Here is a 125,482-nt window from a genome sequence, read left to right as displayed (position 1 = left end):
TCTAGTCCAACCCCCTGCTCAAAGCAGGACCAATCCCCAAACAAATTTTTACCCCAGTTCCCTAAATGGCCCCCTCAAGGATTGACCTCACAACCCTAGGTTTAGCAGGCCAGTGCTCAAACCCCTGAGCTCTCTCTCCCCCCAGAGAGACATTAAGCGACATGACTAGCATCGGCCAACTGTGAAGTGGGATTTTTTTCCTGCCAGAATTGAAGCGTGCGGGTCATGTGTGTGTCAGGCGGATGTGATGATAATTACTGAAACGTGCTACAGGAACAAGAGATGTTCACAACAAAATGCTCCTCTCACTCTTAGGTGTTCACATAGCTCATTCGCATAGCTGCATTTCCCTGTTCAGTAGCTTCATTCCGGGTTGCTAGATTCTCATTGGCCTCCTTTACTTTAAAGCCATCTCCTCTGGAAACTGGAGAACCCATGTATAATGTCAGGCTTGAATGCCTGGCTTCCCTAAAGCTACTAGATGAAATTGTGGAAGGCCTGGCCCTTCCTGATTCAGCCCTTCCTGCTTCTGTAGTAGATAAATTGTGTTTCATATCATTTACTGTGTATGTATGTTTCAGATGCAACCTAAGAAACTGATGTCCTGTCTGCTCTGTGTAGACACTGAAGATCCAATTGTTCTTGTTGAGAATAGGTATTAGTCCGGGTGGTCCGGGCAACAAGGCCAGCTTTAGGCCAATTCCACCAATTCCCCTGAATCGGGCCCTGCACCTAAGAGGGCCCCGCGCCCAGTGGGAATCCCTTCCCTGGCTAGAGGCGCCTTTTTATTTTACTCACCTGGCGGCGCTCTGGTTCATCCACGGCACTTCGGCGGTGGGGTCCTTCACTTGCTCCTGGGTCTTCAGCGGCACTTCGGCGGCGGTCCTTCGTGCCGCTGAAGACCTGGAGCGAGGGAAGACCCTCCACCGAAGTGCTGCCGAAGACTTGGAGCACCACCCTTGAGTACAAGGCCCACGTTTTTTGGTGGGGTTTTTTGTCATCCCTGCCGGGGGCCCATCGAAACTGTTTGAAATTGGGCCCTGCACTTCCTAAAGCCGGCCCTGCCAGGCAAAATTCTCCCTTCCTCCCCCTGCACTCTTTGCTCTGATTGGTTTTCTTCCCACCTGAGAGGTGGCTATATTTCAGCAGTGCTGTATAGAAACAATTCTACGAGTCTGTTTGGCTGGGAGAGGTCAAGGAAAGTAAAACAGGGAGCTTATTCAGGATCGTAGTAAAGGCAGTGGAGTGGGTCTGGGGGTGAAGGGGGTATGGAGTTTGCAAGTGCTTTGCAAGATATTAGTCCAAGCACATCTTGTCAATAATAACTGAGCTGCTAAAGAAGCATGCATTGCTGCACAGCTGGAAGGCCTCGCCCCCAGTCCCACTGAGTCACCTGCTCCCAGCGTGCTTGCAGTGTTCTTAGACTCTCCTCTCATGCTTCTCACATTATTACAGAAGGGAGGTGTTAGTATTATAGAATCAGGGCTACCTGGAAGAGGTTTTAGCCATGGAGTCTGGCATTTGACTGGGCCCTTACAAAGAGAAGGGGATTAACGTGCAAAATATACACCCAGCTTTACCCTCTCATGTTCATAACCAAGGCAACCATGCCACCCCACCACAGGGATCCGCTAGGAAATGCCACCTCACAGATTTCCATTCTGATCTTCCACCCCCAACACACCAGCCCACTCCTTCTATCCCCTCACAGCAGGCTCCCTGCACACCCTTCTCGCCTGCCCCTTCCCCGTTCTACTCATCCCCCAAATCTCCTTACAACTTTACTAACTACAGGTGAGACACATCTGCCTCCCTGCGGGGCCCTACAATCCCTAGTGGAATGGATAGGGCTAAATTCTACACTGCCCTACATCACATGAGATCTCATTGGCTTTGATGGGGTAGCCCTGAATGAGTCACTGCAGAATTCAGCCTGTGGAGGAAGGGCAGAGGCACAAAATCACTTCTCCAAATCAGTCCAGACATTGAAAGCTTTTGTTGCAGATCAAGGGCTGGGCTGCAATTGGTGAAGATTCTGAATCAGGCCAATCCAGTCTGTCCTTAATACCCAGTCTTTGGACCTTGACACCAACTTTCAAAAAGGGTCTGCGTGATGAAAGTTGGTGTCTGTAACAATGAAGCAGCTGTGTGTACCTTTCAGTGTTCTGTCCATCCTGGGGGCATCCCAGGAATTCAGCAGCACAGTCTCTGCTCTGGCTGCTTGCAGCTGAAGGGCTATGGGAAAGGAGCAACCCCCCCAAAAGACGTGGCCTTTGAATCCTCCATCATACAGCAAAGCAGTCACCATGCTTCTCCCCTCCTTGTTCTCTGCTCCAGTAATAGCCACCATTTGCATCAAGTTAGACAAACACCTGCACGTTAGGAACGGTCTAGTTATTATCTAGTCCTGCCATGAGTGCAGGGAATTGGACTAAAAGACCTCTCAAGGTCCCTTCCAGTTCTACACTCCTATGATCATCTATAGTAAATAAAACTCACTGCACACAGAGCACTGGGCAGAAGGTTTCAGTTTCCATTGCTCTACATCCCTCCCCTTTTACCAGTCTGAGAGTTAATAATAATCAGCTATTGTGTATTGCTGCTGTGTACACTTGAAGCAGCTGCCTCATTCTAGCCCCAGAAGTGGCTGCATTTCAGTAAGCCCCATATAGCCTTAGCTTTCTCACCAGGGGCAAAATGCTACCATACTGAATTGCTTGGTCTCCTTGAAATTGACCATGAAGTAGAACGAAAAAGATTATACCATATAAATCACGTTCAGTAGGTGCCAAGAGGAAGCGATACCAGCTCTGGCACTAGAAGCTGAGATAAACTCATAGCAGCTGGGGTTCGTTGGTTGCTTACTTTTTGTTTTAATAGAGGAAAAACAGATAGTCTAGAATGAAGGTTGCTGTGTGCATGTACCTTTCAGATGCTCTCGCCATTCTTTCAGTTGTTGTTGCATAAGAAAAGCTACTGCTCACACAGATAAAGCTCCTGGTCAACCGCAATCAAACTTCTATGTTAGTAGTAGCGCTCCCCATTTGGAAAAGTTATTTATATTACAGTAGCACCTAGAGGCTCCAGCTGAGATCAGAGCCCCAAGCACTAGCAGAGCTTACCACCTACATAGACAGGATGGACAAAGACTGGAAGGGAAAGCTGAGGGACAGAACAGAGAGGTGATGTGACTTGGCCAGTGTGACAGAGCAAGTCAGTGCCAGTGCCAGGAGTAGAACTGAGGGCTCCCAAGTACCAGTGCAGTGCCCTTTGGAGATCTGTAATCCAATGTGAAACGCTCCATGAAGTAACAGTCTGCTATACATTTAGAGGCAGAAGACTGAAGGAATGGGAAGGAGAAAGTAGGGAGCAGGGTTTGCTGCCTCTGAGTATTTAAATGTCCATTTTAAACAAGAAACGTCCGTGAGTTTTAAATTACTCTTACACAAAAGACAACAGGCCCTGCAGAGGAGAGTTTCCATATTTACAAAGTTTGTTTTCCCATTCCTTTCCTTCTATGTCACATTACCCGCTTGCAGACTTCACTTCGCCTTTCCTGAGGTACAAGAAGATCACAGTCCCCTTTGTAACAAGAGTGATCAGTTAAGGTGAGCTATTACCAGCAAGAGAGAAAAAAACTTTTTGTAGTGGTAATGGAAATGGTCCATTTGCAGCAGTTGAGGAACAGTGGGAGGGGAATAAACATGGGGAAATAGTTTTACTTTGTATAATGACCCATCCACTTCCAGTCTTTATTCAAGCCTAATTTAATGGTGTCCAGTTTGCAAATTAATTCCAATTCAGCAGTCTCTCTTTGGAGTCTGTTTTTGAAGTTTTTTTGTTGTAATATTGTGACTTTTAGGTCTGTAATTGAGTGACTAGAGAGAACGAAGTGTTCTCCAACTGGTTTTTGAATGTTATAATTCTTGATGTCTGATTTGTGTCCATTTATTCTTTTATGTAGAGACTGTCCGGTTTGGCCAATGTACATGGCAGAGGGGCATTGCTGGCACCTATCACATTGGTAGATATGCAGGTGAACGAGCCCTGGATGGTGTGGTTAATGTGGTTAGGTCCTATGATGATGCCCCCTGAATAGATATGTGGACAGAGTTGGCAATGGGCTTTGTTGCAAGGATAGGTTTCTGGGTTAGTGTTTTTGTTGTGTGGTATGTGATTGCTGGTGAGTATTTGCTTCAGATGGTGGTGGGGGTCTGTCTGTAAGCAAGGACTGGCCTGTCTCCCTGCTGAAGTGGAATTACTTTGCAAAATGGACACCATTAAATTAGGCTTGAATAAAGACTGAGAGTGATGGGTCATTACACAAAGTAAACCTATTTCCCCATGTTTATTTCCCTGCCCCCCGCCCACTGTTCCTCACAACTTCTTGTCAACTGCTGCAAATGGACCATTTCCATTACCACTACAAAAAGTTTTTTTCTCTCCTGCTGGTAACAGCTCACCTTAACTGATCACTCTCGTTAGTGTGTGTATGGTAACACCTGTTGTTTCATGTTCTCCATGTATATATCTATCTTCCTACTGTATTTTCCACTGCATGCATCCGATGAAGTGGGCTGTAGCCCACGAAAGCTTATGCTCAAATAAATGTGTTCATTTCTAAGGTGCCACAAGTACTCCTGTTCTTTCTGTGGATACAGACTAACGGGGCTGCTACTCTGAAACCAGTCCCCTTTGTGTTGCTCGGGGTTGCTATAGTGATCCCACAAGAGCAGGCTGTGCCTGAGTAGATGGTGACAGCGGCTCAGCTTGTAACCTGAGAGCCAGAGAGAGAGAGAGAGAGAGTGCGAGCGCTGGCAGATTGGAGATGTTTTGTTTTGTGTTTCTGATTAAAAATGAGTCACTGTTTCTCAGAAGTACAGATTTTCCCCCGCCACCCATTCTCAAAAGCAGAAATTGGACAAAAGAATTTCTGAAAGGATTTATCCACAGCTGCATAAGAGTTACTTAGGCTGTAACCAAGTTGCTGGAGCTTTAAAAACAACACACAGCTCTTCTGTATCCCCTGATCTCACAATATTTTAGAAAGAAAGAGAAATATCCCTATTTTACAGATGGGGAAACTGAGGCGTGGAGATACAGTAACCGGCAAAGCTGGGAACAGAAGTCAGGTCACTTGACTCCCAGGTTAGTGCTCTCAGCACTGGTCCATACTGCCTCCCTTCCGCTCAATTTAGTGCTGGTGAAAGGGGCCAAATTCACAGCCCCTGAAGCCCTCTGCCAATCTGCTGCCTTTCTTGTCTTGTGAGGAAACCTATAGGCCCAGACAGAGCTAGTGTAACCCACACACCTCCTGGGTGTGGTGTTCTGTCCCATCCAGTGATGGCGGGGGTGGGGGGGGGGGAGAGAGAAAGAGAGAGAACACACACGGGGTCTGTCGGCATTACATTAGTACCTCAGCCAGGAAGAACGCAATGCACAGAAAAAGGAGAAGAAACAGTTATTTCCCATGTAGAAAGAAGTTGCATGCGGTTGAGCAAAGCTCCAAAAAGATCCGGTCTGCCCTGCTCTTGACAGGACAGGAGCACTTGAAGCACAGGATGAAGGAGAGGTGGAGTCATGGGACTGTAGTAATTGCATGGTTGAGGGGGGCAGCTTCCGGGGCAGTCAAAAGGCAATAGTTGGAGCGTGTTCTTTGGGAGAGTGATAATGTGGAAAAAAACAGATTTCAAGCAGGAGTTTTGGAATTTTAATGTCCGTTGTCAGCTGGCTCAGTTCAGCTAAAGCCACACCGATGGGCCTTGTCCCAGGTCTGCAGCAAACACACTGCAGCATTTCACCTCTGAGCCTGCTAGAGGGGCTGCACTTCCCCTTCCCACCTCTGGAGGGCAGAGAAGAGGGTGCAACCAGAGGACTCTAGGAGCTGCTCTGGGAAAGAGGTGGGGACATTGCAGGCTACTTTTCAAGGGAGATCCTGGCACTACACTGAGCAGTCCTGATGCTCTAATTCCTCCAGGATGCATTGTCAGTGCTCTGACTCACTGATAAACTCACCGTGACAAGCACAATCCCCCAGTCACAAACATCCAGCTGACCCGCCCACATGACTTCAGATGAAGATCCCTGGAAAGCAAAGTCTAAAGAAGTGAGGGGGCAGCAGTGGGCGAGGATTTAGAGTGACACGTCAAGAATGTGTTAAGAAAAATAATTCACCTTGGCCAGCATCTGCTCTACTTCCCCATCTCAGCAGGGCTGTGTCAGCAACTACCAGTGGGGACACTTCCTGATTGGTTTGTGACACTGCTGGCTCCAGGGCCAGAGGAAACACAGAAGTACAAGCAGGAGAAGGGCAGAGTGGCCGCGTGACTGTAAAGAGCAAAGAAGGGCTGAAGCAAGGGGAGGCCGTGTTTACTCCACTGCAGGCCGCTGCTACACCATGTCTCTGGCTGAGACCATCCGACTATGGAACGAAGGAGTGTGTGCTACAGACCGCAAGGACTGGACAGCTGCGCTGGATGCTTTCACTTCAGTGCAGAACCCCCCTTCCAAACTCTGCTTTAACGTCGGCTGCATCCACCTGATCCTGGGGAATCTGGCTGAGGCAGAGCAGGTGAGTCACTCCTGTTACTGGCCCCTTTTCACAGGCCAGTCTGACTGATGTAGAGACAGGCTGACAGACCCGCTGAAACGTGGAGTATAGACTGGCCGATGGGATGACTTGCAGACAAGCAGGTCCAACACCAGGCTTGATCTGTAGCCTGACATGCAGAAGGGCACAAATCCAAGGGGGTGGCTGGCAAACTGGCCAGACTGGGTGCAGTGCAGGGGAAGGAGAAGGGGAGATTGACACCCCAATGTAGGCCATATGGAGCATTCCCCGAGTGGAGGGATAAAGCAATGGGTTAGAAAGACACAGGGAGACAACTACATTGCATCCGTTCGCCCAGTTCGTTCCTTCTGCCCTACTGAAATTCAGCTAGTGCATGGGTCCCAGCAAGATCCAGGCAGGAAATGGTTTTCCTGATTCAGAGCAGGGACTTGAACCTAGCTCTCCAGGTTCCCAGCGAGTGCTCTAAGCACCCGTCTATTGGCTATACTGGGGAGCTCTGGGGGGGTCCAGAAATTCTACCATGGACCTAAGAGGCCTTTCCTGACAATTTCCTGACCAGCTCTGGTCTCCATTTGGGGCATCAGAAACACTGGTCAGGAGAAATACAGCAGGCATGTAACAGAGGGACAGGCTGTGGGGAAGGAGGCAACCCCTCCCTTGTCTTGCTTCTCTCCATGTTTCCCTTTCTTATTCACCCCCCATTTAGCCCCTTTCCTCGTGGCTCTGCCCTCATGCCTCACCCCAGCAGGGCAAGTGTCTCTCCACAGCATGCTCCGTTGCTCTGCATCGCTCTAGGACTCCTCCCTGATCTGTAGCCTCGCACTCAAGGGCCGGGTCTCTCTCTGCCACTCTCCGCCAGTCTGTCTGTACCCTGTATGAACCACCTTCTGCTCTCCGCAGGCGTTTGCCAGGAGCATTGACCGTGACAAGCACTTAGCCGTGGCCTATTTCCAGCGCGGGACAGTGTTTTACAGGAGAGAGAAGTAAGTGCTGGGCGCACTCTCCAGAATTGGGGGGTTCATGCTGCTGCTAGGCAGAGCTATTTCCTGGTTTCAAACTGGCTGAGAACAGTCATTTGGCAAGTCAGTCCTGTTGTGATGCCAAAGGTGAGTAAATGGGGCTGAGGTACACCTCCCAAAGTAAACATTTTCTCTCGCTTAGAGACAGAGGACTAGTGGGTTGATAACAGGTATGGGATCCCAGGTGTCTCTAAAGACCCCCCCCCAAAAAGAAGACAAAGACAATGGGGGAGACACAACTAAAACCTTCAGGGCGCGGCCTGTGTCTCACATTGTGCAGCGCCTAGTGCAATGGCCATACTATTAACACCGATCATAGCTTTGAAAAAATCTGGATGGAGATGAGAGGCGCAGACCTCAGCCTGCTAGGGCTGGCAAACTGTGATGGGCCAGGAGCAGGGGGAATGCACTTGCGCCAAGAGATTCTGACATCTGAGACCCTTGAGGCAGCCATATCTCATGAGAATGACTCTAAACGGCCCCAGGACTCGAGTAATGATAAAAGGCTATTAGTATTCTACGGGATGGCAGGGGTCATCTTAGAGCAACTCAGGGCTAGAGCTGGACTCTGTGCGGCTTGAAGGATGGCAGGCAGCCAGACTAGCACAGAGCCCTGCCCTGATGGATTATCACCTTTCTTTGCTGACAGCTACAAATTGGCCATTGAGGATTTTAAAGAGGTGTTGGCCCTGCTGCGAGGGAACCTGCTGATAGACTACAAGATCCTGGGGCTGCCATTCAGGCTGTTTGCTTGTGAGGTGAGGCGCATGCAGGGGCTGAGAGTGTTTGAGACAAGCGAGGGCAGCCGGGAAGCCCAGGGGAGGTGAAGGAATGGAGTTGCTAACCCAGCGCCATTCAGCCAGTGGGTGCAACAGAGAAGTAGGTCACCAGGGGGGACACAGTCAGCCAGGAGTGGCACCAGGGGTTTTGGCACCGTAGGCGCAGGGCCGGCTCTCGCTTTTTCGCAGCCCCAAGCTGGTCCCGTGGCTCGGGTGGACCTGCCGCAGGCATGCCTGCGGATGTTCCACGGGAGCTGCGAATCAGCAGACCCTCCGCAGGCACGCCTGCAGGAGGTCCACCGGAGCAGCCTGCCGCCCTCCCGAATCCTGGTGCCCTAGGCGACCGTCTAGGTCGCCTAAATGGAAGCCCCGGCCCTGCAGTCAGCACAGCGGCTGATAAAGCAGCAAAATCCCAGAGCTGGTAGGACCCCTAGCACGTGCACCTGTTTCACAAGCCCCACCTCACCCAGCAACACCAATTCCACCCCTGTGACGAAACTCCCACAATCCTTTGTGCATGATAATGATGGTTCCCTAAGTAAAAAAAGACTGAGATCACCTCATGATAACCAGTGAGGGCTGGCTTAGGGCCAAACTCCCTCCCAGGGACTCAGCTCTTGGGTGAGAAGCTGAGGATCTGTCTGCAGCCTGGGCTCTTCTCTGTCAGTCAGTCAGGGATGAGCCCCATTGCTACCACCACCATGGGGGGAGACCGGGGCAGCACTGCTTTCCCTAAGATATCATCCTCTCTATCCTGATTATTAGGGCCCTACCAAGTTCATGGCTGTGAAAAATGCATCATGGACTGTGAAATCTGATCTCCCCCATGAAATCTGACTATTGTAGGGAAGACCAGAGCTGAGATAGTTGGGCAGCTGGAGAGTGGCGGCTGCTGGCTGAGAGCCCAGCTCTGAAGGCAGAACTGCCGCCAGCAGCAGTGTAGAAGTGAGGGTAGCATGGGATGGTGTTGCCTCCTTTACTTCTGTGCTGCTGCTGGCAGTGGGGCTGCCTTCAGAGCTGGGCGCCTGACCAACAGCTTCCCTCCAGCCGCTCAGCTCTGAAGGCAGCAGCAGAGAAGTAGGGGTGGCAATACTGTGACCCCCCCACAATAGCCTTCTGACCACCCCACCCCCCATGGTTCGGTTTTGGGTTGGGATCCCTCCACGGTTACAATACCATGAAATTTCAGATTTAAATATCTGAAACTGTGAAATTTATGATTTTTAAAATCTTGTGACTGTGAAATTGACCAAAATGGACTGTGAATTTGGTAGGGCTCTACTGATTATCCTCAGGCAATTAGGCAGCGGAAAGACACTGCCCCTGGAGGAAAGGGGCGTCTTCCCTAGACTCCCTTGAGGATTCAAATTCCATGAGGATTCGAAGCAGGAGTTTGCAGCTGGGCAGGTTCTGCCTCACAGAGCTGGGCAAAGCCAGGATTTGGCTTGCAGAGCGTAGGGATGTAGAGGGTTGATTACTGAAGGCTGTTCACTAGGACCGGTAACTTTAGAGATGTAAAACTAGCTTCTCTTTGTATCCAAATCCCCCTGAAAAGAGAGATGAGTTGGCCCTGGTAAGGGCAAGTCATATGGCCCTTGGGAAAGTGCGTGAGCATTGTTAGGACGGTTACAAGCAGGAAGCAGAATCGTTACAAAGGGAAGAAGTCCTCTCCGTCCCCCTCAAACACACACATCACCTCATTGCCTTCAGAGAAACTTTCTGGATCCTCCTCTGGGATACAAAGACAAGCAAACCCCTCAGCAGCGTCCTCAGGCAGCTGGTGCCATATGCAGTAATGTGGGCCATCGCGGGTCTGCATTCTCCCCTCTGGCATAGGCCACTGCTCTGCAGTGGGAGTGGGTGAGTGGAGATTGCCCATTCTCTGCTCCCTGTCAACCTTGCAGGTGTTGTATAACATAGCCCTGCTCTATGCCAAGCTGGAGGACTGGAGGAAAGCTGAAGAGCATCTGACGCTGGCGATAAGCATGAAGACTGAGCCCCGGCACAACAAGATTGACAGGGCGATGGAAGCCATCTTGGTAAAGAATAACACTAGGGATTGCTCAGAGGGTCTTTTCCTATCTAGGCTCACACTGAAAAGCTAGGGACCCATAGGGATGAGAGAAGCTCTGAATTCCAGGAAGGTGAGAAACTGTCCTTGATCAGAGACTTTACAAGAGCAACAGAAAAAGCTGAGAAATGTGTGTTTCAGGGTAGATGATGGGATTTGCAGGTGAGTGAGGCTTGTGAGGGGACGATTGGACTAAGTGGGCTTTTTTGTAGGGAGTGGGGTTTGAAGCAAGGGAGTGTTTGGGCTGAATGGGGTTTGTTCGGAAGGACTGGGTCATGGGGTGGTTGGATTGAGTAGGGTTGCGGGGAGGGGGCAGTTGGATCGAGTGGGGATTGTGGCAAAGGAGCGGCTGGATTGAGTGGGGGTTGTGGGGAAGGAGTGGCTGGATTGAGTGGGGGTTGTGGGGAAGGAGCGGCTGAATTGAGTGGGGTTGTGGGCTGGGGGACAGTTGGATTGAGCGGGGATTGTGGGGAGGAGGTGGCTGGATTGAGTGTGGTTATGGGCTGGGGGACAGTTGGATTGAGTGGGGTTGTGGGCAGGGGGTGACTGGATTGAATGGGGTTGTGGGGAGGGGGTGGTTGGACTGAGTGCATTTATGGGCTGGGGGACAGTTGGATTGAGTGGGGGTTGTGCGGAGGGGGTGGCTGGGTTGAGTGGGGGCTGTGGGGAGGGAGTGGTTGGATTGAGCGGGGATTGTGGGGAGAGGGCGGCTGGATTGAGTGAGGTTGAGGGAGCTGGGGTTGACACAAAGGGGCAATTGGGTAGAGTTTACATGGAGAGAGTTAAACAGAAAGACAGAAGACAGGCAATGCTGGAGCAAGTTGTGTTCTTCCCACGTATCCCTGAAAGGCACTGTGATTTCTGTGTGCTGCAGAAGCATAGACTCTTTGAGCCGGTGGTGATTCCTCCGGGGAAGCTGTTTAGGCCAAATGAAAAGCAAGTGGCTCAGCTGGAGAAGAAGGATTACCTGGGAAAAGCTACGGTACGAAATGCATCCAAGGGGGAGGAATGAACATGCTGTTTTCTCAAGTCAGGCTGTGAGGAGCCAATTTGCTGGCCTTTCCCTTGGGATCACCACTTATTTATTATTGGCTGAGTCTTGGCAGCACAGAGGAGAACAGGGAATTGGGACGTCCCTGCCCTGAGGGACTCAGCCACTTGTAGGGGGAGGGAAATCAGTAGAAATCCATTTTAAAATTTGGAAGCTGCATGAGTAAAAACAAGAAAACGGGCCTGTGTGACACCATGTTTTCAGGCCCCCTTCAGTGTGTGAGTCAAACAGCACAGCACTGACCTACTGCGTGAGAACTGGGAAGCGAATGGCCAATTCCCTTGCCATTGCCTGAGCCAGAAAATAAACCAGCAGCAGCTCCAGTGCTCCAGGGGCTGTCAGTAATGCACGTAAAGGTGTCTGGTTTCCAAGGCCAGGATTTTCAAAATAGCCAAAGGGAGTTAAATACCAAAATCACACTGAACTGTGAGCTGGGAACCTAGCTCTCTCCAGCTGCTTTGAGAAGCTCAGGCTACAAATATAGCTGAATTTTAAGCCAACAGTGTCTCTTTCAGTGCTCCAGGGGCAAGGCTCAGAGCTCACTGCCGGGAGAGGGCAGGCTCAGGTGCCCTGTAGCGCAGTGAAAAGTGTTTAGCCCGAAGATACAGCTGCTCTTGAACTGGGGCTGGGTGTTAGAACCACTCGGGAACAGCCTGTTTGTCAGAGGGTGGAGCTAGATGGCAGGAGAGAGATCACTTTATCATTGCCTGTTAGGTTCACTCCCTCTGGGGCACCTGCATTGGCCACTGTCGGTAGACAGGATACTGGGCTAGATGGACCATTGGTCTGACCCGGTACAGCCGTTCTTATGTTCTAACAGCGGCCCCTATGGCGGTTGGGTCAGGAATACCTGGGAATTGGAGCAGTTAGCAGGGATTTTCCAAAGCCGGAGAGTCAGGGCCATGGGAAGGTTAGATTACAGTGAGTAGCAAGCAAAAGCGTGGGAGCAAAGGAGCAGGAGAGGGAGTGGGAGCTGAGGAAAGCCAGGAATAACCAAGTAATGACCTTTCCCCTCTCTGTCTGCAGGTCGTGGCGTCTGTCGTCGACAAGGATAGTTTTTCAGGGTTTGCTCCGCTTCAGCCGCAGGTGAGGCAGCATTGGGTGCGTCGTAACACGCTTAGCACAATACAGCAAGTGCTGCCAATGAGAGAACGTGTGCACATCTGCACTGTAATCACAGATGACACAGCAGCTAGATTTGACCTCGTTAGCTCAAACAACAGCAGCAGTGAAGGCACAGGCGACAGCCTGGGCTAGCTGCTCCAGCCCATACCCAGCATCCTGGGTGGCACTGTCTAACCCGTGCTGCTGTGGCTTCACTTCCATTGTGATGCAAGCTAACTAGATCAGTGCTAGTTTGGTTATGTCCACACATGCGGCAGTCACACCTGATTGTAGCATCCACACACCCTGCGTGTGTAGTTGATTTTCAACAACTTGCAGGAAATCCAACAAGACCTGGCTGGTTCAGCTGTTATTTCCCCTCCTTCTCTTTCCCTCCTGCCAGCCTCAGTTTCCTGACAAACAGACCTCCCCACTGGGCCTTCAGCTGTCATTTGCTGCTTCTGAGGCCATTCCACCTGTTCAGACTCTTGAGCCACCAGAAGGCTTTCATTAAAGTTCCTTGAAAGATTATCAAGGAAGTGAGGTAACCACAGGGCCAGCAGGTGTATGTTCTCTTGTGAACTGAAACAGCTTCACTGCAAGAATAAGTGGGCCGTTCCCACTTTGGTAAGAGGCTGAGAGCGTGTTTCCCTACCATTCAGTAGTATCACCATGTTTAATGTAGCAAGCTCTTGGAAGAGGTGGCAAAATTAGCTAAGGATCCAAAATGATTTGAATTAAGACTAGAGGAGATAGTGTAGTTGTGCAGAAGAGCCTAGCAAAGCAAAGCACCACGATAACAGCTGAAATTCATGAGCAGGTGAGTGCATGGTGCTGCATATTGGAACAAACAATGAAGTGGCTGAATGGGCTCTGGCTTAAATTGTGGTCTCTAGGGTTGGTCTAAGCTGCAGTTAGACGCCCATGGCTGGCCCGTGCCAGCTGCCTCGGGCTCACGGGGCTTAGGCTAAGGGGCTGTTTAATTGCAGTGTAGATGTTTGGGCTCAGCTGGAGCAGGGCACTAGAACCATGCAAGGTGAGAGGGTCCCAGAGCTCAGGCTGCAACCTGAGCATCTACACTGCAATTAAACAGCCCCTTAGCCCTGGCCAGCTGGCACAGGCCAGCCGCAGGTGTCTAATTGCAGTGTAGACAGACCCTTAGGGGAATGAGCCAAAGTGACATTATGAACATCTTCCGAGTTGGCTGCCCAAAGCACAGCAATGGTCCTGGGGGCAAATAAAGGGTTGGGCTGCACTGAGAAGGGAACAGAGATTGTACCACTGCCAGTATTAAACTGCTGGTCTAGAGCAGGAGAAAGGAAACATCCTGAGAAGGGCAAGAGATGTGTTAGGAGCCTGGAGGGATTCGTTTTGCAGAGAGATGAAACCAGCAGGATTGTTTAGGTTCTGTTTGTTTGTTTACAGACCTGTGGCCCCCCACCCAGACCAAAGACACCAGAAATCCTCCGGTGAGTTAAACAAAGTCGGGGGGTTGGGGGAGGCATCAGTGTATGCAAGGTGCTGCATAAGGCTCAGATGACTGGTCCTATAGAAAAGCAGAATAGTAGTAATGTGTGTAGCATCTGTCCCAGTACAGAGCTCTGTGCAGTTACAGCTCCCAGACTAGCCACCTCACACGCACACTCGCACTATATTGGATACTGGATTTCCTCCAGTTCTGGTGCTGGCTGCATTCAGAACGATGCCACCCCTAACAGGAGTTGGTAACTTACAGCTGTAGTGCCAGATAGGTTCAGCTCCCTATCTACTGCCCCGTGTGCTCTGGGGATGCAGTCTGAGTGAGCGATGGAAGGAGTGAGGAGACTACGTGTGGGGGGAGGATGAGAGATGGCATCAGACACTAGCCTCATTGCAACAGCACAAACACCACGTTTCTGTTTGTCCAACCTAGCAACTTCCATTCTAATTTAGTGGCAATCATGTGCAGTTCTGCATTCAGAGGGGCTCAACCTATGATTCCCTGAAGTGCCATGGAAAACCACATGCTCTTTACCAGAGCGCTGCGGCTAGGGTGACCAGACAGCAAGTGTGAAAAATCAGGACAGGGGGTGGGGGGTAATAGGAGCCTATATAAGAAAAAGACCCAGAAATTGGGACTGTCCCTATAAAATCAGGACATCTGGTCACCCTAGCTGTGGCCAGCTGCTCTTTACTCTTTATAGCTGAGCTCCCCCAGCCGCTTTAGGTACAAATCGTGCTGAAGCAGCAGAGGGATTTCCTGTTCTCCTAACCTGAGCTATCCCCAGGCAGCGTGAAGGCATGCTGCAGAAGAGCACAGGACACTGACAGGCCCTCAGGGTCTCCAGGAGTCCTACCGCATGTTTTGCTCTGATACTAGAGAGGCGGATTGCTCTTCCGTGGCCATTTCCCAGCCCAGCCTCCCTCATCTCTCCTTAGCCACAGTGTTTGTACTCTCACCTTGAGAAAACACCGCTGCTCCCTCTAGTGAAAGGCCACACATTGAAAACTGCCATAGATAAAAGGCTTAAAGTGACAAGGGGCTTAAGCAGGGAAACAGGAGCCTGGCTGTATTCAGAGAAAGGGCTTGTGGGGTGGCCATATTTCTTCCTTCACCGGCTCCAGTTCCCAGGCACTCCCTCTACAAATCAAACACTCAGTTTCATTACTGCCCTCAAACAGTGCCTGGGCTCCCAGAGTTAAGGATTCCTGCTGCCTCTTACATCAGCGCCTGGAGGACACTGTGCAGTCAGCTCTTAGTTTGCTTATGGGAGGCAATACAGGGCATTAAACTGGGAGCCAGAAGTCCTGGGCTCTCTTCCCAGCCCTACCACTGACCTCCTGAGTCACCTTTGGCAAGTCACTTTGCCACTCTGTGCCTTAGTTTCCCCATCTATATAATGGAGCCAGATAATGATACTTATTACTTACCTGCTTTGTAAAGTGCTTGGAGGTTTCTGGATGAAGGGTGCTTTGTACATATGGGGATGATGTACTTGGTGCTTCGATACCATGGTGAGGGGTGCATCGGGCCAAAATTCAGCTGTCTGTTCTCCCACTGCTGGTCTACTGGGGTAAAATGAGCAGATAGGGTGAGGGAGGACGATGTCCTTCTGACAGTGATTGCAACAGCCTCAGCCCCTAGAAACAGAGGGAGGAGGGGAGAGGCCCAGGAGAACAAAAGATCCAAGACAAAGCTAAGGAAGGCAGCAGCATTCTTCCCAGCTGACCCAGCCATTGTGTCTCCATCTAGGGCCCTGGAAGGGGAGCCTCACCGTGTGCTGTTCGAGTTCACGCCCGAGACCGCAGATGAGCTGCAGGTCCTGCCGGGAAACATTGTCTTTGTCCTGAGGAAGGGGAAGGACAACTGGGCCACTGTTATGTTCAATGGGAAGGTACTTAGAGTCCATTCCACACGTGGGCTTTGCCAGGCCAGTGCTGGCTGGCACTTGCTAAGGGCCTGCTCCTGCTCCATTGAAGGCAATGCCAAAGCCCCCACTGACCCCTAGGGGGATTGCCAGGCCCCAGTTGCTGGGTGGGGTTTGCTCGGTTGCTTTGTATGTCATTGCTTTTCTGCTGGGGCCTGGTGCCTGACCCATGTGCTTTAGGGTCCTCGTTGCAGCCTGCAAAGTGCTGCAAACACAGACGCGTTTCTAGGCTTGGTAGGATCCTTCCCTGCTACAGGTCCTTGGGGGAGCTGTTTCCTGGCATCCTCTAATGCCATCAGCCAGCATCTGAGCATGGATTGCCTTGCTCCCCTGCCCCAGCCCCACCTCAGGCTGGACCCTGCAGGGCATTTCCACCCACCTTCTCACTGTGAGATCCACAGCTTGTTCCTTGCATCCCCGCTAGCTGCTCCCTCGGCCCTGCATTTCTACAGCACACCCCATGCACTTTAACAGTACCCATCACGCCACCCTGGGAGGTCCCTGTTTTACAGGTGGGGAAGCGGAAGCCACAAAAGGACTTGCCCATGATGAAGCAGCAAGTGAGTGGCAGAGCCAGGAAGGGGATGCCGGGCTCTCAGCTCCAAGGCCTGACCACATTTCCTTCCTGTACAGCTGGTCTCATTCAGCACCTCCTCCCATCTGTTGTTAAATGACCTTCAAAAGGCCATCCAAGCAAGCCCCGCCTTGGCCTCAGATGCATTCCTCACCCCGAAGTGCAAGAGCCCTGAGGTTGCACCTGCAGCCAGATCCCTCACATGAAAGCAAAGTCTCGGGCACTAGCTCCAAGCTGTGTCAGCCCACACTAGCTCCATGACACAAAAGTACGAGCTGTCTGAGAAAGGCCACTAAGAGCAGCTTGGTTGCTATCTGATCAGATACCGTGCGGTTGGAGGGAAGGAGGGAATGCTTCCTGTTCTTACATCCTCCTCCTGGAACAGTAGGTTCAGCTTTGGGCTGCTCAGACACCTCTCTGAACTGGAAGAGACCACAAGAAACAAATCTAAACTCTGCAGCAGCTGCCCTTCCAGGCTACAGGTGTAGAGGAGACCCCCAGACTGCTGGGCATGGTTGAGTTGCTCCTTCCCAGCCTGTGGTTCTACCCATATGTTAATACGTAACACTGTCGCAGTCTCCTCCTAACCACTCCTGCTTTTGTCTCTGTGTCTCCCCTCCCCACAGAAAGGGATTGTCCCCTATAACTACCTTGAGGCCGTGGAGCTCCAGAACCAGCCGCAAGTCCGGGTAAGCCAGGCTGGTGCACTAGCAGCCTCTTTGGAATAGATGTTTCCCAGCAGAGTAGTGTCTCGCACCAGGAGAGTGATACTGCAGCTCACCAGAGCCTACAGCGCTGTCACTGTTACTGTATGCAGGGGCACCTGCCTGCAACACCCGCCCAGTGCCCACCGCCCACCGCCTCATGCTCTCCAGACCTGCATGCTCACTAGGGCTGCATGAATTGCTCCTGGAGCACCCAGGACTTCCCCAAATCAGGATGACCAAGGCACCCCCACCTTCATGAATGTCCCTATACCTCGGAAGATGCGGATCCCATGTTCCATAGTGTGGTAGCCAGGGATTGCCTGTGCTGCTGGGAGACTGAGTTTTTCATCACCCCACTCTCTCCAGCAGGGCCTGAATGGATTGAGAGATGTAGAGGCTCTGCCAGGCAGTTCCCTCCATATGCACACTGCCCCCTGCAGGCTGCCACCCAGCACTGCAGCACTATCACACAGTGGGGAGCTGAGCTAGGGCTACCCAAACCACTCCTCCAGGATGCCTGTGGCCAGTGAGTCCCAGCAGGGATGTGATGCACAGATCCTACCACCCCAGAGCCCAATGCAGCAGCTTTGCCCAGTGACTAACAGGCAATCTCACACTCAGGACAGCAGGACCCCAGCTCCCCAGTGCTGCCCCCGGCCGATAGTAGCACTAACTATAGTCACACTCACATCCTTCACAGGAGGAAACGCCTGCTGAGTTGGACATCCCTGCCCCACCCAGTTCCACCGCTCCGGAAAAGCCCAGGTCTCCAGCACCAGGTCAGTGACCGTCTCACCCAGGGATCACTGAGACAGCCGTAGCACTCGGTGTTAAGTTTCACCCTATCTGATGGTGTGCCCCCTCTTTCCTGCAGCCCCCAGCACACCCCTGCTCTGCTGTACCTGCACTGGGGGAATTCGTCCCAGCCAGCTGCAACTCTTGTGTGGCCCTTGTGTGCTGTTGGGGCAGTCGAGAGAGGCCGGAGCAGGGGACACAGTCATTTGTAGTGTTATATGGCATAGCACTGGTGATGGACTAGAAAAACAGAGGGTTGGATGGTCACAAACCTTCAGGTCACTTAGAAGCACTTTGAAAGTGTGCTCCTAAATCACGTGGGCACTTAAGAACCTCCCACCCTAAATCCTGTCTCACTGGTGGGGAACAGTACAAACCTCCCCACCCTAAATCCTGTCTCACTGGTGGGGAACAGTACAAACCTCCCCACCCTAAATCCTGTCTCACTGGTGGGGAACAGTACAAAGCCAGGGCCTGAATCTGGCACAGCATCTGGGTACAAGCAGGGCGCGTTTGGGAGGAAGATGCTCGTGGTTTGCAGGCTGCCCACTGTGGATACTCACTGCCTTTGAGGGGTTAGTTGGGACTGTTGGACCCAGTCTTGCTGCTTTAACTTTAAATGTGGGCGTCTCTCCCAGGGCTCTGAACCCTACTCAGGCTTTCAGAGAGTCCCACTGCTTGTTCAGTGCAGCTGGGACAGGGGGAACGAGGGCTGTGTTTGAAAAGCTGCTTGAACCTTCAATTCCATCTCATATGGACAGTCAGGCTAATTTTATTCCCTCAGAAGAAAAGATCCTCAGTATGCCTGGCTAAGGGCTATCTGGACTGCGGTGAATGCTGCACTCCCAGTGTGCGCACACTCAGACACCATTACTGAGAACAATCTGTGATGTGGTAGTGCCGAGCGGCGCTTACTGAGATCAGGGGTCCATTGTGCAAGGTGCTGCACAGATAGTCCCAAACTCCCTACTTATCATTTCAATAGACAAGTCAGACAAAGGAGTTGCTGTTGTCCCCATCCTGCAGAGCAGGAACTGAGGCACAGAGTAAATTAAGCATCTCGTCCAAGCTTGCAGAGCTGAGAACTAAACCCACTTCACTCACCTCCCAATGCAGGGAAATCAGCACAAGACCATCCCATAGCAGGCTGCTGCCTGCCTTTCCTGGGGCTGTCTGGGACTGTATTCTCTGTCACTGAATGCTGTGCCGTTTAAGACCTGGGTTTGCAGCAGCAGCGGATGACTTCACTGCAAGCTGCTGGAGTCCCCAGTTCCACACTATTCTCCAGCATTTGCCCGATAGGAGAAGGAGGGCGTTCCACTTGCTGAATGAAGGTGTGAAACTGTTCCATTCAACAAGCCCAAAGACAGTGTCCTCTGACCCCAGAGTGGAAAGCAGCTGTGTGCTGCAAGGCGTCAGCTGCTGGCAGCCCCTTTGCACCTGGACCAGAAGCCCTCAGATGTGCTAAGACACAGTAGTTAACACTTTTTAAAGCTGGCCAGGCTGGTGGAGGATGAGGCTGAGGGGAGAAGAGGATGAGTGAGCGTGTTCATTCCAAACCCTTTGAACCATCTTGTGGGGAGCATTGTGTCTGAATGACCAGATCTGAGACATTGTTGGCACCCTAGAAGATCCTGATCTGGGGTTCTAATGTTAGAATGGCTTTTCTATTAGATCAGCGGTTCTCAAACTGTGGGTCAGGACCCATTTTAATGGGGGTGCCAGGGGTGGTGTTAGACATGCTGCTGGGGCCCAGGGCTGAAGTTGAAGCCCAAGCCCCACTGCGTCCAGAGCTGAAGCCAAAGCCCGAGGGCTTCAGCCTTGGGTGGCAGGGCTCAGGCTGCAGGTCCTCCCCACCTGTGGTGGCAGGGCTCGGGCAGGCTTTGGTCCCCCTTCTAGAGTCATGTAGTAATTTTTTTTTCAGAAGGGGGTTGTGATGCAATGAAGTTTGAGAACCCATGTATTAGACAGCAAAAATCCACCTACCATCTTTAGCCTCATTTGATGCAATTTTGGATGGCTGCCTGCAGTTGGATGATCAGCGTCAAATGTAAATGTGTTGATACATGCAAACTAATGCCCACTGGAAAACATTATCCCAATTATACATATACAATTATGGCATCTAATTAGCTGTTACCACTCAAGATGGAGATGTTGGAGTCATTGTGGATAGTTCTCTGAAACCACCACTCAATGTGCAGCAGCAGGCAAAAAAGCAAACAGAATGTTGGGAATCATTAAGAAGGGGACAGATAATAAGACAGAAAATATCATACAGCCTCTATATAAATCCATGGTATGCCCAGACCTCGAATACTGAGTGCAGTTGTGGTCACCCATCTCAAAAAAGATATATTGGAATTGGAAAAGGTTGAGAAAAAGGCAACAAAAATGATTAGGGGCATAGAACAGCTTCCATATAAGGAGAGACTAATAAGACTGGGACTTTTCAGCTTGAAAAGAGACGGCTAAGGGAGGATATGATAGAGATTTATAAAATCATGATGGGTGTGGAGAAAGTAAATAAGGAAGTGTTATTTACTCCTTCTCGTAACACAAGAACTGGGGGGGGGGGGGTTCACCAAATGAAATGAATAGGCAGCAGGTTTAAAACAAACAAAAGGAAGTATTTCAACGCACAACCCGTGGAACTCCTTGCCAGAGGATGTGGTGAAGGACAAAACTATAACAGGGTTCAAAAAAGAGCTTGATAAATTCATGGAGGATAGGTCCATCAATGGCTATTAGCCAGGATGGGCAGAGATGGTGTCCCTAGCCTCTGTTGCCAGAAGCTGGGAATGGGCAACAGGGGTTGGATCACTTGATGATCACCTGTTCTATTCATTCCCTCTGAAGCACCTGGCATTGGCCACTGTCAGAAGACAGGATACTGGGTTAGATGGACCTTTGGTCTGATACAGTATGGATGGTCTTATGTTCAGTGCACTCTGCAGAGGGACTTTTTACATTGACTCATGGTCTTAGCCGAGGTCTTCAGGCAGGGCCAGCTTTAGGCCGATTCAGCCGATTCCCGGGAATCGGGCCCCGCGCCTTTTACATTTTTTTACTTATGCTGGCTGAGGTCTGCTCCGGGGTCTTCCATGGCCCCGCTCCCCTGACCAGAGCGCCGCTGGGAGCGCGGCTGCCTCACAGTCCCATTCTCCCGGCTGGAGCCCCAGCCAGAGTGTGGCAAGCCGCCCTGCAGCCCCGCGGCCCCAGCTGGAGTCCCTGCCAGAGCACGGCAAGCTGCCCTGCGGTCCTGGCTGGAGCCCCTGCCGGAGCACGGCAAGCCCCGCAGCCCCGCTCTCTCGGCTGGAGCTCCCAGGCCCTTTAAATAGCCCCCAAAGCCCTGGGATGGGGGGGGCTCTGGGGGTTATTTAAAGGGCTGGGGCTCCAGCTGCCTCTGCCACCCCATCCTTTAAATAGCCACCGGAGCCCTGCTGCCCCCATGTATTCTCCTGGGCTCCCATGGCTATTAAAAAGGTCCGAGGCAGGGTAGAAGCAGGGGAGCCCCGGGCTCTTTAAATAACCTGCACTCCTTGCCCTGCCCTGCCCACACCAGCCCTGACCCCCTGCCTGCAGCCAGCCCCTGCCAAACCCCCTGCCCTGTCTCCAGCCACCCCGCCACACACCCCTGTGACCCTGCCCAAAGCCAGCCAGCCCCCCACACAGCCCTGCCTGCACCCAGCCCCAAACCGTCTGCCCTGTCTCCAGCCAACCCCGCTGCACTCCCCTGCCTGAAGCCAGCCAGTTCCGCACTCCTCTGTCTCCAGCCCTCCCAACCCCTGCTGCATTCCCCTGTGGCCCTGCCTGAAGCCAGCCCACCCCACACCCCCTGTCTCCAGCCAGCCCTGCACCTCTTGCCCTGCCTGCAGCTAGACCCTACCTCCAGTCAGCCCCTGCCCTGCCTCCAACCAGCCCCATGTCCACTGCTGCCTTGCAGTTCCCAGGGCAGTAACCCTGCACACCTGCTTCAATGAGGGGGGCAGGGGGCAGCTGGGACCCACACATGTGCACACCCGCAGGGAGTGGCAGGGTCCCACACATGTGAAATGGCAGTCATTAATAAGCAATCAACAGTATATATGATGCAATGTACATAATATATAATTGTATTATTTATATAGTTATGGAAAGTAAATAATAAATGGAAGAAATGAAAGGCTTTTTTTTTTTTTTTTTTTACATTTTTTTTTTAAGTCATCCCTGCCAGGGCCCTGCCGAAAATGTTCGAATTGGGCCCTGCACTTCCTAAAGCCGGCCCTGTCTTCAGGGAACATGAAGATGTGTTCTCCACTCAAAGTGCAGTGGCTGCCAAAAAAGCTAACAGTGTTAGGAACCATTAGAAAAGGAATAGATAATAGGACAGAACATAAAATAATGCCCCTATATAAATCCATAGTATGCCCACACCTTGAATACCATGTGGAGTTCTGGTCACCCTATCTCAAAAAAAATGTTAGAATTGGAAAAGGTACAAAGAAGGGCAACAAAAACAATTAGGGGTATGGAACAGCTTCCATATGAGGAGAAATTAAAGATGACTAGGACTATCATCTGAGAAAAGAGATGACTGAGAGGGTATATGATTGAGGTCTATAAAATCATGTGGAGAAAATGAACAGGGAAGTGTTATTTATCCCTTCATATAACACAAGAACTAGGGTCACTCAATGAAATTAACAGGCAGCAGGTTTACAACAAACATAAGGAAGTAGCACATCTCACAACACACAGTCAACCTGTAGAACTCTTTGCCCAGGAATGTTGTGAAATCCAAGAGTATAACAGGGTTCAAAAAAGAATTAGCTAAGTTCATTGAAGTTAGGTCCATCAATGGCTATTAGCCAAGATGATCAGGGAAGCAAGCCCATCCTCTGGATGTCCTTAAACCTCTGACTGGCAGAAGCTGGGAGTGGACAACAGGGGATGGATCACTTGATAATGGCCTGTTTTGTTAATTCCTTCTGAAGCATTCGGCACTGGCCACTGGCAGAAGACAGGACACCAGGCTAGATGGACCATTGGTCTGACTGAATATGGCCAGTTTTATGTTCTAAATCTTTTAACCCTATTCAGATATCGAGCATAACTTAAATTTCCCCTGCCCTCTGAAGAAGCTGCAACTCCTGAAGTGGCATAACCCCAGGGACTAAAAAGCTTAACATGAGCAGGAAACACCTAAGCTTACTTCTAAGCTAAGTGGTCATTAGCCACTGCCTGCAGGAGCCTGGCTATTGACAGCCAACTGTCTATAAAGCATTGAAAATGAACAGTCACCAATCCCCTTGTCTGAGCTAGATCATGGACAGTGCTGTGCTGGTGAATGAAGCGTTGCATGGCTCCACAACAGGCAGAACCAAGGAGCATCAGGGTAGGCAGAGGCTCTGGAACGAGGCTTCCATCCTGAGCAGGAGAACCACCTCTACCATGTCACTCCTTGCCCTCTGCTCAGACTGTCAGCAGAGAGGGGCCACTTTGCACTGGATTGGATGGTGGCTAGTGGCAGGTGGAAACAGCTGCATCTGAACTTGCTTTAAAGCCAGACACAGCTGTCTGTGAACATAATCAGGTGTTGGACAGGGACATGACACTGGCAGTTGGCTGGCCTGTTTGGAACAGAGCAATCGCTTTCAAAGGCCACAGGCCAAACAAAACGACTTTCAGCAAGGAGGGAACTATAGAACTGGATGAAAGTTTTCATTTAGAAAAAGAAAAAAGAAAAAGACCAAGAATGGCACTTTTTCAGAATAAGAGTTAGTTTGAGCATTTACCAGTTTTTCCAACAATTTGTTAACTTTTTCATAAAAACCTAAAAATGTCTGCAGTTTAAAAATTCCCAGAAAAAAAAGACTTCCTTTTCCAATCATCTGTACTTCAGAGACACTAGCAGACTAACATTCAGCAATGCTAGCAGAGCTGATAGCCACACCAATTAGCCCTCTGTGGGTCAGAAAGCACAGGGAACCTTCACATCCAGCAGGCTCTATAGCCCAGCAAAATCCTTAACACGGAGCACAAATCTCACAGTGGGACCATATTGAATACCCTGGTGCACTGGCTGTTCTTTAATGCCTTCCAGTGTCAAAAGCATTAACAAACCCGGGGGCAAATCCTCAGCTGGTATAAACTGTCATAGTTGCATTGACTTCAATTGCACCAGCTGAGGATCTGCTCCCATGAATTTAACTTTACCCCTGTGCGTTAAGAGTTATCTGCAGTGTATAGAGAAGGAAACAGATGCACAGAGAGATCAGTTGCAAAAGTGTTGAGCACCTGGAGTTATAGGAACTCCCCAGTGACTTGCCCTTGGTCACACAACAAGGCAGGGGCAGAGTTGGGAACAGAAGCCAGGAGGTTTAACTCCCAGTCCACACGTTAACAGATCTTCACAGATCCGAAACCCTGAGCTGAGAATGTAAGTGGTATGAGAGACATGAGCTGCATACGTTTGTACATCATGATCATTAGTTTATCAGTCTAAACATGGGGAGTCTAACTTCCCTTCCGTTCTAAAAATCCAGACCTCTGCCACTTGCACTAACTTGACTACCATTAGTGCTGGAACTTAGTGTCTTGTCAAGCCCCCAGCCTCCCAGAGAAACCATTATAAACTGAACCCTGAGCAAGTCTGACACATTTCATCCACTGTTACAGTGTGAACCAACCTCCTCTTCTAGGTGCACGTCCAATGGTTAAGGAGCTCACCCAGCCACACGAATAGCCACACAGTGCAGATTATCTTACGTTACCCAGCAATTTGTGCTTTTATGTTTAAAAAAAATACTGTCTTTATGCCCTATGGTTGCAAAACTAATCTTTAAAATGTGAAATCAAGTGTAGATGATGCAGTGTTATTGGCCTGAGTCATAGAAATTTGGGTTGCTTCCATTCATCTCAATGAGGTGCTAACGGCAAAACCCAGTGACACTTTAATGATTTCACTCATTTTAGCAGCAACAAGCTAATGTGCTTCTCTGTCCTTGTTTGATGTAATGCGAGATGTGGGGTGAGGGGTCTGCCATGAATCTGAGTGTGTATTTGCATGGAGAGTGACAATAGTTATCTGCTTAGAGTCCATTCACTTACTTTTTCCTCTGCTCTCCATTCAGCTCACGGTCCTGGTACTTCTGGAAAACAGCAGCAGGAAGCTGCAAAGGTAATGAATGTCCCTGTGTGTTTGTGGAGAGGAACCCCTGAAGGGTGAATACTTACTGTCCATATACACAAGCATTTATTGTAACGTGGGGTGAATGTTTGCGCTTTTGAGCTTGTCACTTTCTAGACTGCTAGCCTCTCTGAAAAGTAATAGCCAGGCTGAGGGTCAGCTGGACAGCAGGATCTAAGATTGTCAGTGCATCCAAGCACATCCTTTGACTTTTTACTGTGCTGGTAAGTTAATGATTGGGGTAGCTTTTGGAGAGGTATCATCTGTCCTCTCCCTGCACAGCCTGGGCAAAGCAAGTCTCTCTTAAACCATCTCCACTAGCGTGCCCTGACTGGTCAGAGTGAATTGCTTTCAGAGTGGTCGAGTGTGGCTTGGCTTCCCTCCTAGAATTGCCACCGTGTTTGCCAATAAGCCTTAGCTGTGATAATGGCTTTTGTGACATAGACACTTACCTGCTGGAAAAGCTATTAAGACTCCCAGCTGGCAGATTGCTGGTGACCTGGGTCAGAATGGAACCAGTGGCTTAGAGATGAAAGGTTTCCGTTTCCATGCCAGCCCCGATTTATGCAGGCCTCACTCCTCGTCTTTTAACGAGTCATAACCACTTGTATTTATACAATAAGGCTTCTGTGGTGCAGATTGCAATGTTCAATCCCACTTTTCCCCTGCAGGATGTAGGATCAGCTACCTCAAGCCCATATGTTCTCAAGGTGCATTACAAGTATACAGTAGCAATACCAGTCCGGCTTGGAATCACCTACAGCGAACTCCTGGACATGGTGTGCAAGAAACTGGAGCTCTCACCAGAGCATACAAAACTGAGGTGAGCTATTGCCTTGTCTCAGCATCATCCTCATCTTCAGAGAGCTTCTGGTCTCATGCTAATTTTCCCCTGTGGCACAGGTACCGGCCTGCAGAGAGCGAGCAGCTGGTAACTCTGAGCGAGGACAGCATGAAGACAGCATGGAGTCACGCTAAGGACTATTACCTGACACTGTGGTGCGACGTCACAGAGGTCAGTTACCCTGGGTTCTAATGCTCGCTGACTGTGGACAGCTCTTCTGGCATCAGCATTCCTAGCTTATCAGCAGCAGGGATTCCTGCTGGTTGAATCTGGGAGAGAAATACGCTATTTGAGAATCTGGATATTTGAAAGTAATTCAGTCTGAGGGACAGTAAGAGAGAGAATGTGATAAATCCAGAGCTGAGGGCCAAACTCAAAAGTGCTATGTAAAGTGGTGTAAAACTCCTCATGGCCCTCAAACATGCAGCCTGGGTGTGGGGGTCATGATGCAATGAAATTTGAGAACCTGCATGTTTGAGGGAGCACCCTTTGGTGTAACTTACACCCCGGGACCCAGAAGGTGTCTGCTAAAGTAGATGCAGTCTGGTACATTCCTGCCTCCTGGCCAGTTACCCTGGCATAGACCCTCTTGGAATCGTTGGTGTGAGTGTGTGGAGGTGGAGAGGGATCCTGTGTGCATGACAGGGCATTACGTAAGTGAGAGTCCACTTAAATCAGAATAACTCTGGGCCAGGGTAACGTGCACTGGGGCAGGGAGTTGGAAGTTGTATCAGCTCGTGCTCCCCTCTAAATTTGGGCCCAATTTATTCAGATTTGGGCTCCTGTATGATAAGCCCACGCCATCCCTCCCCAGCTCCCCAGTTACCAGGAACTGGAAGGCAGGGACAGAGGTGCATCTCAAAGAAGCCAGACCCTCAAAATGAGTGATCAGCCCCTTTCTCCACTGTACCTACCCTGCAATTCCCATCTTTCACAGGCTGGAAACATTCCACCCCAGGCCACTGCTGTGCCTAGGTCCCAAATGCAAAGGGGACCAGCACACTTGGCACAGCACAGGCCATCTCTCAAGGACTAGACAGCCCATTAGGCGGGAAGAGGTTGTGTGAAAGTCTAAGAACAAAAAGCTTGCTGGGGTGAGCCTGCAAGCTATGCTGGGGGCCAAGTGGCAGCTCCCTGGAACAAGCCCCCCAGCAATCCCACTCCCAGCAGTGGCTATGTGCAGAGACTGGTTTGAATTTTTATTTTTTTAAAGACAGCACCTCCAGAGAATGCCAGAGCCCTTGTAAGAGGCTCTACCTTTAAACTTCTCTGGTGGTGGGGGTCCTTCCAAGCCCTCTTCCACTTGCCTCCCCAAGAACTCAGTTCCACTCCAGATTTCACCCCATCCCTAGGATGGTGGAGCAGGTGCCTGTGCCGAGGAAGGTGAGCAGCAAGACCCAAGCAAGAGAACTTCATTCTCTGGTTTTGCACAGTCCTTTCTTTGACCTTGTGTACAACCCCAGTCCTCTAGCGAAATGAGTCAAGTTACTGAGGCACCCAGCCCTGTATGCCCTGCAGCTGTTAGTGATCTAGGTAACCAAACACAAAGGCAGGCACAACCTAGCTCTGATAAGAAGTGCAAGGGTGGAGAGAAGCCTGGCTTTGAATTCAGGTATCTCAGTAGTGATCAAATGTTCTGCAAAGGACAGTCTGGCCTCCTGCTGCGCTCAGCCAGTTGCAGGAACAGCTCTGAGAGGCATTTTACCCAAGCGCGCACACTGCAGAGCGTCAGAGGGGGACAGAAGCAAGGCCCATCCGTGTTTCCACGTAAGCCATTCCTGTCGCATCAGTGCAGCCTTGCAGAGGCAGGGGGCAGACGACACTTCAGGGGCTTTGGCAATAGCTGCTTTCCCCAGGGAGGCTGTGTGGGTTTGATCCCTACGCATGAGTGGATTCCCTGGCGGGCCAGCTGTTGATTTCTTGCTCCTGTCTTGGAGACAAACTCAGCCCCCTTGACGTAGCTGTACCAGGCGAGGATCGGTGAGCGCAGGCCATGCCCACCACTTCACTGGCTGTTTGAGTCCTGGGCTGATCTCACGGCAGGAGCCAGGCTTCAGGCTACAAGTGAACCTAGGAGAAGGGCCCAAGTCCTACTCCTAGTGTCTTGCACTTCTGTGATGCCTTTCACACAAGGGCCTCAGCATGTTTTACAAAGCATTAGAATGCACACTATTCCCCTCCCCCCGCCTTTGGGCCAAAGCTCCCCCCGTAGGTACAGTAGATAACGAAGATATAGGATAATTACATTGCCCAAGAACTACCAAATGGGTCTGTCTGGATAGAGGAAGATGTACACAGTTCATCTGACACACAAGTAAACTTACAGTGTAAGAGCATTGCTAGCTCCTCCTGTGAAATTCAGTCAGTAGCTTTTCTTACATAGACATGCACGTTAAAGGAAACACCAAGCGGCATCTCAACAGGCTGTTTCCTGTATTAGGGAGACAAAGATTTACCCAGAAGAGAAGATGGCCAAGCTGAGGAGGGTACCCAGAAGACACCACCACAACAGCTGGAAGCAAATCACGTGGTAGCTCGATACAGTTATGAAGCCATCCAGCCTGAGGACCTGGAGTTCCAGGCAGGAGATGTGATACTTGTTTTATCCAAAGGTAGGTTTATGCTGCTGGTTGGAGCACTGGCCCGATTGCAGAGGTGCTGAGCACCTCTAGCAGCTCCCCTTGAGTTCAGTGGGTGCCCTGGATATCCAGCTCCTCCAAAAAACCATGACAAAAAAATCCTTGCAAGTTAATTTAGCCAGCTCTTATCTAGCAGTAGCTCTTCAGCAAGTCACCTTTCTGATGAGTGCAGATGAGTCAGTTGAGAACTTCTCCGGCTGCTTCCCCAGTCTGTTGGGTCTCACCCTGCATTTTGTGCTTTGTCGGATCAGCCACATATTGAGTCAAGTAGGCGAGACCAGTAGAACTCTCCTATTTCCAGCTGCTTCTGAACCCTTGGCTGAGGCACAGGCTTCTCTACCTTCCCACTTGCAGAGAGTAATCCCTTTGCTGCAAAAGCCAGCATTGTGTGTGACACTTTACCATCGCTGGTGTTTGTAGTAATACAAGCTTGCTGAAAGAAGCTTGGTTAGAGGCTGTTGGGTATGGTCTTAGGGCTGTGGGGATAATGCTCAAATCCTGAAGGTTGAAAGTGTGGAAGAGGAAAAGAAAGATGCCTGCCTTCCTTCCCCCCTCCAAGAGATGGGCATTTTTAATCTGAAACATGCAAGATGAGTCCCTGGTTCCCTTTACTCTAGAGATCCCCCATTTAGGCCTTGCCTATACAGAGAAAAATATTGCACCAGTAACTACATCAATTTGTTTACACTGTTGCAAATTTTCTTACCATCCACAAGGCCTGAGGATCAAACCTGCTAAGGCAGGGGTAGGCAACCTGTGGCATGCGAGCTGATTTTCAGTAGCACTCACACTGCGTGGGTCCTGGCCACCAATCTGGGGGGCTCTGCATTTCAAATGAAGCTTCTTAAACATTTTAAAAGCCTTATTTACTTTACATACAACAATGGTTTAGTTATATATTATAGACTTATAGAAAGAGACGTTACAATTTATTACTGGCACACACAACCTTAGAGTGACTAAATGAAGAGTCGGCACACCACTTCTGAAAGGCTGCTGACCCCTGTGCTAAGGTAAGGGCAGCTTCTGTCCCATGGGCTGCACAGGAAGTGAGCAGGATTTTCAGCCAATTGACTAACCCAACGAAGCAGCAGGCTAAGGAGGGTTTAGGGTCTACACATGGAAGCTTTCTAGTTCTCTCTAGTCCAGCTTTAGCTTTAGTCCAGTCATCCCCAGCAGAAGTTCAGCCCACACACCGATCCTCCAGTTCTACCCTCATTTCCAGGTTTAACAGTATTGGATGTTACCAGACCTCCCTTTCCAATCCACCTCAGAGCAGCCCTGCCCCACACCCATTAAATACAGCCACACTGATTTTTGCCCTTTTCTTTTTTAAACACACTACACGTCCAAGCTCAGCCGACTTCAGTCAGCCTCAAGTTCTATCCCGCTTGAGATATGCTAGTTTGTTAATCACTTCCTCAACATCTGTTTTCCTTTTTTGATAGAGAGGAAAAACCAGGGTGGCCATTTCAGCCCCCGCTATCACCCTGCACCTTCGGAACAAAACCACTCAATTATTTCCCCAGGCCCTCTTCTAATCAGTTTCCTTTTTCGCTGCACTGTTCTCTGACAGTGATTGGTTTCGGGTAGAATTTTGTATGAACCTTTGATCCTTCCCAATACCAGTCCACGGTGTTTCCAGGACAGTTCAAGCTTTATGGGGTGTGAGGATGTGCAGTGGGCCTTGCTGGCAGCGATACTTTGGCCTTGACTGTTTCAATCTGTGCATGCAGCACAGCAGGGAGGACAAGGCTGGTATGCTCCAGTGAAGTTACGAACAGACTACAGCAGGCACAGATGATAAGAACTAGGCTCAGCCCTTCGCCCTGAACTGATGTGCCCACTCCCTTGCCTCAAGTGCTCAGGTTGGGAGAGGGGCGGATTTGGCAGAGAACGAGCCTGGCAGGAGAGATGGGTTTTAGTGAACCCCTCAGTATGCAAGGCCTGTAGCTATATGCGGCCTTTAGATCTTATGCCTGGTCTAAGGCAGGAATAATTTGGTGGCTGTACAGAGGCTCTGTCATTAATGAAGGGTCTTGTCTTCCTACACTCCCTCCTTGTCCCACTCAGGTTTTTTGCCTTGTTTTTATATGCCCAGATGGCACCGGCATTGCACAGGATCAAGCCCTCTAATGCCCTGATCCTGCTGCTTCTCCTCACTGAGCTAAGAGCCCTTGCCTGGAAAAGCTGGCTCTTCCTTCCATTCGTTTTTTGGAAATTCAAACACTCCATTCATTGCACCATTGCCCTAGCTGCTGTTCTCATCGTGACACTTGCTGGTTTTCGTTCATCTCTATTGCTCGGGCTTGTACTCTCTGATGTGACCAGTGACAGCTTGCAGCTCTAAGGGTGCCAGGCTCTGCTCACACCATATTTGGCTTTGTCCCTTAAGTTTGTTCCATCGTCTTTTATACAGGGCCACCATCCCCCCAGAACTCAGTCTGTAGGAACTTAGGGCAGTTTGGTGCCTAAATCGCAGTGAAAGTTTGGCACTTAGCAGGCTTTTGTGCCTTTGAAAAGCTTCCCCTTATTGTCCTTTGTGCCTCGGCCTGGTATTGGCTGCAGCTTTACACTGAAGATCAGTTTTTTTCTCAGAAAGGGAGAGTGTCAGAGACTTCACTATTGCTATTGATTTTATCTGGAAGACATTCAGGGTTTCATACTAGTGCCCATCACCACAGTATCCAAGAAAATACTTCTGCTTCCACCTACTTCCATCATCTCCTTTCCACATTTCCAGTCAGTCCTCAGGTCCCAGGAATTAATTTTTTTACTTTAAAAAAATATATAAAGCAAGATTGCTCTCTTTTATCTGCCTAAGGCCTTACTGCTTTATTTACTCCTTCTATAAGCTTGTTTCTCCTGGTTTCAGAAATACCTGCAGTCTCTCCCAGTTCTGCAGCTTATTCTTTGTTGCCACCTCCGACTTGCGCCTTTGCAGCTCTCCATCCTGTCTGTCCACTGGCTCCCTCAGTTCCTTCTTCTTTAGCAACGTCTTTGACTTTCAGCGTATCTATTTACCCATTTGAGGAGCTTAATGGTGCTCTTAGGCACTGCTCGGTTCTTGGGGTGTGATGTTGTTTATAAACTTATCCACAGCAAAAAAAAAGCATCTCCCTGTAATTTTTATCTTCTAGTGAATGAAGAGTGGTTGGAAGGCCAGTGCAAGGGGAAGGTGGGTATTTTCCCCCAAGCTTTTGTTCAAAAAAGTGATGTCGAAAACCCTGAAATCTAATTCCACAGAAGCCTGAGGACCCCAGGACGTGCAAAAGTAGCGTTTAAGATGTCTCCTCTTGTTAACCACTGTATACAGAAATGTGACCCTCATGTGTAAGAAAAGCCTTACTTTTGTTTCACCTTTTGGTTTGCCCCAGCTCTTATTTAAACATGTCCCAGTTAGCACCTTGTTTATGAACCATCTCCTAGCACGGAGACCAGCCACTCAGGCCTGCCTGAACTCTTGTGCTCTTAGACCACTTGAGAAGCAGCAGCTCTCCCCACATCTATTCTGCCTCTGGCAAGAATCAGGAAACCACTTCTCAAAGAGGGCACTACTCTTCTATTTATGGCACTGCCAGCAAGAATGGAACAGGAGCTGGTGGTCAGGTGTGAAGGATCCGGACAGGTTAATCCTGCCACATCATTAGTCACCTGTCAGCATCCATAACTCTACCACTCCCGTTTCTCCTTCCAACATTACTGTCTTTTTTCTGCTCCATCATTCAATAAAATGGTTCTTCTTTCAGTGCTTCACCTTCACTGACCAGCAGCTGGGATTTCTCAAAACCCTTAGGAAGGCACCTTTTCTCATATCAGAGCTACTATCCCTTCTGGTAGCACTGGAGCTATGGATAAAGTTACTGTCAAGTCTCTGCACTGACATTTACACTATTGGGTGTCCTACACTTTTTATGAGACAATTTCCCCATTGTAAGTACTAACGTGTGTTCTGGAAAGTCCCCACACTCCTACCCATAGAAATATTGATATTTGTTTTCAAGTGAATTTATTGTTCTTGAAAGATGTCTGAAAACAGAAGCATGAAAGCTACCATATCACTACAGTGCTGGCTCGCCTACACTGCCCCACTAATGTGCCTGAAACCTGACAAAGATACTAGCCTCAGACAAGACAATTCAGTTTCCAAAGCTTGTTTAAGAATTGGCCCCGCATTGTTACAATGACAAGAACAGTACTATCAAGGATGGCGTAGACACCTGTGCCACTAGGACTTGAACTGAGACCAAACATCCAACAGGTAGTAAGGACATGGTCAATGCCATCCTGATGTGTATAAGGACAAATGGCCTGTGGACAAAAGGCTCCACATCTCTCTATCAATCCCCTACCATCCCAAACTTTATTGATTCACATACCACCTTCAAAAGACACTGTTAAAAGTACCACATGCAAATTTCTCCTTCTGTGCACATTTATTTTATCCCTTATTAGGCTCAACTGAAGTATTTACAAACTCAGTAAAATAAGTGGTGAATTAGGCTGATGGAGATCTTCCTGGGGATGTCTGAGAAAGGAGTTTGAGTGTGGGTGTTAGGTTAGAGGACAGGAGATTTAGAATTGGTCAGGAATTTTTTTTTTTTTAAACAAAACATCCCGCCCCAAATTGGAAAATGCCACTTTGTTTAAACCAAAACTTTCTATAGGAGTATAGCAGAGTTTTGACAAAACCATCATCAAGGAAGGTCTCAGGTCCAGGATGGAATTTCAAAACCAGAGAGACACACCCCCTGCCCTCACACACACTAAAACAGCCTGGTGGTTTGGGCATTCACCTGGATGTGGGCGATCCAGTGAATATCTAATTATTTATACAACAGCTCCAACAGGAGACATACCCAACCCAGCATTCAAACCAGGAATCTGAACCTGGCTTTCACCAATTCCAGGTGAGTGCCCTGACCACCATGTTATTGGCTGTTTTGAGGTGGGCTCTCTTGCTCGGTTTTACACACACTTCAAAAGAATGCAGTTCCATCATGATGCAGAATGGGGAAGTTTCAAAATAGTAAAAAGGTTCACATGGGGGGAAAACCATTTCCTTTCCAGCTCTAATGGTGTTAGACTGAGGATACAGGTTCTGGCTGGAGTGTATATGGGCTCTGGTGGTGAGAACGTGTGAGAGTATGTCAAAGAGCAGGGAGGCACAGAGGGGTGGGGGAGTCTTAGCTGGACATCCAGAGCTTTAACTGGACACCAAGAAGCTTCAGCCAGTTTACCCTTACTCCAAGGCTTCCAGTTCCCAGTTCCAATTTGGTTCTCTCTGAGCCAGGGAGCTGCCAATCCCACTGCAACCCCGACCTCACAGGAGTTTTATATACAAAAGTCTCCTCCTAACCTGGGCCCATGACTCACATCATCTTCTTCATTAACACTTTCTGGGGTGTAAGGGATTTTCCAGCCCACCAGTCTTCCTTTCTGGTCCCCATCTAGGGAGCCTCTTTCCTGACTTCATGCTTTCCTGTAATTCTCCTTCTGGGAGTCACTTAACAGCTGGGTTTTATGTTAAGGTGGCAGCTACTTGCTTAACACCTGACCCCATTCCCCCAACTAGTCTGTGGCTCTCTTGGATTCCTGTTTCCTTAAAGGGGCCATGTCCTTGAACAGGGGTCAGTTGGGATCCCTTAAAAAGGAACAGCCCACCCTGTTACAGCCTCATGTTTCACCAGTGATGCACATACCACAGTTTGGGAATCCCAGCCCTAAATATTTCCATCAGTCCTCAGGATTAAAGTTTAACTCATTCTCCGGGCTCTGGCAGTCTGACATAATCAACCTTCCAAGTGAAAGTTTTGTCAGGAACTCCCTATATATCATTTTCAGTTCAGTGTTCATAGCCCCTGTGCTATGTTTGCCTTTTGGCTCACCCATGCTGAGTCCAGTCTGAATCTCTCTGGCTCACTGAATCTTTCAATCCCACATGAATATTACATGAACCTCGCTCCCTTTTCTACAAAAAGAGAATCTAAATAACTTCCATTCAGTTAAACAGGAAATAAATGCTACTCACACCTGGATGGAGAGAACATGGTTTAATTAAAGGCAAAGCTGATTTCAGCAGCTGCAGGTCTTGCACAGACAGACGAAAAAACACAAAAAAGCTTACGACACAAACCAGTTTCTGTTGGGAATCCCCGAGCCCTACGTAACTCCAACACTGGAGGGTGGGATGGGGAATCCTGGCCCAAGATTCAGAAAACATTCCAAACACCAGATTCTCATGCAGAAATAGGATTCTGTGGCTGGGACTCTGGCACTGCTGGGCATGAGATGGTGAATCTGGTTAGCTTGTCTAGGGTGCAAGAGTCAGTGACAGTTCAAGCACTGGAATGTTGCAGCTGCCTGGGTGCACAGCTCAAAATACACAAACTGGGAGGGCTGAAGAGAAGCACAGAAGGTTTCGGTTTGTATTCACCACCACTAGGATGGGAGTTTCACTCTTTAGAGCTTTCAAAGAAAATCTCTCTTAGAATTGCAACAGAGAACAGTAATGTTGCTAGTGCAGGGGGCAAGGGGGAGCCAATCATACCCTATGAAGGGCACTAAGCTCTAATCTTCCCTTTTTGTATTAATTGGGGCTGCCCAGACTCCAGTGTCACTGAGGCTCCTGCATGTGCCTTGCTCTGCAGCTTTTTCTCAGCTCAGCGATTCTGAATCATCACACACAAAATGCCCCTCTGGCTAGCATTGCAAATGGACGTTTAGTTTGTTTCCATAACTTCCCTGGGAAACAAACAGAAATGCTGTCCTTTTTTCTATATGAGATTTCCAGTCTTCCTTTTCCCCTAATAAATAGCAAATAAAATGCTGTATTTCCTTTTCTGCGCCTTTTCAGAAGCGAACGGCGCTATGTTTTCTTCTGTGTGTTACACGCGTCTGTGATGCCTGGAATTTCACTCTGGAACTGGAGGTTTGGGGCTCAGCTGCGTGCAAGCCTGAAGCTGATGTATACCTAGGGGGCTGTGTACACACCATACTGCCCAGCTGACTGTCTTCTTTATCCCATCATGCTGGACTCATTACTTGTTTGTGGGATGTTGACATCGGGAATGAAACTACGAGCATCCAGCAATGAGGTGAGGGTGGGGGTAGAAAGAAAGAAAAAACAAAAAAAAACCACTGAAAGCTCCTACCTACCTACCTACCAAAAGGAGTCAGGCTGTGAACGCACAGACTAGTCTGCCCTTTGTGAGGCTGGTCACTATGCTACAGTAAAACGTATAGGAATCAGAAACATTAATTTAAAACCCCGTAGCAGTTACTTGCTTGCACTGCAATGCCCACTGCGTCCCCAATTGTAGCTTGAACACCTACAGAAAGGGCATTTTACGCTGGAGTCTCTAACCCACACAAGGGCTGGCCAGAGCCTTTGAGTGAAGGATGAAGTGGTGTCAAGTGCCAGACTCTCCTTCACGAAACTCCTTCACTAGCCCAGGAGATAGATCCCCACCCTGTCACCACCCACCTCTGACCAGAGCAGCGACTGGGGCTTTCTTTGCTACACACTGACTACAACGCACATTGTGTATGGAAGAATTCAGTGTGATCTTACTACTGAGATAGTAATAATAATAAAGATGTTTAGGAATAATTTCAACTACATTCTCAGTCAGCAAAGCAATCATTAATGGATTCCTATTTTATCTCCCCAAAGAGAGGAAAAGGATTGAGAAGTTCTCATTGGCTTCTCCCATCTGCCCTTCATTCTCAGCTTTTACTTCCCATGTGGCTGGGGACATGCACGATGGAGAAGGTGAGAGGTGGTGATATCAGATTACTGAGTGAGACAAACAGCAGTTCCTCTCTCCCTCCAGAGGGCTGGGGGGGATGGGAGAGTTCCTGATGTTTTTTGTTGCACTGCAGACATTTCGTGCATACTCAGTGGGTTGGTGGAGCACTTACGCCCTCCTGACAGCAAGGAACAGAAGAGAGGGCTGCCACCTGCACAGGACTGTGTGGGCGAGTCCTGCAGACCCAACATGCCATGGTTTATGGAGCCTTTCTTTGCAAGGATTGCCACCTCATTCTCAGTGTGGTGGATTCATGGGGCCTTGTCCACGTTGCTGCTTCTGCTTCTGCTGCATTAACAGTTGCTCCAGGGCTGATGGTCCAGGATGCATCATGGAACTGGACCAGATGGACTAAAGAAATAAAAAAGCAAGGGTCAGCACTAATACCTGGTTGAGGGCCCCTTCTCGTATACATTTCCCAGACTGACAAGTCTCCCATTTTCTCCTGCCTCCCCTCAGTATTTATACCATGCTCTTCACTGGAATGGATGATTTTGTAAGTGTCAAGGTCACAGATTAGTTACTGAAAGGACCCTTCCTCTTAACACTCCTCCTTTCTTCCGGTATGCCCGTAAAACAAGTCAATGTGAACAGAAATTCCCATTGCCTTAAAACTCATCCCAGACTAATAAGCAATGGAAATGCAGAATCTTTTTTTTTTTTTTTTTTAAATAGACACAGATATGGTAAATCAGACCCAACATTTGGGTTTCTTCTAGTTCAGCCAGTCTATTCCTGGTATATATGACATTTCAAAGTGAGGAGAGAGATTTCTACAGTGTGAGTGAACTGACACCTACAGTGACGTCTTCCAGAACTGGATATACCTAACACATTCCTGCATTGCAGCAGGAAGCCTTCAGTTCATAGTACTAAGGCCTGGTCTAAACTCAAAAGTTAAGTCAACCCAGCTACATTGCTCAAGGGTGTGAAAAATCCACACCCTCTGAACAACACAGTTAAGCTGATCTAACCCCCAGTTTAGACAGTGCTAGGTCTATGGAAAAATTCTTCCATAAGCTTAGCTGCTGTCTCTTGGGGAGGTGGATTACCTATGCCAATAGGAGAACCCCCCCTCCCGTTGGCATAGGTAGTGTGTATACTGAAGCGCTATGGCAGTGTAGCTGCAGTGCTGCAGCTGTGTTGCTGTACCGTTACAAGTGTAGGCAAGCACTACATTAACAGTCTGGTGCTTGGAACACTTGACACGTATCCTGCATTACGTCTCATCACCCAGATCTCTCCATGCCATAAATACATATAGGAAACGGGAATTACACAACACTAAAAACTATTTTCTCCTCTTCAAGTTCAGTATACCTTCAGGCTCTCCATGAGCACAGCGGAGGAATCCTCCATAGCGGGGCCATGGGCCGCCCAGGTGCCGCTGGGAGTGCTGGTCTGGTGCCAGCTGCTCTCTGAGGAGGAGGATGTTGCTGGGAGATAGTCCAGCCCAAATCCTCCCATTGCTAAAGCAAACAGAGACTGGTTAAAAGTGTATGTCGCAAAAAGGCATTGCAAAGCATCAGACTAACTTGGGGAGTATTTGCCCCAGGACTGGAACCTAGCACTCACCTGGTTTATCTGTTTTCCAACGGTCTGCAATCCTCCTGTCCCTGTTGTCTGGCGTCCCAATAGGTCCAAAGTTGGAGAATGGAACAGAATTGTGGCTATGAGTTGGAGGGGAGCTTGGCAAACTGCTTGGGTTGGAGGAGTGAGGAGACTGGCTGGCTGGTGTTGAATGATCTGTTGAACAATAAATCAAGATAGAGTAAAAGAAATGTCAAAAAATTGGTAAGGGTTTTCTGCACATCTGAGAACGTTAAACTCTGCTGCAGTATCTGCAGTCACAAGGCTTTTCTCTGAGCCAGGGTCAGTTTATTCCCTATTATATTAACTTCGGGATTTGGAAATCTGCCAACTGTAATGTGAATATGCCACACCACAGTAGTAGAATAATTTTAGTTTAATAGCCAGCTGAACAAAACATTTGCATGCTTACTTGAGAACACTGGAAATCTCCTAGCAAGATCTTTGTGCAGGGATTTCTAGCCAATGGAACGGAGTTCTCCAAATTTGTTTCAAATATGTTTTGGGTGCAGTTTTCAGTGTTGAGCTCGTTCACAATCTGAAATATGCCTATTTTGTAGTTTGACCAAAGCTATTGTTTCATACAAAAATGATTTTCTTTCTCCAATGTCTCGATCATTGTGCAAAGAGTCTGGCATTAAGTGATGAATCATCAAATTCAGAAAGTCTGACTTATACAGCAATCTGCAATAGTCTGAAAGGAATTCAGACTTGTACTGAATACCAAGCAAGAGGTGCTGAGGAAGTGTGGAATATTAGCATATCTACCTGGTAGAGGAGATAATGTTAGGATAGATGAGAGCTCTAACATAGGGTAGTGGGAGGCCACTTAAATGAAGAGGCAAGGTGACAGAATGAAGAATGGAGGGTCTTGCCATAAGTCCTACTGGAAGAGACCACTCTGCAATTGCATCATTTTAGACTGAGAAAAACTTCAACCCTCACATCTCATCTAGCACCCACCACTTCTGTTCTTCTGCACAAACGAACCTCTTCTGCAGCTGCTGCGATTTGGAAGAGCGTTCCCATCTCCTGGCTTCAGCTTGCCATCTTCTCAAATAATTTTTCTCTCTCTTTTGCCTATGCCTCTTGATTTAGCTCTCCTTTCTACTCTAACGGTATTACTATATTATGGTCTTTAAAAGGTGACCTGTAAAGGAAAAATGTGTGTGCGCATTTTTCTGTCTCTTTGTGATGTATTAAAGTAGCACTCCACCCTATTTCCTTTACTTTTGAAACATCAGGACCATGAAATCTAGTCTTCCCTGATTTGTCTAAAGGACTTCTTGGAGGACTAGGACAGAAGCAGCAGGTGTGTCTGAATCATGAGAGCATTTCTCCCAAATGTTTGTCAGGAATTAAGAGTTAAATAAGTGTTAACAAAATAGCTTGAAAAATGGACAACAATTTCTTGCCCCACTCAGTTGCTCACGTTTTTCTCTCTCTTTTAATGTCAGAACCCTGTAATTCTCTGGCATTTATAGTTCCCCATCAAAAAACAGGGTACAAAAGATAAAGAGAGCAAGCAGTAAGAGACTTTGAAAAAGACTTTCAGGCCTCCTTTATATATTAAAAAGAAGCAAACAAATTTTTCATTTGCAGGTCACATTTAACAGATAATACTATATATATCATACTAGGTACAGAAATAGCTTCTGTGCAGCCTTCTGAACTACTGTGCAGGAAATAAGCCATATCAAGATTATTACCTGAGCTTGCTGGAAGGGATGGAGACCAGGGCGTCCCTTCAAAGAGAGAATATAGTGATGTCTCCTGATGGGCCATTGAGGGAGTGACCTCTGTTTTTGTGCTGGTATTCAGGTTTTTCCCATATACCTCATTGAACATGCTGTTGTTTGGATATCTTTCCTGCAATATTAAACAGAGTTTAATCTGAGTAACAGACTTATTTGAAACCTTAAGGCTATGGAAAGAACTTGTGGTGTGGGTTAAAACACTTCCTGAACTCCATATTTATTCCCCCCTTTCCCCATCTCCTTTATAATCATTTTACTTATATAAACTCCAATCACTTCCTGAATCATCTCCCCAGCTGTACCACAAAATCCTAACTAGGTCTGTAACGGGACAGTGGACCGTGCTCACAGTCCTTAGTGGGAAACATGCAAGCAACAGACGATGAAAAGAAGGAAAGATATACACACTAAGGGTCAAGCCTGGGGCTCTACATAGGCAAGACTCCCAGTGAAGTCAACGGGAGTTTTGACTGTTGGTCTGTAGCATCAGGCCCTAAGAGATGACCAAGAAGGAACAAACAAATGAGACAAAGGGACCAGACAGCGTGTCTAATAGGTTAGAATGGAAAGACCCTAAAACCATCTACCAGTAAGGAATAAGATTACAGCTGGGAATTCCTTTCCAGCTTGTGTCCATTTTTGGAACTAGTATAACCACCCTGATTCTATAACATGACCAGAGCTGAACGGATGTTTCGAATACTGAAGGGTTAAGAGTTGCTGGTGTTTACATACCTGGTTTAGGGAGAAGCCAGTGAGGGACAGGAAAGAAGATGACTGAGACATCAGCTCCGATGGTTTTTCTAATAGGGACTTCTTCAGAGATCAAAAGGGAAAAGTCATTAGATGTTTATTGTATTTGTGAAAGACAGAAAGCACATTATGCCACATTAAAGACAAGTTGTTTAATCACCAGAATACTTTAAAGCAAAGTGTTTATCAAAACTATTTTACAAATTATTTCCCAACATTGGGATGAAGCAAATATTGATACATGCAGAAGAGTGTCACAAACCCATCACATTAACTGAAATCCACTTAATGCCTCAGCACCAGCAACTACACCAAGTTTGAGGTGAAATCTCAACCAAACTCATTTAATGATTTACCATGCTGGATTAGGCCACAGATTTATCAAGTCTGGTATCTTGCTTTTGGCCTTTGTCAGTAGCGGATACTTCAGAGGAAGGCAATCCCCTCTACCAATAAAGAAGCCAACTAATTGTGCAATGTTATATATTAGGGAAGCAAGAATGGGAGAGCTTTATGCCCATTCCCCCAAACAATCAGTTTATTTCCTTGGCATGAGATTTTATCTTTATTTGCAGCTGTGCCAAATATGTTAGCTGTCACAAAATAATTCAACTCTTCTGAAGAAAATATACATCTACTTCCTGAAGCATCAAGGTGTGACTATGTGGCATATGCTTTACTGGTTTTAACACACTCTTAATGTCAAGTGTTCTCTTGTTCTCATCACAGCATGGGGTGAGGAGGAAGAAAAGACGGTTACTCACCTTTGTAACTGTTGTTCTTCGAGATGTGTTGCTCACATCCATTCCAGTTAGGTGTGCGCGCCGCGCGTGCACGTTCGTCGGAAACTTTTTACCCTAGCAACTCCAGTGGGCCGGCAGGTCGCCCCCTGGAGTGGCGCCGCCATGGCGCCCAATATATATCCCTGCCGGCCCGCCCGCTCCTCAGTTCCTTCTTGCCGGCTACTCCGACAGTGGGGAAGGAGGGCGGGTGTGGAATGGATGTGAGCAACACATCTCGAAGAACAACAGTTACAAAGGTGAGTAACCGTCTTTTCTTCTTCGAGTGATTGCTCACATCCATTCCAGTTAGGTGACTCCCAAGCCATACCTAGGCGGTGGGGTCGGAGTGAGAAGTCGCGGCATGGAGCACTGCAGTTCCGAAGGCCGCATCCTCTCTCGACTGCTGTACCAGGGCGTAGTGGGAAGCAAAGGTGTGGACCGATGACCAGGTCGCTGCCCGACAGATTTCCTGGATGGGCACACGGGCCAGGAAAGCCAGCGACGACGCCTGCGCCCTGGTAAAATGCGCAGTCACACGGCCCGTAGGGACATGGGCCAAGTCATAACAGGTCCTGATACAGGACGTAACCCACGAGGATAACCTCTGGGAGGAGATAGGAAGCCCTTTCATACGGTCCGCTACCGCCACGAAAAGCTGGGGGGATTTGCGGAAGGGTTTGGTCCTCTCTATGTAGAACGCGAGAGCTCTACGGACATCCAGCGAGTGGAGCTGCTGCTCCCTGCCTGAGGAGTGAGGTTTTGGGAAAAAAACCGGGAGGAAAATCTCTTGGTTGACGTGGAAGGCTGAGACCACCTTGGGTAGAAAGGCAGGGTGTGGTCTAAGCTGCACCTTGTCTTTGTGGAAGACCGTGTATGGGGGGTCCACCACAAGGGCTCGGAGTTCCGACACCCGTCTAGCTGAGGTGATAGCTACTAGAAAGGCAGCCTTCCAAGAGAGGTAAAGCAGGGAGCAAGTAGCTAACGGCTCAAAGGGGGGCCCCATGAGCCGGGACAACACCAGGTTAAGATCCCAGGTTGGAGCAGGGGGACGGACGTTAGGGAATAACCGTTCCAGCCCCTTAAGGAATCTCGACACCGTCGGGTGAGAAAAAACGGAGCGACCGTCCGCACCCGGGTGAAAGGTGGAGATAGCTGCCAGATGGACTCGCAACGACGATAAGGCCAGACCATGTTCTTTGAGGGACCAAACATAATCTAAGATTTCGGATACCGAAACTTCCATAGGGCGGAGATTTCTCTCTACGCACCAACAGGAGAAGCGTTTCCATTTTGCCGAATATGTGGCTCTTGTGGATGGTTTCCTGCTGCTCAAGAGCACCTCTCTCACAGGCGTGGAGCAGCGCAGCTCGGAACCAGTTAGCCACGCAGGAGCCACGCCGCTAGGTGCAGCGACTGCAGGTCTGGGTGACAGAGGGACCCGTGGTCCTGGGTAATCAGGTCCGGATGAAGGGGCAGGGGAACTGGGTCGGCTACGGCCAAGTCTAGCAGCATGGTGTACCAGTGCTGTCTGGGCCATGCCGGGGCCACCATGATAACACGAGCCCTGTCTCTGCGCACCTTCAGGAGGACCTTGTGAACCAGAGGGAACGGAGGAAACGCATAGTACAGGTGGGTCGACCACTGGATGAGGAAGGCATCCGCTATCGACCCCGGCTCCCTGCCCTGAAAGGAGCGGAATGCTTGGCACTTCCTGTTCCCCTTGGACGCAAAGAGGTCCACCCGGGGATAACCCCACCTCCGGAAAATGGAGAGAGCGACGTCCGGTCGAAGGGACCACTCGTGTGACAGGAAGGATCTGCTCAATCGATCCGCCAGCGTGTTCCGTACTCCGGGAAGGAAGGAAGCCTTGAGGTGAATGGAGTGGGCTACGCAAAAGTCCCAGAGTCGTATCGCCTCGAGGCACAGGGAGGAGGACCTGGTGCCGCCCTGCTTGTTGATATAATACATGGTCGTCGTGTTGTCCGTGAACACGGCTACACAACGACCCTGAAGCTGATGACAAAACGTTTGGCAAGCAAGGCGGACCGCTCTCAACTCCCTCATGTTGATATGTAGCCCCACCTCCTCCTGGGACCATAGGCCCTGCGTCCGCAGGGTCCCTAGGTGGGCCCCCCAGCCTAGATCTGAGGCATCCGTTGTCAGGGATACCGAGGGCTGAGACGGGTGAAAGGGAAGACCCGCACACAATACGGACTGGTCCCCCCACCAGCCGAGGGAATCTAAGACCTTCTGGGGGACTGTGATTAACATGTCTAGCGGTTGCCTTGGTCTGTAATGACTGATAAGCCACAGCTGGAGAGGCCTCATGCGGAGCCGAGCGTAGTCGGTCACAAAGGTGCACGCCGCCATGTGGCCTAACAGGGTTAGACATGTCCTCACTGACGTCAACGGGGCTGACCGCAAGCGTTGAACGATCGCCGCCATGGTCTGGAACCGCTGCCGAGGCAGCGAGGCCCTGCCCACAGTGGCGTCCAGGACGGCCCCGATAAATTCCACCTTCTGAGTGGGCCTCAGGGTGGACTTGTCTGTGTTTATCAAGAGGCCCAGACTCGCAAACATGCCGGTGATCACGCGGACATGGCTGTACACCTGCTGTTCCGACGTGCCCCGAATCAACCAATCGTCCAGATAAGGGAACACGTGGACACGGTTGCGCCGAAGATGCGCCACGACAACTGCCATGCATTTTGTAAACACCCTCGGGGCCGTGGACAGGCCAAACGGGAGGACCGCAAATTGATAATGACGAGCCCCCACAACGAAGCGGAGGAAGCGTCTGTGGCGTGGCCAAATGGCAACGTGGAAATACGCGTCCTGCATGTCGAGGGCGGCGTACCAGTCTCCCGGATCCAGGGATGGAATAATGGTCCCCAGGGATACCATGCGGAACTTCAACTTCACGAGGTATTTGTTGAGTTCTCGCAGGTCGAGGATAGGCCTGAGGCCCCCCTTGGCCTTGGGGATCAGAAAATAGCGGGAATAAAACCCCTTGCCTTTCTCGTTTTCGGGAACCGCCTCTATAGCTCCTTTGCTGAGGAGCGTCTGCACCTCCTGCCGAAGGAATTGCTCGTGAGAGGGGTCCCTGAAGAGGGACGAGGAAGGAGGGCGGGAAGGAGGGAACGAAACAAACTGCAGGCGGTACCCCGTCTGCACCACGCTCAAGACCCAGCGGTCCGATGTTATTTGGGACCACGCCGGGAGGAAAAACGAAAGGCGGTTGGAAAACGGAGGGGAAGGATCCGTAGGGGAAACTGTTACTGCGCCCTCGAGCGCACCTTCAAAATGAAGGCTTAGGACCAGGCGGGGGTTTTGAAGAGCCTTGGTTCTGCCCCCCTTGGTTCCCCGACTGCCTGCGCCTCCCGTTCCTGCCGCGGCGCCTGTAAGGGTCCTGCCGCTGGCGGAACTGGGAAAACGGCCGACGGTGCTGCTGTTGTTGCGGCCTAAAGGGTCTACGCTGTGTCACGGGGGTGTGCATCCCGAGGGACCGCGCAATGACCCGGTTGTCCTTTAAACTCTTAAGTCTGGGGTCTGTCTTATCGGAAAACAGGCCCTGGCCTTCGAAAGGAAGGTCCTGTATCGTGTGCTGGAGCTCTGGCGGAAGGCCGGAAACCTGCAGCCAGGAGATGCGACGCATCGTAACTCCTGACGCGAGGGTACGGGCAGCCGAGTCCGCAGCGTCCAAGGAGGCTTGCAAGGCCGTGCGCGCGACCTTCTTGCCTTCGTCCAAGATGGCCGTGAACTCTTGGCGAGCATCCTGTGGCAGCAGCTCCTTAAATTTGTCCACTGCCACCCAGGAGTTAAAGGCGTATCTGCTCAGCAGGGCCTGTTGGTTAGAGACCCTGAGCTGCAGCGCCCCAGCCGAATACACCTTACGGCCAAGGAGGTCCATCCGCCTGGCTTCTCTGGATTTGGGGGCCGGAGCCTCCTGGCCGTGACGCTCCCTATCGTTCACCGATTGCACTACCAGTGAACCGGGAGTCGGGTGAACATGTAAATATTCGTACCCCTTAGAAGGGGCCATGTACTTCCTCTCGACTCCTTTCGCTGTCGGAGGGATGGAGGCCGGGGACTGCCAGATAGTATTGGCATTGGCCTGAATGGTCCGTATAAACGGCAGGGCGACCCTGGTGGGAGCATCGGAAGAGAGGATGGTGACAATTGGGTCCTCTATCTCCGAGACCTCCTCTGCCTGCAGACTCAGGTTTTGAGCCAATCGCCTGAGGAGGTCCTGGTGCGCCCTGAGATCCAGCGGGGGGGGACTGTTGGAGGAGGTACCCGCCACCGCCTCATCCGGGGAGGAGGATGATGAGACCCCAGGCACAATAGTGTCCAACTGAGGGTCTTCCTCAGCCCTCGCCTCTGTCTCCGGAGCCCCAGCGGAGTCCTGCTGTTTGGACCCTTCGTCCCCTTCCGGGGAGGGAGGGGGGCGAGACAAGGAGGCTTCAGGGGCCCTACGCTCCGCAGTCGCCGGCCTAGCAGGGAGCTGCTGGGGGCCCTGGGCCTGATGGTACGCCCAGGGTGTCCAGAATCCCCACTGTGGGGGGCCTTGGTCCTGCAGCGGCGGATCAGCAAACAGCGCCGCCTGCCGGTCGGTGCCCAGCGCATAGCCGCTGTCCGTCTGGGAGGACACGGACGGCTGCCTGGAGGGCCACGGCGGGGCCGACCCTGGATGGTACGGGTCTGCGCGGGCCGGCACGGAGGATCGTCTCGGTGCCGGGGACCGGTGCCGGGAGTCATAACGGTGCCGGGATCGGGACCGGGATCTGTCACGGTGCCGGGCGCCGCTTCGGGACCGGGATCTGTCACGGTGCCGGGCGCCGCTTCGGGACCGGGATCTGTCACGGTGCCGGGCGCCGCTTCGGGACCGGGATCTGTCACGGTGCCGGGCGCCGCTTCGGGACCGGGACCTACTACCAGCTCGGTGCCGGGAGATCGACCGGGACCGGGACCTGCCACCAGCTCGGTGCCGGGAGGTCGAGCGAGATCGGGACCGGGACCTGCCACCAGCTCGGTGCCGGGAGGTCGACCGGTGCGGCGAGTAGCGTCGGGACCTGCTCCTGGAGTCGCGGTGCCGGTGTCGACTGGAGCCTGACCGCGACCGTCTCGATGCCGACCAGTGCCGCGAGTGCGACCGGTACCGCTGAGGGGAGCGGTGCCGGGACTGCGAGCGGCGTCGGGATCTGGAGCGCCCAAGACGTCGGGGCCTGGATGGCGAACGACTGTCCGTGGGCGGTGCCGACATCATGGGCTTGCCTCTGGACGTGACCCGCACCGGAGGAACCGGGGGTGGCAGCCGAGTAGGCTCCGTCAGGGCAATAAGGTCCCGAGCCGAGGCGAAGGTCTCCGGTGTGGATGGGACCATTATCTCAACCCCAGATCTCATGGGGGAGCTCGGCGGCACCGGACTCAACAGACCCGCCGGGCCCGGAGTCAACGGTGCTGACGGTGCCGGCGGCGCCGCGGCCGATGTCGAGGCCGGGCGTTCAAGCCGGGTCTGCCTGGCCGGAGTATTAGACTTCGACGGCCTAGGCTCTGATTCCGGTGCCGGAGAAGGTCGGTGCCGAGGAGTCTTCTCGGTGCCGGAGCGATCCGGTGCCGGTGCCGAAACCACGGTCTGCGAAGTCGACGGGTCAAGTGCCGCCTCCATTAGGAGAGTTCGGAGCCTCTGATCCCTCTCCTTTTTGTCCTCGGCTTAAAAGCCTTACAGATGCGGCACTTGTCAGATCTGTGCGATTCCCCGAGGCACTTCAGGCACGCTTCGTGGGGATCGCTGGTAGGCATGGGCTTCTTGCAGGCCGCACACTGCTTGAAGCCTGGCGAAACAGGCATGAGCCTGGCGCCCGGTGCCGGGAAGGGCTAAGCCCCCGGCAAGAAACTACTTAACAGCTATTTACTAAACTATCTACTTAACAATACTAATTAACAACTATATATAGAACTAGAGATAAGCGATAAACAAGCGATAGAAACTAGGAGAGCTAGGGACGTGGAGGACAGCTATGCCGCGCTCCACAGTTCCAACGACCGACACGGCGGTAAGAAGGAACTGAGGAGCGGGCGGGCCGGCAGGGATATATATTGGGCGCCATGGCGGCGCCACTCCAGGGGGCGACCTGCCGGCCCACTGGAGTTGCTAGGGTAAAAAGTTTCCGACGAACGTGCACGCGCGGCGCGCACACCTAACTGGAATGGATGTGAGCAATCACTCGAAGAAGAACCGATCAATTTTTATGATGACAGGTTTCTCAAACCTTCATAAGTGAGGGACCATTTTATAGACCATTTCCCTACCAGTCAATTATCTGGACCAATTCCCCTCCCACATGTAATCATGTAACACCCTGCGAAGGAGCAGAGACTGCTGCCAGGCAAAGCAAGGGTTAAAGAATACCTGTGGGTTCAGCTAGCTCTGCCCTGTTATACCTGCAGCCAATGCCAGGCCTGGATGGGGGAGAAAAGAAGGGAGGCTGGCTTAGTCTGGGGCTGACTGGTGAAGAGGCAGCAGCTCTCTATATACCTGCCTTAAGGCACAGACCAGCAACCTGCCTGCCAACGCAGCCACTGGAGGCAAGTAAGTCTTCCCCTGTCAAGGGGAACCTGCAGGCACACCCCAACTGTGCAAAAACTGGACTAGCGGGGCCATGCCCCAAACTAAAAGGACTTGCATATTGAGCAGCCCAGGAAAGCCCTCCTGAAGCCATCCTCACAGCTGGAAGGAAAATCCATCTCCTCTCCTTAGGGGTGAGTGACACAGGACCCTGGGCCAGAACCTGAGGAGGCAGGAGAGGTCAGGTCTCCCTTCAGCCCTCCTTAACCAATGATCTAGCCTCTAGGCTGTCTGGCTGCTGAAGGCCCTATCACACATCCCTTTAGGAAATATAGGAATTACTTGCATTATGTTCTGTATGTTACTCTAGATCAGTGCTCACCAGCCGGTTGAGACTCTCCCAGTCAACTGTGATCTCTGGTGGCACAGTGGGGCTGCTGCTAAGGTAGGGTCCTTGTCCCTATGCCACTCCTGGAAGCAGCCAGCACGTCCCCGCAGTCCTGGGGGTGGGGAGCAGAGGTCTCCGCACGCTGCTCCTGCCTGCAAGCACCACCCTTACAGCTCCAATTGGCTGGGAACCAGGAACCCTGGCCAATGGGAGCTGTGGGGGCAGTGCCTGCAGAGAGGGGCAGTGCACAAAGACCCCCTGTCCCCCTGGGACTGCGCTGGCCATGTCTGGAAGCAGCGTGGGGCTGGGGCTGCCCAAGGTAAGTGCTGCTCCTTTCAACGGGCACGTTATGAATGGCTCTGAAGCATTAAGACCAGGACTAGCATGAGTATAGCAGGCCCAGCTATGCTGGACCAGCATTTCTCTTCCACCTCCCGACCTGCAGCCTCCTGGAGCCAGCCCCCATATACTTTCCTGCACCCCTTCCCCAGTCCTGCACCCTGTACCCACCTTGCACTCCAACACTGTGCCCCATCCCAGGGCCCCCTCCTGCACTCAAACGCCTTCCCAGAGCTTACATCCCTCACCCCCTCCTGCACCCCAACCCTCTGCCCCAGGCTCCACCTGGAGCCCCCTCCCACACTGAGAACCCCTCAGCTCCAGCCCAGAGCCTGCACTCCGTCCCAACCCCCAGTCCTGTGAAAGTGAGTGACAGTGGGGGACAGCAAACAACGGAGAGAGGGGGGATGGAGTGAGTGGGGTGGGACAGATCCTGGGTTGCTATTATATTCAAAAAGTGATCTTGAGCGTAAAAAGGTTGGAGACCACTGCTCTATGTATTTAAGTTTATTATAAAGCAGTTCAGCAGCTAGAAACAAGGAGAACCAGTACAATGCCAGCAGTCACCCTCCACAGACAGCAGGGAATCTTTTGTCATTTTTAACTTTACACCCCTCAACTGAGTCCCCACTAGTTTTTCTCCCTTCTGCTCTACCTAACTGGTAGCGTTGAGGACTTAGCAATAATGCACCTCAAACCAGTGTGAGGCGTTTTGGCATGATATGCCTGTTTGGAACGGAGAGTGAATGTGAATCAATTTTCAGGAAGTTGGATCTATCCACATAATAAAAAAAAATAATAAAAATAAAAATAATAAAAAATGTATGTGCCAGTGGGCAGCAAGTGCCACGGCATTCAGGATGACTGTGTAAGTCACAAGTGAATTGTGTGAGACAAAATTAAAATTAAAATTGGTGCATCACTCAATACCTTGTTAAGTTCATAATATCTCAGTACGGTTGTCCATTATATTTTTTGTTATATTTAAAATAAAATCCTCTGGATTACACCGCAGCCTGCACTGTAGTCCTTCCCTAGAATTTAGGCCTTCGTATCAGGAACATCTTTGTATTTGATCCTGTCAGCTGACCAGGAATTCCCCTGTCAGTTTTTATAGTAAGCAGATGTTAGCTTATTGGGTTTTGCCAGGGTGACAACTCGATACTTTGAAAATGTTTTAGAATTCAGACAAATACCAAACTTGGCAATTCCGCACCACTTAACCAGCACATGAACTAAGCTAGCCTCCCTCCACTTCTTAGCAGAGATTAGTTTGAATACGGGGGGAATAAAAGCTCTAGAAGGGGGGAATTTGTTTTATATTTGTGCTGCTGGTTGTTCAGAACTGTGGGAAGACTTTGTTTCTTTGATTTATTGTATGTTATGTATGAATCAGAGGCTCCCAATGCATTCAGAAGTGCCTCTTCATTTTATAAATCTAAGTATTACTAAGACTTCATTATTGTTACAAGATATTCTACAGGGCATTTAACTAGTCAATTGTAACTTTAAACTACAATTGCCATAATAAAAATATGAAATAATATCTTTTAATTGGTATTCTTTTACTAATTCACGACCTTCAGCAGTTTTCAATGGTTCTCCCGGTCAATGTCAATTAAGAAGGCTCTAGTATGCTACTAAAACATAACAGTCAAGATTTCCCACTTTGCCAAACCTTATTGTAATCTACAAGACTGAAAGTTAACCTTATATTCTTTATCCACATACTTCCAATTCTTTTCTAAAAAGTATTTTCTTCCTTCTGTGATCCTTTTGCATTTTTAAAGGATTAGTTTTTTCATATGAGGTAACATATAGAAGGGATGAAAACAATATGATTCTACATATGGATAAAATAGAACCTTGTGAGTAACCAAGCCCATTCCACTGTGGAAGGCATAGTTTTATAGATGCTCCACCAATGTTTTGCCTGTGGGCTTACCACTTTTAACCAAAGCAATTATTTTGAATTCTGAACAAGCCAAGAATCCAGGAATTGGATCAATAGCTAGTCTATTCTTTATAAATCTCCTCCTCGATTATCTTGAGCTAATGAGCCATCAAGCTTGTTTAAACTCCCAGGCAGAGACTAACTAAACAAAGGAAAACAAAATTTCACATCTTACAACTTCACAGAAAAAAGATGCCAGAATTAGAGTGAGAAGCAGCAGAATTAAGTCAAATACATACAAAGAGGCTTCGTCCAGGAAGAGAGGCGAGAGGCCCCAGCAGAGCTGGGTAAAGATCAGGAGGATTAGAGAAAATCAGCTCTTCCTCCTCCTCCAAGGCAGCCAGACTCTTTAACAGGTCCGGAGGAAGCAGAGGGGAGCTCTTGGGGTCCTAGTGACAGAAAGGAGCACAGTCAGATGCAGCAGAGGAAGGGAAAAGAAAAAAGCAAGAATAGGAGTGAGGAGGGAAGCCACAGAAAGAGAAGAGAAGCCGTAATAACCACAAATAAGGCAAGACATAATAGTGTCCAGAAGAGAGGAATATTGTAAAGCAGTTAAAAAGGCAGCATGCAAAAGAAGCACAAGACCAGTGCAACATAAGGAGAGAAACAAGGAAGAGAGGATGGAAAGAGAATGCTGAACTGATAAAACTAATATCTTGTCCTTGTGCGTATTCAGCAGACTGATGCAGTTTTACATTAAGTTGAAGTTTTCAGTCAGAGACTGGCAACTAATTTAGAGAATGCCCTCCCTGTTATATTAGTGACCTACAGACTAATGGATTCATTCCACATTTTGTAAGTCAAGGAAAACCCGGATCTGAAGTTTAGTTTTCTGATAAGAAAAACCACCATATTTTTTCTACGCCAATCTGTGTTTTTGTTTTTAAGCTGTAAACAAATTACATTTCTGTTTTGGTTATTTTTTATGGTAAAGTTTAGTTTTCATGAGAAAAACATTTCCACCTCTAATGGCCCACAACTGAAGGCACCATTGGGCAAAAGGAGGTTTCCCTACCTGGGAAAGGGGGAGTGGACAGAATTAGCCTTCTCACATTGTGTGTGTAATCATTAAATCAGCCACAGGTGGGTTGCGTGGCATAGTCTCTGCTCATGCTTCAAGCAGCCAAATCAAAAGTTGCAGCATGGATGAGATCCATGGATGCAGGTGAGATCAGGACACTGGCACTGTTCCATCTAAAAACACAACCTGACATTAGGGCATGAGGCAGTTTCCTGGTCACTGTCTAGCTCTTCTCCTTCAAGGAACTGAATTGACCTCTTAATCCTCAGTACACTCACCCAAGTACACCTGACCCCAGGTTAAAATTGGAAACCAGGTTTCTGCCTCAGTTTCCTTTAAGCAATACCAAAAAGCATTTGCACCCCAGACATCTCTTCTGGAGAACTAACAGAACAGAAATTAACCACAATATTTGTAACAGCAATATGAGGCACAACTGGATTGAGCAGAAGCAAAGGATGAGTCTGGCAAAGCAATGGCCCAGGCAAGCAGATCACCCATTCTGTTTGGTGGGGTTTAAAAGGAAACTGAAGCAGGAGGCTATTTTTTAATTTCCAGCCTAGGCTGGATGTGTTGGTGAGTCAATGCACCGAAGGTATCAAGTGCAGGTTAGCAGCTTGTTTAGAAGGCAGTACTTAAATTTCACTTGTCTGAACAGGTTTTTTGTTCTTTGCTCCTAGACAATAGGATCTCTCTCAACCTGGTCTATCACTAACAGGGTCTCTTGCAAGAGGGAGGGAAGCCTGTAACCAAAATCAGAATGTGGCATGAATTCTCCATTTTCCATCAAGCAGCAAATTCTTGCTTTAATGCAGAGGTTAATGTCATTTCTACACTGAGTGCAACTGACAGTACCTGAACCAACAGTTTCCCCAAGAATATGCTCCCATATAATTAGACCAACTGAGTGGCAAATCCATTACTGGTGACTGGAATCTCAAGTGAAACACTCTCCAGAAGGCAGTACAATATCGTATTATCCCTGTTGGGGGGGCACCAGAAACAGGCCCACATTTAGGCATTTCTTGCTAGAGGATATGGCCAAAAATTGGCAGTTTCACATTTAGGGACATCAGAGTCTTGCTGATGATCTTCACCACTTAACAAAATAGTATGTTTACCTCAAAAGCCATCCTGGGCACAGTGTCCTGCTCTGGGCGGAAGACTCCTTGTGGTCGTTTCCCCCTGCGATCCATGTTAGCCTGTTGTGCCATCACTACCCTATTATCAGCCATGCCATAGGAGGAGTCCCAGTAAAATTCTGGCATCTTGACTTCTGAGGGGTTGTGGTTATATGGCTCCATGGGGAAAGGCTTCATTTTTTTCTCCAGAGGCTGCTGCTGCATCACAGGAGGCTGTAATGACTGTTCAAACAGTTTTAGGGGATCCTGGGCCTGAAGATAATAGGGCTGCTTTACAGGCATGATCTTTCCCAGTGGGCCTTGGACTTGAGGAGGATTCCAGAGATGCTTTGATGAGTCTGCCTGCGGATACTAAAAGAGATGCACACTTTCACCATGAGGCATAAACAATGGAATAGTACCATAAAGGTTAACTGAGCGACTACCTGTTCTATTCAGACATTCATTCCTGGTGGCCATGCCCGCTGGTAGATTACAATTTCTCCTTTTATAAATCCCAGAGCATGTTTCTCTCAGTTCTTATTCACCAAAGTTCAGAATTTCAGTGAGCACTCACTTCACACTCCCTACTCAAGCTCGGAGATAACACCTGAGAAATGTCATCCTTATTTCAATTTGCAGACTTCACAGACCTTCAACCGAGATGCTGACTCAGATCTCCAATTGAGGTGCCCTGGGTGGAGGTGGAGTCTCTCTCAGCTACAGATTTTAGACGAGCAATGTTCAAAAGGAGATTTCTCAAGTGCTGAATGTTTAACTATTGGATGGCAAGGAACCAGCATTGTGATGCATTTAACTAAAAAGGATAGGAGGGAATAGTTATGGGGAAAGATCCAGAGCTACCCTCCTTAGTTAGGCAGGAAATCACCTGGCTGTCTAGAAGAGCCTAAAGCAGAAACATCTGGTCGAAAAGATCACCTTTTAGGCATCTGTACACATATGCATAAGAGAGAATACAGAATACATTGTCTGCCATACGAAACATTTCAGGCCTCAATAACTAGCTTTAGTTATAGAGCCAATAGTCCACAGCACCAAGCCCTACCCTCCTGCATACTCTGACGGTACTATACTGGCAAAATTTTTCAAAAATAAGAGCTTAAAGTCCATAGTCCTAAATCCATATTTAAGTGCCTAAAGGCAGAATTTTCAAAAGGATCTAAGTGACTTCTGGACACAAGTCCTATTAATGTCAATGGGACCTGTGCTCCTATTTTTAAAAATATTGGCCACTGCATCCTTCCGTTTCATGGATGCTTGAAGAATTTTATAGTTCTTATGTTTTAAGTTTACCTGCTGGAATCCAGAGTGGTGTGGCGGGCTCTTCCTTAGGGCCTGCACAGCTTTTGTAGGGGACTGTTGTTGCTGAGCCAGAGCTTGGACCTGTAATTGGCTTGCAGACTGTGCTGTTGCCTGAGCTGGTAAGGATGTAAGGGGTTGCTGGGAAGGTGGTGCTGTCTGTTGAGGTCCCTGGTTCATTGGCCCTGGTCCAGAGGGCCGCTGCTGGCTGTAAGGAATGTGGGACTGTTTCCCACCTTGCACATGGTTTCCTGCAGAGGAGTGAGCTGTAGGCTGAAGAAAGCTTCCTGGAACAGAAACACCACCTGGGAAGGTGTAACCTGAGCTCATAGAGAAAGCCACAGGAGGAGGTATAACGTATGCTGGAGGTGGGAACCCTAGAAAACATAAAAACACATCTTTAACCATTAGGAAGCCACATGTCTTAAGCAATGCAGGATATGCATCATGTTTTTCTATTTTCTGTGTTTCAGTCATGAAGACTATAAATATGAGCTGTAATTCCACATTTGTGAGACTTTGTATTTCCCCTAAATGATATCCACACATGTCATAAACAGATAGCTAAGGGTTAATGTTCTTTTACCTGTAAAGGGTTAACAAAGGGAACCAAACACCTGACCAGAGGACCAATCAGGAAACAAGACTTTTTCAAATCTGGGTGGAGGGAAGTTTTGGGTGTGAGTTCTTTGTTCTTTGTCTTGGTTCGGTGACCCTCTCGGCTCTGAGAGTGATCTTTCTATCTCCAGGCTTTCTAATCTTCTATTTCCAAGTTGTAAGTACAAGGATAGTAAGACAATAGGTTTATATTGTTTTTTTTGTATTTACATGTGTGTAGTTGCTGGAATGTGTTAAATTGTATTCTTTTTGGATAAGGCTGTTTATTCATTTTTTCTTTTAAGCAATTGACCCTGTATATTGTCACCTTGATACAGAGACCATTTTTATGTCTTTTTCTTCCTTTTTATATAAAGCTTTCTTTTTAAGACCTGTTGGGTTTTTTTTTTTAGTGGGGGCTCAAGGGGATTGAGTCTGCAGCTCACCAGGGAATTGGTGGGAGGAAGAAGACAGGGGGGAAGAGAGAATCTCTTTGTGTTAGATTTACTAAGCCTGACTTTGCATACCCTCTGGGTGAGAGGAGAGAGAGATTGATATCTCGGTACTTGTGTTTCAAGGACTTGAAGCAGGGAATATCCTAGAGTACCCAGGGCGGGGAAATCTGGGAGGAGGTAAAGAGGGGGAAGGGAAGTGGGTTATTTCCCTTTGTGGTGAGACTCAGGGCATCTGAGTCTTGGGGGTTCCCCAGGGAAGGTTTTGGGGAGACCAGAGTGAGCCAGACACTGGAATTCTGGCTGGTGGCAGTGATATCAGATCCAAGCTGATAATTAAGTTTGGAGGTTTCATGCTAGCTTCTGATGTTCTGAACTCTAAGGTTCAGATCTGAGTAGGAGAGTTATGACAACACACTTTCAAAAATCAGGGGAAGGGGGTTTGATAATTTTATAGGGAAGTTCTATTTCTGAATTTTTTTAGCTATCCTTCCAGTTACTGGTTATGGTCAACTGGAGAGACTCCCTGAAATTTCTCCACACTAAAATTAACCTATTTGTTTCTACTTTTTCTCCATCTCTCTTGCCTTCACCATCCTGAGATTTTCAATCTACTACTCTCAGGGCACTCCTCCATCCCACATTCTGTCTGATACTGAATCACTGCAATGCTGGAGGGAGGACTGGCAACCTATCACGCTGCACCCCATGCCCAGGTTGTCTCCAGTCCCCGACAATTTATTCAAAGAGTAAAGTGGGTACAGAACTAAGTCCTCCTTTCAGCAAGACTAAGGCTATGTCTACAGCTTATGCCAGCATAATTTATGTCGCTCAGGGCAGTGAACAACCCATTCCCCTGAGCGACAAATTACGCTGGCATAAGCGCTCATGTGCACAGCACTATGTCGGCAGGAGAGCTTCTCCCACTGCCATAGCTTCTGCCACTTTCAGAGGTGATTTTATTACGCTACCAGGAGAGCTCTCTCGTCATCATAGTCTCTTCACCACCCAGGCTGCAGCCGCACAGTTGCATCAGTGCAGCTGCACCACTGTACATATAGACATGGCCTAACTCTTCTTTTCTTGCAGTTTATATTGTTGCAGTCTGGGGAGGAAGACAAGGGACTGAAGCTGTTCCTCCCAACCCAGATTTTCAGTTGAGTTTAGTGTAAGAACTGATGATCCTCTTTCTCCATCCCCACTTTTGGTTAATTGCTCCTTGGAATAGCTACAGCACCACTTGGGGTAGGTGGGCTCTGCAAGTGGAAAAAGTAAACATGATAGTCTTGCAAGATCCCTTTGTTTATGTGAATAAACCATAGCCCTGAGAAACAGCAGCAGCAAATCATTAAACATATTTAGACAATACATCTTAACATATTTATTAACACCACACCTTCTTCAGTAGAAATTTGACTGTAAAGCAGATAAAATGTAAAAGATCAGCTATGCAGTTGTGAGAGTATTGTATGCAGAGACAAGATGGGTGAGATAATATCTTTTACTGGGCCAACTTCTACTGGTGAAAGAGACAAGCTTTCAAGCTTACATGGAGCTCTTATCCAGGTCTGGGAAAGACACTCAAGGTGTCACGGCTACATACAAGGTGGAACAAATTGCTTAGCACAAGGAGTTAACATGTTGTAAGTGACTATTCAAAATGAAGTGGGCAGTTAATACTTCTGCAGCCTCAGGAAAAAGGAGGGTTACTGCATTATAGATCGTTGTAATGAGCCATAAATCCAGTGTTTATATTGAGTCCATGATTGTTAGTGTCTAACAAAGTTATGAATCTAAGCTCCCAGGCTCATCTTTTGAATACTTCACTCCTAAGGGAAGCATCTTTGCTTAAAATCCTGTTTTACTCAGTTTGTCATATTATAAGTAAATACAAGAGCAGATTACAGTAGTTTCATGTTATAAAGTTAGAAGCTTGTCCTTCAACAGCAAAACCTAAGATGTGCTATATTTGCATGTAAACCATACAGACATCACGACATGGAATGTAATTCCAAAATATAAGGAACCCTATTTATCTCACGTTTCAGTTCAACTACAACCTCCGGTTATGACGCTTTAAGTCAGGTCCATAACCTGAAATGATAATTTTACTAAAACTGTTGCTGCCTTGCGGGATGCTTCAATATATCTTTCATCACATGTATTTCTATGCAGTTAGTAGTAAAGATGAGAATCAGCTGATTTACCTGGCCGACTGGGAAGAGGAGGGAAGGCTCCTGGGTGATGAATGGGGATGAACTGGGAGTTGCTTGCCTGGCTTGGAGTCTGAGTTACTGGTGTTTTCCTGGCTTCGGACACCGGAGTTTTTCTCATCTCAGTCTGAGATTTTACCTATATCAAAACAAATCACACAAAAATAGGTTTCAGAGTAGCAGCCGTGTTAATCTGTATCTGCAAAAAGAACAGGAGTACTTGTGGCACCTTAGAGACTAACAAATTTATTTCAGCATAAGCTTTCGTGGGCTACAGCTCACTTCTTCACAAAAATAGTTACAGAATTTTTGTCAGCCATCCACATCATCTCAGCTCTGAAATGGAGGGTCCAGATTGAAATATATTCACTCCGTCCAGATAATCGGAGGGGAAGAATGGTCCAAGTAGTTAGGGCATGAGGACTTGGGAGATCCACAAGCTTCCTGTGCAACCTCCTGAAGTTACTTAGCCTGTCTGTGCCTCAGTTCCCAGTTTGTAACATGGGGACAGTAGTACTTCCCTACTTCACAGTGTATAAGAACAAATGCAGTCTGGAAAAGAAGCTGCAGCAAGACTTCTCCCAGTATATTGCTCCATCCTAAATTATGCAGTATATATGCATGGCCCTATATTTTATGCCGCACATTTGACCCAAATTATTTAAAAGGTCCCTTGGGACAAGCCTCCGTAACCAAACACCAGTTCTTTTCCACTCTCTACTCAGCACCATCCAGCACAGTATCTTGTGTTATTGGATATTAAATTCCATTCTACGCTGCCCCTACATTTTCAGATTGTGATGTGGCACTCTATATGATTTTATGAAAATATGCTAATGAGTGTGAATATGATGTAACTGGAATATGCTTCATGCAAAAGGTCTCTTGTAAGGTATCATTACAAAATTTACAATCTACTGAGTGGTGTTGTCCTATTTGTATGTATATATCATTACTGTATCTGAAACTAGAAATATAACTCTGAGGGCCTATTGTAATTATGCAAAGTGTGGGCCATTAATGGTGGTTTGGAATCTTGATGGCTCCAGTCAACCAGGACAATTGACTGTGGGTGGCTCTGTTTGCATCCAGGCCTTCCTGTGAGTCAGGCTGGGAGGAATGAGGGCTTGAAATCTTACAGTGACATGTGATCATGTCACCTGAACCTGACTCCATCTTTAAGCCAGTGCTTTTCCATTTAGAAGGAGGGGTGGGAACCCAGAGAGGGACAAAGGATTCCCACCTTATACAAAAGATATAAAAGGGGGTGGAACGGAACAAAGGGGGCAGCAATCATGAGAAATCCCCTAGCTACCACTTGAGCTGGAACAAGGGCTGTACCAGGGGAAAGGATTGTGCCCAGATTAGGAAGGTGTCCAAGAAAGAAGGTGTGTGACAGAAACTTATTGAAACATCTCTGAGGGTGAGATTTTATCTGTATTCAATTTTCTTACTATACAAGGCATAGACTTGTGTTTTATTTTATTTTGCTTGGTAATTCACTTTGTTCTACCTGTTATTACTTGGAACCACTTAAATCCTACTTTTTGTATTTAATAAAATCACATTTTACTTATTAACCCAAAGTATGTATTAATATCCGGGGGAGGACACACAAACAGCTGTGCATCTCTATTAGTGTTATAGAAAGCGAACAATTTATGAGTTTACCCTGTATAAGCTTTATACAGTGTAAAACGGATTTATTTGGGGTTTGGACCCACTGGGATTGGGTATCTGAGTGTTGGACACAGGAACACTTCTTAAGATGTTTTCAATTAAGCCTGCAACTTTTGTGGGACATGTTTCAGACCTGGGTCTGTGTGTGTAGAAGGCTAGTGTGTCTGGCTCAAATAAGGCAGGATTCTGGAGTCCCAAGCTGGCAGGGAAAACAGGCTCAGAGGCAGTCTTGGCAAATCTGGTGGCAGTTCCCAAGGGGGTTTCTGTGATCCAACCCCATTACATAGGTAGTCAAACGTTTTGTACTGCATGATGAACATTTAGATTTGGGGAAACAATTATGTAGCAGATTCAAAGAATTATATAAGAATCTAGGGGACTGAATAACTATTTTACATACAGAGCCTTGAGTATGCGTGATGTGCATCAAAATGCACACTACATTGTCTAGCCACTAACTTCCTCATTCTCATGCAATACAAAAAGTTACTTAGTTTCCAGTGCTACACCGTTTAGGCATAGAGGTAAGAGCCATTCAGAAATCATAAGGCTGTAACACAAGGGCCTACAGGACACAAGCTTGTATGACAATAAGCTTTGCATAATTAAGGCCTAGGCATAAAGTGTTGATGTAGGTAGTTACCGGGTAAGTTGTTTTTAAATCAACAGTTTGACCTTAAGTCACAAGATAAGTATTACAGTAAATGAGAGTGGTACGTGATGGGAAAAAGCGAAGTGAGGTACCACAAAAGTATATTTTGGAAATTTTAGGGAAATTTAAAAGGATGTTGAGCTTAACTAAAACTGACATGTACTAACTGCAGATGTACCATGGCAACTAATTGATGTAAATGCTAATGAGTATAACGTCAGAGACTAATAGAGCGACTGAGGACAGGGACTCCAATTTTATTGAGGGTAGAAGTACCTCTAAGGGAAAAGGTTAAAACCATCACTGAATATGTATAAGATATGGTGGGCATTAGCATAACAACCTATACATGTTAAGACCCAGCCTGAGGGCAGTCAGACATGTTGGTTGTGTTGATTTGACAACCACACGCAGATCACCTCATATGTTCTGGGGCTCCTCACAAGAGATGATGCGAATATGCAAATGCTAGCTATTTTGTATTGCCTCTATCTCCTCTGATGTATTATAGGGGTTGTGATCTTGTTTGTTTAGCAAATAAATTTTACTAGTCAGAAAACATGCAGAGTTTTGTTTCTTGTGTGTGCCTCAAGTTCCTAATTCTAGTGGCAACTCTATTACCGTGACTGATTTGGAAGCAGACCCTTTTCATATTACTGTGTAATATCTACATGAAAACAAGCATCACCTTAGCAATCAGGCAATAGGAATGTTTGAATATCCCTCAAGTATTTTCCATAAAATGAAAATGAAAACATCAATGTTGTACAGAAGTTCTGAAGGTGACCCACAGAAAAGGGGTCTTCTGTCCTGTTTTATTTCTTTATGTACTGAAGTAGGCTTTGAAGTTTTTCTCAAAACGGATTTCTTCTGCTTGCAGGACTGACAATTTTATTAGATTTTTAAAAACTTTACTATTTTACAGTCTTAACTTGCTGAAGTGGATGCTTTATATTTGTTTCTTTAGTTTCCTAAAAAGCAGAATTTGAGATTTAACACTGCGGGGGAGGAGGGGGGGTCTGTAAATAAATAAATAAATAATCCCAAAAGATTTACATTTAAAAAAAACTTATTTATGCTGAAAAAGACAGTCATTATCAATCTTACTGTGAGGATAACATAAACTCTTAACCATAAAGCTGATAAACTATGTATCTGCAGCCAACATCACCTTTTGATATACTGAATTTCCACAAGTCAAGAAAGATGCATTATTTTCACCAGGCTATACTCCTTCAGGGTTTGAAGTCAAATTTGCTCTTCAGTCAATAAAGTGACTTTGAAAATTCCACCCTTATGTGCCTAAATATGGATTTAGGTGCCTAATTTTATACCTCTATTTTTGAAAGCTGTGCCTTGCGTGTATTAAAAAAGTTAATAGCTTTGTTAGTGTTAAAAGTAATTTTTTTCCAATGACAGATTGTCACTGAAAGAAAAGTTGGGTACAATTTTAGTCCAAGATACTGTAAACTCTCATACACATGAGTACCTTTAAGCAAAAGTAATCCCATTGAAATAAAAATTCTTTATCTATCGTAAAGCAGAGTAGAAATATAATTTTCTTCTTTTGCAGGTTACCTTTATAATACTATGACATAACAGTACCCCTCATACAGTAAACATGCTATCAGGACATGAATTTACCAGCCAGCAAGCCTGTCATTTCTTCAGCACTGGTTTACACAATATTCGTGCATAAACAAAATATCTTAGCAACATTAAGCCCAATGCAAGTCTTTAATATTACAGTTCCATAAACCACTTAATTTAAATCACTAACACAATAAGTAGCTCCATCAACTGATTGATCAGGTCTGATTTAGAGATTAATGGGGAACCTCAGGATACTTGGAGAAAGTCAGCTTTACATCAGAGACCATTCTACCAAGTGTCTTCTTCCCTAAGAAAATCTCCATTACACTTTCTACTGCCCTATTGGATTCATTGCTCCCAGGTGAAATAACATGGTCTAGTGCTTAGAGCAGGATTCAGGGAATCAGTCTATTCCACATTGTCATACTCTGTGTGCCACTGAGCAAGCATTTCCCTCATCTGTAAAATGGGAAAAATTACCTTTGAGAAGGTTATACAATTAGGTGCTATTAAATTTGAAGTATTATTTATCCTAAACACATTGGGCCGTGTCCTGTCCCTTGACTTCACCCCCCTTGTTACTGCTCTAGCTTGCAAAGGAGATGGAATGCTGCCTGAACAGGGCAGCTGGAGAGTCCCTTCAACATAAAGGCTTAGCTGACTTCACAAACCCCCATTGCTTGGACAATTGTCTGCAGCCAGAAAACTGGCTAATATTCAATACACCAGTGTTCAAACTGCTCTGGGAAGAACAATGTACTTCCATAGTTTCTCTTAAAACTGCCCAACAGCACAATAAATACAGCCACTCACTATAAAGAATGAAACATTAAACTCTACCCAGAGAAAAAAGCAGTGACCATGAGATGGTCGAGTTCAGGATCCTGACACTAGGAAGAAGGGAGAGCAGCACAATACGGACCCCGGACTTCAGAAAAGCAGACTGACTCCCTCAGGGAACTGATGGGCAAGATGCCCTGGGAGAATAACGTGAGCAGGGAAGGAGTCCAGGAGAGCTGGTTGTATTTTAAAGAATCCTTATTGAGGTTGCAGGAACAAACCATCCCAATGTGTAGAAAGAATAGCAAATATGGCAGGTGACCAGCCTGGCTTCACAGTGAAACCCTTGCTCATCTTAAAACACAAAAAAGAAGCTTACAAGAAGTGGAAAATTGGACAAATGACCAGGGAGGAGTATAAAAATATTGCTCAGACATGCAGGAGTGAAATCAGGAAGGCCAAATCACACTTGGGAGTTGCAGCTAGCAAGAGATGTTAAGAGTAACAAGAAGGGTTTCTCCAGGTATGTTGGCAACAAGAAGAAAATCAAGGAAAGTGTGGGCCCCTTACTGAATGAGGGAGACAACCTTGTGACAGAGGATGTGGAAAAAGCTAATGTACTCAATGCTTTTTTTGCCTCTGTCTTCACAAACAAGGTCAGCTCCCAGACTGCTGCACTGGGCAGCACAGCATGGGGAGGAGATGACTATCCCTCTGTGAAGAAAGAAGTGGTTTGGGACTTTTTAGAAAAACTGGATGAGCAAAATCCATGGGGCCAGATACGCTGCAACCGAGGGTGCTAAAGGAGCTGGCGGATGTGATTGCAGAGCCATTGGCCATTATCTTTGAAAACTCCTGGTGATCGGAGGAGGTCCTGGATGACTGGAAAAAGGCTAATGCAGTGCCCATCTTTTAAAAAGGGAAGGAGGAGGAGGATCCGGGGAACTACAGGCCAGTCAGCCTCACCTCAGTCCCTGGAAAAACCATGGAGCAGGTCCTCAAGAAATCAAATTCTGAAGCACTTAGAGGAGAGGAAAGTGATCAGGAACAGTCAGCATGGATTCACCAAGGCAAGTCATGCCTGACTAACCTAACTGCCTTCTATGAGGAGATAACTGGGTCTGTGGATGAGGGGAAAGCAGTGGACATGTTATTGCGTGACTTTAGCAAAGCTTTTGATACCGTCTCCCACAGTATTCTTGCCGGCAAGTTAAAGTAGTATGGGCTGAATGAACGGACTAAAAGGTGGATAGAAAGCTGGCTAGATCGTCGGGCTCAACAGGTAGTGATCAATGGCTCCATGTCTAGCTGGCAGCCGGTATCAAGCTGATTGCCCCAAGGGTCGGTCCTGGGGCTCGTTTTGTTCAATATCTTCATTAATGATCTGGAGGATGGCATGGTCTGCACCCTCAGCAAGTTTGCAGATGACACTAAACTGGGAGGAGTGTTAGATACGCTGGAGGGTAGGGATAGGATACAGAGGGACATAGACAAATTAGAGGATTGGGCCAAAAGAAACTTGATGAGGTTCAACAGGGACAAGTGCAGAGTCCTGCACTTAAGACTGAAGAATCCCATGCACTGCTACAGACTAAGGACCAAATGGCTAGGCAGCAGTTCTGCAGAAAAAGACCTAGGGGTTACCGTGGACAAGAAGCTGGATATGAGTCAGTGTGCCCTCGTTGCCAAGAAGGCTAATGGCATTTTGGGCTGTATAAGTAGGGGCATTGCCAGCAGATGGAGGGACATGATCATTCCGATCTATTCGACATTGGTGAGGCCTCATCTGAAGTACTGTGTCCAGTTTTGGGCTCCACACTTCAAAAAGGATGTGGAAAAATTGGAAAGAGTCCAGTGGAGGGCAACAAAAATGATTAGGGGGCTGGAGCACATGACTTATGAGGAGAGTCTGAAGGAACTGGGTTTGTTTAGTCTGCAGAAGAGAAGAATGAGGTGGGATTTGATAACTGCTTTCAACTACCTGAAAGGGGGCTCCAGAGAGGATGGATCTAGACTATTCTCAGTGGTACCAGATGACAGAACAACGAATAATGGTCTCAAGTTGCAGTGGGGGAAGTTAAAGTTGGATATTAGGAAAAACTTTTTCACTAGGAGGGTGGTGAAGCACTGGAATGTGTTACCTGGGGTGGTGGTGGAATCTCCTGCCTTAGAGGTTTTTAAGGTCAGGCTTGACAAAGCCCTGGGTGGGATGATTTAGCTGGGAATTGGTCCTGCTTTGAGCAGGGGGTTGGACTAGATGACCTCCTGAGGTCCCTTCCAACCCTGATATTCTATAATTCTATGCCAAATTCAGGGGCCAATATAAGTAGATGTAAGTTGCACCTTTTTCCAGCCCCCTCTGTGAGAGTTATCAACTAGCTTCTCATCCACTTCTACATTTGGCCTAAGTATCCAACTAGAAGTGACTTGTAAGATGGTAAACAGTAGATTCCACTTAATGGCAATTCTGATGTTAGCAACTTCTAGTTAATGCATCCCAGGCAAATGTTGCCAATTCCATTCTCATTAACATCAATATTAAGAGGATTTGGATACTGGCAATGGCATGCCACTTATTAGCACCCCTCCCCACATCCCTTATTTTAAAGAAAGGCCCCACCACAGGCAGATTTGCAAGGCTGCAGCCAGGAAAGTATGTGGTGGGACAGGCCTTCCCTGCTTGCAACTCCCCAAACCTGCCTGCTGCCAGTACTCAGCCCATCCCAGTTCTTCCTTCTGGGGCTGCAGCCCAGCAAACCTCCCTGCACACAGGGACTGCACAGGCGATAAGGGGCTATGGATAGGCAGGGAGGTTGTGGGCAAAGCAGTAACAGGGAGGGGAGCTGCATCCTGGATGTCAGCATGCAGAGTACCTCTCCCTGTGCCTTGCCAGGGGACTGCATACCAGGAAGAAAGCACTGGGATGTGCTGATCCCTGACTCGTGCAGAGTGTAGGGAGAGGTATGGTGCAGCCTCATGAGCCCCTGAGCTCCCCATAGAAAGTCCCAACATCCAGACTGCAGCTGCCCTGCCAGAGTCAGGTTTGCATGACTACATCCAGAAAAGGCATGTCCCAACGCTTTCTACCCTGGCTGCTGCCTTGCAAATCTGCCTTCTGCTTATTAGCAACTCTCTGATAATTGGCTGCCAGCAAAAAGTTGCTGGCAGCCAAAGAGTTGCTAATAAGCGCAATCTACCATGCCACTTAAGCAAACAACTCCTTACACCCTCTTATTTTACCAGTTACACTCCTCTTTTCTGGGCTTTCCACACTAGTTATTGTACACCAACTCTGATTTCCTTAAATTGAGTGGGCCAAGATTCAGAAGTATAGGGTAAAAGCACACAAAAGACCAGATTTCACAGGGGCAGACCAGATTTCACAGTCCACGATGCATTTTTCATGGTTGTAAATTTGGAAGGGCCCCAGACACAGGTAAAGCAGTCTTAAGTTACATGATGGTAAGCTGATGAGTTTAGATGAGTGAGTTGAGTAAGCTGAAGTAACTCGTACACTGAGAGGGCTAGAAGAGAATGTAAGTTAAGGCACTCTCCCTTTCCTTATGTATGTTTATCTTTTAGTGACAGCTGTGTTAGTCTGTATCAGCAAAAACAACGAGGAGACTTTGTGGTACCTTTGGGTATGTCTAAACTACCCATCGGATTGGCGGGTAGTGATCGATTTATCACGTCTAGCGTAGATGCAATAAATCGATTCCCGATTGCTCTGCTGTCAAATTCTGTACTCCATCGTGGCAAGAGGCGGAAGCAGAGTCGACGGGGGAGCGATGGCAGTCGACCCCAAGCCGTGAGAATGCGAGGTAAGTTGACCTAAGATACGTCAACCTCAGCTATGTAGACCAGGCCTTAGAGACTAACAAATTTATTGGGCATAGGCTTTCGTGGGCTATAACCCACTTCATCAGATGCATGGAGTGAAAAATACAGCAGGTAGGTATAAATATACAGCACATGAAAAAATGGGAGTTGCCTTACCAAGTGGGGGGGTCAGTGCTAATGAGGCCAATTCAATCAGGGTGGCTATGGCCCATTCCAGATTGACAGAGCCAGAAGGGTACCCAGAAGTCATCTACTGCAGGATAGGCCCAACAAAGAAAGTAACAAAATGTCGCTAGCCATCACCAAAGCCCTCCACTAAAACCTCTCCAGCGCATCATCACCGATCTACAACCTATCCTGCAAGATGATCCCTCACTCTCACAGATCTTAGGAGCCAGGCCAGTCCTCGCTTACAGATAGACCCCAAAATACTCACCAGCAACTACACTCCACAACAGAAACACTAACCCAGGAACCAACCCCTGCAACAAACCCCATTGCTAACTCTGTCTGCATATCTATTCAAGGGACATCACCATAGGACCTAACCACATCAGCCACACCATCAGGGGCTTATTACCTTCACATCTATCAATGTGATATATGCCATCATGTGCCAGCAATGCCCCTCTGCCATGTACATTGGCCAAATCAGACAGTCTCTACACAAAAGAATAAATGGACACAAATCAGACATCAAGAATTATAACATTCAAAAACCAGTAGGAGAGCAGTTCAATCTCCTTGGACACTCAATAAAAGACTTAAAAGTGGCCATTCTTCAAATGAAAAAACTTTAAAACCAGACTTCAACGAGAAACTGCAGAACTGGAATTAATTTGCAAACTTGACACCATCAAATTAGGCCTGAATAAAAACCGAGAGTGGCTGGGTCATTACAAAAGTAATTTTCCCTCTGTTGATACTCAGATCTTCTTGTCAACTGTTGGAAATGGACCACATCCACCCTGACTGAATTGGCCTCGTTAGCACTGACCCCCCACTTGGTAAGGCAACTCCCATCTTTTCATGTGTTATATAGTTATACCTGCTTACTGTATTTTTCACTCCATGAATCTGATGAAGTTGGTTATAGCCCACGAAAGCTTATGCCCAAATAAATTGGTTAGTCTCTAAGGTGCCATAAGGACTCCTTGTTATCTATTAGTGTAATCCTTCCCATTTCACTGGAATTTGTAAAGAACTGTCCTAGTATTTAGCCAATTTCCCCAGGTTTACTTTTGTGATGTCTAACATATTCTTACTAGCCTTGCTTCGCTTACAATTTATGAAAACATAAATGTAAGATTGACAATTTCTTCTGTACTTCACCTCCTCACCACAAAAGAACCACCATCCTCCCCACTTTAACCAGTTCCTTCTGGGAAAGCCTGAGCAAACAGATGGGCTTTGCAGAATGACCTAAAGTCAAACTAAAGCTGTCAGACCAATAAAGGGAGGGAATTTAACTCTAATCTCAACATGCCACTGAAAAAATTATGCCTCCAGAGTCCCTGTTTGAATCTGAGACATGTCAGCTCATGACCCTCATCAGAATTTCAACTGTCAGGAGAGTGCTGAAGAGACATGCAGTCTTTAATTGGTTGGGTCTTGGCCATCTTAAGGGGTCAAGATCAACACCTTGAATTGAAACGAGAAATGAAATGTTAGTGTCATCTTTGGAATACAGATACATAACTACACTACATTCTGCATTAGATGAAGTATGAATGTTCAAGGAAGCCCTAAGAAGAGAATGAGCAGAAGACCAGTTGTCCAAAGCCACTCTCTGATTCCCTCAAAGAAAATAAATTGAATCACCGCAGAGTAAGTCTATCAATCACGGCCAAAAAAGGAGCTATATCAACATCATAGATACTGTAGCAAAGGCAGCTGATGGATCTGATACACACACACTCTTTCTAGATAGCTGAAGTGATTTTTCCTAGCTCTTTGGGGGGTCCCTCAAAACATAATGGTTCTCTACAAAAGAGTGGTACTAAAATTGGCATTAGGAGTTCTAGGGTTGAGTCCATCAATGACTCCTTACCAAATATGCTCAGTTACAAGTAAAAAATGTGGCTTATTAACTCTCAGCCTTACAACAATCTGGTATCTGAAAGTCAAGCTGTGTTAGTTGGCTCATAAACCACCAGCAGTAAGATTCTGCAAGTCAGGCCTGGTCTACACTGGAGGGTGGGGGTGTTTCTGTAATTTCCACATTGGAGTGTTGCTCTTTTAAGATTTCTGAAAACATGCTCCACACCTCATCTCTCTCAGATTTTGAAAGGCACTTCAGATTCTTAAACCTTGGGTAAAGTGCTGTAGCTATCTTTAGTAATCTCACATTTGGTACCGTCTTTGCATTTTGTCAAATCTGCAGTAAAAGTGTTCTTAAACTGAACAATATGTGCTGGGTCGTCATCCGAGACTGCCATAAGACAAAATAAATGGCAGCATGCAGGTAAAACAGAGCAGGAAAAATACAATTCTCCCCCAAGGAGTTCAGTCACAAATTTAATTAGTGCATTATTTATTTTAAGAGCGTCATCGGCATGGAAGTATGTCCTCTGGAATGGTGGTGGAAGCATGAAAGGGCATACGAATGTTTAGCATACCTGGCACGGAAATACCTAGCAATGCCAGCTACAACACTGTCATGTGAACACCTATTCTCATTTTCAGGTGACACTGTAAATAAGAAGTGGGCAACATTATCTCCCGTACACATAAACAAACTTTTTTTGTCTTAGTGACTGGCTGAACAAGAAGTAAGACTGAGTGAGGACTTACAGGCTCTAAAGTTTTACATTGCTTTGTTTCTGAGTGCACTTATGTAACAAAAAAAAAAAATCTACATTTGTAAGTTCAACTTTCAAGATAAAGAGATTGCACTACAGTACTTGTATGAGGTGAACTGAAAAATACTATTTCTCTCGTTTAACATTTTTACAGTGCAACTATCTGTAATCAAAAATAATATAAAATGAGCACTGTGTTGTAAATTGAAATCAAATATTTGAAAATGTAGAAAAACATCCAAAATATTTATTAAATTTCAACTGGTAGTCTATTCTTTAACAGTGTGAATAAAACTGAGATTAATCCCAATTTTTAAGTTAATCACTTGAGTTAACAGCGATTAATCGACAGCCCTAGTAAAAATGTATGACACTAAAGTAAACAAGCCCTTGTGTACAGTAGAGGAGCTGACCTGTCAAGTCAGAAATGCCATTTTTAACTAGTAACTTTTCAGTGTAGAACTACAATTTAGGCACTGAACACAGCAACCAGGTCACCATCCATTACTTCCCTTCCCCAAAGAGTAAACCTGTAAGGAAATGCCATTAATCACTTTTATATCTAGTCCCTAAATAAGGCCTGTTGCTGTTCTTCAGTTATTAACTATTTGCATAGAAATAGCACCTAGGACCTCAGTTAGGGCTCCTTTCAGCTAGATGCTGTACATACAAAAAGCCAATCCCTGCTCCAAAGAGCTTACCATCTAAGAAAACAGCAAGAGACAGACGCTGTACTCAGAATCTGAATGCCTTACCTGCACTGCCACATTCTGCTTTCCTGCCTCCTGCATCTTCTCCAAGCTACATTTCTTGGTTTCATTCTTTCTCTTGTTGTCTTTCTTTCCATCATTTTTAATAGCTGTTATTCCTTTGCTATAGTCCCTTCTTTCCCTACCCACATCTTTAGGTGGATAGATTCGCCCCTGCTCTCTGTTTACCTCTCGTGGTTTAATGTTCTCTTTGAATGTGACCATTGGTTTCTCCCCAGTGTCACAGTTGCTAAGATTTCTGCCAGTGGACAGAACTGATTTGAGTCCTGGGCTCCCATTTGTAGACAGTGGCTCTGCAATGGATGTTTCTTGTAGGACGAGACTCTCTTTGGCTTCACTAGGGTCCTCTAGTAACAACTCTGGGATTTCTGTCAAAAACAACAGTTTTCCTACTTCGTTTTCACACTGAAACAGCCTAAAAAGAGAAAAAAAAGGTACTGAATAGCATGTGGTAGTCATTTTAACCATGTAACCCATCTTCTCAGGCTATAATAACGGCATGACATACACAACGAGCAAGGAGCCAGCACATGAACCCCCCAGCCTCAGTACTAACTCTATAACACAAATTACATTATACCTTCCGGGGCCAATGGCACTCTTCTATATGCACACCCACCCACCATTACCTAGTCTCTACCGGTTCACATACTATTGCCAGTATTGTTATTTAATTGTACCACTGCAGTACTCAGAGGTTCCATTGTACTAGACGCTTTACCACCATGTAGGAAGATACACAACCCCTGCCCCAAACAGGTAAATCTAAAAAACTGTGTATTCTCCACTAATTACAAGTTTCACAAATGCTCATTATCAGCACCATGCATTCGTGCAGTGTTTTTTGGTCACAACCACAGTACAGAACATTTACTTACATATGTAGTGTTCTACAATACACTAAGGCAACATATCAACATTTCCACTCAAAACGGTTAAATCTCTGGCACCTGTCAATACGACTACGCTTTACAGCAAGAACAATATACAACAGGAGCGAGAGAGAGCACCAGCAGCTGCGTAGATACCTTGGCTGGTTGTCAGCAATCCATTTTCCTGTGAAGATCAGTCGTTGCTGCCGTACCCGTCGCTGCTGCCCTTCTTTGTCTCCTGTAATCCCCTGGTGGCCTTTGGAAAAATCCAAGTTCCTAATATTGACGTAAACAAAGAATGGAAAATAAAATTAATCTCAGTTACCTCTTGTGCCATAAAGGCAAACGGAGGCTTTCAAAAAGGACAATGAACTGTACAGAAAGCTATTGCAGGTTTCATTTTCAGCAGGGTTTAATAACCTAAATACAATTATAGATATCTGAATTGCATTTTCAGTTGTATTACTTTAATAAAGAAGGTCTACATTAAGCAAGTAAGTTAGGGACGTCAAGTCCTTTATGACATGACAAAAGGGTGCATGATATTAGGAAAAACCCTCATATTCATTAAGACCATAAGCATAAAGGTTAACAGTAAGCGATTGGATTTAATAATTTTTCATAAGGTGTTTAATTTGTTTAAACCAACATTTCCCCCTCACTAGCCATCTCCTCCTGGCTCCTGTAGTGAAGTCATAGTGCTATTAGTACTCTGATACTATGGAAATTATGCCTATGTCAGGCATAGGAGAACTACTTTGCTACAGGATCAAACTGAAGAACAGGTTAGGCTCAGAGGGAGAAAATCCCACAACTTCAACAGCAGCAAAGGAAACAGAAGGGCCAAGTAGTTTTTTCATATAAATATATTCCTTTCCCAAATTCTCAGTGTGAGTTCTCCTTTAAGATCATCACTGTTTCCAAAGCTGGATTGAAGGCTATTGAAGGAAAAATGCAAAAAGGAAAATTTAAAAATTAAAACCAGAAAAAAAGAACCCCATCCACGTTACAAGTTTTAATATGTTTTTATATACAAATGTGTTTACAAAAAACAAAAAACTTTCCCGTCCTCCAAAATTTTACTCCTGTCTAATACTGCACATGGACTCCAGTTCATCATAAAACTAGAGAGATTGGAGTTCTGCACCCAGACCACTTTTTACTTATTAAAATGGTTTGTAAGGAGATCTACATTCATCTGTACTTGCTGTGAAAATAGGGTTAGTGCAGAATGTCAGTATCTCCCTACCACAAAGTCTTCATCTCAGTACTTCACCACCAGTATGGGTAAAGCATCTTTCAGCTGCCACTCACCTGAATGAGGGTCTCAGAGCTAAGAATCCCTGCAACTCAAATTCCTCTGGAAGTGGGGTAGCTGGTGAACAATCAAATAGGAAAGAATATCAGTAAACAAAGCCTGAAATATGCTGCACCAGTAAGGTTATGGATATCCAGTCACCACATACAGTACAGCTCACACTACTAGATAAATTCTGTACTGCTCATGCTGTGGGATCTACAGGCAGTGTAGGATAGATAAAATGAAATACAATATGCTCAGCACAGAAAAGAGCAGTTTGTAAAATATTCACAATCTAAGTGTACTAATACTAGAAGGTGCTTTATTCTACTTTCATATCCAATCATGACACCCCAACACCAATGATGCTAGAGACACTTCCTCCCCCACTCCCACCTCCCTTTCACACAACACAGTCTAAGGGCATCCTTACCATTAGTGCTGGAAAGATCTTCCTCATGGGGCTGGAAGCTGTTTAGCAGAGAAATCAGCCATGGCCAAATGCTAGAAATCAAAATAAGATAGTTTCCACTTGTCATGGTATGTCTGAACTGGAATTCTACTGATTGTACCAAACAAGCCCCAAGTTTTGTTGCCTCAAGGTAGTGAGGCGAGGAACAGAGATTAAAGAACATTAGTCCATTTCGAATTTTCATTGTGCCTAATTTGTCAGGGTCCCACAGGACTTAAACTTTACAAATGTACCAGTAATATTTATATTGCAGTTCACTTGCCTCCTGTGACAGACCCCCTCTTCTCCCTTTCCCTCTGGCAGTCAATGCCTTGGATTAACTTTGATATCCTGCAGTAACTGGCATCAGTTCAGTGAAAGCAAAATGTCAAAGGCATGCCCAGAGCTCTCAGAATGAATCTGGCCTTTTTCAGTAAATCTTAGTCATTATCTAACACATGATGGATTGAAACACAAACATGTATCCTGAAGGTAGGTCAGTGACTTTTCCTGAATGGCTACTGAGATTGGTGGATGTAAAAATGTTGATTTTGTAAGTCCATCAAATCCTCTTAGATCTAAACTAAGTAACAAACCCTCATTCTGTTTGTCTGGTAGGGCGTGAGGGGGATAGAGGTGGAGTGTAGCAGGGTGGACCCCTGCTCTTGCTCTGAAGGGATTAAAAAACAGCCTTGGGAAGGGGCTGTGGCTGGAGAAAGTAGCCTTCAGGCTGGGGCAAGAAGCCTAGGCTGATTGGGGAAAGAAGGCTCAGCTGTGGCCATGTTCCAATCAGGCCCAGCTGGCCCCTATAAAAGGCTGTGAGCCAGAAGCCAAGACAGTCTCTCTCTAGCTATAGAGGGAGAGGGGCCTGGCTGCAGGGAGCTGGATATAAAGGTACCTGAGTGAAGCAGGGCTGGGGAAAGGCAGAGGAGCTGGGGAGCTCTCGCCTGGAAAGCCCCAGGCTGCGGCCTAGCATTGGCCTAATAGGTACTGCGGGTTGCAGTAGCCATATACGGAGGCAAGATGGGGATGGGGTGGGGATTCCCTGGGGAGGGGAGACCCTGAGAGAAAGGGGTTACTGCCAGGGGGCAGCACCCCATGTAAAAGGGCACCAGGTCCAGGGAGGGACACGGAGCCCAGAGGACAGGCGGATCACCAGCCTGCAGAGGGCGCTCCAGAGCTGAATTGAGCTAATTCCCAGAAGTCACCAGCAGGCGGTGCCGCAGGGGTGAGTCCGCTTGTCTACATGGGAGTATAAATATCATCAGTGTAGTTCTCATCCGTGATACTTGCCATACTTTCAACATGCCTTTTGAAATAAAATCTTTACTAACAGTAGATCTCTGCTTTAGCTATTTTGGAGTCTGGTATGTGAGTAAAATGTTAAAAAACAAAAACTTCGGAGGCCTACTTAAAATAGTTTCCAAAGTGCACTGGCTGATGTCTTCAGGCAACAGACAGAGGTGGCCAGGAACCAGATTGTGAAGAACCACACACTAGAATTGATATATTTTATGAATATTTCTTTTCCTATCTGGGATTAAAGATTCCTGCCTTGGGGTAAAATGGTTTCAGCAGAAGAAAAATCTGTATCAGCCATTTAAGGTAAGATCAATTATCCACAGGAAAAGGAACATAAACCTTAAGGGTTGGGAACTTGTGTATTTCTGCATTTTTCAGAGTACAGAAAATTCTAAATCTGCATGTTAAAGTACAAGGATTATTTCCCCACTGAGTCCAAGAATAAGTAGAATTAAGACTGATGGAGATGTTTTCAAATAAATAGGACACGGGTACTTGCAGCCTTAGTATATAAGCCTCAGAAGTATGAGTAGGACAGTGGTTCTCAACCCTTTTCATTTGCAGACCCCTTTGGACATTTCTAATGGAAGTGCGGACCCCTTTGGAAATCTATTGTCTGTAAATACAGTTGAATTCTGTTCAGTCAGTTTTCAGTGCAAGTCTTTCATGGACCCCTTAGACATAATCCGCAGACCACAGGTTGAGAACCACTGCACAAGAGTGTTACAGAGATGGAGGGACACAACATATTTCAGGAGAACCAATGAAGGGAAAAAAGGCAAAAGTGTTTTTTCTATCCTAAAGGAAGCTTTTTGTTCTCAGCAGTACTGTGAGAAAAACTTTAAAGACATGGTCAGCTTGAATTTTTTAAAATTGACAAATTTATTAAAATCATAGGATATAGGACTTTAACAGAATGTCTATTTAATTCTTTTTAAAATATTGTGTGAGAGTTTGTTCCCTGTTTATGAGTTTTTCAGCAAAGAGACACTGATTACAAAGAGCTATCAAATGCACAACTTGAACTAGAGAGAAAAAATAAAATTATTTCACCAAGTTTTCAGATACCTTAATCTTAGCTGTTGCTTGTAATTAATGAAAGTATAACCATCAGACTGGCATGATCAAGCTGATGTTGCCCCTTCACTACGAGAATAGGAGCACGTAGACAAATTGAGCGAAAGTGAGGGATTTTTAAGTAGGGCTCTGTGTCCTACCTTTTCACAGCAGAATTCAGAACTTATTTTGAGGGAAAAAAGGAATAGTACACGTTCATCTGTTCTGCCGGAAGGAGGGAAAAAGATCAAGCCTGATGGATGAAGGAGGTATCCAAACAGGGGAAAAAAATTTACTATCAAAGATGATTTTGAAAGAATGAATTACTTACCTTACAGTAAGTATGGTTGTTAGAGATATGTTGTCAAAATGGATTCCACTCCTGATGCTCATGTGCACGATTGGACTCTTTTGGCCAGCAGCGTTTGTTGGGGCTGTGCTTGTCCCCTACATGCTCATATATCTTCACCTAAAGGCATAAACAGCAGAGCAGACCCAAGTGTCCCTGAGTTCCGTAACCAGTTCAGAGCCATAGAGGAGTAGGACTCCATAGTAGTGGGGAAGGAGTGCAGGTCATGGAATCTAGGTGGACAACACATCTCGAAGATCTCATGTAAGTTACTGTAATGTAAGTAACCATTCTCTCTTCTTTGAGTGACTGTCCACATGAATTCTACTCTAGGTGACAGAGAGCAGTTGTCTGTTAGCTTGGATGTGGGTACTAGGAGTCCTACTTGAACAATGAATGGAGAACAGCCCTAAAATAAGCAGCATCCGATCTGGAAGCCTCTACCAAAGAACAGTGTCTTGTAAATGAGTGAACCATGCATGCAGCCCACCATACAAACTTCAGAAATAGGAACAGTTAGAAGAGGATACCTGATGTCTAGCAGAATGAGCTCTAATGCAGCTAGATGAATCTAACTCACTCATAATATGTTCTTATACAGTTGAAGATGAGCTAACAATCTCAGAGGATAGTGCCTAACCCTTCACTCATTTTCTCTACAAAGGCCACAGTTTAGGTATGTCCTAAAATATTTTTGTCCTGTTAAGGTAGACTTACAATCTCTTTAATACATCAAGTGTATGAAATTTAGTTTCCCCTGAGACTGAGTGAGGCTTGGGGAAGAAAACAAAGATGAATAAATTTATACACACAAACATTTTAAAACAAATTTGGGCAAGAACTTGGGATGAGACCTGAGAGTGATCCTTTCCTTATGAAACACAGTGTAAGGAAGCCCTGTCCTGAGGGCCTGAATCTCTACTACCCTTCAAACAGATGTAATGGCTACTAGAAAGGCAGTCTTCATAGCTAGGTGGCAGAGGGAAGAGATTACTAAGCACTCAAAGAAGGAGATCCATCAACCTTTTAATGTTATAGAGGTCCTAAAAAGGGAGAGACTATGTTGCACAGGACAGACAAAGTGATTTGGGGCTCTGCAGAGAGGTTCCAGATCTGAATACTGGAACTCCTTGGCCCATGCCGGGGCGATCACAATTGAGCCAACATCTTGCCTCTGTTTTCTCAGGTCGTTCAAGGATATTAGGGGAAAGCACACATTAGTCTCAGTATCCAGGGGATGAGAAAGGAATCAGACAGAGCCCAGAATAGAGCAGAACACTTGGCATTTCTTTTCTGATCTGTGGCAAATAGGTCAATTGATGGGTATCTCCACTTGCAAAAAAGTGCTCTGAAACACTGGGTCCTTGACTGACCACTTGTGATGGTCTGAGAACTCCCTGCTGAGGTGATCTTCTAGCAAGTTCTGAATGCTTGGATGATGCAGGGCCAGTGACATCAGTGGGTAAGGAATAGAGCTGAATGCTCTCTTGTGCAGATGACCTAGTTCCTCCTTTACTGCTGACATAATGTATAATTGTGGTGGTGTTTGTTAGTACTTGGACTGTGAATCCCAGGAGTAGAGGCAAAAATGCTTTGCATGCCAGGCAAATGGCTATGAGTCCCAGAACATTTATGTGCAGACAAACTTCTTGAGAGGACCACAGGCCTGGTGTTTGAAGGTGACTTACATGAACCCTCCACATCCCTCAATGGAACCATCTGTCCCCAGAGTCTTAGTAGGTAGAGGTGCAGCAAAGAGTACTTCCTTGTACACCTGAAGTGGGTCCTTCCACTAGTTTAATGAGGATAGGACTTCTTGTGGGAACATGATCATCAGATCTATGAGGTGTCTGCTGAATGTGGATTTTTCTTTGTTGACTTTGAGCTTTAGTGTGGCAAAAAACTTTAAGGTTATTTGAACTGCACTGGACACCTGCTGTGCTGAATGTCCTCAGATCAACCCTTCAACGGGATATGAATAAACTCCTCCCTTGTTTCTGTAAATAAGCTGCCATGACTACCAGGTACTTAGTGAACACCCTCAATGCGGAGAAAGACTAAAGGACAGAACCTTGGTAATGAGATGTTCCTACTAGGAATCTGAGGGATTTCCTGTGAGCCAGGTGTATATTGTTGAGACACTAAAAATCTAGAATAGGCTGCCAACCCGCTTTCTTTAGAAAGAATAAATGAAAATTAAAAACCCAGCTGCCCCTGAATTCTAAATCTCCCCCCGCATCTTGGAGCAGTAGAAGAATCCACCCTCTTGCTTCAAGAATATCTTGAGAGGGGTTCCTGAAGGAGGACAGGGAAGTTGAGTGGGGAGCAGGAAGAAAATGGAATTGTATGCCATACCAGTTGTTGACAATCTCTCAGACCCATTTCATACCCCAATGTGTCCAGCAGGGCTATGACTGATAACCATTTGGATACTGAATCGGTGGACACAGGAGAATACCACGGATCTATACACTCCCGTGCTCAAAGAGAAATCTTTGGAGTCCATTCCTGAGTCCCATTGTAGCTGGACAGGGGAAGTATACCATAATGATGTCTCAACTGCTGTATGCAGTACCATGATTTAGGTGGCCAAAAGTCTAGTTTGCACTGCTGCAGGGAATCCAGTACCATCCCAGCAAGGGTAATTCAGTATCAAGTCCACAGACAGGTCACTCACAGTGATAAAAAGACCACAGGTTTCAGAGTGGTAGCCGTGTTACTCTGTATCATCAAAAACAATGAAAAGTTGTGGTGGCACTTTAGAACTAACAAATTTATTTGGGCATAAGCTTTTGTGGGCTAGAACCCACTTCATCGGATGCATGAAGTGAAAAATGCAGGAGCCTGTATAAATACATGAAAGGATGGGGATTGCTTTACCAAGTGTGACGTCAGTCTAATGAGAAATCAATTAACAGCAGGATACCAAGTGAGGAAAAATAACTTTTGAAGTGGTAAGAGAGTGGCCCATTACAGACAGTTGACAGGAAGGTGTGAGTAACAGTAGGGAGAAATTAGTATTGGGGAAATTAAGTTTAGGTTTTGTAATGATCCAACCACTCCCAGTCTTGATTCAGGCCTAATCTGGTGGTATCCAGTTTGCAAATTAATTCCAGTTCTGCAGCTTCATGTTGGAGTCTGGTTTTAAGTTTTTTTGTTGAAGAATTGCCACTTTTAGGTCTGTTACTGAGTGACCAGCGAGACTGAAGTGTTCTTCTACTGGTTTTTGAATGTTATGATTCCTGATGTCAGATTTGTGTCCATTTATTCTTTTGTGTAGCGACTGTCCGGTTTGACCAATGTACATGGCAGAGGGGCATTGCTGGCACATGATGGCATATATCACATTGGTAGGTGAATGAGCCCCGGATGGTGTGGCTGATATGGTTAGGCCCTATGATGGTGTCCCTTGAATAGATACGTGGACAGAGTTGGCACCAGGGTTTGGTTCCTGGGTTGTGTTTTTGTTGTGTGGTGTATAGTTGCTGGTGAGTATTTGCTTCAGGTTGAGGGGCTTTCTGAGTGTGTGCAGGGTACAGAGAGTGAAGAAGAGTCTGTATGACAGGAAAGGCAATCAGCAGATACTCTTTTCATAGTCAGTAACAAGATTCCAGAGGAATCCATCTTGGGCTATTTGGATGCCATGGGCTGTGGCACTTGAAACAAGTTAGACACGATGACTATTGTGTCTTAATTCTGAGGATGTCTAGTCTTATCTCTGGAGTGTCAAGCTCCTTCCTACCTGTGCCTGAAGAAGTCCACAACTGGACTGAAGCTGACAGCTGGTGCCTTAGACATCTCAGCCTTGGAGCTCAGGATGAAATCCCAGCTAGCGTGGGCATGAGCTGAGAGAGATTGGAGAAAGACTGAGCCTTAGCCACATCCTTCTCTGAGTCTGAGGAAGCTTTCAATGAAGTACTCGAGAAGAAGGAACTAAGCAGGCACCCCTAACCTTCTGAGTCTGCCTGGAACAAGAGCAGCAAATAAGCAATGGTCAGGGATATGACATTTGCCTAAACAAAATAGCCACTTAGACTGTTGAATGGAATAGCAGCACCACAAAGTGGCATTCCTAAAGCCCAAAGATTTAACATCTACCACAACAGCTCAAGTCTCTGTAAAAATGGAAGGGGAGAGACGGCGGCTCCAAGCCTATTACTTATGAAAAATTAGTAAAAGAAAATAGTAAAAAAAAAAAACAACACAACTTTAAAACCAACAGGCAATCTAAAAGTTAGCAACCTGAAAACTGTATTACCTATACACTCACTGCAACTGAACTGAAGAAGCAGGCAGACTGAAAGGATTCCATCTCTCTGCCGAGGATGGTAAGAAAGAACTTGTGTAGGTATTGGGGGTTAGGTGGAGATAGAAAGAACCTGCAAGTTGTAGAAACGGATGGCCAGAAGAATCTGATCTCAGGTGCATGGGGTTCATCTGCAGTAAGAGAGGAATCCATGTGGACAACACATCAATGAAGAACTTAGTATCTGTCAATTTTACTTAATTTTAACTCGTTTTTTTCATAAAAACTCTTAAAATTACACTTGCAGTCTATAAAAGGAAATTGAACATATGATGGAACAACTTGAAAAACTGTTGAATTCAGATTTCCTTTTCATTATCCTGAGCCTGTGATTTGGCAAAATGAAGCATGGAGTGATGTCTTTATCTTTTGAAGTAGGAAGATTATGGAAAGATAAAAATTTCCCTAAGCTTTTTTCTTTAAATCTTGAGTAACTGTTGGAGATAACAGTACATAACACTTTTTAAGGGCAGATTTCAAAGCACTTTGCAGTGGTGAGTAAGTACTATAATCCCTATTTGACAATCAGGAAACTGAGGTGTAGAGAGAGGTTAAGTGACTTGCCCAAGGCCACACAATTAGGGGCTGAGCAAGGAACAGACTATATCGCCAGATTCCCAGTTCTGTGCTATACTCACTGCTTTTGTAGGGCTCTGTCCATTGTGGCCACTTACCCCTCAGGATGACAAGTTTCTCTTTATTAAGGTATACAATGCTCTATTCTTACTCAGAAGATTAACACTTATTCAGGCAGTGCCAATCAATCCAGTCACAGTACTTCACCTTGGTTTTTTTTAAAGACATCCCAAGAAAAAGTATTTATACACTGTGACAGACCCAAACCAGTGGGGTACAGGAGTCCTGTCCTATTGGCATCCAGGAGGTGGGTGGGCAAAGCCCGCCCACTTCTAAAGGACCTCCCCCCAGCCTAAGGGGAGGATCCACAGGTCTGTGACACCAAATGATTTCGTGGGACAACTAATGAAAAAACAGGATCGGGAGTGAGGTCATAGGACTAAACAAAGGGAATCTAATGGGAACACCGAGCAGAGAACCCCGGACAACGCCCACTGCTCCTTGAAGGCGTCAAGGGAGCCAGTGGACGCCGCCCAGAGGAACTCTGCTCAGATGCGTGAACGGACGGAGGAGCAAAAATAGGCCCCCCAGTCATAGGAAATCCCGTCGGCCAACCTTCTCTCCCTGGTTTTATAGATGGCTAGTTTGGCCAGGGCCAAGAGGAGGTTGATAAGGAGATCCTGCGACTTTGTAGGGCCACGGATGGGGAGTACATAGATAAAAAGGTGAGGGGAAAAGTGGAACCAAAATCACAATAAGATATTCAAGAGGAGCCGGAAAAGGGGCTGCAATCTGGCGCACTCTAAATAAATGTGCGCCAGGGTCTCAGTGATGCCGCAAAAGGGACAGGTGTTGGCGCGGTTCACCCGTCCAAGTACACGCCCGTGCTCACGGCCTCGTGAAGGAGCCGCCAACTGACATCCCCGGCAGGCCTCGGGACCAGGGCAGAGTATAAGCTGGCCCACCAGGGCTTCTCACCCTCGAGAGATGGCAGGAGGCCCCGCCATTTGGTATCAGGGCGGGACGCGAGGGTGAGGTAGTGAAGAGTGTGGAGCACGAGCGTGTACAGATGATTCCTTGGCGCGGTCTGGAACAGAACTGGCTGCAGATCATGCAGCCGGCTCGCAGTGAAAGGGCGGGGAGGCTGATTGGGTCCACAGGGAAGGGGCCCGATAAAAATGTCCACGGGGCCAGGGGTGGAGGGTGGGCGGGGCGTGCCCTCTTGCACGACCCAGTTGAGGTAGGCCCGAGCAGCGGGCTGTAAAGTGGCCGTCACCTCCTGAAGTACGGGCCGGAGAGTATGAGGGCGGGAGAGCCCCATGTGCTGAGCGAGCGTCAGGGGATCCAGCCAGTCTCCCCGGTCGTAGTCCAGGAGGTCTCTGACCCTGGTGACTCCCGCTAAGACCAGCCTCTGGTGCACTGCGGGGGACTCCGCCACCTGCACATGAAGCTGAAGGTTGTGTAGCAGGGGCTCCGAGAGGAGATCAACCCCCACGGTGGCCGCCACGGACCTGGTTGTTGAAAAGAGCTTCCAGGTCCGGAGGAGGTCTTGGTAGAAAACCGGCTGCCTGGAGAGGTCTCGCGGAAGACTTCTCGGGTGGAGGTAAAAGAGCTGCCGGTTGTATCGGAGCCCTCAGAAGCGGCAGAGGAAGGTGTGCGCCAATACACTCCACGCCGGACCACCTGCACCATACAGGAACCTCTGAAGGGCCTGGAGGCAGAAGACATGGACTTGAGTGCGTAGGCACTTCAGGCCCTGCCCCCCTTCCTCCAGGGGCAGGTGGAGGACCCCTGCAGAGACCCAGTGCATTCCTGGCCAAAAGAACGCCAGAATCACCACCTAGAGGTTGGCCAGGAAATCCAGGGCCGGGACCAGGGTGTTGAGCCGGTACCAGAGCATGGACAGGATCAGTTGATTAAGCACCAGTGCCCTCCCTCGAAGGGAGAGGCAGTGGAGTAGTCCTGTCCATTTCCGGAGCCGCTCCGTCACCCTGCCAGTTCTCCAGCGGAGACGGATGCGTGGCAGAAAGGTAAACGCCGAGATAGAGCAGTGGACCCGCGCTCCACCAGATGGCCTGAAGTGTGGGTGGGAGGGAGCTCGCCTGCTACCCATCCCCGACCACTAGGCCAGAGCTCTTGACCCAGTTGACCCGGGCGGAGGAGGCCGCCGAGTACACAGCCTGGCAAGCCTCTACCCGCGCCAAGTCGCCCGGGTCCTGGACCACGAGGAGCACATTGTCAGCGTACACCAACAGGACCAGCCACAGCTCCAGCTCCTGAAGCACCAACCCCGTCAATCTCCTGCGGAGGAGACAGAGGAAGGGCTCGATCGCCAGAGCGTACAGCTGGCCCGAGAGGGGGCACCCCTGCCGTACTCCCCGCCCGAAGCTGACCGGCTCGGTCAGGGTCCAGTTGAGCCTGACCAGACACTCTGCAGAAGCGTACAGCACCTGGAGAAAACCCACAAGCCGGGGTCCGAAGCCGAACGCTCGCAGAGTGCTCAGAAGAGACCCGTGATCCACCCTGTCGAACGCCTTCTCCTGATCCAGGGACAAGAGGGCGAACGACAGACCACCCCTACACCCTAATTCCAGAAGGTCCAGCACGGACCCTAGCCGCATCGAGATGGCCTTCGTAATGATTTTGTAGTCCGTGCTGAGGAGCGAGACGGGACGCCAATTCTGTAAGTCGCGGAGGTCCCCCCTCTTGGGCAATAAGGCGAGCACGGCTCACCTGCACGAGAGAGGGAGGACCCCGCTCTGCAAAGACTCGGCCCAGATGGTGACCAGGTCTGGACCGAGGACGTCCCAGAACATGCGGTAGAACTCCACGGTCAGACCGTCTATACCCGGAGATTTATTGGTGGGCATGTGACGGAGGGCTTCCGAGAACTCAGCCAGAGTGAGAGGCAACTCAAGCCGGTCCCGGTCGCCTGTGCTGACCATTGGGAGTCCATCCCATAGCACTCTGCAAGCGTTAGGATTGGTCGGATCTGGGGAGAAAAGAGTAGTGTAGAAGGCCCTGGTCCTCTCGCACATCTCTGCCGGATCTGTGAGGTAGGTGCCGTCCTCCGCCAGGAGGCAGGTGATGTGCTTCTTGGCGCCCCCCCCCCCCCCCTTTTCTCCAGGGCGTAGAAGAAGCGGGAGCTGCGATCCATCTCCCGAAGGAGGTGAATGTGGGATCAAACAAAAGCACCCCGGGCCTGATGGTCTTCGAGGGCCCGGAGCTCCTCCCGCTTCTCCTAGCATGCTCCGCAGAGGGATGGATCCTCGGGGCTGGTGGCCAGATGCCTCTCCAGCTCTAAGACCTCCCGTTCCAACTGCTCTATCGCCGCATCCCTCCGTCGGCTGGTGCCTCGGGTGTAGTCACAGCAGAAGAGCCGGGCGCGCACCTTCCCCAGGTCCCACCACCACCGCGCTGAGGGAAAGGCATGCCTCTGCCCTCGCCAGGCCAGCCAGAACTCCCGGAAGGAAGCCACGAAGCCTGCATCCATCAGCAAACTATTATTAAAGTGCCGATTAAAGTGCCCCGGCCTCTCCGTGCAGAGACAGGCCATCATGGTGGCAAGGTGATGATCTGAAAAGGGGGCCGGCCGAACACTGGAGGAGAGGGCTCGTGAAAGGTGGAGACGTGACAAGTAAATGCGGTCCAGCCGGGAGTGGCGCAACCAATAGGCCTCCACCCGGACGAAGGTGAACGTCGAAACGTCGTCTGGGTGGTGGTCGCGCCAGACGTCCACCAGGGAGTGGCGTTCAACGATCTCCTGGAGGATGTCCGCGGCAGCAGGGCACTGCTCGGTCCCCGAGCGGTCCCATTCCTCGAGGGTGGTGTTAAAGTCCTCGCCCAGGACCAGGCACTCACGAGGATCCAGGGAGCCGAGGAAGGCAGACGCCTGCTGATAAAAAGGCAACCTCTCTGGGCCCGGTGTCGGGGCGTAAGCATTGATGAGATTAACCACAAGCCCCTAAATGCAGACCTGGAGGTGCAACAGGCGGCCCAGCACAGTCTCGGCAACCCCCAGCACCTCGGGCCATAGGTCGGGGGAGAACAGGGTCACCACTCCAGCCGTGCGAACCAAGAAGTGACTAAAGTAGACCCCGTCTCCCCACTACAGCCGCCAGCTAGTTTCAGCGGCCGGATCCGTATGGGTCTCCTGCAGGAAAACCACAGAGTACCCCCCCCACACACACACAAGAAAGGAGAGCACCTGGCTCCTGCGGAGACCCATCCTACAGCCCCGGGTGTTTAACATGGCAAAGATGATCGGAGCCATGAGGAGGGCTAGGGGCGATCCTTGCTGGCAGACACATCCACGGCCTCCGTTGGGCCGCGCAGCAATCCGTGACCTACCCCGTAGGTGAGTAAGGAGTCGTGGAAGAGGTGGACCTGCTGGTAGGCCAAGGCGGCCCGCTTCCCGGTCCTCTTACCCTCTCCCATGAGGGCCCTCGCGGCCCGGAGGATCTGATGGAAATCCCCCCACCGCTGGAGCGCAAGCTGGACTTTGTTACAGGAGCCACGGACGTCCTCAAGGAACTCCCGCAGCTCCTCCCTCAGTGCATGGGGGGGAAGGGTCACTGATCTATGACTGTCCCCCATTGGGGCCCCGTCACAGCCCCGTGGCCCATCGAGGTGGGCAGGCAGGGGGCAGACCCCAGACGTGGCGTCCGATGGGTTGACGCCACGCGACCTGCCCCGCTCCTCGGTTCAACAGGGGGCGGCGAAAGGAAAACAGCAGCCACCAATGGGTTGGGACGGGGAAAAACAACTAAAACCGCTCCCTGGGGAGTATCCTCAGGGGCAGCACTGGCAGCACGGGAGGTGGAGGGGACAAGGACAGGGCTGACATCGGGAATAGGGTAGGGGACAGGACTAGAGTGGGGATCAGGAAGGGAACCGGGGAGGGGGGCAGAAGTAGGATCCTGAGCCTCAATAGTCAGGCCGCTGGAAGGTGGCCCCTCCTGGTTAGGCTCAGAGATCTGGGGAGTGGGAAGGAGACCCCCAACAATGCCGGGCTCAGCCACTATGGTTTGGGCGGTAGCCCCGGCATCAGGAGACGGAGGATCATCAACAGCGTCCCTGCCCGGGAAGGAGGTTGGGTGCTCCAAACCCAAGAGGAACACCCCATGGGAACTGGGTTCCTGCAGTGGGGCACCGGCCGTTGCCTCAATGGGCTCAGTGGCCGTCAGCAGGGTGCCACCTGCAGCCAGGCTGATGGAAGATTCCAAGGGACCCTCAGAGGCAGGAGCAGAAGCAGCAGTTAGGGGAAGGGAACACGGGGACAAGGGGACCGGGGTGAGGTCGCCCAGATCGAAGCCCGCTGGCAGAGGGTCGTCCTCCCCCTGCGTGACCGGGGTCAGACCCAGGGCCTCGATCTCCTTGTAGATGGAAGGAAGATCACCGTCCACCACCCCAGGGCCTTCCTTGCCAGCACACGAGGTGACGCCCACCTAGGCGCTCGCAGGGGCTTTGGGTGGGAAGGGGGCGAGAGAGGTTCCCTCGGGGGCTTCCACAGGAAGGGATCCTGGAGGAGGGGCGGTGTCACCTTCCAGTGCTGCCATGGTGTCTCCAGCTGGCACCATAGAACGGGAGTCATCAGGGGCCAAGGCAGAAAGCTCGTCATCGGTGCCCCCTTCCTGCTCTTCTGGGGGGGTCTCCAAATCTAAAGGATTTAACGGGGCCCGAGCTTTCCGCTTGCCCTGCTTCCCTGCACTAAGAACCAGTCCTCCATAGCATCATCCGGGGACTGGCTAACAGGGGTCGGGTCGGGGGGCAAGGGCAATAGCTCAGGGACTCGGGGAGGCAATGGTGGGGTAGCAGGAATGAAGGAGGATTCCCCCTGGGGCGAGCCCTCTCTCACGCCTGGTGGTATCTCCGCCACACCCTCCTGTGGTGGACTGAGAAGGAGGGGCAGCTTCGGGTGCCGGGCAGCCAGGGGTATCGGCAGTGACAGGGCCGGTGCCTTGCCAGGGCTCGGGGGTCCCAGACGCTCCTCTGTGCCGGGCCAAGGGGCAGTCCCTCTGGACGTGCCCCATCGCCTGGCAGAGGTAGCACCAGGCCTCCCTCGTTGAATAATGCACCCAGTAGTGGACTCCCTGGTAGAGGACCAGAAAGGACCCCTCGAGCGCCTCTCCGCCATGCGCCGCCGCCGGCAGTTGAAGCTGCTCTTGCTAGCAGAACGAGAGGATGCGACGGAGGGCGGGGTCCTTGCAGCCCAACAGGAGATGGCTGATGACGGAGATGGGGCGCCTCAGGGCAGAAAGGGCGGGCAGCGAGGGACGGAGGTCAGGATCAAGCGGACCCCCAGGTCTTCCAACGGCTCCAGGGGGACGAACACGCCTCCCACTGCCAGGCCCGTCTCTACCGCCTCCTGGGCGGCAGCCTCCGATGTCAGGAAAAAGACCACCCTCCCGTACATTTTGGAGGCAGCCACAATGGCCGTGGGCCCCACCACCCTCGCCAACGCCCGCACGTAGGTCTCCAGGTGGGGCAAGGCGGGCACCAGGAGGCAACGGATGCCGTGCTTCCTGGTCAAGGTGGGGAAGGGGCCCTGGCCGCTATAGTTGGTAGCAGAAGTGGCAGTCAGAGGAGCAGTGGCAGGCGGGGGGGCTGCCGCCACCTGGGCGTACGCCTTGGGGGCCAGGGGAGGGACACTAACAGAGCTGGTGGAGGGAGAAGCAGGGAGGGATGCCGTGGCTGGTAGCGGGGCTGCGGCAGCGGGGGCAGTCTCTGCCATGGAGGGCCTGGCCTTTTTAGTGGGGTCCTTACCCTTCTTCCCACCCTGACCTTTCCCACCGGCTGAGGGGGCTCCCCCCAAATTGGAAAGTGCAAGGGTCGTGGCAGCAGCAGAGGTCTCCCCGGTACTCGCTGCCACCGATGCCTCAGCAGGGGCGGCGGTAGGTGAATCGGCAGCGGCGGTCGAGGTAGAGGCTTGGGAAATGGACACGGGGGCAGGTGGAGGGAGGTAGTGGGAGCATCGCGAGGGGTCTCCCCAGCCGCATCCCCCGCCATAACGAGAGCGGGGAGGGGGACAAACAGCAAGGGGAGGGGAGGGAGAGGAGGCGACCAGCCCTCCCCGCTAGGCTGCAGGCAGGGGAAGAGGGTGCCAGAAAGGGAAGGCTAAAGGGGTGTGGGGAGCAACTAAGGACCAAGGGGCGGGAAAGTGTCGGGTCACCGACGCAGAGGGGAATTCCGGCTCCTCTAGCTGCACTAGGGGATCAGGGGGATAACGGCATGGGGGGTGTGTGCAGGGAATAAGTGCAAACTCAAACGGGGGAAGGGCACAAGCGCATGGGAAGGGGCGTGGGCGCATGAGGGGAGGGGCCATTCAAGGCTGGGGGATCTCAGGGTAGGGGGGGCGGGAAAAAAGGGCGAGCTGGGAATGGGGTGGAGGGACCATGGGGTTAGCTGCAGGGCTGGGGCAGGACAATCAGGGCCGCAGAGGGAAATGGGTGGGGCAGACAAATAAGGCAAAGGAAAGGGGCCAGTCCAGGGTGCTGGGGGGGGGGTGCGCCCACGGGCACTTGTGTAAAAAGTCAATGGTTGGCTGCTGCTGCTGCAGGCCCAAATGGTGGAAGTGGGCGTGGTGAGCCAGGCAAGCAGCTCAGTCCCAGAGGCAGGAGGTCGAAGCAGAAGGAAAAAACAGCCAGCAGGGGTGGTGGAGGGGGCAACAATGGTGGTGGGGGCGAAAGGGAACACAGATGGACTGGGGGCAGGCTCCACGCCACGCCCCCAGTGTCCCAACAGACACAGTCCAAACCCACACCACAAGAGCAAAGTTCGAAAAATACTCAGTCCAGGAATGCCCCCTCCACAGTGGTCTTCACGCAGTCTCCCAGCAACAGGCGGTCCTCTTCTCCTCGGGGCACCAACAGCTCCCCAGCAACAGCCACAGTAGCCCCAGCAGCTCCAGGTGGTGGTGGTCTGGTGTCCAGGCAGGAGGGACCCCACTCAGATGGTATCCCCCAGCATCAAGAGCACCCCCCTCCTCTCTGGGAAGCAGGCCAGCAACCCCCCCGCTCAAGGGCTGTAGGTGGAGTAACAGCAGCAACCGAGGGGGGTGGGGGATCTACCACCCAGCCATCAAGAAGATACCAGAGAAAGGGGGTGGGTGGTGGTGTCTAGCCCAACCAGGGGAGCAGCTGGAGCAGTAACAGCAGCAGCAGCGAGGGCCCAGTGCCCAGCAGGAACAGCAGCAGCAGCAGCAGCCGCCGCCCTCTTCCTCTCTCTACAGCAGAGCAGTAGAAGGGAGAGCTACTGGCCACAGGAGAAGCAGGTTTTTGTTCCCTGAGTGACCAGAGCAGGGGCTGCACTAGAGTAATCAGGAACGTGCTAGAACCAATTAAGGCAGACAGGCTGATTAGAACACCTGCAGCCAATCAATGCAGACTAATCAGGTCACCTGGGTTTAAAAAGGAGCTCACTCCAGTCAGGTGGGGGGAGCCAGAGGAGAGGAAGTGCGTGTGAGGAGCTTGGAGCAAGAGGCACAAGGAGCTGAGAGTGAGAAGGTGTGCTACTGGAGGACTAAGGAGTACAAGCCATCAGACACCAGGAGGAAGGTCCTGTGGTGAGGATAAAGAAGGTGTTTGGAGGAGGCCAGGGGGAAGAAGCCCAGGGAGTTGTAGCTATCATGCCGCTGTTACAAGAGGCACCATAGACAGCTGCAATCCACAGGGCCCTGGGCTGGAACCTAGAGTAGAGGGCGGGCCCGGGTTCCCCCCAAACCTCCCAACTCCTGATCAGACACAGGAGGAGTTGATCCAGACTGGAGAAGATGACTGAGGTGAGCAAATCTGCCAATAAGCACAGGACCCACCAAGGTAGAGGAGGAGCTTTGTCACAACACGTATGTCAATAATGGCCACTTTGGCTCTATGGATGTTTTTTCTACACCTAACAAAATTAAACAATTGCTGTAGTTATAGAATAGATTAGGCAGCACCACAAAAAAAGCCTATAATTATGGTACTACAAGCATAGAGTAGAGCAACACCATGAGATGCTCTCGGTGCTGACCTTCAGTATAAAATCGAAGATTGAGAGAATCTTGGATTCTAGCAATATCCAAGCCTCAATGTATGACTATGGGAAAATGAATTTACAGCCATCTGCCTCAGTACATTTAATTGAGCAAGTACAAAAAACCAACACAGATTACTGGGTGAGGTTGTTTGGCTTATGTTATGCAGGAGTCAGACCAGATGTTTTAAATGGTCCCTTCTAGCCTTAACCCCCCCTACCCCCAAAAAATCCTATGAATAAAATCTAAACAATGGTTATATATTTGCAAATACTGTATATAGTTTAACACCCAGAACCCTCACTTTTCTTTACAAAAATTCTGTACTTTTAAAAACCTCAGTGTCTGTAAATGAACAGTTAAGGGACCCAGTCTATTTCTTCACTACCATTAATCCTTCTTTAGTCACTATCACCTTACATATAAGAACATAAGAATGGCTGTACTGGGTCAGACCAAAAGGTCCATTTAGCCCAGTATCCTGTCTACTGACAGTGGCCAATGCCAGGTGCCCCAGAGGGAGTGAACCCAACAGATAATGACCAAGTGCCATCCATCTCCACCCTCTGACAAACAGAGTCTAGGGACACCCTTCCTGACTAACATCCATTAATGGATTTAACCTCCATGAATTGATCTAATTCTCTTCAGTGCTGTTATAATCCTAGCCTTCACAACCTCCTCAGGCAAGGAGTTCCACAAGTTGACTGTGCACTGTGTGAAGAACTTCCTTTTATTTGTTTTAAACCTGCTGCCCATTAATTTCATTTGGTGGCCCCTAGTTCTTGTATTATGGGAACAAGTAAATAACTTTTCCTTATTTACTTTCTCTACATCACTCATGATTTTATATACCTCTGTCATATCCTCCTTAGTCTCCTCTTTTCCAAGCTGAAAAGTCCTAGCCTCTTTAATCTCTCCTCATATGGGACCCATTCCAACCCCCTAATCATTTTAGTTGCCCTTCTCTGAACCATTTCTAATGCCAGGATATCTTCTTTGAGATGAGGAGACATCTGTATGCAGTATTCAAGATGTGGGCATACCATGGGTTTACACAAGGGCAATAAGATAGAAAATAAGATGGAGTGTATCTCTTTTTAAATTATTCCTAACATTTTGTTTGCTTTTTGACCACTGCTGCACACTGTATGGACGTCTTCAGAGAACTATCCACAATGACTCTAAGATCTTTTTCCTGGCTCGTTGTAGCTAAATTAGCCCCCATCATATTGTATGTATAGTTGGGGTTATTTCTTCCAATGTGCATCACTTTACATTTATCCACATTAAATTTCATTTGCCATTTTGTTGACCAATCACTTAGTTTTGTGAGATCTTTTTGAAGTTCTTCACAGTCTGCTTTGTCTTAACTATCTTGAGCAGTTTAGTATTATCTGCAAACTTTGCCACCTCACTTTTTACTCCTTTCTCCAGATCATTTATGAATAAGTTGAATAGGATTGGTCCTAGGACTGACCCTGGGGGGAACAACACTTGTTACCCGTCTCCATTCTGAGAATTTATTATTTATTCCTATCCTTTGTTCCCTGTTTTTTAACCAGTTCTCAATCCATGAAAGGACCTTCCCTCTTATCCCATGACAACTTACATTAAGTAAGAGCTTTTGGTGAGGGACCTTGTCAAATGCTTTCTGGAAATCTAAGTACACTATGTCCACTGAATTCCCCATGTCCACATGTTTGTTGACCCCTTCAAAGAACCCTAAAAGATTACTAAGACACGATTTCCCTTTACAGAAACCATATTGACTTTTGCCCAACAATTTATGTTCTTCTAGGTGTCTGACAATTTTATTCTTTACTATTGTTTCAACTAATTTGCCTGATACTGACGTTAGACTTTCTGGTCTGTAATTGCTGGGATCACCTCTAGAGCCCCTTTTAAATATTGGCACTATATTAGCTATCTTCAGTCACTGGGTACAGAAGCTGATTTAAAGGACAGGTTACAAACCATAGTTAATAGTTCTGCAACTTTAAATCTGAGTGCTTTCAGAACTTTTCGGGGAATGCCATCTGGTCCTGGTGACTTGTTACTGTTAAGTTTATCAATGAATTCCAAAATCTCCTCTAGTGAGACCTCAATCTGTGACAATTCCTCAGATCTGTCACCTACAAAAGCCGGCTCAGGTTTGGGAATCTCCCTAACATCCTCAGCCATGAAGACTGAAGCAAAGAATTTATTTAGTTTCTCTACAATGACTTTATCATCTTTAAGCGCTCCTTTTGGATCCTGATTGTCCAGGGGTCCCACTGGTTTTTTAGCAGGCTTCCCGCTTCTGATGTACTTAAAAAACATTTTGTTATCACCTTTGAGTTTTTTGGCTAGCCTTTCTTCAAACTCCTCTTTGGCTTTTCTTATTACGTTTACACTTAATTAGGCAGTGTTTATGATGTTCCTTTCTATTTACCTTACTAGGGTTTGACTTCCACTTTTTAAAAGATGCTCACTGCTTCTTTTACATGGTTGTTAAGCCACGGTGGCTCTTTTTTAGTTCTTTTACTGTGTTTTTTAATTTGGAGTATACATTTAAGTTGGGCCTCTATTATGGTGTCTTTGAAAAGTGTCCATGCAGCTTGCAGGGATTTCACTTTAGTCACTGTACCTTTTAATTTATTTTTAACTAATCCCCTCATTTTTGCATAGTTCCCCTTTCTGAAATTCAGTACCACAGCATTGGGCTGTTGAGGTGTTCTTCACATCACAGGGATATTAAATGTTATTATATTATGGTCACTATTTCCAAGCGGTCCTGTTATAGTTACCTCTTAGACAAGCTCCTGAGCTCCACTCAGGACTAAATCGAGAGTTGGCTCTCCCCTTGTGGGTTCCTGTACCAGTTGCTCCAACAGCAGTCATTTAAAGTATCAAGAAATTTTGTCTCTGCATTTCGTCCTGAGGTGACATCTTCCTAGTCAATATCGAGAACTGAAATCCCCCACTATTGATTTCTTAATTTTGATAGCCTCTCTAATTTCCCTTAGCATTTCATCGTCACTATCATCGTCCTGGTCAGGTGGTTGATAACAGATCCCTAATGTTATATTCTTATTAGAGCATGAAATTACTATCCATAGAGATTCTATGAAACATGTGGATTCACTGAAGATTTTTACGTCATTTGATTCTACATTTTCTTTCACATATATTGCCACTCCCCCCCTCCACAACCTGTTCTGTCCTTCCAATACATTTTGTACCCTAGAATGATTGTGTCCCATTGATTATTCTCAGTCCACCAGGTTTCTATGATGCCTATTATATCAATAGCCTCCTTTATCACGAGGCACTCTAGTTCACCCATCTTATTATTTAGACTTCAAGCATTTATATATAAGCACTTTAAAAAATTGTCACTGTTTATTTGTCTGCCTTTCTCTGATGTGTCTGATTCTTTTTTATGTGAATGTTTCTCGTCTGATCTGGCCCCCAGATTATCCTCTTCCATGCTCTCCTCCTGACTAAAACCTAAAGAATCTCTATCAATAGACTCTCCTCTAAGAGAAGTCTCTGTCCGATCCACGTGCTCCTCTGCAGCAGTCGGCTTTCCCCACCTCTTAGTTTAAAAACTGCTCTGCAACCTTTTTAATCTTAAGCGCCAGCAGCTTGGTTCCACTTTGGTTTAGGTGGAGCCCATCTCTCCTGTATAGGCTCCCCCATCCCAAAAGTTTCTCCAGCTCCTAACGAATCTAAACCCCTCCTCTCTACACCATCGTCTCATCCACGCATTGAGACTCTGAAGCTCTGCCTGCCTACCTGGCCCTGCATGTGGAACTGGAAGCATTTCTGAGAATGCCACCATAGAGGTCCTGGATTTCAGTCTCTTCCCTAGCTGCCTAAATTTGGCCTCTAGGATGTCTCTCCTACCCTTCCCTATGTCACTGGTACCTGCATGTACCACAACAACCGGCTCCTCCCCAGTACTACACATAAATCTATCTAGATGCCTTGAGAGATCCGCAACCTTCGCACCAGGCAGGCAAGTCACCATACGGTTCTCCTGGTCATCACAAACCCAGCTACACAACTGACTGAAAGTTAAAAGAGAAAAGAAAAAATTGTATCAAGAAAGAAAGACTCACTACTGTCTTTCATCAACTACTGGCTCCTGGAAGACACTGGGTCTAAGTTTCAGCCAGTCCATCGAGACCTTTACAGCAGGAAGCGGGTATGTACCCCAAGACTCCTCCTGGAAGTCATTCTGCAGTGGACACTTGCACAGGACTCCAAGAAAGGAAACTGAAAGGACAACAAAGAGGAATCCATAACAACTTTTAAAACAGAGCAACAATCTAATTAAGAAGTGTTACACCATAAATCACTATTTTGAAAGGCTATTTAGAACAAACCACGCTAGTGATTTGAGGTTAAAGATTCCACTGGCAGATCATATCTTATTTTCAATGTACTATTTCTTACCACAAAGTTCATTCATTAGCTTTTTGAATTGTTTTTCCTAAAAAGGCTCTGTTTACAACTGAAGAGAGGTGGTAGATTCAGTAGGACAGATAGGTAAGTATCTCCTTACAAGTGAATCAATGGAAAAAAAACAGAAAACTGAAGGCGGGGGGGAAGACAATCCATTTTAAATGTATACTATAAGGAAGCAAAGAACAAAACAAAAAATTATTTGGAGTCTCAGTACTTACTGAAGAGGGCAAGTAGCTGTGTCCAGCAAAGCTGCTCATCCTGGCTGTAACTATGCTGTTCAGTTTCATTGCTAAAATCACGCAGATGATGCAGCTGAAACAGGTTGATGACAGTAATATGAACTAACTGCTGAGAGTTGAAGGCTTTTTGGAATAACAACCTCTGTAACAAAGAAATATATACAAGTGTGTGTAAGGGAACCCAGAAAGAATGCATTTGAAAGGGTTAGTTAACTGACTGACATTTCAGACTTGTGGTTACTATTGCACTGCATTAGCAATGGTTCAGCCATTGGGGAGAAGGCACTTATCCTAAATGTTTTTTCAAGTGCTATTAGATAATCCCTAACAGCGAATTACCCCTCCAACGCAAACATACATTTAAGATGGCACAGGAAGGGGCTCAGTTAAGTCTGACAGGACTCTGCTAGACCTCTGTATCTGTACACGTAAGATGGAATATACTGTGGGGGACTGGCCCACTCCATGTAGTTTAAATGTAACATGCAAAAGAGTGATTACATTAAAATGTGTGACTATGCAAACTGCCCATAAACATATCAGCTAATCTTTTTCCCTTTCAAAAAATGAAACAGAAGCAAATGTAGTGTCATGATTAAGATTTTTACAGATAAATCAGGAAATTCAACCATGATGTATGGTTATGCATGAGGAGTGTTTCCATATTTAATCCCATGGGACAGAACGATTAATAGTGATGAAAATCGCACGTTTATAAAAATTATCTTTGCTTCACTAAATCCAGTAACAGACACCTGCCATTCTTGGCAGATGAAGACTAACTTTAAACCTTTCTGATGCACTGTGATAAGGACTGATATACAATCTAGCACCACAACCAATTTAGACAAAAATCACATAATGAGCTAAAGTTAGTAGCGTAAGTGAAAAAATGACTTTCTGAGCCTCATGCCGAGTTTGTTTTTTGCCTAAGAGCATACAGCTCTCTAGATTTGACAACTGAAGTCAGAAACATAATGAGACTGCTGGTCTTGTTGACCAGTCCTAACCCTAGAATTCTGGATGTAAAGAGAGCTTCAAGTTTAGCAGCATGACCAACCACACACTACCATACAGCTGAAATTATTTCTGAAACTATAGCCCATTGTAATTTATCGGTTTCTGACATCCAGAAGGCTGAGCTGTTTAAATGCCCATTTTGCTTCAGTCTTTGCTAAAAAGGTTAATCGTGACCAGATACTCAATGCAGTTAATATTAACAAGGAGAAAGGAATGCAAGCGACCACACGGACGAACAAATTAAGTTAGATATATTCAGCAGGGCCTGATGAAATTCATCCTAAGATACTGAAGGAACTAACTGAAGCAATTACCTTTGAGAGCTCATGAAGGATAGTAAGGTTCCAGAGTACTGAAGGCCAAACATTGTTCCCCTTAAAGACAGCTTGACTGGTCTATAGTTCCCCAGGCCCTCTTTTAGTACCTAAGTGGCCCAGTAGATAGGGGAAGCAGTAGATACGATATATCTTAATTTTAGTAAGGCTTTTGACAGTCCACCATGACATTCTCATAAGCAAACTAGCTAAAGTAGTCTACATACAATTACTATACAGTAGTTGCACAACTGGTTGAAAGACCATAACCAAAGAATAGTTGTCCAAAGTTCACTGTCAAAGGGAGAATGTATTTAGTGGGTCCAGAGTGGTCAGTCCTGGGTCCGGTACTATTCAATATTTTTATTAATGACTTGGATAAAGGAATGGAAGGTATTTTTATAAAATTTGTGGGTGACACAAGCTGAGAGGGTTGCAAGAAGGACAGCCACAGAAACACCAGATTAGAATTCAAAACTACCTTGACAAACTGGGGAATTAGTATGAAATCAACAAGATGAAATTCAATGAAAACAACAAGTGCAAAGTACTTTACTTAGGAAGAAAAAAAATCAAATGCACAACTACAAACTGGGGAATAACTGGCTAGTAACCTGAAGAGGATCTCGAGGTTACATTGGATCACAAATTGAATGAGAGTCAACACACTAATACAGTTGTGAAAAAAGCTAATATAATTCGGGGTGTATTACCAGGAATGTCATATCTATGACACAGGAGGTAATTGTTCCCACTCTATTTGGCACAGGTGGGCCCCTAAGCTGGAGAACTGGCCAATTATAGGCGCCATACTTTAGGAAAGATGAGGACAAACTGGAGAGAGTCCAAAAGAGAGGAAACGAAAATGACAAAAGGTTTAGAAAACCTGACTATGGGAAATGTTAAAAAACTGGACTTTTTAGTCTTCAGGAAATAGACTGAGGGAAACCTGATAAATCTTCAAACATATTAGGGATAGTTATAAAAGGACAGTCATCAACTGTTCTCCAAGTGCAGCAAAGTAGAACAAGTAGTAATCGACTTCATCTGCAGCAAAGGAGATTTAGCTTAGATATAGGAAAAAACTATAAGGACGGTCAAGCTCTAGAATAGGCTTCTAAGGGCGGTTGTGGACTCATGGAGGTTTTTAAGAACAGGCTGGACAAACACTTGCCAGGTATGATCTAGGTTTACTTGGTGCTGCCTCGCATGTAGGGTGCCGGAATTGGTGTCTAAAGGTCCTTCCCAGCCACCAGATATCTACAATTTCATGCTTCACTTCAAACCCAGCGAGATTAAATGATTTCTTATATCATGGGGAGAAGAAAGCTAAAATTATTCAGCTCAGTGCAGCAAATGCCATGTTACAGAACGTGTTGCTTATATATACAGCACAATGTAGTACACAAAGTCAGGGAGTAATTAGTTCTTGCACACCTTGGATGTGTTCAGTACCGCAGAGCCTTCCACATGCCTGAGCGCTGTACATAATTACTAATAAGCATTCTGGAAAGTATCATTTACAAAATCGCTAAAATTAGGAAAAGAACCAGTGATGAACAGTTGGAGGGGCGGTGGGAAGGTTTGTGTGGTTTTAAATTTTACCTAGCTAGGTCACATTATCTGGAGTAAAAATGAAAAAGCTCATATGTTTAAATTAGAGAATGTAGCAGTTTTAAACTTGTGAGCTATGTGCTTAATTACTGATTACTCTTACTTTGCAGAGGAGACATCTCAGTTTTGAATGGTTCCACTCCATGCACAGAACTGAAGGCTTACAAAACACTGCTTTCAAGTGTAAACTTTGCCAGCAGGAGAGGCAGGCAGCTTGAGCAGGGTTAAAACATTCTTAACTACTACTAAAAAGTAAACGTAGAAAATCAAAGAAGGAAGCTCTTGGTTTAGAGTTTACTAAAGAATTTAAAAGACTCTTCCTCTCAGATGAAACAGTAGTAGTTGGGGAGAAACGGCTTTTCACAAATCTCTTGCGATCATCCAGTTCCAAAAGCAGAGAATCAAATGTGGCACTCCAAGCTCAGAATGCAGCAAATGTTTAAAACATTTAATTAATTTTAATTAACCTTTTGTCTCCGCAACATACCACCACATTTGGGTAAGCAATGTTAACTGGAGAAAAAATCATGCTGTCTGTGTAGGTGAGTAGAGCTGACCATTATCAGCCTCGCCACCAAATCTTTGCAGCCAGCTGACCATTACCACCTCATGCGTAGGGCCTACCAAATTCACGGCCATGAAAAACGCGTTACGGACCATGAAATCTGGTCTCCCCTAGTGAAATCTGGTCTTTTGTGCTTTTAACCTGTACTATAAGATTTCAAGGGGGAGACTAGCATGTCTCAAATTGGGGGTCCTGACCCAACAGGGAGTTGCAGGGAGGTCACAGGGTTATTTTAGAGAGGTTGCAGTATTGCCAGCCTTACTTCTGCACTGTTGCCTTCACAGCTGTATGGCCAGAGTGGCAGCTTCTGACTGAGGGCCCAGCTCTGCAGGCAAGCAGTGCAGAAGTAAAGGGTGGCAGCACCATACCATGCCATCTTTACTTTTGCATTGGCGGTGGCTCTGCCTTCAGAGCTAGGATCTCTGCCAGCAGCCGCCCAGCGCCAAAAGCAGGCGCCACCCTCAGCAGCGCAGAAGTAAGAGTAGCAGTACCGCAACCCCTCCTACAATAACTTTGCAACCTCCCGGAAACTCCCTTTTGGGTCAGGATCTCTATAGCTACACCACCATGAAATTTCAGATTTTAAATAGGTGAAATCATGAAATTTACTATTTAAAAATCCTATGACCATGAAATTAACCAAAATAGACCAGAATGGAATTTGGCAGGGCCCTACTCATGCATATCATGTTCTATTTCAGTATGCAAAACACTTACCCTCTAATCAGAAATACTGTGTCAGTTTTCTTAAAGGAACATCTTTTCCCAGTATATTACATCAGTGAAAGACTAGATTCCTGTATAGATGTTAGATTTCCAAAGTGAAAAATTAGGAATTTTTTGTGGCACTAACCTTGAACTGTTCCTCCAGCCTCTCTCGAAGAGGGCTCAGCTTCTCCAAGCCCTTACTCAGATACACATGGCCATGGAACTTAATAAACGCCTTGATGAAGTCAGTCACACCCCATGAGTCTTCACCTCATCCCGACTGCAGTTTGAGAGAAATAGTTGGCTTCAGTCTTTGTCAATAGACATAGCTGCATAGACTAAGGGTCTTCCAGGAAGAAACAATGCTAATAGCTGCACCCTCTTCTCAGAAAAAGGACAGGGGTGAGAGAGAGAAGAGGTAGTTTCCACTATTGGCTGCCCCAACCCAAGAGATGTGGTGGTACTTGATATAGTGCACTTGCCCTCAGTAGTGCTCCCACCCAAGGAGTATCTCAGATACAGGTAACTCCCTCTCAATACATATATAAGGTGGATGTGGCTGGAATGGAGGTCAGTGATCTCCTACTCTTGTGTGCACATTTGGTGCTATGAATGCTTATCCATGGTGGGTATACACACAGACACACCAAATAAGGGAGGGAATATTTGCCAGGACAGAGTCAAAGGCAGTGTTAGTTATGAATAACTACTCACTCCCTAGAACTGATCAGCCTCACCTTTCCAGTGCTTTAGAAAGTGCTTTTTGTAGATTAGTGGAGGCAGCTGGGAAAGGGAACTTCACAGCAATGCTTCTGCAGTAGTAGAAAATTGTGGTCAGGTGGTCTCCTTTGGAGGAAGCTAAAATAGCCAACTGATTGTAAGGCTGACCTAGGGGAGAAGAGGATGACAATTTCTCATGGAGTGAACTGATCTTTTCTTCAACTGTAACAAAGCTTTTCCCTCTATTCGCTCTAGGAAAGAATCTTTATTTCAATCTAAATCTTGGCTATAAGGACAGCAAGCTTCCATTTAAATTCTACAGATCAGATTCAGATTAATTTGCAGAACCAGTTACCCACCCCATCTCAACACTGCTACAATTCACAAGCTACAGAACTCATGGTTCAAATGTTCACAAATCCATTAAATGTAAAAACAGATGTAAATTACTTAATAAAAAACTTTGTCTAAGCAGAAAGGTACAGTCAAGGCCAGGCAAAGTTTTGCCTCTAACATACCAATCAGAATCTATTAGAAGTTACTGGTGTAATACAATTTAAAATACATAGGACAAAAAAGACAGCTCCAAAGATTTAAAAGTCAGTTTTAGATAACTACTGCAGTAACTGAGTCCTGGTGGGTGTGGCTCATAAAAGTAGTTTGCATTTTTGCTACAGAGCAACCTGCAGCACATGAGAATTTGTATTCTATTAATTGTAGTTGAATTAGTTCTATTCACTACTATATCACTGCACCTGCATAAAGATAGAGATTAGGAGGAAAATAAGAGAGTCAGAAGGCTGAACTACAGAACCACCTCAAACTTGTATGAGTAACTTGGAGACCCACAGTGAATTACTGAATTTTATTTATTAGTAAGTGAACAATTAAAGAAAGCAAAAAATGCTTGTTCATTTGACAAGTGCAATTTAGGTTTAATACTTCATACAAAATGCATAAATGTAGTGTAGCATATTCTGTAACATAGCTCAGCGTTAGTACTACAAGACCTCACTAAAATACTTTGCTATTAAACCTTTGAGAAATGAAAACAGATTGTATGTGAACTATGGTGCATGCAGATTAGTGAATTATCAAGGTTCTTATGTAACTTGTTGCTGGTATTTTCTTTTTTTACTAGTCAAGATCTTAAACTATTTTTCCATTTTCTATGGAGAAAAAAGCAAATGCCTTAAATACTGATTTGGGATAGTAAACTCAGCAGAATAGAGACATCTCAGACTCACCATTCGAGGGAACAAGCTGAGCTGCATGTCTATAGTAGGACTCTGCCTGGCTGGTCTGATTCCTGTAGCGAGCTAAAAAAGGAAAGAAAGACAAGTTTAGACAGCAATTTGTCTTGCTGCTCAGAGGGATAAACTCTCCTCAACATTTCAAAGTATGTGGTCCCGCAGATTACAAGTACATACAATTTACTTGAGGAGACCCATAAATGTCTTGCAAATACTTTAAAACAAAGAGTAGAATTACTTACCAAATACCCAAAATAGTACAAGGAACATCAATGCACTTTTAGTTGTCCTCCCTTTCCCAATCCTCTTTCAGGTCCAAAAGTCACAGGTCACCAGCTCTTATTTAATACCGTCAAATACATTGTGCCAGACACATTACACAAAAAGTTGTGAATGCTTCTCATATCTCTCGACACTAGGAGTATTCAATACCTAGACCTAATGCTAGGTTATTGTAAAGTAGTTGTAGGTTGCCTTTTAAAATAACCCTTTGAACAAAACGTTTAATCTAATGTGAATCATATAATCAAAATATGCAAAACACCACAATAAAATTGTAAATGGAACAAACCTGTTGAACTTAAGTATACCTGGATGTAAAATAAAATAGCCAGGCTTATGGAAATAGACTTCTTACCATATAAGAAAAACTGTAACACAGGCTCTCTCTGACATGAATGCCTGTTAAATGTGCTATCTCGTTGCAACACAAATTCTTGTAATAGCTCTTGCAATTTAACAGGTTTCTACTTTTCACTATCTGACTCTGCAACAAACAGAGCTCCTCTAGATGAAAACACAAGTCTAGGTAAGTCTTTAAAAAGCTGCTCTTCATAATATCACTGCCTTCTTGCATCACAGTCTTTAAAGGTCTCTAACACCCCAGCATTACATTCAGACCTTTCAACCTGTTCAAACTGTTCAGTCTACAGGCAGCAGTTCAAGGCAGAATACTTGGCCTAGCAGCAGCACAGGTTGCATAGATTCCTTTCCAAGTTTATGCGATACAGAGCATCTCATCTGTCCTTGCTCCAAACACTCACCAATGTCTCCAAGGTGAACAAGGCAGTGCTGGCAGATGTACGAGCAGGAGCTAGACTGCGGCTTCACAATGGCGCTGGTGTGCATCTGTTTATTGCTGATAATTCCCAGCTGGGAGGACTTCACACGGCAGGGCAAGTCTACATTAAACACTGTGCACAGTTCCTGTAATAACTAGAAGAAAAGCCCTAGTTTAATAATAAAAATCAGACAGTAATCAACACAGCAATGTAACAGTATACAGCAGTGCAAATACTACTACTACTACTACTACTACTACTACTACAACAACAACAAGAGTTGCATACCCCATCATGGAGAGCACCTCCATAAAGAGGGCACGTTCCCCGTACCTCACTGCCCAGAGGTAGACAAGTAGGGGGCAGAGAGCAGATGCAGATCTGTTATGGTCATTTTTAAAATCTCTTCTGAGAACAGCAATTACTAGTAAGGTTTTCCCTTCAAATTCCTGACTCCAATGACTAGTTTGGGTAAAGAATTCACAGGAGAACAAAATTTTTGAATTATTATATTTTCTTAAATGGGCATCCATCGTATTCTCTAGTTATACAGTACGGTCCAGTGGATGCACACAATGCTTCAAAGCTGCCATACAGGTATATTAGGACCTGAGCAAAAACATGCTTTGAAGCAGTGGTTCTCAAACTTGAGATGCCACTTGTTCAGGGAAAGCTCCTGGCAGGCCGGGCCAGCTTGTTTACCTGCTGTGTCCGCAGGTTTGGCTGATCGCGGCTCCCACTGGCTGCGGTTCACTGCACCAGGCCAATGGGGGCTGCAGGAAGCGGCGTGGGCCAAGGGACTGGCCCACCCTTCCTGCAGCCCCCATTGGGCTGGAAAGGCGAACCGCAGCCAGTGGGAGCCGCGATCAGCCAAACCTGCGGACACAGCAGGTAAACAAACTGGCCTGGCCCGCCAGAGGCTCTCTCTGAACAAGCGGTGGCCCAAGTTTGAGAACCACTGCTTTAGAGGACTAGTTAAATGGGCTTTAAGACAAGATGCTGCCAATTCTTTGTAGCATGTCAGTACACTGTTATCTGTTGTCCACAGAGTTCAAGAAATAGGCTTGAAGAAAAATTTCTTATTTTTTTTGCTTTCAACGTAGAAGCTGAGAGTACACAAAATTTATAGTTTGTGTAGGATCCCATTCCCTTAAAATACTCAATGAAATTCGTGGAGAAGGAAAACCAAGATCACTAAGCAACAACTTGGATGGGAGGAGAGCACTACCTTTTCTTTATGGGAAAGAAGATCTTGTGTCCAACTGCTAGAGGCATAGGGTACATATAATTAAAACCTGAACAATTGAGAGGGGAAGGGATTTTTAACATTCAGCTCTGCTCAGTCAGGTTAACTACAACAGTTTTAACATCCCTATTCCTTCAGATAAAAGCTGAGAGACTGTCCACTCCAGTTCTCTAGTTGCTCATGGCATCCTCTGGCATTTTGTCTGACGTGATATAACGCCAAGCCAAAAACTACTGGTGAGAGACTCAAGTTCCAAAGTAGAGACAGTTGTTACTGGATCAAATAGCACTCCCTCAGATCAGTGTTCAGTGTGAGAAATGACTGAGCTTTGCTTTTTTTAATGCTTTTGTAGTTTTGCCTATAGGCTTCTGGCAGAAGCTCTTGAACCAAGATCATTTTGTTTTACCATAGTGGAAATACCTATGTATGGTCTTATTATTAAGAATTGGACAGAGATGTAAGGAATACTTTGCAGTCCTGTAAATTCACTTTTCCAAAAAAATTTTAAAAGGAGAATAAAGTGTCTTTTAGCTTCATATTAGCTGCAGACAACTGAATCAAAAGAGAGAGGCAGGTGAGACAATCAACTCTTATTTTTGTATTTTGCACAATCTTCCAGAGTCTGAGTAATCACTTGGAAAGTACCTGTCTTGGGCTATAACATCTTGGCAAGGTTCAAGAGTCTTCCAAAAGAAGCACCTTTTTCATAATAGGCAAATTACTGAATTATAAGCCTTCTCTGAGACAGAAGACTCAAACTCATAACTTAAAATGTGATTTAGGAATAAAGAACAATATAGAACTAGTCTTGTGATGAATAAAGAACAATAATTCAGAAATAGACATTGCATTGCTGGGACAGGTTAGAGCATTTCTTCCACTTTTCCTTTTAACAATAATTCAGACAAAGCCTTTGAAGGCACACAAACTCAAAATCCTCCTCTGATGTGCCTCTGTATATCAGAATTGCCACTAAGTAACAAAGGATTGTGTTCTCCAGCTGGAGATATGAAGGGTCACACATAGATCATGGCCAGTCTATCAAGGATGGATAAGCAGAATGTTTCCATTCTCAGCTAAATCTACATACGAAGCACAAAAGGGAACTGTAGCTGGTACAGCTGATGGAGACAGGGAGTTCATATCCCAAAAGTTCTTGGATGTCATGGTCTCCAACTTAGCAACTTTCTTGACTCAATAAAGGCACAGGTGTGTCCACACCTAACCATCTTCAAAGTTATAGTGCATAGATGGGGAAGCTATGAACAGCCTTGAAGGTTAAGAGGTGAAATGCGGTACCAAAGTCTGCTTCAATTATGTTTTATGTGCTCCTTGAAGAGTTAAGTCCCTCAAAGCAGCTTCTCAAGAATTCTTCAATTGCTCTTCTGATATTCAGGATTTCATCCTTCTCAGCTGGGAACAAAGTGGATGAAAAAACCCTAGTGGTACTTTTTCAAGCTCTGCTCATAAAACTCACCCCCTGCCTACTTGAACCTTTAGTAGAGTTCTTGCTTCATGCATACTATAGCTACATTTTAAAATATACTTTTTGCTCAGACAGTAAGAGAAGTCTTATTATATGGACAAAATCAAGATAAAGAATCCCTTAGAAGCAGAACATCTCCAATTGATGAAGAGGAAAGAAACCTCTGAGGTGATCTTCCAATATACAGTGTGATAGGTATTCGTTCTTGAAGATGCCATCTGTACAGCAGTTTCACTCATGAGCATAAGTAGCTTGAGTGAGGTCTCCAAATGAAAAGCAGATCAATTAGCACTGGAATGAGCAGAGCAAGAAAGACAGCCTATGCCACAAAGTTCATGTTACTTTTATGTTGTTAACATACTTCAGGGAGGAAAGATACTTCCAAAACACAAAGGTGTAAAAACAAGTAAGGCCTCAATGAGAATCCTCAGACTGTCAGAAGTTGGCCAATTAATTTAAGCGATATCCCAAAGAGAGACCTCCAGGAGACAGGAGGGTCTGCTCTGCCTCACCCATCGTAACTCACATGTTCTACAGTACTGTCTGAACAAGGACTCCTCTTCCTAGAATCTGAATTAAAGTAATATGCTTCATGTGGTTGGGCAGGGAAAAACCACATTACCTTTGCTCATATTCAGAATTTAAGCAGACCTCATGCAGCAAATGGATATTCTGTGTCGTGGTTCCTATAGGCATCAGACAACGATGTCTTATGATCTTTTTACTGGTAGTGGAATGGTAATATGAGAGCCCACAGAATAACCAAGGGTCATACAATGAACTTTTACATAAAAGTTAGAGCACCTTGACTTTGCAGATGATATCAGCTTGCTATCTCATGCCCTCAGAGACATGCAACCCACCACAAATGATCTCCAGACTTATGCACAATTAATAGGGTTGACAAACACCAAGAAAAACTAAAATTATGAGAATCAACACATAAGAAACATCAACAACACTTTCTAGGACTGACATATCACATATCTTGGCAGCACTGCAAGTACAACAAGTGGAACAAAGACATTAAACCAGAATAGCAAAAGCCAGCCATGTGTTTGTAACTCTAAAGCCAATCTGGAGAAACAGAATTTTATCCTCCGAACAAAACTTTGAATATTTAACATCACTGTAAAGTCGGTCTTACTATATGGTGCTAAAACTTGGAGTCTTAAGACTACTATCTAAATTATAAAACTTTCATGAAAAATTGCCTGAGACAAATCCTCAGTCTCAGATGGCCAAAATAAAAGGTGAAGAGCTCTGGAGAATAATGAAACAGAAGCCAATAGAACAAAATATTATGGAACAAAAATAGAGATGACTAGGCCATACATGGAAAGACCCAAAATATTATGACAGGCAGGCATTGGACAGGAACCCTCAGGGCAAGAGTTGGCAACCTAGACCAAGGATAACACAGAAACACACAACAGAAGCAGAACTGAAAGCTATCAAAATGACATGGAAAGAAGCAAAGACTGCTGCAGGAGACTGGAAAAAATGGAAGGCTCTGGTGAAGGCCCTACATTCTGCATGGAATGGAAAGGCATAAAAACGAAAATATCTAGGGTTGGGATTATTAGGAGTGTAAGGAAGTTAAGGAAGTTAAGTGCCTTAATATTAATCATAACCCTTTTACTGTTAATCTCCACCACAATATCATTTTAATTTAATCTTTTAAAATGGAATGACCTTCTATGGAACATCATCAGCTTTATAATAGTTTTTTAAACAGCCCAATGAGTGGAGCCCTACCAAATTCACAGCCATGAAAAACGCATCATGGACCATGAAATCTGGTCTTCTGTATGTTTTTACCCTATACTACACAGATTTCACGGAGGAGACCAGCATTTATCAAACTGGGGGTCCTGACTCAAAAGGGAGTTTCAGGCAGGGGTTGCAAGGTAATTTTTAAGTGGGGAGGGTTACGGCATTGCCATCCTTTACTTCAGCGCTGCCTTCAGAGCTGGGTGGCTGGAGAATGGTGCCTGTTGGCTGGACCCCACCAGCAGCAGTGAAGAAGTTAGAGTAGCAATGCCATACTGTGCCACTTTTACTTCTGTGCTGCTGCCTTCAGAGCTAGGCAGCCGGAGAGTGGCGGTTGCTGACTGAGAGTCCAACTCTGCTGGCAGCAGTACAGAAGTAAAAGTGGCAATACCATACCATGCCATCCTTACTGCTGTCCTGTTGCTTGTAGCTGCTCTGCATTCAGAGCTGGGCTCCTGGCCAGGAGCCACCGCTCTCCAGTAGCCCAGTTCTGAAGACCACCAGAAGCAGCACAGAAGTAAGAGGAGCAATACCACAACCCCCCTACAATAATCTTGTGATGATCCCCCCACACACACACACACAAACTCCTTTTTGTGTCCAAACTCCTACAGTTACAACAGCTTGAAATTTCATATTTAAATAGCTAAAATCATGAAATTTACTATTTTAAAATTCCTATGACTGTGAAATTGATTAAAATGGCCCACGAATTTGGTACGGTCCTACCCATGAGGATTCAGCTGATCACCACAGAAACATCTCCCCAACTCGTGTTCCTTCAAAAGTCAAAAGATTGCTGAGGGATAATTATGGGACCAACAACAGTAGTAGCTGTGTTTATTAAGATTACATGCAAAAAAACTTTGTTAAAGGAAGATTAAGGTTACAAACTCAAGCACCTTGTGTAGTGAAGGAGACTCATCTGTAGGACCCCTCCCTTATTTGTTACAGGACCTAGAAGGCATGTAGTGGATTGCAGGAAAGGAAAGGATGGTCTTAGGGATAAGGCAGCTGAAAGTTGCTCTGGAGAACTGGATTCAATCCCTTCTTCTGCCAGAGTTCCTCCATGATGCTAGTCAGGTCACTTGAACCATGCTTTTCAAAAGGTGGTCAACTAATTGTGTGTTTCTCATTTTATGGATGCTTGATTTGAGACTCCTGGTCTGATTTGAAGAAGTACTGAGCACTCACAGCTGCAACTGAAATCAATGGGAGCTGTGCTTTCAATATATGATGTCCTCTATGATGCTAAAAACTCTAAAAATCAGGTTCTAGGTGTCTTAAATTGGACAGCCAGTTAGTGAACACTTTTGACTTTACTCTGTTTCTTTGTTGAAAGTAAATTCACTGTGAAGCTACTATACTGATGTGCACCATAGAAAAATCTATGAGGAAATTAATGATTCTGTCTACAGAGCAGGATTTGAACAGTGAGCAGTAAAGAAGGTCTGGGGCCACACACTGAACAACAAGACATTCAATGTTTTGCTATCTGCTCATTAAGTATTATTTCCTTTGTTTTTTAAAAAAATCCATTGTATGGCATCACATTGAGAAACACATGGGTCATTACCAGGATCAGAGCCTTTAGCTCCACTGAATAGACCTCTGTCATTAGAATGGAGAGAGTAATTAGTAACAGTAGCTGATTAACCTCTATTTGGACCAGTACTAGAAGGGGAGGGCATTTGCCAGTGAGTTCATAGATATCTGCTGGCAGTAGGGGAATGGTGAGACTCAGGGACTTTGGATTCCATTGCAAGCTCTGGAGGGAGTGTATTCTAATGGGCACAGACTCTTCTGCCCCGTCCCACAAAGCTTCACACCTTCTGCCCTGTCCCCTAAAACCTACCCCTGTCCTAGTCCTGTGTCTACCCCACCATTGGCCACATCACTGTCCCATTCTCCTAACCTAGTCAGTCCCAGTCTCCATTCTTCAGGCTTCTAATCCCAGTCTCTTTGTCCAGTAAATGATTGCCTTCCCCAACTCATCTCTTCCCTTTCCCAGTCTCCTTGCCCAATCATTCCCAGTTCCTTCCCCTGACTTGCTGGTTTCTTCCCCTGCCTTCTAATTGCCTGTTCACGTTCCCTGTCCTCACTAGCTCCACTCACATTCCCATCCCTGCTAGGTCCCAGTCCCATTCTTCTTCCCTAGACTTCTCACCCAGTCTCAGCATCCTCCCCTCACCTGGCTCTTTTTGCCCAACCAGTTCCACTTCTTCCTCATGACCTCGTTCCTTCTCAGATCTGTCCTCCTCTCCTCCTTCACCCCATCCCACTGATTCCCAGTCCTAGTCTCCATGCCCCTGTCAGCCTCCAGTCCCAGTTTCTGCTCCCAGGCACCTTGTCCCATTCTACTCCCTCAGCCGTCCCTACAACAACCTTGGTCCATCTTGTCACTTCTGTAATTGAATCAGATGACTTCCTCCTTCATGCTGTATGGGTGCCAGCAGAGGGGGTTATGAGTGTAGCTGAGAAACAGGTTCCCTGCTCTTATTCCAGTGCCCAGTTCTATCCTGACCCAGAGCAGCTGGGAGCAGTCATTACAGTGAACGTCCTTTTGAGCCCCCATAACCTACACTGAAGCATGCTCAGTTTACTCTGTGGGGATGGTGCATGCACAATCTAGTCAATAATACGCACTGTCAGAGCTCAAGCATGCCTCGTGTACATAAAATCTTTGGAGATTTAGCTGTTAAACACTAGCAAATACAAACTGCAATTTATCAAAGGTTCATAATTAGGGCTCAGTGTCGGTCATGGAGGTCGTTGAAGTCACGGATTTTTATGACTTTCCGCGACCTCCGTGACTTCTGCAGTGGCCGGTGGCCAATCCTAGGGCCATCCAAGCAGCTGACTCTGAGGCCAGCCACACCAGCTTCTGCTCGGGCGGTCCCTGGGGCGGCTGGTCGGATGACCCTTAGCAACGGTTCCCAGGCAGCCAGTTGGAGCAGCCGTGGTTGGCGGGCCCTGGCAGTGGATGCCACTGGCCCCCGGGCACCTCTCCCTCAGCGCCTCCCCAAGATTTAGTATGGGATATTTTTAGTAAAAGTCATGGAAGGTCGTGGCTGTGAATTTTTGTTATTGCCTGTGGCGTGTCCATGACTTTTACTAAAATACCCATGACTGAATCCTAGCCTTACTCGTAACTTGGCTAACTATGGGCAGGTTTTCAGGGGGTTGGCAAAAGGCACATCCCCTGACACAAAGGCCACCCTCTACCAAATTTCAAGTCCCTGCTTGAAAGGATGAGGACACTAATGCTTTCCAAAGAAAAGGTTCTCCGATTATTTTTTTTTTTACATTGAAAACCAGTGTATTTTTCCTTAATCTCGATCAGAAACAGCTAAATGGTATGGCTAAAATTAAAATAATAAATAAATAATAAATAATAATAAAAATGTGGAGGGCACCAAGGCAGTCACCCAGCATTGAAAATTTCAGCCCAAACAGTTAAAGTTTGGCAATGTTAAAATAAATAAATAAAGCAATGGAATACAGAGTCTTATAATGAGAAGCATAAGGAAACCTTAGTAGAAGCTGGTCTACGAGCCTCGCTTATAATAATATTTTACCATTTTTAGACTCAGACTGCATGAATCAGGAATGAATACCTAATGCTCTTCCTTCTCCATGTACAACATTAAACAATTGGTCAAGTGCATTATGGGAGCTTGTCTGCCTCTAGCATAAGCAACTGCTGGAGAGAGCATACTAGATTTGGCAAAACAGTGCAAACTAAAGCAGTGGATCTGCATACACTCACTATCAGGGCAAAAGTGTAAAAAAAAACTCTTGCTCCAAGGTTTTGCATTTGTACAGAGACCAGTGTTTCAGAACTCACCTGTGTGTAGAAACCACTAGCTGCCTCTAAGAACAGAGAAAGGTTCGCCTGAACTTCACTCCGATTCGGGTTTGCCTCGGTTTTTTGCCTGCCCCTGAAGTGTCGTGATCTGATTCTTAAAAGCATGATTCCAGCTGAGAATAAAACACAATTCTGTTGGCTACAGCCGTGACTCACTGGGCAGACACTGAGCTCCCTGAGAATGGGAAAAAAAACTGTTTGTTACAATTATAAGGCACTTGGCGCTAACTCCATCAAAGCTCTCCACTTATTCTAGTGCCTTAACTGATCCCTTTTAAAATGGAACAGAATGTGCAATGGAAATCTAAAGTCAAACAGGGAAGAACTGCAAGTTCCCCCCCAAATCTCCAAAAACCAAATAGATTGTTTTGCAGCATTAACAATATTCATTTGCTGCCAAGCACTAAACAGTAGATCAAGCCCTATTAGTCAAAAAGCTTTGATTGACCATCAGTCTCACGGACAGGGTTAGAGAAATTGTTCAGGAACTGATGTCAGGCCGAAATGTCTGAACATCCAGCAGCTTTACATCATGTGCTTCAGACTCTCTGCCAGGGACTGAAATGAAATGCAGACTATTAACCAAGGCTGGTACAAAAAGATGCTCCTGTTCCTCAAATAAGATCCAGGGGTAGAAGCTGGGGGACATCCAGCAAGATCCTCACCTGGCTATGAGGAAGTCATACTGAATGTCCCACTAGAGCGCTACTCCTAGATGATCTCTCCCCAATCCCTGGCATAAAGTCTTTGTCCCTAAATGAGTATGAATGAACATTTGAAGCTCCTCCATCACCAGCTTCCCGAATGCTCAGAATGGCAGTGTTAGGGAAGAGTTCCTGCTCTTCTGATCTCTCTTTCCTTGATGGTAACAGAAAGGCAATGCCTCTCTTCCCTCCTCCCTTCAACCTCACACAACTAAGGGGGGGCTAAACACCACTAGTCCTCATCCCATAAGAGGATCTTCATCAGTGATGATTGCACCACCCTCTTCTCACGCTGATCAGAGATACTTCCAGCTTGTTTTACTAACATATAGTAATCTACTTCTGTGCTTCAGCTGTAAGGCAGGGTGGCACTTGCTCATTTGTAAGTTAGAGTTGACATTAGTGTGTAAACAAATGTGGCTGAGTCTTTTGTTTTTGAGTCTATTGTTCTGAGCTGTGTCTTACTCACATGGCTCTCAAGTGGAGCTAGATCCCGTACCTTGACCTCAGTAGGAGCTACACTATAATTGCTAAGGCTGAGTACCCAAAGCCTTTTCCATGAGAAGATTATGTGGCAGAGCAGCTCCCCCTGTTTTTCCCTATTTACTGATTTGACTAAAAAAAGCAGGTTCGTGGATTAGAATTCTCAAACAACTTTTTGGGAATGCTGCAGGGATTTTCACTAGGAATTACATATTGGGAAGTATCTATGTAACAAGTGACACACCTCTCTCCAACATTAATCAGTTCCATAAATCACGCATCTCACTCACAGTGTGTATGCTGCACATGCCTAAACAATGAACTATTATTTACAAGTCCTTTTTTGTGAGTACAAATCCATTAGAGATTTTCTGATGCACAGCAGGGTTTCCCCAAACTCCTTAAGGGCAGGAATTGTACATATCTTTTCACTCCCCATCCCATACATTCCTCCTAGTTCTTTAAATTCAGTGCAAGATTATTCAAATGCATTTATTCAAGCTTCCACTTACAGAAAAATTGAGCCCATTTTATAGGTTGTACCCACTCTTCCATACATCTTGGAAGGATCCTGCTTGAGTACACAAACACATATGAATATTGTGATTAGAATACTACAGGTCTTGTTCCACTTTCTTGTCTAAAGCATACTCCAGATCAGGTTACTAGCATTTTCTGGTATAAGTCCTGTAGAGGCCTGTCTGGATGTCCAGACTTCAGCTGGACCCAGCTTCGAATCTGAGCATCAAAAAAACAAAAACAACAGATTTACCATGCCCCAGTACATATGACTGTCATTTCAAATGATTTTTCCAATTCCTGCCCCAGGAAAGAAAACAACATGTTTCATCTGCCATACCCAATGATATGTCACACCTCCCTTCAATTACAGCTTCATCAAAAAACAAAAACTAGGAACATCAATGAATACCAGAAGAGATTTGCAGGCATTGCAACAAAGGGCTGAAATGACAAGCTGCTAGAAACCAGGAGGACTGCACATTAATTTCGTATGCAAACTATTTTTAACAAGCACATCTACATAATATTTATTACAGTTCTGAAAAAGATTAAGTTACCACTTATACAAATTCACCAGTAATAAAAACAAGCTATCTTGTAAAAGCCAGAAGATAGATGCTGCAAAGCTGCATTTTAGGACTTCACAGGCTTGCATTTGGGGGATCCGTAAGTTAGTGTTTGACTCAGCAGCTCCAACATCTTTGGTGCTAGAAACCAGAGACAGATCTTTCTATATTGAAAATATCTGCTATTAATTTTAATAAGTATCAGATCAGTCATACCCAAGACACATGAGCTAGGTCCAGTCCTGCTCTCTCCTCCCAGGTGGAAGATAGGACTCATTCTATGTCACCAGCTGGGAGAGAAAAGGACTTTTCTCTCCATAAGTGTTTTAAGGCACTGCATGTGAGTTTTAACTATTTAAGTTTCAGATTTTCATTTTCCATCTACAACAGAGAGTATAGCCACTCGTAAAGCATTCTCCATGTATCCACATGGGAAGAATAGACCTTTAACAGGACACAACCTGCACACGCCAGAGTTCTTGGAAATCCCAGCTACTCACTAGATCATGTTTATAGGTAACTGTTTGAACAGGTCTCAATCTGCAAAGTTAAAATGAAATTTTACCACGTGCTTCTTTTACGTTCATCATCTCACTCCTCTTAGAGGTCTGGTAAGCATTTTGTGTCACTACAGCACAAAGAAAAATAGGACTCAAACACACTTTTAGTAACTGCACTAATGGTGAAATAAAAGACAATTACCTGTCCTGTCAAGCCTTCAGGACTTCTGCCTGCCTGCAAGAGGAAGACAGGACAAAGATATTAGATATTAACAGACTGATGAAGATAATCAAGTTACACCAAAGTGGGGGACTTGTTGTTGCCGGGTTTTTGTTTTTTTTTTGTGGTTTTTTTGAAAAACACAATTGCTTGAGTGAGGGAAAAAAGATAAGAATTCAAGTCTTTTTAGCGCTTGTCTATACTAGGTCAAACGAGTATTAGTTTGTAAAGGTATGTATGGAGGGTACCAGTAATAGCCTTACAGATCTCTGCATTTAGAACATATCTGAACCTGGTCTACTCCTAAATGTTAGGTCGACTTAGATATATCACTCAGGGCTGTGAAAAATTTCACCCCATCTGATGTAATTAGGTCAACCTAACCTCCACTGGGGGTACAGCGAAGTAGATAAAACAAGACTTCCATTGACCTAGCTACTGCCTCAAGGGGATGGATTTACTACAGCGATGGAAACATCCCTTCTGTCACTGTAGTGTCTATGCTACAGTGCAGCTGCAGCATAGCTGCAGCTGTAGTACTTATAGTGCAGACGTATCCTACATACCATGTTATGGAAGTAGACATTGCTCTAGCAGACTGACTTAAACCCAACGGGAAGTTGAATGGATGTCAACCTTAAGCTCTCCTCTATGCACTGAATAACCCATCTAGATAATGTCTCTAAAGAGATAGTGACCTATATGGCGGTGTGCATGTATGCACAAGAGAGAAAGCAAGTGCGAGTGAGCGCTGCATTTTCAGGTTGCCATAGTCCATCTAATATTGGAAGGGCAATTTTTTAATGGAGAACTCAGGATGTCAAATAGGCTGGGATATTTCTTCCATTGTAACAGATGGGAATTTCAGTGTCACTGCCATTCTGTCCACAGTTCTCAGAAAACATCTTCAGAAGAGGAAGCAAAAGCAACTCCTTCCACTTAATGATCCAAATGAGCCTTATGCTGCTCATCTGACAGTAGCAGAGGAAATGCTCCATGAAAGCAGGTGAAGTTGACAGATCCAGGACTCTCAGATCCAAGGAGAAAGACTTTTCCTGATCTCTAGTGGGAGAGATTCCTAAGTCAAAGAGAACACAAAAGATTTCTATAATGCTTAAACACTATCTGTCATTCATGCCAGTAAACAAATTCACGTTCCACATTATATTTGGGAGGGTGTGATGATACATAGGCACCATATTGACTGGTGTATTCCTTCTGATAAGAATGGAACCCAGGAGGTATGCTGGTTTGTCTAACCCATCCAATTTTTCCTCTGACTACAAGTCTATACTACAAATTATTGAAGACAATACAGCATGTCTACCCTGCAATAGAACTCCTGCACCTGGCCCAGCTCAGCTGACTCAGGCTCTCGGAGTACAGGCTGCAGGGCTATAAAATTGCAGCATAGATATTAGGGCTTGAGTTGGAGCCCGATCTTTGAGACTCCACAAGGGGAGAAGGTCCAAGGGCCCAGCCCCCAGCCCAAATATCTACACTACAATTTTATAGTCCTGCAGCATGAGCCCTGCAGCCTGAGTCAGCTGACAGAGGCCAGCCACAGATGTTTTATTGCAGCGTAGACATACCCTACAAGACCTGGCATGTGTAAAATGGAGTGCTTGAGGGAGAAGGGGAGAGTCTGGGGGATATTTGAGACAACTTTTCTCACCTCTTCTCTGGCTGTGAGGAGGAGGGCATTCAAGGAGGATAACTAGCAGTAACCTTCATTTTATCCCCCTCAGAAGAAAAAGCTTGTCTCTTCAGGTTCTGGTAACTTATGGAATTGCCAACCTCTGTGGTATACCTGCACTACCACAGTAAATGTTGGTACAGTGTGAATAGATGAAGAAACTACCTCCTGCTCTAGAACAATCTTTGGATCCAATGCAGTCTTCAGAACTGGGGGATGACTTTTAAGCAGGGATATACATTCAACCAGAATCTTAGTCTTTGATTTAGGATCTGATGTTATCCAGTCTAGATGCAATCAATCTGAGGATTCTCTCAATTTGTACTGCTAACAGAAGCCTTCTTGTCTTGCATATCTTGGAACTGAAGTAGAAAGATCCGAAGGTTTCTCCCGTGGTTTGGCTTTCATCTCACAGGCTGAAACAGATTAAGTTCAAGTGCCTTTAAGGTCAGTCCAATGATTTAGGGGAAACTGACTGCACTGAGGTGCTGGATCTTGATCTTTGGGCAGTGACTGAAACCTTCTACAGAGCGTTGTTCTGAATGCCAGAGGTGTAAGGAGCAGACACAGGCCTTTTCATCGTGAATACGGATCCCTTGGATGTGTCGGGTCCAAGAGGCTCTGCAACCAGAGATTCATGAAGCAGTAAGACCTACAGCCTGTTGTCGCATTCCCTGCATACCCTCAGGGTAAGTGTACTATAGACAGAGCACCTTGAAGGAGAGTGACCCTCCTCAAGGTGTTTTGTGTGGGCATCCAACACCAGAAAGACTGCAAGACAAGAGGTGCGCCTTTCAAAAGCAAGTCTGAACTTTCAGATCTGACATGGAACCAGTAGTCAGAACTGAAATTAACTACTATCTATCATAATAATTAAAAGAAAAAAAAAAGTTCCTTAACTAACTAACCTTTTCACTTTACACTAAATTCTTTGAGAGAAGAATCCTGATTGGACAGATGTGAATCTCTCCAGATCTTTCTGCCGGTGTGGGCTGAAGGAACTAAGGCAGCAAGCAGAGGACATCACATCCCCTTTCATAGCCTTGCCCTCAGAATGTTCAGGAATGCAGAGAGAGAGGTAGGAAGGATGCATGAGTGTTCTAAACAGGCTCTGCTATGAGGTGGTTAGGTTCCACTGTCTGCGCTGACAAGGTCAGCGCATTCCAGAAGTGGGAATGTGCAGGGGACACTTGAAAAAGAATTATAATGATGTACCTATACCACAATAATTAGTAAACCTTTCCTGTGTAAACTAGCCCTTAAAGAGTAAGAACAGTTAGGGTTTCAATATGTAGGAACAATATTTCTGAACCACTAATGTCCCAAATCAAAGCCACCATTGGTGTCTATATGGAAGATGCATCTAATTCTTCTTGCAGTCTCACACTGGAGATAAAGTGCAATTTAAAAAAAAAGGTATCTTATAGGCACATCACAACACTAGTTATATTGACTCACCCCTGAGTTTAATACCTAGAAAAAATAATTCATTCTCAGTGTTAATTGTTAAGACTAACTCATTTCCAAGGATCGGTTTTCACCAAGTCAATTACCAATTTATGTCAATTCTTTGACTTTAGAATAATTATACCATTTATATTAAACAAAAGAAAAAAAACTGTTAATAAAATGTGATCACTGGTACAGCATATTTCAATAAACCGTATCTGCCTACCTGGAACACTACATTATGATTTTAAATAAAGGAGTAGAGGTTTTGTTTATTAAGACCCTATACTTGTCATAACAGAATCCACATTTTGTGGGAAGGCCCTAACAAAGTACAAGTTTATAAAACAGGCATTGGAAATTACTTATATATGACATCCTAAATATCAGGGCATGTCTATACTACAAACTTTTGCCGCCGCAAGTTACATCAGCATAAAGCCACTGCAGATAGTGTATCACTTGTGTACATACATACTTGGCTCCTCGCCCTGGCACTGCATGTACTCATTAGGAGTGTGTGTGCAATATACAGGGCCAAGCACAATGGATAGGTAACCCAATCTGCAACCCACTGCCGCCCCAATGCACTTTCTTTTGAGAAGTTTTGGCAAAGCACAGTGGTGACAGAAAAAAGTTGCGCAGAGGTGACTGGGAGTAAGGGGTCAGCTTCCCAGCATGCAAGTGTCTCATTCCATCATGTTATCTATATCCCATAATTTTTGTGCCTTTTAAAAAAAATCCCACAAACCTGCATGGCCTTCTTTGCTGTCCTCCACCTGACAGAAGCATGGAGACTGAACAGCTCTGAAATATTGTCATAAGCATTGCAAGCACAAGACGCATGGTCCTCCAGTATTTGCAGAGCCATCTTTAAAACCAAAATCATGCTAGCATGGAACACTATGATTTCTTGGAGGACAGACTGCTGTGCAACATAGTGAGAACCAATTGGAGGCTGTTGGTGGCATTCACGGAGCAGCTGCAGATAGTGGAGTGTCAACTCTGAGCCCAAGCAATGAAAGCTGACTGGTGGGATTGCACTGTAATGCAGGTTTGGGATGATGAGCAAGTCACACTCCTGGATCTGTGTGCCAAGCTTGCCCCAGCCCTCCAGCTCAGGGACATTAAAATTAAAGCTGCTTTGATAGTGAAGAAGCAAGTGCCAATCACATTGTGAAAACTTGCAATGTCAGATTGCTAGAGGTCAGCAGGAAAATAATTATGAGCTTGAAAATCCACTGTAGGGTAGTTCTGTTTGCAGGGCCATTATGACTGTAACTCTAGGCCAGGCGTTCTCAAACTGGGGGTCGGGACTGCTCAGAGGGTTGCAAGGTTATTATATGGGGGGTCGCGACCTGTCAACCTCCATCCGAAACCCCGCTTTGCCTTCAGCATTTATAGTGGTGTTAAATATAGATATATAAAAAGTTTTTAATTTATAAAGGGGGGGTCGTACTCAGAGGTTTGCTGTGTGAAAGGGGTCACCAGTACAAAAGTTTGAGAACCATTGCTCTAGGCAATGTGCTCTAGTGGATGGATTTGCAGCAATGGGATTCTCAAACTGTAGTGAGGCAATAGACAGCATGCATATCCCTATTTTGGCATCAGACCATCTTGCCACAGAGTACAAGAGAAAAGGCTACTTTTCTACGATATTGCAAGTGTTGGTGGAGCACCGGGTATGCTTCACGGACATCAACATTAGCCGGTCAGGAAGATGCAAGACACGTGCATCTTTAAGAACAAAGGACAGTTCAGAAACCTACAAACAAGGACTTTTTTCCCTCAACTGGCATTTTAACACTGGCGATTTTGACATGACAATGGTGATCCTAGGGGACCCAGTCTACCACTTAGTCTCTCAGTTCAGGAAGCCATATGCTGGCCATCTCAACAGCACCAAGGAAAGATTCAACCACTGGCTCAGCAGGTGCAGAATGACAGCTGAATGTGCTTTTGGTTGACTGAAGGGACACTGGCATTATTTATTCACAAGACTGGATCTCAGTGAAAAAAAAAATCCCAATGGTTATAGCTGCCCACTGTGTCCTGAACAACATCTGTGAAACAAATGGGGAAAAGATGCCTGTTGTCTGCAGAGTGAACAGCCAGAATAAATGTGATTACAAGAGCTCACTGCAGAGCTATACGGCTCAGGGAGGCTTTGAAAGAGTACACCTCTACCCCGCTATAACGCGGTCGTGGGGAGCCAAAAATCCCTACCGTGTTATAGCTGAAACTCTTGTTATATCGGGGTACGGGAGACGGGGCTCCAGTGGTGATTTAAAGGGCCAGCGGCTCCCCACAGCAGCCAGAGCCCCGGACCCTTTAAAGCGCCACCAGAGCACCACTGCTACCACACTGTACGCAAACCCGCATAATATCGGGTTGCGTTATAGCAGGGTAGAGGTGTACTTAACCACTGATCCACAGTATTGCATTCTACTGTACAGTGATCTACCTGGCCCTGCTATTTTGGGTCCTCTTAGGAATTGTTTGGTGCTTCGTGTACAGATATAGCTCACTGCCAATGCACCTACTAATTTTGCAGTGGTTGCTGTCCTTTTATGATTATTACACTATTACTGACCTAATGTGTTGTGTCACACTATATAGTAACAAGTGAGTGTGGGCCTTCTGAACTTCTAGGAACTCTGCAGTATATGTTGTGAACTACTAATGATATATTCTTTTCCACATAATAGAATTTTATTCAGTAACAAAACCAGTGCAAAAAAACCCAAAAAGCCTGTGGAATTTAGAAGTAAATACATTTAAAATTTAACAAATTAATGGAACAGAACTTAAAGGGAAAGAATACTCAGGTCCATTTTAGCTATCCATACACCAAACTGTGGCTTTCACAGGTCAGAGTATGTGAAGCTGTGGTTGTTCTTAATGTTGCCCCAGGATGGAGTGGTATGGTTAGGGATACAGCTCCTGATGCCATGTGGAATGTGTAAAGAGGTGTTGCAATGGAGTTCTCAGTGGACTACAAAAGGAGGTGAGCCGTGGAATGTTGAACCTGTAGATCTGCAAGAGTCTGCAGCATCTGTTTGTTGCTGGAGAAGCCCCATTATGTCCTGATGCATCTCCTTCTCCTTTTTTCTGTTGGAGCTCCCAGTCTTTCTCCAGAATGTCTGCAATGTTCACCCTTCAGGCCCTTTGCTCACAGTCTGATGCAGCACTGGTTTGCAGGATCTCATGAACCATGTCATCCCGAGTCCTCTTTCTCCTCTATCTGGCTCTGGAGTTCTGAAGGTGTGGAGGAGGAAACTCCTCGATGTCACAACAGAGAAGCTGTAGATAAAACAGAGGTACTATTGTCAATACATTCACAAAGGAAAATGAAAGTTAAGATTCAGAATTCCCTTCTCTTGCTCCTCTGAAGTTTTAAACAAGATATGCTTATTGATATTTCTGCTTCGGAGTGCTTGTGCACGGTGCCACTCACAGCAATCATGGTGCATATGGCCCACCGGAAGGAAAGAATGAGGAGGGAATAGCTAGGTTGCATGGAACTATAAGTATAGGCAATGGCACTGAATACTGGCACCATTTTTCACAGGCAATGGTGACTGAGCTGATATCTCACTCCTGAAGTAACAAAGACATACAGAGCACAGCTGCTGCTGGAGTCCCAAAGCTGCTGAAACCGTATGTTGTTAGCCTGTGTACTCCAGTGGTGCCTGCCCAAGTCATCACTGACTGGCATGGGAAAGTGTCCTACTGCGGAGGAAGAAATAAGGCTGCCATCCTTAGAAACCTTCAGGAGAGAACTACAGAGTACATCCATGAAAGTTTTATCGAGACCTCTCAAGAGGATTCCAGGGACATCCCTGTTTATAAAAACAAACTGCTCAGTGTGGCCCCCATCCTTAGCTCTACAGAGGAAAAAAAGCAGGTAACTCTACCTCTTTATTGTACTGCTATCTCTTCTAATATGAGTAAATTAATGAAAAGTTGATAGCTGTTTCCTGTTAAACTGTGGGTGCCATCAATACATCACTGTAATAGGAAACACAGTTGCACACTTACCCGAGGTTCCTTTCCCTGCACCAGGCTCGCCCGTGCTTGACTGCCAGGACTGCAGTGCAGTTTCAAACAGGTGCTGATCACATATCCCCATCCCTCTTCCTTGCTGTTCATGCCAGGGGCCTGTAACTCAGGCTCTTTGGAGGTATCCATGATCATCTGTGGGGTGGTAGTGGAGTCTCTGCAAGTATGGCATGTGGCTCTTATAAAAGCAACAGGTCTGGGGCTCAGCACCACATTGACGGTTGGCCTCTCTGGCCTTCTGGTATGCCTGATGTAGTTACATCATTTTCATAGGATACAATAAGGACAGGCAGCAGTACCACTTCTCCTGCATCCTCCATTAAATCTGCTCTTATATGTTTCTTTTCTACAGCTGGTCCACAGCTGTGCTTGCACGAGCCTCTTCTCCTGGTCCAGATTATCCAATATTTCCTGTCTACTCCAAGCCGCAGTGCATCTGGAGCAGATAGCTGGCATGATCAGTGGCACATAGCAACAGAGAGCTGCAAGTGTGCTTGGCAAGCCAGACAATCAGGAAAAGGCATTTTAAAATAAATAAATAAAAATCGCAGGACTTTAAAACTGGGAGGTAGGGGACTTCTAGCCTTTGGGGCAGAAGTGGAACTGACAACTGTGACCCAGAGCAGTTAGTTTCGGGCACTGTGGGAGAGCTGCTAGAGGACCGTTAGGGTCAATGTAAGTAATGTAGTGTCTACACTCGCACTATGTCAACTTCAGTAGATTGACCGTGGTTCAATGACTGTGGGCGAGGTGGTGTTACTGCACTGCTATGACAGTGCACTTACATCGGTGAGAGGCCAATTTAAGTGCAGGTACATGCATAAGTAGGTTGATGCCAGGCAGCTTACATCACCCTAACTTTGCAGTGTAGACCAAGCCTAAGTATATTTAAGATCATATACCTCTTCCTATGCTTCCTTGACTTCCAAGGAATTAGTCTGTGGGTAATATTAACTGTCATTCATAATTTCTCTCTCATCTCCAAGTCAGAATAGCTGTTGCAAATACAGGTGTCTGATTTATGAGTGAAGACATGCTATCCCCTTTGTGGGGCTGTGACAGACCCAGAGTACAATCCAGACCAATGAGTAGCTGTGTCACTCCTGACCGCAAACCTTAGATGCTCTTTACACTGCTTTGCTGCTGTAGCCTCCAGACTGGACTGCTCACAAACAGCCTCCAGCATGCAAGTCGTGCCCAGCTACGTACGTACATACGTACGTACGTGTGTGTGGCAGCCATCCAGCCACACTCGCTCTTACCAGTGCTAGATATATTGCAAGGTGACCTCAACACATCCCCAGTCCTAGACTTCCCCCCAGAAATATAGGTCCTGTATTGCCCAGCCCTCTCCTAGATAACTAACTTATGTAAAGCCCATCATTTTATTAATAGACATGATAAGCACACATCTTGTTACCCCAAATGGCGTTTCCCAAACACTTCAATTCAAACACACTAGATAAGATAAAACAAAATAAATTAACTAACTACAAAGAGAGATTTTAACTGAGTACAATTTAGGAGGCATAAAAGTCAGAAATGGTTACAAGAAAAATAAAGATAAAATGCAACTGGTGCTTCATTTAACAGGCTATATTAATTTCAAAGGACTCTCAACCTTCCCCACCCCATGCAAGCCTCCAAATCCTGCCAGCCACCTCAAACCCCTCACCCATACCTGGCACAAACCCCAAAAGCCCCACTTTCCACTCCCATCACCCACTGCACCAACCTCCTAGGACTAAAACTGAATTACTATGGAAAGGGGAAATAAAGTGAAACACTGCTTACCATCTACAAACTCTACCCAAGCTGGGAAAAAAACCTGAAGAAATAGTATTCCAAAACTGAGGAACGAGAGTGTATCATTGTTGCCATGGAGACTTGAATCACCTACAATAACTACTTGTTCTGTTTCTCAACTCTCCCAGCTTCTGTTCCTGACACCAATCAGTTGAAGAACTCTGGACTCATGTCCAAGGCAGGAAAAGGAAGACAAAATGTTCGGGGACTTCCTGGCAGCATCCCAAAAGAGGGATAAATAGTGGAGTGGAGGGAAGTTCTCCTTGCAGAGAAAGACAGGTGATGCAGAGACAAGTGATTCAGAGCTTGTGCAAAAGACAAACCATCTGGAGAACATACTGCTGCAATGGCCTGCAGCCCGTGAGAACAATATGTTCCAGGAACAGCAGTACCTTTCACAAGGCTCCAGGTATTTCTGCAGATATCCTGTACTATAGGACCTGAAAACAGAAAGTTCTAGAATCCATCACCACCCCCACAACGAAGATTCTTCCCACACTATTCCACATCCAAGGAAAAGACACCAGGCACAAACACAAGTACACAGGCCTGTGACCAGTACAGCACTGATATACATGTACTCAGTACTTAGTCATGTGTTGCACAACTGCACTTCAATGTTGGATACAGTTTGTACTCTCATCTGTCATGCTATAATAAATTTTGGTTCAATAGCTGGTTTTTATTGTTTGCACTGCTTGACATTCAATAAAAGCTTATTTGACAAATGTTCAATACAGTTTCATAAAATACCACATTTCCACTGTCATTCCGCAACTTTCAGGGATAGTCAAACAGGTCCTTTCTTCTATCCAAGTGTCTAGTAAAAGGCAGCATAAGCCAATGAAACAGAAGGTAAACTGGGTCTAGAAGAATGACAAGAGGAATCAGACCACCCCTAATGTTCATAGCGGTCCTGGGACCAAAATCATCATTTTTCAATAAACAAAACAGGCATGAGTTTCAAAAGAGCCTAACACCATGGACCTTTCCAGATCATCCCACATTGGTGAACCTGCCAGAGTGATCAACCAGGCCCTGGAGCACCATGGAGAAGTACCCCTTTCTGTTTATGAACTCTGAGGCCTGGCCAAGAAGAGAGGGAAACAAAGAATAGGCATGTGGATCGCATTAATGGCCCACCAATACACATCAGGAACCCTAGCTGTGCAAATCCATCAATAACCTGCTGCGTGCTGCAAAGATGAATAACTCATGCCATCAGCACCTTCTTAAAACCTGCCTCCATGACAACAACCCCAACAGTTGATCTACCAACACCAATTGCTGTTGGTTGGTAGCTAACTAATCATAGGTGACAAGCTTCCAGATGGTGATGTCCACATTCTTCTCCAGAGAGAACTCACATTGGTATGATGCCGCTATGTTCTGTGCAGATCTTTAGGAAAGTGCTCTTTGTCATCCCAAAATTCTGCCTCAACTTCTGGTTAGCATCATGTTCCTTTACTACCAGAGTTGGTTTCTCGACCCCAGAAATGGCACTCAATGGAATGAAGATGTTCCAGGAAAACTTTATACACAATTAATTGTTTGATCTCACCTCCTCCGCCTGCTCTGCTGAAAACGACTCACTAGTGTGGCAGCTGGCTGCAGAAGCACCTGGACCGCATGATTCCGGAAACGCTAGTGTGCAGCTGGAGAAGCATGGACATGATTCCAAATACATGCAGCATTATGTATTAATGAACGCCGGGACTTTAGAGATGCAGCTGTATTCCTTTCACACTCTCTGACAGCAGTTAGAAAGGCTCCTAACTCACAAGATAGATGAATCATGGGATGTGTTCAGAGAATCTCAGCAACGTGCTATGACCTCTATATCCCAGATCTCCAGTGTATCCCACAATGTGCTGTGACAAAATCCCCATAATGCATAGAACCCAGCAACAACATAAAGCACCATGGATCCTGCCCAGACACTAAATGCTTATTTTGAAACAAATTAGTGCCTTGTGTATGAATTGATTCAGAGGATAGTAGGCAAGAAAGAACTGCGTGGATGCAATTAATTGGAATAGTTATTCTCCAAGAGCATATACAAAGGTAATCTGCAAAACCCCACTATGTAGACAAGCCTTTAGTCTATACAACCCTGAAATCCTTCTAATACCCATCCACGTTAGGGATTTTTTGGAGGAAAAAAGAATCCCCACTGTTATTCCCCAGTTGTCCATACTAGCTTTCCAATATTGCTAAAAAAGCCTCTTGCAGCTCCTGAGGTTTACCACCATGTCATCTAAGCCTACTCAGAGCAGGTCTAATTGAAACAGGTAAATGCCAGCTATAATAGAAGCTTTATCTCCCTTAGAACTCCCAACATAAACATGACCTCTATTCCAAAGTTACTTTTTTTAAAAGTTAAAATATAGAGGAAGAGCTATGAGTGCAAGATGTCTAATAGAAATTCTCATAAATGTATACAAGAGTGAGTGATAAGATAGATACATTTCTAACAAATTATTCATCTTGGTATGGAGGAAACTGTTTGCTATTTAAGGACATACAAACATACATACATACATACATACATACATACATACATACATACATACATACATACATACCTACATACATACATACATACATACACATACATACATAGAAACTAGAATCTTCTCTCTCTTTAGTAAAGTTATAATTAGGGCTGTCAGAGATTTAAAAAATCGTGATTAATCGCGCTGTTAAACAATAATAGAATACTATTTACATAAATTTTTGGATGTTTTCCACATTTTCAAATATATCGATCTGAATTACAAACAGAATACAAAGTGTGCCGTGCTCACTTGATTTTTTATTATAAATATTTGTACTGAAAAAATAAAAAATAATTTTTCAATTCACTTAATACAAGTACTGTAGTGCAATCTCTTTATCACTAAAGTTGAACTTACAAATGTAGAATTATGTACAAAAAAACTGCACTCAAAACCAAAACAAAGTCCACTCAGTCCTACTTCTTGTTAAGCCAATCGCTAAGAGAAACAAGTTTGTTTAAATTTACAGGAGATAATGCTTCCCTCTTCCTATTTACAATGTCACCTGAAAGTGAGAACAGGCATTCGCCTGGCACTGTTGTAGCTGGCACTGCAAGATATTTATGTGCCAGATGCGCTAAAGATTCATGTCCCTTCATGCTTTGCTCACCATTCCAGAGGACATGCATCCAGGCTGATGATGGGCTCAGCTTAACAACAATCCAAAGCAGTGCAGACCAATGCATGTTCATTTTCATCATTTGAGTCAGATGTCACCAGCAGAAGGTTGATTTTCTTTTTTGGTGCTTCAGGTTCTGTAGTTTCCACGTCAAAATGTTTCTCTTTTAAAACTTCTGAAAGCATGCTTCATACCCCATCCCTCTCAGATTTTGGAAGGTACTTCCGATTCTTAAACCTTGGATCGAGTGCTGTAGCTATCTTTAGAAATCTCACACTGGTACCTTCTTTGCGTTGTGTCAAATCTGCAGTGAAAGTGTTCCTAAAACAAACAACATATGACCACTGCTGGTCACACATTTATTCCACTAAACTGACATTTCATTTCCTGTATTAGATTCCCTCGATTTGTTCCTGGCATTTTTGAGAATGTTGACTTTTATTATTTTATTTAATTCTGGATGTTATTTTGTATAAGAGTTTTTATCAGGAGATGTTTTATAAACAAGTTTATTTGAACATCAGAGATCAAATTACACTGGTCCACGATTTTTGAGAAGTCATCTGTTTCAGAGATAAAATGTGCTATTTATTATGTATTTTGATGTGCTGAATTCAAATATGAATTAAAACAACTGATTGGCTACTGTTTCTAAGATATTTAAGTTTTTACATTTTATGTCTATGTATATTGTGTAGATAGTAGAGTTTTAATCATAAATTGTAAACCTAGGTCTTTTCATGTTTATGGTTGCTTCACATGATAATAGTTCACCTGTCCTGTTTATGTAACACTTTAAAAATCAGCAAAAGGGTTATATAACTAAAATTGATTATGAAACAAAAGGCAAAAAACGATTATGTACATAGTTTAGTCCTATTCAGTGTCTACTCGGCGCTTCTTGGCTTGCTCTGTTTAATGAATACAAGAGACATCTCTTGTCACTGTCCAGCAAGAGTCTGCAAGCTCGATGGGCTCCATTTGCCCTGATAGCCTGCCAGGAGATTCCACTGCTGTAGTCTGGAGCCCAACAGCTCTGCCTTACTCTTGGGTAGTTCCAAATCCCTGACAAGGTCATTCAGTTCACCTTGTGTTATGAGGTGTGGTTCAGAGGAAGAGGATGGGAGAAAATGTGGGTCCTGTGACACTGATGGTTCAGGACCAGAAGTTTCATCTTCTTCCTCTTCCTCATCTGACTCAAGTGAGAATGATTCTGGTGCATCAGGAACCGGC

The 125,482-nt window shown here is 46.5% G+C and overlaps 2 protein-coding genes across 3 annotated transcripts; one reads left to right on the top strand and one right to left on the bottom strand.

The window, feature by feature from the left end:
• Nucleotides 1-6,062: 6,062 nt before the first annotated feature.
• On the top strand, nucleotides 6,063-35,853 carry NCF2 (neutrophil cytosolic factor 2). Of its 2 annotated transcripts, XM_030571404.1 has the most exons (15): nucleotides 6,064-6,571; nucleotides 7,472-7,554; nucleotides 8,240-8,348; nucleotides 10,274-10,408; nucleotides 11,315-11,422; nucleotides 12,518-12,577; nucleotides 14,021-14,064; nucleotides 15,828-15,969; nucleotides 17,203-17,265; nucleotides 17,984-18,062; nucleotides 25,194-25,240; nucleotides 25,921-26,072; nucleotides 26,153-26,264; nucleotides 28,534-28,705; nucleotides 31,873-35,853. In XM_030571404.1, exons 1-15 carry the CDS (start codon nucleotides 6,398-6,400, stop codon nucleotides 31,968-31,970), a joined length of 1,578 nt encoding a protein of 525 aa, XP_030427264.1. In that variant the 5' UTR covers nucleotides 6,064-6,397; the 3' UTR covers nucleotides 31,971-35,853. The 2 variants fall into 2 exon arrangements, with proteins under 2 accessions (XP_030427265.1, XP_030427264.1); XM_030571405.1 differs by lacking the exon at nucleotides 11,315-11,422 and having other exon boundaries at nucleotides 6,063-6,571.
• SMG7 (SMG7 nonsense mediated mRNA decay factor) lies at nucleotides 34,771-111,929 on the bottom strand. The gene is given in 26 exon segments (XM_030573912.1): nucleotides 34,771-36,894; nucleotides 37,864-38,012; nucleotides 38,119-38,289; nucleotides 39,843-40,002; nucleotides 40,626-40,706; nucleotides 50,914-51,063; nucleotides 52,817-53,188; nucleotides 54,131-54,513; nucleotides 57,393-57,537; nucleotides 69,500-69,929; nucleotides 70,543-70,662; nucleotides 71,701-71,761; nucleotides 72,120-72,190; nucleotides 92,849-93,005; nucleotides 93,416-93,578; nucleotides 97,803-97,918; nucleotides 97,921-97,937; nucleotides 98,395-98,545; nucleotides 99,625-99,696; nucleotides 100,674-100,845; nucleotides 109,044-109,118; nucleotides 109,120-109,177; nucleotides 110,870-110,910; nucleotides 110,912-110,944; nucleotides 110,946-110,989; nucleotides 111,905-111,929. Coding segments are annotated over 26 exon segments (3,531 nt in total). The 3' UTR covers nucleotides 34,771-36,780.
• Between the last annotated feature and the right edge of the window lie 13,553 nt (nucleotides 111,930-125,482).

This window comes from Gopherus evgoodei, chromosome 8, assembly GCF_007399415.2.
Source record: "Gopherus evgoodei ecotype Sinaloan lineage chromosome 8, rGopEvg1_v1.p, whole genome shotgun sequence".
In the NCBI taxonomy this organism is placed as follows: domain Eukaryota; kingdom Metazoa; phylum Chordata; order Testudines; family Testudinidae; genus Gopherus; species Gopherus evgoodei.
This window is presented reverse-complemented; position numbering and strand designations above follow the sequence as displayed.

Bases quoted from the DNA above. Each gene is read 5' to 3' on its own strand.
- NCF2 (XM_030571404.1), top strand. From the start codon at position 6,398: ATGTCTCTGGCTGAGACCATCCGACTATGGAACGAAGGAGTGTGTGCT. The intron at 10,409-11,314 runs GTAAAGAATAAC...TGTGTGCTGCAG, and splicing joins GGGCGATGGAAGCCATCTTG to AAGCATAGACTCTTTGAGCC. The intron at 25,241-25,920 runs GTAATGAATGTC...TTTCCCCTGCAG, and splicing joins AGCAGCAGGAAGCTGCAAAG to GATGTAGGATCAGCTACCTC.